The sequence below is a fragment of the Pelobates fuscus genome, chromosome 3, assembly GCF_036172605.1.
Source record: "Pelobates fuscus isolate aPelFus1 chromosome 3, aPelFus1.pri, whole genome shotgun sequence".
Lineage (NCBI taxonomy): Eukaryota > Metazoa > Chordata > Amphibia > Anura > Pelobatidae > Pelobates > Pelobates fuscus.
The window spans coordinates 16,149,312-16,271,207 of NC_086319.1; the positions used below are offsets into that span (position 1 = coordinate 16,149,312).

The following is a 121,896-nucleotide window of genomic DNA, read 5'->3' on the forward strand; positions in this document are numbered from 1 at the left end:
TTCCCCCTCAGTCAGTCAGTCAGTCAGTGTCTCACAGTGAGGTTCCCCTCAGTCAGTCAGTCAGTCAGTGTCTCACAGTGAGGTTCCCCCTCAGTCAGTCAGTCAGTGTCACACAGTGAGGTTCCCCCTCAGTCAGTCAGTCAGTGTCACACAGTGAGGTTCCCCTCAGTCAGTCAGTCAGTGTCTCACAGTGAGGTTCCCCCTCAGTCAGTCAGTGTCACACAGTGAGGTTCCCCCTCAGTCAGTCAGTCAGTGTCACACAGTGAGGTTCCCCCTCAGTCAGTCAGTCAGTGTCACACAGTGAGGTTCCCCCTCAGTCAGTCAGTCAGTATCACACAGTGAGGTTCCCCCTCAGTCAGTCAGTCAGTCAGTGTCACACAGTGAGGTTCCCCCTCAGTCAGTCAGTCAGTGTCACACAGTGAGGTTCCCCTCAGTCAGTCAGTCAGTGTCACACAGTGAGGTTCCCCTCAGTCAGTCAGTCAGTGTCACACAGTGAGGTTCCCCCTCAGTCAGTCAGTCAGTGTCTCACAGTGAGGTTCCCCTCAGTCAGTCAGTGTCACACAGTGAGGTTCCCCTCAGTCAGCCAGTCAGTGTCACACAGTGAGGTTCCCCCTCAGTCAGTCAGTCAGTGTCACACAGTGAGGTTCCCCTCAGTCAGCCAGTCAGTGTCACACAGTGAGGTTCCCCCTCAGTCAGTCAGTGTCACACAGTGAGGTTCCCCCTCAGTCAGTCAGTCAGTGTCACACCGTGAGGTTCCCCCTCAGTCAGTCAGTGTCACACAGTGAGGTTCCCCCTCAGTCAGCCAGTCAGTGTCACACAGTGAGGTTCCCCCTCAGTCAGTCAGTCAGTGTCACACAGTGAGGTTCCCCTCAGTCAGCCAGTCAGTGTCACACAGTGAGGTTCCCCCTCAGTCAGTCAGTCAGTGTCACACAGTGAGGTTCCCCCTCAGTCAGTCAGTCAGTGTCACACAGTGAGGTTCCCCTCAGTCAGTCAGTCAGTGTCACACAGTGAGGTTCCCCTCAGTCAGTCAGTCAATGTCACACAGTGAGGTTCCCCCTCAGTCAGTCAGTGTCACACAGTGAGGTTCCCCTCAGTCAGTCAGTCAGTGTCACACAGTGAGGTTCCCCTCAGTCAGTCAGTGTCACACAGTGAGGTTCCCCTCAGTCAGTCAGTCAGTCAGTGTCACACAGTGAGGTTCCCCTCAGTCAGCCAGTCAGTGTCACACAGTGAGGTTCCCCCTCAGTCAGTCAGTCAGTGTCACACAGTGAGGTTCCCCCTCAGTCAGTCAGTCAGTGTCACACCGTGAGGTTCCCCCTCAGTCAGTCAGTCAGTGTCTCACAGTGAGGTTCCCCCTCAGTCAGTCAGTCAGTGTCTCACAGTGAGGTTCCCCCTCAGTCAGTCAGTCAGTCAGTGTCACACAGTGAGGTTCCCCCTCAGTCAGTCAGTCAGTGTCACACAGTGAGGTTCCCCTCAGTCAGTCAGTCAGTCAGTGTCACACAGTGAGGTTCCCCTCAGTCAGTCAGTCAGTCAGTGTCACACAGTGAGGTTCCCCTCAGTCAGCCAGTCAGTGTCACACAGTGAGGTTCCCCCTCAGTCAGTCAGTCAGTGTCACACAGTGAGGTTCCCCCTCAGTCAGTCAGTCAGTGTCACACCGTGAGGTTCCCCCTCAGTCAGTCAGTCAGTGTCACACAGTGAGGTTCCCCCTCAGTCAGTCAGTCAGTGTCACACAGTGAGGTTCCCCCTCAGTCAGTCAGTCAGTGTCACACCGTGAGGTTCCCCCTCAGTCAGTCAGTCAGTGTCACACAGTGAGGTTCCCCCTCAGTCAGTCAGTCAGTGTCTCACAGTGAGGTTCCCCCTCAGTCAGTCAGTCAGTGTCACACAGTGAGGTTCCCCCTCAGTCAGTCAGTCAGTGTCACACAGTGAGGTTCCCCCTCAGTCAGCCAGTCAGTGTCACACAGTGAGGTTCCCCCTCAGTCAGTCAGTCAGTGTCACACAGTGAGGTTCCCCCTCAGTCAGTCAGTCAGTGTCTCACAGTGAGGTTCCCCCTCAGTCAGTCAGTCAGTGTCACACAGTGAGGTTCCCCCTCAGTCAGTCAGTCAGTGTCTCACAGTGAGGTTCCCCCTCAGTCAGTCAGTCAGTCAGTGTCACACAGTGAGGTTCCCCCTCAGTCAGTCAGTCAGTGTCACACAGTGAGGTTCCCCCTCAGTCAGTCAGTCAGTGTCACACCGTGAGGTTCCCCTCAGTCAGTCAGTCAGTGTCACACAGTGAGGTTCCCCCTCAGTCAGTCAGTCAGTGTCACACAGTGAGGTTCCCCTCAGTCAGTCAGTCAGTCAGTCAGTCAGTATCTCACAGTGAGGTTACCCCTCAGTCAGTCAGTGTCTCACTGTAGCCCCGCCCCCCGCTCTCAGTCAGCCAATCAGCGTTGGCGGCATAAGGGGGTGTGTTGGTTCGTCACATCCGGCCCGCATCAGGACAAACAAGGACAGGGAGCCCGAGCAGCAGGTAACCGGCACCTGGGGGCCAACACTGGGGGGGCCACTGAACTGTGACATTAACCCCTCCACTGCCAGAGCCCAGACTGTGACAGTAACCCCTCCACTGCCAGAGGCCAGACTGTCACATTAACCCCTCCACTGCCAGAGCCCAGACTGTGACAGTAACCCCTCCACTGCCAGAGCCCAGACTGTCACATTAACCCCTCCACTGCCAGAGGCCAGACTGTCACATTAACCCCTCCACTGCCAGAGGCCAGACTGTCACATTAACCACTCCACTGCCAGAGGCCAGACTGTCACATTAACCCCTCCACTGCCAGAGCCCAGACTGTGACAGTAACCCCTCCACTGCCAGAGCCCAGACTGTCACATTAACCCCTCCACTGCCAGAGGCCAGACTGTCACATTAACCCCTCCACTGCCAGAGGCCAGACTGTCACATTAACCACTCCACTGCCAGAGGCCAGACTGTCACATTAACCACTCCACTGCCAGAGCCCAGACTGTGACATTAATTCCTCCACTGCCAGAACCCAGACTGTCATATTAACCCCTCCACTGCCAGAGCTCAGACTGTGACATTAACCCCTCCACTGCCAGAGCTCAGACTGTGACATTAACCCCTCCACTGCCAGAGCTCAGACTGTGACAGTAACCCCTCCACTGCCAGAGGCCAGACTGTCACATTAACCCCTCCACTGCCAGAGGCCAGACTGTCACATTAACCACTCCACTGCCAGAGGCCAGACTGTCACATTAACACTCCACTGCCAGAGCCCAGACTGTGACATTAATTCCTCCACTGCCAGAACCCAGACTGTCATATTAACCCCTCCACTGCCAGAGCCCAGACTGTGACATTAACCCCTCCACTGCCAGAGCTCAGACTGTGACATTAACCCCTACACAGCCAGTGCTCAGACTGTGACATTAACCACTCCACCGCCAGAACTCAGACTGTGACATTAACCCCTCCACTGCCAGAGCTCAGACTGTGACATTAACCCCTACACAGCCAGTGCTCAGACTGTGACATTAACCCCTACACAGCCAGTGCTCAGACTGTGACATTAACCCCTCCACCGCCAGAACTCAGACTGTGACATCTACCCCTCCACTGCCAGAGCTCAGACTGTGATGTTAACCCCTCCACTGCCAGAGCTCAGACTGTGACCTTAACCCCCCCCCCCCCCCCCCCATCGGTGGAGCCCACTGTCATATTAACCCATACACTGCCGCAGGTCAGGGATAGACTGTCACATTAACCTTGCCTGGGGGTTTTTAGCTGATCCATGCAATATCATTGTATTATATAATGTCAGGAAATCATTACATTATTGCAAGAAAATATTAATATTTTATGGTTAATGCTGTTTTGTCTAATATTAATTTTTTTTGGGCAACAAATGTCACAATATTGACTGTGTTGGGAAGGTTGCATACTGCCTTCTAAAGGTAACTGCAGTTTTTATTTATATGTTTTTTGTTGGATATTGACACTAGGTCCTTAACTAGTTAACCCTTTAAGGACACATGACATGTGTGACATGTCATGATTCCCGTTTATTCCAGAAGTTTGGTCCTTAAGGGGTTAAGTTGTTCTTTGCTTGTGTAACTACACATTGATAACTCTGACACCATGAGACTTCTCATGTATAACTGATTTTCTGTTTGGTTTTTATATCTAATAATGCTCTTTGATTAGTGGGTCCTTGAATTGATTTTACAATTGAAGAACAGCTTATTAAGCCAGTGTCCTGTACGTTGTTTGGTCCAGGTCAAGAGACATAACAGACTCGCTGTAGGGTTTAAAGGAGCATTCTGGACACCATAACCATTCTGTGCTAATGTGATAGTTATGGTGCGATCCCGTGTTATGCGTGATCACCCTGTTATTAAACAAGCCGTTATTGCGTGACTTCATCAAAACATGGGGTCCCCAAGACCTGAGTAGTCGGAACCGCAGTTCGTCCTCTTCATTAGTGATATCATTTTGCCATATTTTAACTCCATTCATGGAACAACTTACACAGTTTTGGTCAAAGTGGTCGAAAAATGTTTGACCCAGAAGTGGGTGATGGCACCAACATTCAAATGGCTCTGCAGTGATCAGACAACAGAGTGGTTAATTTTAGTGCAACGTAGGCGAATTGGAAAAATAACCAAATGGTTGGGAATTCCAAACTGGATACTTCATTTCCTTGTGTGTACATGCTGATTGAAAGGAAATGTCAGCTTTGAATGTAAACTCATGTTTTTAATGCTTTCTGGAAATAATGCATAAACATTGAAATGCTGTTCTGAACTGAATTCCCCTAATTTCTGGAAATCTTTAGGTTTTCCGGGACCTTAGAAATGGAGGAGATATTTTAGCCAGTTGGACGTGCAATTCAGTATAACCAAAAGGCAATATGTGGGCCCCAAGGAAGACAGACTGAATGACAACCTCCTTTGCCCAGCTGACTCAATGTCCTTGTGTTAGTGTCAGCTGTGTGTGTGAGTCCAATGATGCGCTTTCTGCAGACATATCCCTAGTGTCCCCAGCTACAACTGTGACTGCAGGATTGTCCAGCCTAACCCAGGCCTTTTGGGAGGCGTGATACAATTTCATTCACTACTTTTGTTTACAAAATACATGAATGAATTCAGTGCAGAAGCCACCAGTACCTAATTTAATAGCTTGCGTTTTTGCCCTCTCTCCTCTCCATGGTGCCATTGAGGCACGTGGCTGCAGTACAGGCTCCCTCATAGAAATTGATAAGAGTAAGTGGGGACAGATTAGTTAGGGGCAGGAGGAAGCTCAGTAGGCAGTAACATGCCACCAGGAAGTGAGTCCTGATTTTTAGACCCAAATCTTGGTCATCACTCCCTCCGTGCCACTACGACAAGCATGGAGATAGTAGAAATGCACTGAACATGACAATTTGATATTAATATGGTGCTTCATTTAAAATAGCTTTCTAGTTTGGGCTAATGCTTCTCAAATGCTTTGTGGTTGGTAGTTTCATTAAAAAAAAAAAAAAAAAATTTGTAGAGGGAGAAAGCTTTTTGCCAATTATTGGCAGAGTGTGTGGCACCAGAAGGCATACGTTGGGCATCGTGGACGAGGTATGCTATGGAGATTGGCAGGAGGATTTTAAAAGTAACATTACAGCAGCAATACGAGTTCTGTTAGTATTGGGATAAAGGATAAACTGTAGTGAATATAAAGCTGAACTGCAAAATGCAGGCTAAACAAGTGAAGCTGTCACTACTATAGCAGTGTTAACACTTTTCCAGATCGTCAGTTTTTGTCCAAATTTTGCCATTCAAATTAGAATTCACTTTCATTTTCACTGTCACAAGGGAACACCTTGCCAAGCCCTTTAAACAGGTCAGGTTTATTTATACTTCATGAAATTGAATAGATCTCTGAAATAAGTTGAAAGGTGAGTGATTGGTTGTAAAAAAGGCATTGTTGAATTATTGGGATAGTAACGAATACCCAGTGATGTATCGTATTGATTACCAATGAGATGTGGGTTTGTCTTGCTTTGCATAGAGCTTAGTGTATTGCTTGCAGTCAGGTATATTTAATTTTAGTCTGGGTAATAAAATTCACTAATGTACACTACGTTTAGGCCTCTAAACGCAATTTGTTGTTACGAGGTAGCTGTGTGGACCCTGCCTTGGCAAGCTGATTATGTTTTATTAAACATCTACCTCTAAGCTTACGGATAATATTGTCCTGTTTCATAGTGTTTAGAAGTACTTGGTTTCTTTGATGCATTGATGAAGGTAAACAGGGTGTAGTTTAGTATTATCCAGCCCAGAGTGACCAGGCCAATGTGTTTCCTTGTGAAAACAGATTAAGGTTAAAGAGTCAGATTAGATTCTGTCTTTTAAAAGCCTCTTGCACAATCAGTTAGGCAAAGACTAGCTTACAATGAATGTCAGCTCTTGTGACAGCTTGCCCAGCTCCATCTTTTAACGCTCTCCATTGTAACGAGACGTGTAATGCAGGCTCATTTTGTCTTAATCAGTAAGTAGGTTATATTTGTGTTCAAAGTGTAAGGGGTGGCTTTTTAACATCTTTGTTTTATTTTGATGAGGGTAGCCTTGTATGGGCAACCGGGTCACTTTTTTCCTTTTACATAGGCAACTATTCTGAATATTGAAAAATAGGACAATTTGCCTCTGTCTTTCTGAATTTTGATGTAATGAAACTGAACAACCACCTGTAAAAGGTTAAATTAACCTACACTCCCAGAGTGTTTTTTTTTTTTTTTTTTTGTCTGAGCTGTATAGCAGGAAAGGTGACAGGCGAAGGGCCTCACATGTATGATTTGTTCATTGTTTTACAGGTAAGAATACAGGCCCACTCTGGTCTGGACACCGATCACTTGCATATATTGATAGTCAGGACATGCAGAATGTTAGGAAACAGTCATTAATCAAATAATTATCTGGCATGTTTACTGTATAATATGGGGGAGTCTGTGTAACTCTGCAATACTCCACACCTGGGCCACGGCTGTTATCTACATGAAAATCTACTTCTAAAATCCAAATGGGTCCCGTGCTTACAAGTTATTTAGGAGACACTCCCCGAGAAACGACAAACATTAAAAGAACAATTATTTTTTGTTCATTATTAAAAGAAAAGATTATATGTATTGTATTGTTTGTTTAAAGCATGCCTATATGTTCAGCAGACCCTCACAGCCGAGGAGCTGTTCTGTACAGTAGGCTTAGCTTAGGAAATCTAACGGAAGCTCCTAGCAGGAGCTCTGTGTCCAGGCAGTAACTGGTGCTCAGCAGACCCCAGATAAGAAGAAAAAGTGTTAGCAAATGGTTTAACTACTTATATTTGTTCTAAAAAAACAACAACACACACAAGCTATACTACATGCAATCTTCTGTTTTCAATAATAAAAACGTGACAACCGTTTTCCGTTAAGATCTTTCCTGATGGGATGATGATTCCTCTCAAGACCTTCTCCAATGGGTTTCAGTTACTTATTCCACCACAGAGGAAGCAGTTCTCTGTATACACCGGCACCATAACAAGTTAGCGGTTTATTCCTACAGGATGTGGGTGAGCGATTTGTGGTTGTAATAAAAAATACTGCTTGCAGTATTAATAGAATATTAATAACAACCCGCTCACTGCCGCTGCTGAACCTCTTTATTACGTCTAGTCAGTAAAGTATCACCCCTCTGGCATTTTAAAAGTTAAGGAGACTTGCTAGCAATATGTGTAAACCGTCCAGGAAATTGTCTCCTGCGCGGATAATTTATAGGCCTGAGTAGTACTTTCCATTGGTGGCGACGTCGCCCATGTGTCACATTGGATGGTGTGGGCACCGTTGCCAAAACACAGACACCCAAGCTCCCACGTGGAGGCTTAGCAGGCAGCTGACTGTCCTAGAAAACATTCTGTACGGAAACAGAGGCAGGGAACCACGCAGAGTGCAGATAGACTGATTGCAAGGGCACAGTGTGTCGGATATCATGTCAACAGTGCATTCACTGTGCAGTGCTTCCATGAGATATAACAAGGCTTTTTAGGCTTGTTCGTGCACTGGATAGGACGTGACTCATTTAAATAGTTAAAATGTTTTTGTACAGATGGTGTTTCTCAGGAAATATATTTATTTATGGTCTCTGTAATTGGTTAATATTTATAAAAGGGACACTATAATTACAAGAACAACTACAGCTTACAGCACTAGAGATGCTTCCTGGGGCAGTGCTGCACAGTGTGACTGACATTCAGTTTCTCCACCCTCTGCATGGAGTCACTGAACTTTCCTCATAGAGATCCATTGGTTTAATGTATATCTATGGGGAGATGCTGATTGGCCAAGGCAGCATTTGGCTCCATCCTTGCCCCACCTCCTTAGCTGAGATCATCAGAATTGACAAGCTCAGCCAACCCAATGCTTTCCTATGGGATTGGGGGGCAGAGCCAGCGCCAGCAGACCTGCGTGGCGGTGGAAATAAGGTGACTTTTTACTGCATTTAAGGGTGGCCAGGGGAGCTAATTTGTAAGTTTAAAGGGACACTGTAGACAACCAGACCACTTTAGCTCATTGAAGTAGTCTGGCTGCTGTGACCCTTTTGCACATAGTGCTGCAATGTAAAACATTGCAGTTCCAGAGAAACTACCATGTTTACATTGCAGCACTAAGTCTGCCCTCAGTTGCTGTCTAACATAATGTCTACCAGACAGCCACTAGAGAGCTTCCTGGAGTCGAAATGGACATTTGTTCCGTTATCTGATGCTGGACGTCCTCACGCTCTGCAAGAGGACCTCTAGTGCCAGATTTTTCCCCATTGGAAAGCATTTATGAATGCTTTCCTATGTAGGAATTCTAATGCAAGTGCGTCCATTGCCGTGCATGCGCATTAGGTCTCCCCCGCCGGCTGACGTCAGCGGGGAGGAGCGTGGGCGGAGCCTGACCCAGCGCCAAGGGACATTGGCGCTGGATTCAGGTAAGTCACTGAAGCGTTTTAACCCCTTCAGCACCGCGGGTTGGGGGGAGGGGAGGGGAGTACTAATAGTTCGAGTTTTGTGAACAATCGTATGTGAAATGAGAAGCATCTTGTGTGTCATCCATCAATATCCCATCAATTCATTGCAGTTTTGAACCAGTAAAAGGAAAATCTGTCTGTTTTTGTTTACCTTTTTATTTTATTTTTATCTCGACTAGATTAATGTGACTCGAAGTGTTTCACAATAAAGGAAACCTAAAATGGGAAGAGAAACCAGACTTAAGTTAAATGGACACTCATTGAAGTGATATGGGTGCCTTGAAACAACATTGGATGTCCTTGCTCATTGCGCGAGGACGTCTAACATCTTAAAATCACACAAAAGAAAGCATTGATTAAATGCTTTCAATAGGGAAGCCTTAATGCATGCATGCGCATTAGATCCCACCATCGTCTTGACATCAAGGAAGGAGGAGACCTAACCAGCGCAGAGGGAGCCATGGTGCTGTAAAGAGGTATGTTAAAAATGTGTTTTATACCCTTTCATGATCGGAGGTGGAGAACTAGGGCCACTTTAGTGTTAGGAATACAAGTTTGTGTTCCACTTCCTAATGCTATAGAACTTCTTTAAAGGGATCCTAAAATGCCAGGAAAACAAAGCCGTTTTCCTGGCACAATAGGGTTAGCAGGATCCCAATTCCTTAAGTATTTTATATTTTAGCTCAGATTTTGGGGGTTTGTTGGGTTTTTTTCACATCAATTTTCACCTATATGCAAACACAGTTGGAGAGACTTATGAAAATGTCACTAATTAATCCATTCTGATGGTCTTTCCACTATTTATTCTTTTTTGCACTTTTTTTTTCTTTTTTTTTTTCTTTTTGAGTTACATTTTGTGTTATGCATTTCAATGTATTAAGCGTTATACATCTTTTTGCCTCATTAAAGTATTCTTTCACAAGTTCTACTGTTGCAAATAAAGCAGAAAGAATACACTCAAACTAATCACCAAACAATCTCAGCGTTCTAATCAAGGATGGGAGGGGAAAAGACAGATTACACTTAGCAGAATACTTTGTAATTGATTTTGAACTCCCTTTAAAAACACACATTATCCTACCCCTTTCCCAATTTGTTTTATCACTACTTTATTCACAGAAACCTCTTTATTTTGGGACATAATGTGACCAATAGTGAGCCTGTGGCATTATATTGATTTGTCGAAAATGTCTCCTAGAAATTGGTGAGGACCTCCTTAAGTTAGTCTGTTAGAATGTATGTATATCGTTTCTTTTCAATATACGGTAATATAATAATAATGTTATACCTGCCCTCCCTACCTGCTCTTCATTTAATTAAACTTGGCACGCCCTATGGAGGTACATGTCTGCTTAACAAGTTCAAGCACAGACCGTGATGATGATGATTGCTCTTAAGGGTGCAATTACTCAAGTGATAACGCTTTGAGTCATGAAAGATATGTGAGAAGAAGGTGAGAGGTTGCATAACACATGTCTGACATGTCTTTAGATGTTTTATTTCATCAGTGTTTGTAGGTTTTATGTCAAAATAGAACCAGTAAATGTTAAATAACAAAGACTGGGAATTACAGAGACTGCGATATTTATCGTGCATCGAATAAGGACTGAGAAAACCGTGTTTATACATTATTAACTCCATGAACAAGTAGTTTCCATTGCTCTTATTCTAGCTTAAAGGCACAACAATGTATTTGTAGTCTGCGTGATATAAATTCTGGTTATTCAGTAAGAACACCTGAATCGTGGATCTGGAAACTTTAAGGAAATCCCTAAATTCTATAGTGTTTCCAAAATTAACTCAAGTCCAGAAAGGAACCATAATGCCATGGGCAGAGACCTTTGCCAGATGTCCCTCGGGTCATCCAGACAATCTGACCATGCGCGGTGCATATGGGAGTCTTTCAGCTCCCATCGGGTTTTTGTTACCGCTGACATGCTGAGACAGGTAGAAATGGGAATTGTGACCCAGTATTGTCTGAGTAATAATTTGCTGTTTTTTTTGTTATCTCGGGATAGCTGTCCTAACAAACTGACTTGTATTTCGATTACAACTGACTACACAGAAATTGGCTAAATTCTATATTAATTTTTCTATATAGATTGTTTAATTGAATAAATTAGCAATGGTCTCCTACTTCCTACTTGGTTATTAAAACCACCGTATGTTAAATGCTACATTGAAGACACAAGGCTATCCACTTTCCCTTATTTATTTTTTTCATCCGTATCCGAGATGTTTTATTCCATATGTCAGAGAAATGGTGGCATGACACACTACATGTTTTAATAACCTATGTTTTTTGGGAGCGTTTCACTTTTGAACTGATCTTGGGGGTTTTTTTTTTTACCATGAAAGTTGGACAGGTTTATCTGCATTTTTAAGGAGATTAGCACTACTGGAAATGTAACATATTGCTAAACAGCTCGATTTGTATTATTCCTTTCTCCTTATTATGAATTTAATTATTAGTGAAACTATTTAATAAAACAGGCAGAAGGGTGTATAAAATCTCTTTACTTTTGCCAACAGAATCAAATGAGTGCTGCCATTTTAAATAATTTATAGTCAACAGCCTTACGAATTTAATGCCTGCGGGGAGTGAAGTTCTGCCATTGTTAAATATGTGTGATTAACTATGTTGATATCGAAATGGATTAGATTGTGAATACAGCATATTATGAGACAAGGGTGTTGAAGTAAAAAATTTATCCAATATAAAATAATTTTAAGGAGTATTATAGGGATCTTAACCAGTACAGCTTATTGTAATGATGAGCACATTTTTCTCATTTGTGCTAAACTGTTTATCTGTGATCTGGGGAACAAAGTTGGCTTGGCTGCTATGGACCTAATTTTCTGCTTTAGCCTGTCCAACTTTGGGCGCCATAATAGACTCCGAGGACTTGGGGAGCCTGCCGTTGCTGCTCAAAGTTAAACTTCCATATCCACAGCCGAAGAAGTTCTGCCGAGGAACTGGGCTGTAAGAAATTAGAGGGATAATTTTTTTTTATTTTTTTTAAAAGCACTTGAAATGTTTTGAAACAAGTGGTGGGGACAGATTCTGATGATTTACAATGGTCTGCAGCGGTTATGGGTTGTAAAGTGTGTATGTGACATTTTAATATGTACACTTAGTGGCCGCTTTGTTAGGTACACCTTTATAATATTGTGCAGGATCCTCCTTGACCCCAGAACAACCTAAATTATTTGGGTTCAACAAATGGTTTGGGCTATGGGTTCAACAAATGGTTGGAAACATTTTGCTGAGGTCCTGGATGTTGTTGACTTGACACCATCACACAGTTGCTGCAGGTTTGTCAGCTTTAAATTCATGGTGTGATCTCCCATTCACCACATCCCAAAGGCGTGTTGGATTGAGATCTGGTGGCTGCGGAGACTGTTCATGTGGACTGGACTATTGGTTGTGTTTGTAGAACCGGCTTGACATACTTTGTGGCATGTTGCTTTATCCTGCTAGAAGTAGCCATAAGAAGATGGGTAGAATGTGGCATTTCAATGATTCTCAGTTGGAATGAAAGAGTCTAGTGTTTTCCCCCAAAAATACCCCCGACTGTTACACCAACAAAAGCCTCTACTGTTAAAACACCACAGGGTGAATTTATGCTGTTCTGACCCTACTGTCTGAATGTCACAGCAGAAACTGAGAATTGCCACATCACTTGACGTTTTTCCAACCTCACTGTCTAGCTTTGGAGCTGCTGTGAATACCGTAGCCTCAGTTTCCTGTCTTTAGATGACGTCAGTAGAACCTGCTGTGGTCTTTTGATGTTGTAGCCCTTCTTCCACTTCAAGGTTCAACGTTGTGAGTGTTTGGAGATCCTTTACATAGCCCTGCTAACGTGTGGTTATTTCATTTTCTGTCACCAGGCTGGCCCTCTCCCATTAACAGGCATTCACTCCAACAGAGCTGACACTCACTGGATACTTTTAGTTTTTCTCAGAATTCTCTTTGAACTCTAGAGTGGTGTTAGTGAAAATCCCTGGAGATCAGTTTTTTCTGAGATACTCCGACCACCACGTTTGGCATTGGCAATCCACGGTAAAGTTAATTAGAGCACGTTTTTTCCTTCTGATCTTTGGTTTAAATATTAAATGAACCTCCTGAATGTGTCTGCATGTTATATGCATTGTGCTGCTGCCTTATAAATGGCTGGTAGATGTTTGTGTTAACGAGTAGGTATAACTAATAAAGAAGACAGTGAAGACACATTTACTGTGACGTAAATTATTTTTATATTTCAGAGGACAAATTTAAATTTACAGAGAATCTGGAAACATGTCCTGGACATTGTGTGTTTTGTGCCATCTACTGCCTTGTACGTGTAATTCAAAGGATAACGTTGATGTGGCTTTTAGGGGCATTAACGGAGGTTCTGTCTTACAATGCATTATCGAGGTTTGCCAGTAAAGACCATGGCTGCTGGTATTGTAGCTCAATATCTTCTTAAAAAGCCGGTCTCTGTTTTGGGAAAAGGTTTCACATTCCTTCTGTGTCAAAGTATTTCTTACCCGCTGTATCGTAAAGCAAGCTTTCTTCTATACTGTACAGGGAGTGTTAAGGTGTCTTCCACATTCTTAACTCCAGAGGTAGGTGATACTTACGCAGTTGGTGGTGATACTTACAGAATCCGTTAGGACAGGATAGGAGGATTGTGCTGGTCATACCGCTCTCGTTTAAATAACTTTTTATATTTATTTTAAACTTATATCCATCTGCTGTCGACATAATATATCAATTGCATGTATGACGTCTGCTTGTTCTTTGCAAATCCATGTGTTTCCATAATGGCGAGCTTGTCCGTGACAGCTGACTTGCGATCACTAAGAGACATATTAGACAGATCTGCCTCTCCTGTACCTCCATAATCCTCATACTGATAAAACTACACGGCTCCATAACTTCACAAGGTCTCACCCCAGTTGTATCAGGGGCCCCAAATCAGTGCTGTCACACTGGATTTGGGAATGTTGGCTCTAGAACGGTTTGTCATATTTAGGTATTTTCTTGTGGTACTGATTTAGTTGTGATGCCCTCTTTATGTGGCTGTATTATAATGATGGGGAAGAGATTTTCTTGCTAAGTAGAAAGCTGCTGTAGCACACAGAATAATAAATCTAGTGAGAATTGGGGTAGATGGCTTCAGATATCCCTAATTTATTTAAAATTTCGGCATGTAACACAGACATATTGTTAAATTATATACATTATGCATGAGCTCTTCTGTCTCAGAGTCTTTGTTGGATAAGAAGAAACTCTAGTCTTGTGTTTACAATATAAACCACTGTTTGGAAAAGCCATTAGTTTTCTCTGAGTGAGGCTGCAGTAGACCTCTAAGTTGTTATGGTGCCATCCTGCTGTTAAAGTAGTGCTGCATCATTCACCCAAATCACTTCAATAAACGAACACTATAGAGTTAGGATTACAAAACTGTATTCATAACGCTGTAGTATGCCCCTGTCCCTAACTTTATGTCCTCCACACACATACTTATTTCAATTCCAGCGCTGAGGTCCCTTGGATTTGGATCGGTCTCCTCCTCAAGCAACGTCATGGCGATGAAGGACCTAATGCGCATTTGCGGCGAAAGTTTAATGTTTTCACTTTCTGGGTTAAGGGGACAGGGGCACTTCAATTAGATGAAATGGTGTGGATTCTTATAGTGTCCCTTTAAGAGGAAGTGATTCATTTCTTTGTGTGTCCTTTTTAAAGAACCACTTGAGGTACCCAGACCTCTTCATGTCAATGTTCTGGGTGCAGTTGTCATTTAATTTTAACCCTGCAATATAAAGCATTGTCATGTAGTAGATACAGCATTGCTTACACGGTCTTTCTTCCTGACAGCCACTAGAGGCGCTCTAGCTGTGAGAACAGAGTCAAACTAGGTTCTCACAGCTAACCTCCAATAGTAGATCAGATCAGCACTGCTGCGCATGTGCTCTTATTCTCCAATGCTAAAGGTATACTATAGGCACCAAAACCAAGTTTAGCTCGGTGAAGCCGTTTTGGTGTATAGATTGTACCCCTGTCGTCTCTCTGCTCAAATTTTCCATCACAGCTATAGTCACCGATGGTCTGTTTTAGCTCAGATTTCTCCATTCCTATTTTAATTTGCTACAAACCGTGAGATCTAATGAATAACATCCCCCTTCCCCACAAATTAAATTCAGATGTTCAGATTTAAATAATAACAGTGTCTGTGTGTCATTAGTCATCTATAGCCACTCAGCGTGTTCCCTCTATTGTTCCGGGTTCACACTATTGGTTGCTGAGTACAGACCCGGATCGCTAAGGCTGGGTGAGAAGATAAGGGAGTCATCGTCATGATCTCATCCTGTGAAAATCGTTTATGCAACTTGTTGCTAATTTCCCAATACCTTATCAGTCATATGATCTTGGCAGTGGTTTGAAATTCTGTTAGCCTATAATAACCTCACTTTTTAAAGTTAGGCCTGCATTTTCCAGAAAAAAACTCATCTTTATTTTATTTAAATTGTAATTCAATGGATAACATTCTAGTTATAAAAAAAAAAACATATTATTGTTTAAGATTTAGCTTAATCTCAAGTCTGATTGTCTAACATATAGGAATTGCCATTTCTTCTATACGTGCATGTTCTTGCTGGGCCAGCCGGTGTTTGTAGGATTTTGCCACTTCCAGAAACTGCAGATCGTAGAGATTTGCTGCAAACTATTGGCATTTCTAGTTTAATATCTTTAACATTGCACTATGCGATTATTGGGTCAAACCCTGGACCCCATTTTTTTCTGAAACAAAGTCCTGATGCAACATTTGGTGGGACAGCCTCAGTTTTGGACTTGTGTTTCGCTGTCCCAAGAAGCAGGGAGCCAGAGAACATCTCGTTCACGCTCAGATGGATTGTTTAAATCTGGGAGATATTGAATAAGCATCTCTATATAATTGTTGTTTTATTTCTAATATTGCAAAGCAAGATGTAGGTATTTATCCCCTATTGGTTCCCACCATAACAGAGAGGTGTTTTTTCCTGAATCTGTTTGTGGAGTTTGGGGATTCTGATGAATTTTCTTGTAGATTTTTTTTTCTTCTTTCTTTCTTTAGAAAATGGTTTGACACAGATTCAGTAATATTTCCTGCAGTTATGTCTCCCTCAATCTTTACCCATCCGCTTTCCTGCCTTTTGTAATGAAGCTCCTTGTCCCAGTGAGTACATGTTAATTAGATTGTGATGGCACAAGATGTTTATCGAACAGTTAAACATTGCTAAATAATGTCACCGAGTTTAAAGAGACCTTAGGACCCACATCCTGCCGTGTGCGTATTGCTCAGATAATTCCCTGTGTCACGAGTTCACTGCATTTCATCTTGTTCACTATTCACAGTCTGTCCGACTGAGTGTGGCTTCCAGCTCAGGGAAGTGTAAGACACTTGTGGTCGGTGAGTTGAGTTTTCTACGTACTAGCATTGTGTTTTTCTTTTTCAGTCATCTGATTAAATGCATTTCCAGTAATGACTGTGACTGATACTTGATGAAGTCGGCTTGTAGGTAACAATGCACCAATGGTTACCACTGTGGTTACATCTCGTATCAACAGAAAATGGGCAACAGACAATCCTGGGGCAGCTCCATGAAAGCTTTAACACTTTTTAAAATGTATTTTTTTTACTTTTATTGTTTGAAAATTATATATATTTTTTTTATTTATTGTTTAACATTTTAAAGTATATTGACTAAATTTTGAAAAACTTCCCCAGAAATATGAACTATGACTTGATGTCCATCAGAATCACGGCATGAATCAGCCATTCAAGTGTAAGCTCACCTACCACCTCAGGCGTGGCAGGTGAGCTTACACTCTAATGGCCATTGGAGTGATACTAAAGAACCTCCAGTTATTTAAATGTGCCTTGGGATTTCGTGTAGTGTCGGGCTGGAGTGTACTATAATTGCTGCCACCCAGGAGTAGTGAGAGTTTAAAGGACCACTCTAGGCACCCAGACCACTTCAGCTTAATGAAGTGGTCTGGGTGCCAGGTCCAGCTAGGGTTAACTAATTGTTTTATAAACATAGCAGTTTCAGAGAAACTGCTATGTTTATCAATTAGTTAAGCCTTCCCCCTAATCCTCTAGTGGCTGTCTCACTGACAGCCGCTAGAGGCGCTTGCGTGATTCTCACTGTGAAAATCACAGTGAGAGCACGCAAGCGTCCATAGGAAAGCATTATGAATGCTTTCCTATGTGACCGTCTGAATGCGCGCGCAGCTCTTGCCGCGCGTGCGCATTCAGCCGACGGGGAGGATCGGAGGCGGAGAGGAGGAGGAGAGCTCTCCGCCCAGCGCTGGAAAAAGGTAAGGTTAACCCCTTTTACCCTTTCCAGAGCCGGGCGGGAGGGGGTCCCTGAGGGTGGGGGCACCCTCAGGGCACTCTAGTGCCAGGAAAACGAGTATGCTTTCCTGGCACTAGAGTGGTCCTTTAAGCGCAGGACTTAGTTTTGTATTTTTGTGTTACACAGCCATGTTACACCCCATGTGCTCCCTATTATGTGGCTTAGGAAAATACCTCTTTATGTATAACACCCAACGCTGACGCATGCACAATTCCATTAGTTTTTAGACACCCAGTAATTCATTACAATTTGTGAATAGGGCTGCATTAATTACCCCAATTATATAAATGACCAGCCTGCTACAATCTAGTCTTATTGTGGAAAAAAAATCTACTTTTTTTCTTTGATTATTAAAAAACTAAAACTGGTTCCAGTGATGCTTTGATTGTATCTGCAGTAACTGGTGATTTGTCTACCTTACCCGTCCTAACTGTAACACAATAACATGGAATTAACACAAACACAGCAATCTTCAAGTCTTAAAACGTGTTTCTCCAGAAACTGGCTCATCCAGAAAGTGTCCTTTCCGCACTGTAATCTGACCTTTGTTTCGTCTTTGTCATTGATTTAGTGTTTTGACTTGTTTGTCATGTCATGCATCTGATAGACAATGAGTGTCAGTTCGCTATAAAAAACAAACAATGAGAGTGTATTTCAGGGCTTAACAAATCCACAGCACCAGGTTGTCATGGTCCCCCAAAAGTGGTACCTGGGCTTGGAATTTCTGTGTGCCAGTTGGTGAGATCATGAAATGTTCCGTGACAGCCCAATGATGAAGTCACGGAGAATCGATTAGGCTGTGTCTCTTGACACAGACACGAGCAGAGCTTCCACACTGTCCATTACTCCTGGAATGTGTCCACTGAAAATATGGAATACTTTTCTGACATGTAGCTTCTCTGTGTCTTTTCTCGTACCAGCATTGCTTCCAGGGCTATGTGTGTACTAAACTGGAGCTTTAAAAGTAAAAAGTACTGTACGCACCATAACCACAGATTACTGGAGTGGCACCATCTCATGGCATGTAGTCAGTTTTCAAATAATTTGACAATTACCCAGGTCAGCCTCATTCATTTTTCTTGTCTGATAACTGAAGAGGATCTGAAACGCAGGTAGCTGTTGGACCCAGGTTAGTATCAGACTGAAAACTGACTGTATACAGTGGTCTGTAGTGGTTATAGTGCTTAGAATGCCATTTTAAAGACAGACGACGGAGAGAATAACAGATATTTATTATTTTATTATTTATATAGCGCCAGCAAGTTCGTAGCGCTGTACAATGGACCAAATATTATTCAAATATGAAGCATTTGTTTAGGTGTCCTTGGCAAATGTAGACAGGATTGGTGTAAGATCTGCTATCAGCATGTGAGCGATTAGATGGAGTTAGATAGCATTACGGTTTAAAATATCACAGCGAGTGATGTACTGGGTGAAAGATTCAAAGGGTATTTCAGGTCCTGCTAGACCTGGCAATCTGTGGAGTTTAAAATCACAACCGCACTTTGCGTTTACCAAAGCGCTAGTAAACAAGATGCCAGTTTATATGTTTATTAACTAAATGTGTGGTTTTTGCCGTGGGTGTGCTTGTTAGTGTACACTGCGGAGCCATATTCGAAATGGTGGAAGCCAGGTACAGGGAATGACATCTATTATTCTATAGATCTGCTAGCAGTTTCGCCAGAACAATGAATAGGTTAAATTTACATATTTACCTCTGTGAAACCAATCTTGTCTTTTGCATATTTTGTGGCGTTCTTTGTGATCTGACGCAGTCATGCATTAGATATTTTTCGTCAATGTTCCTAGGTCAAGTTGAAATCTATACTGGGAGTCTAAAGTAATTTAGCAATTTACAGTTTTTGTATTAGATGTGAAAGTTTGTATGACACATTATTTATTAGGGGGGTTCGGGGGGGGGGGGGGTGTGTGAAAGGTGCAGAGTGGTTGAGAATGGCCAGAACTAGAACATAAACAGAGATAATACAAATATATACAATGGCAGATATTGGCAAAATAATATACAGCTGCATAGTACACATTGATCAGCCACAATATTAAAACCATCTGCCCAATATCGTGCAGGTCCCCCTCATGCTGCCAAAATACTTTGTCGAGGCATGGACGTGGTCTGCAACAATTTCTAAGTAGGCGTTGCGTGTCAAAATAACACTAACACAAATGTCAGGACCCAAGGTTCCCCAGCAGAACATTGCCCAGAGCATAACACTGCCTCCACCGGACTGCCTTCTTCTCATAGTGCATCTCTTCCTCAGTTAAACAACGCGTGCACACCCGTTATCCACCCAATCTAAAAGAAAATGTGATTCATCAGGCCAGGCAACCTTCTTGCATTGCTCCATGGTCCAGTTCGGACGCTCATGTTCCCTTTTGAATGCGATTTTGGTGGTGGACAGGGGTCATCACTGTCAAACTACGATGCACTGTGTTCTGACACATTTCTATCGTAGCAATAGGTTTTTCAGCAATTAGAGCTACATTCGTTCTTCTGTGTGATCGTACCAGACTGGCTAGCCTTTGCTCCCATGTGCCTTAATTAGTCTTGGGTGCCTATGAACCTGACACCAGTTCACTAGTTGTCCTTCCTTGCACCACTTTTATGGTAGGTACTAAATACTGCATGCTGGGAAAACCCCACAAGACTTTTTGGAGATGCTCTGACCCAGTCGTCTGGCTATCATTATTTGGCCCTTTTTTTTAAAATCTGCCCATTTTTCCTGCTTCCAACACATGAAATTCAAAAACAGGCTGTTCATTTGCTGCCTAATATATCCCCCCCCCCCCCCCCCACTTGAAAGGTGCCATTGTCATGATTTAATCCATGTTATTCACTTCATCTGCCAGTGGTTTTAATGTCATGACTGTTCAGAGTATTTATAAATGGCTCAAATCTAAGTATAGTGGGAGTAGTGAAAAAATAGATGCATAAAAATACATTTGATATTAAGATGTATGTTTCTATACAGTTTAGGAATTGTCATAAATCCAGGTTCTACACAAAGTCCTTTAAATGTTTTGCATTTGTGAGAGTCTTGTGTTCCAATTTAACTCTCGAAAGCTTGTCTTTTAAATATTATATTAGTCCAATAAAAATAAATGCATCATTGCATACTGCAACATGTTGGCTACTTTGGAATCTTGTCTTCTGGGCTAATACGGCTAATCCAATATATATATATATATATGTGTATGTATATATATGTGTATGTATATGTATAAAAAAATAAACTCGCATTTCTAGGAATTTCTATCATTTTTATTACTGTTTGCATTGAGATATTTTGATAAGTCATTCTTTATGCAGTGCGCAGGTGAAATGCAATATCTCGTCTGTGTGTTAACTGGTTAATGATTTCACGCAGAGTTGGTAATGATTAAACTATTAGCCACACGGCTAATCTCTGTCACTAAGGCCGAAGCAGAACATGTCTTGCATTGCTGAGAGCCTCTGTCTCTATTTTACCTGAATTGCACGTATCTCTCTTTTTTGCTTTATTATTATTTATTGTGTGCTGAGTCTGCATTTATTTATTTTGCAGAGAAATATTCTCTATTTACCACAAATCTCCAGCGTTCACACGACCGAGAAAAAATGGAATAACAATGACCCAGGGATTCGGCTTCCCAGCTCTCCAATGGCCACCGGATTCTAGAATGGTGAGTTAGCAGTCGGACCGTTGGGTTCGTGATCACTTCTTTTAATTCTTGAACTCTTACTGATGTGCCCATAGATTATTACAAAGGGGTCACTGTAGAGTGAATATAGAGTACTGGAGTCACAGTAAGGGGTCACTATACAGAGAGTGTATAGTATTGGAGTCACAGTAAGGGGGTACTATACACTTTTTATTGCCTTCTTTTGGGTAAACGGGATAAAAGAATGGGGTTCAGAGTTGAACTTGATGGGCTGGTGTTTTTTCAACAACTACGTAAGAGTACAGTATTGAGATCCCAGTCATAGTAAGGAGTCAATGTTAAGAATTCCTATTGCCGGCAAGGAAGGGGAAGATAGACGGACACTATCTGATTGAGGAGTTTGATATGTTTCAGTTACAATTCTACGTGTTATGTTTTAAATCATAACCCCCAACTTCCTAGATAACAGCTCTCATAATAGACTCTCCAAGCTGCCATTCAACTATAACTCTTGCAATTAGCAATCAGAGGATGATGTGAATTGCAGTCTGGAAAAAAACTGGAGATCTTTTTATGAAAATAATCATCATTTTTCTTGTGTTCTCATATTTTCCCAGGATTTGGTGACATTGCTGGTTTCAGCTTATGCATTATCTAAACAAACTCACTATTGCGTTAAATTTGTTAATGATGAGCAAGGGTTAACTTAATAGATCCAAGGAACCCTGGCTCTTAAAAATCTTATCACTTTTTTAGGACATTTATATAGTATTCCTTTACACTTAAAGGAGCACTCCGAGTAAAGTAATAAAAAAAATATACTATTATTATTATTATTATTATTATTATTATTATTATAGACAGCATTTATATAGCGCCAACACATTCCAGAGTGATTTGCAACTCTAGAAAGGGGATATTTCGAGGTCTCAAACAAGCTTGCAATAATCTATGAGGATCTGAGCTGGTCGGATGTATATCGTTAGGTGTCTTGCCCAGGGGCACTTGCTGGTGAGGAGGTCTGGCCGGTTTCAAATCTGGGTTTTCTAAAAAGTTTTAGATTTCTCATTTTGGCACTGATAGGGTTAAAATCACCCTAATTCCAGTGTAGTTAGTCAGTGGGGGCGTGCAGGTAACAGAAGTATATATCCCGTATAAAGGATTTAACTTACTAAGTGAAATATAAATCTTCATATTCATCCAAACTATCACTACCACAAACCATTACAACTGCAAACATAAACAGTGTCTTTCAAAGACTTTTAGGAGTTGTAGTCTGTCCAAAGATCAAGGTCCATGTTTGGCTACTGTTGTCCTAGTTCTAAGGAAAACACTATTTAAAAATGTATAACTGGTCATACTGGTTAGAAACGGACTGGCGACCTTTGCTTTTAAAAACACGTCTTCACCTTAGTCAGATCACGTTAAATTTGTTGCTAGGAATAAATAAGGGTACAGTCAAAGCTCTTCTTTTGTCGAAGGCTTCTAATGGGATATCATGAAGTATTTAACCGTATAGAAATCCCTGTTTGATCTGTACATTGTTTAACCTTGAGGCAGTAATCTCCATACCCTTCTGATTTCTCACAAACTCACGTGATACATCCTGCTCCTGTCACAAACACGTGGCTATATTTCTTTGAATAAAGCTATTGATGGAAAATAAAACTAAACATTGCCAGTTATATTCTTTATCCTGTTTTTTGTTTTTTTTCCCTCAATCTTTGTGGTTGAATGGCACCCATCACACAGAGTTTGTATATTCTTTATGCAAGCTGTATTTTGTGAACAGTCTGTGCGGTTTGCTTATATAACATACAATGTAGACCAGGGATTTGAGAATTTCAGTGGTCTGTAGACTGCTTTAGCAAATTGTCTATTTGGAGAATTTCTGATTAAAAAACAAAACAAAAGAAACTGTGTGCTAGGAACATTGTTTTACAGAATTACAGAGACGAGTAATATATTGATTTTAAAAAAAAAAGTAACCCAACAAATGGATCATTATCTATGCCATTGGTTAGAAATGCCACTAAGAGTTAAAGGGACCCTGTAGTTACCAAACAACTTTAGTTAAATGAAGCAGTTTTGGTGTATAAATCATGTCCCTGCAGTCTCACTGCTCAATTATCTGGCATTTAGGAGTTAAATCACTTTGTTTATGCAGCTCTAGTCACACCTCCTTGCATGTGACTTACACAGTCTTCCTAAACACTTCCTGTAAATGTTTACACTTCCTTTATTGCACATTTTGTTAAATTTAGGATTTCTTATCTCCTGCTGTTAATAGCTTGGTAGACCTGGAAGCCTCCACTATGTAATTAAAGTTCAAATTACAGAGCAGGAGATAAAAACTTTTAAAGTTAGTTACTTCTGATTGAAAATAAAACCATTATGTTTTCATGCAGGCGGTGTCTGCCACAGCTAGTGGAGGCGTCGCTAGAGCTGCATAAAAAGAAACAAAATTGATTTAACTCCTAAATGGCAGATAATTGAGCAGTGAAACTTCAGAGACACAATCTATACACCAAAACTACTTCATTAAGCTAAAGTTGTTTTGGTGACTATAGTGTCCTTTTAAAGTACTCTTAGACCTACAATATACCAATATTGATATTATTTTAAAAAATGTCATTATAGAAAGTAGTTTTTGAAATTGAAAGATTCCTGTTTCTTTGTTTCTACAGTGCAAGGACCACTGGTCCAGCTGGTTATGTCCACCATAATGGTAGACGCCGTTGGTGACTTCTGTTCTATGACGCCATTGGATGATGACGACCTAGGAAGCCCTTTAACTGGAGAATTTCTCCAAAATATTGGTGACATCCAGGACATCTCCCAGACCGATGTTTGTGCGGCTTTCAGTGCCGTGGAGTACCAGTACTTGGGAACCAGCCCTGGGTCAAATGGCTCTGTTAGCACAGACCTTACAGGTGAGTGTGAGAGGGTTTTGGAAATCCATAGCCTAAACTACTCATTCCATTCCAGTTCTCGTTTCTGGTGCATTGGCACAACCCGGATCCTTGAGTGTTGGAAACCAATGTGACCTACTCTGTCTGCGGTAGAACCACACACACTAAAACTTGAGATGGAAATGTTATCAGTCTGCATCATATTTTTACTGTTAATACATTGATTTTCAAAGCACTGATTTTCACAGTGCTGTGCAAAGGGCTTTGGACAATTAATTACTGAGACACTATTTCTGATGTACTCACTCTACATACTCGCACACGCAGGTTATCTGCTGTAACATTCGGCAGGACCTCAGGATTGTGAAACTGTTCAGTTCTATTCCCTTGGCATGGGTTGTGGGTGGAGGAACAAGTGGTTGAGCAGCAAATAAGCTTGATAATTGTAATACATCTCAAACTTCACATTTTTGGAATGAAGGATATGGGTTGGAGGGGGAGGCGGTCCCTCTGGTTAAAACGGGGCCCGGGACCCCATTTCATATTTTCTTAATTATTTGCTTTTCTCTATCTAGCTCAGAGGCACTTGGTAAACAACCCATAACCCAATGTCCTTACCTAGACTTCTCAAGCAAACAGAATCAAGAGGCAATTCATCACCTACTGCAAGATAGTGGGCAATTCATGCTGATGGTCAGTCAGTAGAGCATTCACTAAACAAAATTTAGAAATTGAAAAAAATCAAACCGTAGATATCTATAAATAGTTGTACCTGTATATCATGATGGCCAATCTGCTGGGAAGTGTAAACGTCAGCAAATATAAACTTAAAGATGAAAGATTTCTATGTGGGAGAAACAAAGAAAGCCGTGACCTGCATTTCTACGCTATCTTAGTCCTCGGCAGACACATTCTGCTGATAACTACAATCCTGGGTGTAAATACTGAAATTTAAATGCTTATAAAGAACTGTGTGGCACAATGTAATACTGGATTATTTTTGTTGTCTTAGACACCCTGTCACCAGCATCAAGTCCGTCTTCCATCACCTTCTCCGCTGCCGCTGGAGGCGCCGAGGAGCAGCCTTGTAAAACATTGAGTCTTGAATGCAGAGTGTGCGGAGACAAAGCGTCAGGATTTCACTATGGTGTTCACGCGTGTGAAGGCTGCAAGGTACCAAACTAAAGCTATGATCCTCTGCCAGCAAAGGCGATTTATTCGGCTTAATCAAATGAATACAAACTGCAGTTAGCAAGTTCTGCTTAGCACTAGAACAATGCTGTCCCAGCATAACACACACCGTCACAATTCCAAATTCTCTGAACATTCTGTATCCAAAGGATCTCCCAATAATTTTGCGACCGCAGTTCTGTAGAACTTCTAGTGCCAAGTAACAAGGTCATTCAATGACAAAGGGCATTTATGGCACACTGTGTGATGACCACATGACTTGTCATTGTCCTGAATGTGTTAATAAAAAAATGGCATTTACAAACTGACAAATTCATGTGTGTGTGTGTAACAGTTATGGGCCTTGAAGGTTATGCATTTTATTGCAGAACACATCCTGTATAGTGGGGTGTAAGTAGCAGATAGGAGACAAACCACAAGTTTAAAGAAGATAATCACCCTGCCCACACAAGCTTATTATTTCAGGAAGGCAGGTTATAAGATCTGAGAAATAACTGCTTGATTGGCGTCTTTGTGGGTATGGCCAATCAGAACACTGGGTGAATTTAAACTCAGGTCATGGTTAATGTCTAAAATAATGTTTTGATCAGGATAAACTAGTGGCTGCCCCCTGTCATAAAAACAGGAAAGGTCAATAACCTTTACGTAAATAGAAATATATATATATTTTTTTAATTATTTATTTTTGTAGTGCATGAGGAAAAGTACATGCTGTGTAAAGACATATCAGTGAGAGAATACATGTAAATAAACTGTACAGGATATAACATAGTATGACGAGTTCACTTTTTTGTAAGGTAAGAGAGAATATTATAAGCATGATGATATAAAGATAGTAATTCAGGCTAGATCCTTTTGTCACATGCATAAACAATAAAACCTCTGGGTACTTGTTAGAGCTGGTAACACAGTGAAGCATAAGGCTCTGTTTGATATATCAGATTGGTAGACAAAGCTTTCCTCAGCCCATACCGCAAGACAATCAGGCTTTGAGTCAGGCATGAGGTTGCCTCTTGCTCCCCCATAGTCCCGCAGGGGTAGCCCAGTTACATGTGGAGACTCCATTGGTAGGCTGCTGATTGCAGAGTGTTCATCTCCCTGGGTACGTGCTTTAAAGGGAGCCAGCAGTGCTCTTCGGGTGGTACTCACTCTGTGCTTGGTGTGAGGCCGGGCCCTGAGGCACTCCGACTTTCGATAAGCCTTCCTATTAATCATACTGTGAGGTGATTGCTTCTCCGATTGGGCCCCCGGCCTAATGCTGGATAGGTGTACTGCAGCTTCATTCTCATGCTCTGCTTTAGCAGGAAAGGCAGGACATGGTGGGGAGTTCTAAGCTGTATGCTTCTCCAGAAAGCCTGACAGATTTGGTTGAACCTAGCTTCGAAACTCTCTCTCCACTGCTGGATACTTGAGTCCCCCTGGAGCTGCAGAGATTTTGCCACGGCAGCCATCTTAGGCACATTATGCGGTCCGCAGCTCGGCAGGGGAATCCCCTGCTGCAGGTATGTAGTTTTCCCCAGCGGGGACCGGGATAACCCCCGCCGGTCCAGAGGGGAGGGTTGCGGGGCATCTTGACAGTTGCCATTCAGAGTGGACCCCGTGTCTCGAGATCGGCAGCCTCCCCTGGCCACAAGGCCCCCGTCTATGTTAGGACTCCTGTGCAAGCAGTGGTGTATCTCGAGATTTGAACAGGACGTGCATCAATCTGCTCCCCTTCAATTTAACGGTAAACCACTGTTGAGTAAAGCTGTAAGTAGCGTTATTTTGGGCTGTAAATGCCCAAATTAAGCTCAGCAGTGTTAGAGCTCTTAAGAGACCCGTCCGGCCATCTTGGCTGTAAGGCCCCGCCCCCTAAGTAGAAATATTTTAACTTCTCCAAAAGTGCCATTTAAAAAAATAAATAAATAAAAAATCCTAAACCGTGCATTTCTCCCCTTTGTAATTTAGGTTGAAATTACTACTACTACTACGACTACTAATTCATTATTATCAATTATTAAATGGGGTTATTTGACAAGTAATGTACATACGGTCAGTGGTGTATTTTGGATTTGTGCTGCCCTACTCATGACTACACTCGGACACCCCTAATTAAAATTTTCTCCACCTCTTCCTGTCAAGGCCACGCCTCTTCTGTTTAAGACAGACACGCGCCTTTTTGACTGACAGATACACGCCTTCATTGATACATGCACTGACATACACTCATAGACAGATACACAGTCAATGGCACACACTGTTTAACCATCACAATTTCACTGACAGATACACACTGACACAATGACACACACACTGACATACACATACTCACTGATTTGACAAATACTCACAGACCAATACATCCACTCACAGACACACTGACAGAAATCTACACAAACACTCACTGACAGAAATCTACACAAACACTCACTGACCGAAATCTACACAAACACTCACTGACCGAAATATACGCAAACACTCACTGACCGAAATATACGCAAACACTCACTGACCGAAATATACGCAAACACTCACTGACCGAAATATACGCAAACACTCACTGACCGAAATATACGCAAACACTCACTGACCGAAATATACGCAAACACTCACTGACCGAAATATACGCAAACACTCACTGACCGAAATATACGCAAACACTCACTGACCGAAATATACGCAAACACTCACTGACCGAAATATACGCAAACACTCACTGACCGAAATATACGCAAACACTCACTGACCGAAATATACGCAAACACTCACTGACCGAAATATACGCAAACACTCACTGACAGAAATATACGCAAACACTCACCGACAGAAATATACGCAAACACTCACCGACAGAAATATACGCAAACACTCACCGACAGAAATATACGCAAACACTCACCGACAGAAATATACGCAAACACTCACCGACAGAAATATACGCAAACACTCACCGACAGAAATATACGCAAACACTCACCGACAGAAATATACGCAAACACTCACCGACAGAAATATACGCAAACACTCACCGACAGAAATATACGCAAACACTCACCGACAGAAATATACGCAAACACTCACCGACAGAAATATACGCAAACACTCACCGACAGAAATATACGCAAACACTCACCGACAGAAATATACGCAAACACTCACCGACAGAAATATACGCAAACACTCACCGACAGAAATATACGCAAACACTCACCGACAGAAATATACGCAAACACTCACCGACAGAAATATACGCAAACACTCACCGACAGAAATATACGCAAACACTCACCGACAGAAATATACGCAAACACTCACCGACAGAAATATACGCAAACACTCACCGACAGAAATATACGCAAACACTCACCGACAGAAATATACGCTCATTCACAAACACGCACTCCCTGACAGGCATACACACTCACACATTTTCTCATAAACTTCTAAATTAATATCATTTTTCATTTAAATACATCCAGCCTTCCTACCTTTGCGAGAGCTGGAGTGGTTCTTGTGCCTGGGCTCTGTGTTAGGCTCTGTGTTGTGTTAGGTAATAATATGTCTACTTGTTAGACAGATTGCAGGGTTCCCTGTCTTTTGGGGGGAATAAGAGGGCACTGTGTACCCTGTGGTCCCTTTTCAAACAGTACCTTATGTCATTACACTTCCCGATACTCCTCTCCGAGGCACTTGCTGAGCAGTCTATAGGAATGTAATCTTTAACTCTCACATAGAAAAAGGTTACCAAGTGAGCTCAGCTTGTCATGATCAACAACTCAGTTTAAAGTACAAAGTAGGTTTGTTTTTCTTTAGAGCATTTATAATGCTTTCAGGAGAAACAGGCTATTCTCAAATTTATCATAGAAAGCTGTTGGGAAACCAAGGATGGCTGAATGCTTCCCATCACTTCCAGGGCTGATGTGAGTAGAACCTACAAATCCTGTAAATTTGCAACGAATTGTGAAACTTTATAGATGCGTGTCTTTTTTAATCTTTTTGGGGCATTTTTTATGCATTATCTGTATCAAGTTTGTAAGTTGCTCATCTACAGGAATGAATCTCACTTATTAGGAAATAGGTTTTCAGGCAGAAATCTATTGTTTAGTGAGTACAATTGAGATTGCCGCCGCCGCCGCCCTAAAATTAAATGATCTGAACAAAAAATCAACAATAGGCAATGAAATCATCTTTTCATGTAACACCCTTCTAGAATCTTAAAATTTCTGGATTATATGATAATAGGTGCCTTTTAACGCATGCTATTTATATTGAATTATTGAAATGTAAAGGGACACTATAGTCACCAGAACCACTACAGCTTAATGTATAGTATACACCCTAATGTAGTGGTTCTGGTGTCTGCAGGCTGAGCACTGTAAACGCTGCATTTTCAGAGAAAAAGAAGTGTCTACATTACTGCCTAGCAATACCCTAAGTGGCAATCATTCAGAGAGTCACTAGACGTGCTTCCAAGCACAGCGCTGAACGTTCCCCAAAGAGATGTATTGATTAAATGCATCGCTAAGAGGAGATGCTGATTGGGGATGTGTGGTGTTTTGATGTGCAATAACCTCCCAATGGTTTCCTATGAGAGTCAAGGTTGATGATTACTGTGATCCAAGGGGACCAGTGACCTAAATAATTAAACACTATAGTGTCAGGAACACAAAGATACATTCCTGACACTGTTGTTGAGCTAGTGTTCCTTTAATTTGCTCTTGAAGGTTCCTTTGGGTAAGCAGTGAATGCAATCAAAGCAATTTTACACTATGAAATTCTGCTAAAGGAACGTGTTGCAGAGTGCGTCTACTCCCATAAACGCTGACCTGATTAAAACTATGCAACTGTACTGAGCTGCGAAATGCTAACCTAAAATAAAACAACTATATATTAATTAATATGACGTAAACCTACATCTGTACAGTTGCTGTCAGTGGCCCCCATTATTAGATATACCTGTCCGTTAGCACACGTCACCGAGCTAATGATGGTTAGGTGTAGTTCAATCAGACTTGTAAGCTAAAAAGCTTACTTCACTTATGGAACGTTTGTCAAATATGAGGATTCCAGTATCCAGCAGGTGAATGGCCTGACAGATAACCTCACTTTGAAACATTTCATATCTGTGAAAGTATAACATGTCAAACGTTTAGCCTGCCTGAGAGTTATGGGAGTTACACTGCAGGGCAGCAGCTCCTGCCTTTACTCCTTACTCCATGTGATGATCTAGTGAGAGAGGAGCTGAAGTCCTCGCTGCATCCCAGTCCTCATCTAATTAAGACTGATGACGTTTGTCCAGCCTGATGTTTCTCAGAGAGGCCGCGTGAGCAGCAATCGCCCTGAACCGCCAATCCAATGAAGGTTAAAAAATTAAATCTGTTTAGTTTGGAAAAACGGCACCTGAGAGGGGATATGATAACTTTATACAAATATATTCGGGGCCAGTACAAACCATTATCTGGAAATCTATTCATAAACAGGGCTATACATAGGACACAAGGTCACACATTTAGACTGGAAGAAAGGAGATTTCATCTAAGGCAAATAAAAGGTTTTTATGCAGTAAGAGCAATAAGGATATGGAATTCTCTGCCGGAAGAGGTGGTTTTGTCAGAGTCTATACAGATGTTTAAACTGCAATTGGATAAATACTTACAAAAACTTGACATACAGGGATATAATTTCTAATTAGTGGGGTAATAGCTGCTTGATCCAAGGAGACATCTGACTGCTATTTTGGGGTCAAGAAGGAATTTTTTCCTAGTTTGTGGCAAAATTGAAAGCGCTTCAGACTGGGTTTTTTGCCTTCTTTTGGATCAACAGCAACAACATATGTGAGGAAGCTGAACTTGATGGACGCAAGTCTCTTTTCAGCTATGTAACTATGAATCTGTCAGACAAACACTAGAGTTGTAAAAATTGCATGATGTAAACAATCCTGTCTCAGAAACTGTACTATTAACAACAGCAAGGCTGCATGTGCAGTAGCTATACCTCAAATTCACATATTTAAGATATATTGAATCTGGTGCTTATACTGTACTTGTAATCGCCATTTATTCTTGCTCCGTTAAGGCTTTGCATATCTTTCCTTGCAGGGTTTCTTTCGAAGAACAATACGTCTGAATTTAGTGTATGATAAATGTGAACGAATGTGTAAAATTCAGAAAAAGAACAGAAATAAGTGTCAATATTGCCGGTTTGAGAAGTGCCTTGGCGTGGGAATGTCACATAATGGTAAGTAAGCTAAACAGTGACTGGTGTGTGTAAAATGGAGAGAGATTTTTATGCTATGTATGGTTACCATCCAGGTGTAACCTTAACGGGTTAAACTGTTAAACGGGCTAAACTGTTTGCCCCATTACCAGGGAACTGGGCCAGGGTACTCACGCAGGCATTAGCAGTTTATGATGTTTGGAGTAATCCTTTAATAAATGGAATGGATATTGCAAAACAGAAAGGGTGCAAATGTAATAGTTAGACAGACTGTTTGAATTGATAATGCACACCAGAAACACTTTATGAATAAGGAGCAGAATACTCTGCGATACTTTGATAAATCTCCTCCAATCTCATTCTGATTTGCATTCTGTGCCCTGGCATATACATTTATAAAACATTTATATGGATTATGGATGTCACTTGCTAATTTTTTAAAAATATATATATATTTGAAAGAAATTGGTGCATTACATAAACAAAAGGTTTAACACAAGTTGTATGTAATTCTGAATATTTTATTAATTGGTGTCATTTTTCACAGAAGTGATGGTTCTCCTTTAAGTGACTTAATAAGTATTTTGCCTGAACCTTGGCGCAGTTTATAAATGAAATATTTTGTGATGTTTCAGCAATACGTTTTGGGAGGATGCCAAGATCAGAGAAAGCAAAACTCAAGGCTGAAATTTTAACGTGTGAACAAGACCTCAAGGATTCGCAAATGGCTGACCTCATGTCCCTTGCCAAACATATTTATGATGCTTATCTGAAAAATTTTAACATGAACAAAGTAAAAGCAAGAGCGATCCTCACTGGGAAAGGTAGCAATCCTGTAAGTCAGTTTTTTTTTTTTGTTTTTTTACCATTTCTTTGCTGCATCCCACTTGTTCATCGTTATCTGTTACCTGCATGTTACAGGACCACTATAGTCACCCAGACTACTTCAGCTCAATGAAGTGGTCTGGGTGCCAAGTCCCCGAGGTTTTAACCCTTCAGATGTAAACATAGCAGTTTCAGCGAAACTGCTATGTTTACATTGCAGGGTTAATCCAGCCTCTAGTGGCTGCCTTGCTGACAGCCGCTAGAGGCGCTTCCCCAACGCTCAATAAGAAAATCGCATTGAGCACACGGAACATCCATAGGAAAGCATTGAGAAATGCTTTCCTATGGGCGTTATTAATGCACGCGGCTCTGGCCGCGCATGCGCATTCGACTCCACTTGGGAGCTGATGTCGGAGGAGTGAGAGGTCACCGGCGCTGGATAAAGGTAAGTGGCTGGATAAAGGTAAGTCAGCCCAGCGGGTGGGGGGGACCTAAGGATTATATAGGGCCAGGAAAACGAGTTTGTTTTCCTGACACTGTAGAGGTCCTTTAATCTTGCTAAATCTTTTCTTCTGCTTGGTTTCTGTATCACACCCCTTTCGTGGTTCATATCATTTCTAGTAGTTTACAATAGTTTCATATTAGTTATATTAGTATTAACAGTAGAAATGTATCAAAACGTGCTTTTTTTCAATGTTTAACTTAAAATTCAATCTTAATATGCTAGGAGAAAATATATATATATATATATATATATATATATATATATATATATATAAAATAGCAATCTGTATTTTAAGAAGCCATTCTGATTTATTACACTATGATGTAATACATATATTAACATGTGCATGCTTCTTTTCCTTATTTTATAAGTTAGGAGTTTTGTGCTGTGGCATCCTGGGTGAGGTCTGTGTTACTTCCATTAGTGCTTAAAGGGATACTATAGACATCAAAATAACTTTATCTTAATGAGCAGCTTTGATATAGAGTTCCTGCCCCCACAGTCTCACTACTCAATTCTCCTTAGGAGTGAAATCACTTTTGTATGTTTATGCCGCCTAAACCACACCTTCCCTGGCTGTGACACACACAACATCTTTGAAAAAAATGTTTCATTTTCAAATAGATCTTACAGCACAATGTGTTTACTTTAGAAGTGTTTATCTCCTTCTCTGTTAATTGAACTTTAATCACACACAGGAGGCTCCTGCTGGCTTCCGCAGGCTATTAACCAAGCAGGAGATAAGAATCTCTATATTAAACAGACTGTGCAATAATTAGACCTCTCTTTACAGGAAATGTGAAGGAAGACTGCATAAGTCACATGCAGGGGTGTGACTAGAGCTGCATGAACAAAGTGATTTAACACCTAAACGGCAGAAAATTGAGCAGTGAGACTGCAGGGGCATGTTCTATACACCAAAACTGCTTCATTAAGGTTAAGATGTTTTGGTTTTTGTAGTGCCCCTTTTCATGAATAATGCTTTATGTGGTGTCTGCTCAGAACCCAATCATTGTCCGTGTATAAAGAGTAGCCCAATCATTGTCTTGTATAAAGAGTAGCCTGACACTATCTAAGCAGACATTTAATCTTCTGGTCATTTACACAATCCCGGGCTTTCCATTAAGTAACAGCATCAAAGTGTGTTGTATGGAAAAGACAAAGTTGGTGTGTTTGCTGACGGATGTGCATTTCCTTTTAATCAAAGTGTGGAGATTCTTGCTAACTGTTTACTGCCTATTTCTCTGGCGTCTCCCATTAAACTATTTGTGCTCAGTAGCAGTGTTTAAAAAGATTTAAGAAAAGAGCGTGACAGCCGGTAAAAACCCAGATTGTCCCAGTGAGCCAGGGACATTTAGGGGTATGGACGATGGAAATAATCTGTTTACTTCCTTATTACTGATAAAGAAATCTGATATTAAATGTATAAGTCCTTGTGTGGATTGGATCTGTGCTTTAACTCGCAAAGCACCTCTCAGATATTTAACAATCCCAGTTTCTAACTCCTGTCCGGCCATGCTGTTATTCCTTTGAATACCTAGGCTGTAACCGACCTATACCAGCTAACACACCATGCATGCCAGCACCCCCCCTCCTATCCTAATTTATGAGGACAAAGACTGGGGGCCATGAATTGTCATTATTTATTGATTTATATTATTATTATTTGTATTATTAGGGTGTGCACGCATAATATTGTATTCTTTCATAGAACTATTCTGATTTATATTGTGCTGATATCTTTTCCTTTTTCCCTTCCACATGTTTATCTTATTTAACTAGTTTAACAGGGTACTGTATGGCTGGCAAATAATTAGGGACGTTTTGACTAATGGAGCCTTCGGGCTGGCACAGAGAACAGCCGATTCAACAATCTGCTTATTGTCTTCCTCTATCTTTTGGTGTCTAACTTCTTGTCATTTTTACTGACAGTGATACTTTGTATCTGCCATTAAATAGTTTGGAGCTTTTAACTCTGTTACTGTTTGTCTGACAAGGTTTCAAGTTTGCATCACTAAAGGTACACGGGGGTTAAAGCATTAGAAACAGAGACCCCTGGTGACTGCTTTTGGGTAACACAGGAATGAACTAATGTTACAAGTGTACTGGAATAACATTATTCCAGTGCCAGTTGTTATTATTATTATTACTATTACCATTTATATAGCGCCAACAGATTCTGTAGCGCTTTACAATATCAGTTGTACCATGTTCATCTTTAGTGGGTTTAGACGTTTATTTATAAATGCCTATTTAAGGGTTATTTGGTAATAAAAATATGCCAATTGTAAGTGATGACATAAAAGTGATGTTTAAGAATAGTGACCATTTCCACAGTGTTTCATTATTTTGTTTATTCTGATTTAAGGGACTATTCAGACTGAAATTGATGTATCGTTTGTTAGTGTGTTTTACAGATATCAAATATATGTAAATAATTAACATTTGCAGTTACTGCAACAGATCCTTGGCATTCCAGGCTCTCACTAAACCAGGAAGTGGTTCAACTAATCCTGATGCTCTTATATTACGAGTGCATAAAATATAAAGCAGAGCTTGATGAGGACAGATGTTTTCTGGGAGTTGTAGTTGACATTCTACAAAAAAAAGCTGACAAAGCACTTCTGTAAACCTGGACAACAGAGCTATAGGTGATTCCACAACACATAGCTCTGTTATAAAAAATGTTTACTATTTAAAATATTTATTATTAAAACAAAACTAAAGAAATTAAATATAGCCTCCCCCGTTCTCCTTGCATAACCAATTAATTATAACCTAACCTACATAGTGTATGTAACGTGTGTGGGAGCCTGGAGTGTCCCTTCAATAATATAAACCCACCCAGTATAACTAACTGTAACCTAACCTACACAGTGCACCTAACGTGTGTGGGAGCCTGGAGTGTCCCTTTAATAATATAAACCCACCCAGTATAACTGTAACCTAACGTGTGTGAGAGCCTGGAGTGTCCCTTTAATAATATAAACCCACCCAGTATAACTAACTGTAACCTAACCTACACAGTGCATCTAACGTGTTGTGAGCCTGGAGTGTCCCTTTAATAATATAAACCCACCTAGTATAACTAACTGTAACCTTACCTACACAGTGCACCTACCGTGTGTGGGAGCCTGGAGTATCTTGTTAATAATATAAACCTACCCAGTATAACTAACTGTAACCTAACCTACACAGTGCATCTAACGTGTGTGGGAGCCTGGAGTGTCCCTTTAATAATATAAACCCACCCAGTATAACTAACTGTACCCTAACCTACACAGTGCATCGGACGTGTGTGGGAGCCGGGAGTGTCCCTTTAATAATATAAACCCACCCAGTATAACTAACTGTACCCTAATCTACACAGTGCATCTAACGTGTGTGGGAGCCTGGAGTGTCCCTTTAATAATATAAACCCACCCAGTATAACTAACTGTAACCTAACCTACACAGTGCATCTAACGTGTTGTGAGCCTGGAGTGTCCCTTTAATAATATAAACCCACCCAGTATAACTAACTGTAACCTAACCTACACAGTGCATCTAACGTGTTGTGAGCCTGGAGTGTCCCTTTAATAATATAAACCCACCTAGTATAACTAACTGTAACCTTACCTACACAGTGCACCTACCGTGTGTGGGAGCCTGGAGTATCTTGTTAATAATATAAACCTACCCAGTATAACTAACTGTAACCTAACCTACACAGTGCATCTAACGTGTGTGGGAGCCTGGAGTGTCCCTTTAATAATATAAACCCACCCAGTATAACTAACTGTACCCTAATCTACACAGTGCATCTAACGTGTGTGGGAGCCGGGAGTGTCCCTTTAACCCCTTAAGGACCAAACTTCTAGAATAAAAGGGAATCATGACATGTCACACATGTCATGTGTCCTTAAGGGGTTAATAACATAAACCCACCCAGTATAACTGTTACCTAACCTACACAGTGCACCTAATGTGTGTGGGACCCTGGAGTGTCCTTTTGATACAATCAAAAGAGTTAAAGTAAAGCTCAGGAGTGCAGCTAAATCTGTTTTCGTTATCTGTTAATAAATGTAGAGCAAACAGACAAAGTACAAGTACACTCAGTTTGTGAGTAAACTTGTTCACCCTACATGATCAAACATCGTATGATGAGGCACAGCCCTTTTATGCAAATTTACAGAATCAATACAATCCATTTCACTTAGAAAGTTTATGGGTCAGCCAAATGGAACCTTACGTCAATAAAAAGTATAATTATGCCCTATAAAGTGTGTGAAAGGGACAGTCTAACTACCAGAACTATTACTGCCTGTTCTGGTCCTAGCAGTCTATTGAGTCCATCCCCTGGTTCCGTGTTAAACTGTTTTTTGAGATACCAATTGTGTGGGTGCCTGCTGGCCAACTCCAAATTTACCGCATTGCTAATGCAGCAACTACACTTAGAAATGTCAGTTCAAACAGCATTGATTGGCTCAGAGTGTCAACTGAAACTTTTAGCCAATCAGTGTTGCTTAAATTTGATCGAATTTGAAATAAGTATAACACAATAACAAGATGGTGAGTGAAGGCCCAGGGAATGGGCTCCTTTCTCTATGTGGAACCCTTGAGTCCCCCGGTTTGTAAGCAGTGAGACACAGAACTTGGGGTTGGCACCAATAGCTGGATAGCACCATAACTACTACATTGAGCAGCAGTGATCATGAAGGGTAGACTGTGTCTTTAACTGTAACTGTGTCTTAATGTGTTTGATTACAGTGTATCTGTATAAGTAATGGGACACATGTAGTTATTGTCTATTTATTTCCTGATTCCTTCCTTAAACCTTCAAAATTGTTGTTCATTGGATACCAATATATCATTTTTGGACTTAAGGTTCCTGAATAATCCCCACAATCTGTACTGTTAAATAATGTCACTTTTCAGTTTTTCCATAAAGATACATTTGTGAAAAAAAATGCTTTGTATATTTCATTGTTACTTCACAGAAATCCCATAGCCTTCAAAAGACAAGACACAGAAGGTTATATATTGTCTTGTGTATGCCAATGAAATGGCAAAATATAACAAAACTGGAATGCTGCTTACCTTGGGCTCTGCGTCAATGGGCTATCCATCTATTTCCACAGACCTCACATACATGCAAAGGTACAAAAATGACATGGCTCCTGGCAACCTCATATGCCAGTAGTTTAAGAAGGAAGATGGTGATGTCCAGGAGGGAGAACTTGAGGTGGTTATATCTCATCCTCTACTACCAGGGGAAACTCTGCAAGTGATAGGTCTACTATAGATGGACTTTGACGAGGGTGAGGAGACACTTGTTCCATAATAATTTAAGGGTTTTTGATGGTTTATAGATAACAATCCTTTATATACCATTAATGTAGATACTAGAGGAGCATAGTGTTTAAATATATCCCACTACAACCCTTGAATTGTATTTTTATCCTTAACACATCTCTGCTTCGTTAAGTAGAGTTTGTGAATCAGTAAACTCCCTTTCATTACATATTAGGCTTTATGAGCGTGATGGGAGTCAGAGTGCAAGAGACCAAGTGTCCTGAGAGTGTAGCCCGGGGCAGTAACATATAGACCGAGTGACCACAACCGCTGCAGTCGTGTGATAGGTGGAAGAAGCTAAAACTTCCATAATAGCAGTCTGATTCAGTTTCCCAATGGGAGAAAGAGAACGGACCTGTGCTTACACTGGCGCAGACGTCTGTCACTGCTTCCTTGTTGACATTGCTGCGTGCAGGTTACAGTTACAGAGTCTGCCCTGGACTATAACATCATGTACTGTACTTGGCATTACTATAACCCATGGTATGGGGGCTATACCGTGCTGGACCATTCAGAGTCTGCCCTGGACCATAACATCATGTACTGTACTTAGCATTACTATAACTCATGGTATGGGGGCTAGACCGTGCTGGACAATTCAGAGTCTGCCCTGGACTGTAACCTCATGTACTGTACTTAGCATTACTGTAACCCAGCGGTTTCCAAACTGTGTGACAGACACAGGGGCGACACAAAATGTTTCCCGGTGCTATGATTATGCTGCGTCTTGCTCTCCCATGCCGGCTCTGCAGTGCTGGCACTGTAGTGCTGGCAGCCGGCAAGGGAGGGAGGGAGGACCCGGGGGAGCTCTAGCCTGCAGTTCCGCCGGGTTTTCCTCTCGCGAGCTCAGGGCATTGCCATGGCAATGCTCTGAATATCACGAGAGTGAACTCTAGCCTTAGGAGCTGCTAGAGTTTACTCTCACCACATGGACAACCAGGGCTTCTCCTCCGGACCACCAGGGCTTAGTACTGCCCCCCCCCCCCCTCCCAGGCAAAGGTAAGAAGGGAGGGGGATATGAAAATTATATGTGTGTGTGTATGTGTATATATATATATATATATATATATATATATATAATTTTTTTTTTTTTTTTTTTTTTTTTTTTTTTTAAATTACCCCATATATATTTCTGCCTCCCTACCCCCATACACACACTGTACCCCCCATACACACACAATGCACCCCTCACACACACTCACACTACATCCGTCACAAACACACACACACACTTCACCCCACATACATTGCACCCCACTTACCTTGGTAGGGTACCACGGCACTCCTGGTACCATAACCACTACAGAGTGCTGTAGTGGTTATTTTACCTGGATTGTTTTTTTGTAATAATCTGCCAGTGCCCCTCCCAAGATTAAGTTCTGGATCTGCCCCTGACCCGGAAACACTTCTTCTAAACAGTGGCCCAGTATATGCCGCAGCGCTGTTCATATATACTACTTAGAAATTTGTTTTGACTTGGGGCGCCTTGGAAAAATATTAAAATGTTAAGGAAAACTTGAACCTAAAAAGTTTGGGAACCACTGCTGTAACTTATGGTATGAGTGCTAGACTGTGCTGGACCATTCACAGAGCTGGGATAGACGATTGTTTCACTATTTGGCCATATTGGAGGGCTGATGGCTATTTGAGTTGGCTCACTTTGTCCTCATGGCCTTTTACTCTAGTAGTCTGAGTACAAAGCACTGAGTTATTCTTGCTATTGGAAAGTAGTGTTGTGACTTGTTTTTGGTGTATTAGCACATCTACATACGCATTGTGAATTTAATTGTTGTATGTATTTGTATCAATGAAGATGTTAATTTCCTCACCGCTAGCACGTAAAGCTGATTTATATTATTGGATTACTGTGAATAATTATTGGAGTTGTCCTTGAATGCCCTGTTCTCCCTATCCCTCCCTCGTATTAAGTATTTTCTGCTTGGAGAGCAGGACTGTTGTTTGTTATGTTGATATTTGTGCTGGAACATGTTTTATTTAAAAAAAAATTATCAAAAAAGGGGGAGGGGTGATTTACCGGTATTTTCAGCAGAGTTTTAAAAGGACTACAAGGAGAAGTAATTTTTCTATTCACTTTATTTTCATTTTGTGTAAGTTGCCGTCCCATTAATACATATGCCTCTTTCCTTAAAGGGAAACTGTTGGCACCAAAACAACAAACAACTTTAGCTTTATGAAGCAGTTTTAGTGTATAGATCATGCCTCTGCAGTCTCATTGCTCACCCCTCTGCCGTTTAGCAGATAAACCACTTTGTTTATAAAGTTCTAGTCACACCACCCTGCATGTGACTTGTACAGCCTTTCTAAACACTTCCTGTTAATGATAGACAATGATACAACAAAAATGCAAATGTTGGCACTCAAGCCTGTAAATCGAGGTTACCCACCCATAATAACCTCAACTAAAATATAGACTAAATAAAAATAGTGATACAGCACACCAAATCAGTTGCTGAAAAAATCAAAAAGGTTTTTATTCATGCACTATACAAGGTAATTCATTAGTGCATCACTTCTACTATAAAAAAAAAAGAATTCATATTATGTACACCAGTTATATAAGTAACCTGAATTCATAAACAGGGAAAAGAAATGTCCATATAGTATCTATAAATCAGAAGAAAATCATTTTAAAAAAAATCCTGAATCCTGTCTGCATCAAGACTCACTGTTAAGTAGATATGCTGAGGTACGTCCTACGATAGTCCACACTGTTCTGTTCCATGTAAGATATAGTGTGTAGCAAAATAAAAAAAGCAAGTCTCTGTATGTAACGTTCTTTGAGTACTCAAGAAATCAAATAAGAAAAAATCAGGAACATATAAGAATTTAAAAAAAAAATAATAATAATAATAATCGTGGTTAGATCTCACCATGCAGTGATAGTGCAGAAAAGCTTAGCTACGGTCACCTTTCTGTTGACACCTTAACATGTGAACTTTCTTGTCCCAGAACGGCTAATTGTAGGGGTCGCAGTATCAATCATGCTGTGTCCTTTAATGTATTCAGGATCCAGTTCACCGGGGGGCTAGATAATGATACCTAGATATTATTTGTTCCTTTATTGCACAGTCTGTTTAATCTAGAATTTCTTATCTCATGCTCTGTTAATTCAGATTCACAAGGACAATGAAACACAGTTGGCCTCTGATCAGAAATACAGTAGCGAGTGATAAAAAAACTGTATCAAAAATGACTCCCAGTGTAAGCTTTAGAAGTCCCTACCTAATATTATAGTACCTCCAGTACCTAAGAAATACTATCCCTTTTTCATTAATAGAAAAAAAGCTTTAACACCCTAAAATACATATAGACATTACACAATACAATTAAAATAGAAGTACAAATTTAATACAAGTAAAAATATTTATCCCATAAAAACCACCATATCAATAAAATGTTTATGTAATAGCCGTCAAGACTCTGCATGAGTCTGCTGTGTGTGATTTAACTTCAATACTGTATACAGAGGAAGATTTTTTTTTTTTTATGCAGGCTGTGTCAGTCACAGCCAGGGTAGGTGTGGCTAAGGCTGCATAAACCGAAACAAAAGTGATTTAACTCCTAAATGGCAGAGAATTGAGCAGCAAAACTGCAGAGGCATGATCTATAAAGTTAAACTGCTTCAATAGGGTAAAGTTGTTTTGATGCATATAATATCCTGTTACTATTGAAATATGCCTAGGTTGTCAGGCAGATCACCCAACAGAGAATTCATAAAACCACATAATTATGAAAAAATAACATATAAATATAAACCTAGAATGAAATTTTATATATTATAGGATTTTTTTTTATTTTTATAAAGAAATTAAATATATAAAACCTAGGCTGAAAGTCCAGAGAATTTAATTTGCAAGTCCTGTATTACCTTGTAACTTTCCAAACCCCCATAAAACCTGTACCTGGGGGTACTGTTGAGATATCGCTGAACCTCAGGGATCTGTACTTGGACCCATTCTCTTTAATATTTTTATTAGTGATATTGCAGAAGGTCTTGATGGTAAGGTGTGTCTTTTTGCGGATGATACTAAGATATGTAACAGGGTTGATGTTCCAGGAGGGATAAGCCAAATGGCAAATGATTTAGGTAAACTAGAAAAATGGTCAGAGTTGTGGCAACTGACATTTAATGTGGATAAGTGCAAGATAATGCATCTTGGACGTAAAATCCCAAGGGCAGAGTACAGAATATTTGATAGAGTCCTAACCTCAACATCTGAGGAAAGGGATTTAGGGGTGATTATTTCTGATGACTTAAAGGTAGGCAGACAATGTAATAGAGCAGCAGGAAATGCTAGCAGAATGCTTGGTTGTATAGGGAGAGGTATTAGCAGTAGAAAGAGGGAAGTGCTCATGCCATTGTACAGAACACTGGTGAGACCTCACTTGGAGTACTGTACACAGTACTGGAGACCATATCTTCAGAAGGATATTGATACCTTAGAGAGAGTTCAAAGAAGGGCTACTAAACTGGTTCATGGATTGCAGGATAAAACTTACCAGGAAAGGTTAAAGGATCTCAACATGTATAGTTTGGAGGAAAGACGAGACAGGGGGGATATGATAGAAACATTTAAATACATAAAGGGAATCAACACAGTAAAGGAGGAGACTATATTTAAAAGAAGAAAAACTACCACAACCAGAGGACATAGTCTTAAATTAGAGGGACAAAGGTTTAAAAATAATATCAGGAAGTATTACTTTACTGAGAGGGTAGTGGATGCATGGAATAGCCTTCCAGCTGAAGTGGTAGAGGTTAACACAGTGAAGGAGTTTAAGCATGCGTGGGATAGGCATAAGGCTATCCTAACTATAAGATAAGGCCAGGGACTAATGAAAGTATTTAGAAAACTGGGCAGACTAGATGGGCCGAATGGTTCTTATCTGCCGTCACATTCTATGTTTCTATGTTCTATGTAACACTAATATGAGCCTTTTAGAGCAGTAAAATGTATGTTGATAATATCAACAGTGAAAGGGGGCAGTTTTTGAAAAAAAATTGAAAACCAAATATGAACGCTAACTTGAGTTGTCTACTATTGCAAAGGGTATGCCATGATGGGCGTAATTTTCATTCCTGGACTGCCATACGGTCTCAAATGCAATGTAGGCCCAGCAGTATTGCAGTTAAAGCAATAATAAAGAGTTTTGACATTCACAGTTAAAATGCCACGCAGAACTTAAAAAATAACATTTCTTAATTTCTTACACTTTTTTTTTTTTTTAGATTTTATTCATACTAAATTGTTTCATATATATTCATTTGATGTGAAATTAAAGCCATGTTCCTCCTTAACAAAATTATATATAACAAGAGTGTGTGCACTTAATATGAAAAAGGTAAACTATGGTTGAACAGACATATTGCTCAAATTCTAGGTTATGTTTAGGTTTAGGTTCAGAACTTGGACAATTGCCTCTGCCCTTAAGTGGTTAATAAAATGATTATATAAATAAATATTCTTATGTGATTATGAAAGCATGTTCTTTGTTTGTCTTTTAGCCGTTCGTCATACATGATATGGAAACATTAAGTATTGGAGAAAAGACTCTGGTCGCAAAGCTTGTTGCCAACGGGATACAGAATAAAGTTGCAGAAGTCCGAATTTTCCATTGCTGTCAGTACACATCTGTTGAAACTGTAACAGAACTTACTGAATTTGCCAAATCTATACCGGGCTTCACCGAATTGGACCTAAACGATCAGGTGACTTTGTTAAAATATGGTGTCTACGAGGCCATGTTTGCCATGCTAGCTTCGGTAATGAACAAAGACGGGATGCTGGTGGCTTATGGGAACGGTTTCATAACACGAGAGTTTTTGAAGAGTTTGAGGAAGCCGATCGGAGACATGATGGAACCAAAATTCGAGTTTGCCATGAAGTTCAACGCCCTGGAGCTAGATGACAGCGATATTTCCCTATTTGTAGCTGCTCTTATCTGCTGTGGAGGTGAGGACCATGCTTCTCAAATTGCAATTTCCTATAAAACAACTTGAAAAACTGCATTTTATTTCGATTTACTGTCATTTGCTTTTAGAACATGGAATTATTTTACCATCTCAATATTTAGACTATATAACAAGTTAGTGGTACTTGCAGTGTTTTTTAATTGAACTCGGGCTTCGTGGATGAGTTAATGACTCTGCCATGGTTAAAAAGTTTAAATTCGGAGTAGTTAATTTTCGCCCAAATTAGTTGAATTGGGAACAGCTGTGTTTTCATTTCCGCTATTTTGGCCTGAAATTTTAAATTTACTTTTAAAGGGACACTATAGGCTCCAAGATCACTCCATCTCATTGAAGTGGTCTGGATGCAGTGTCCTTGTCCCTTGAACCCTGCCACCACAACCATTTCCAGCAGTTTATTTTTGTTCTTGCCATGAATAAATCCTGTTAAAGAAAAGTTCATCAGATATCTACTTGAACTGGCTGTGTGCATATGTATATAATGTTTATCCCCTTAAAATCATCGTTGTTCTAATGTAAACAACTGAACACTTCTTTTTTTAATTAAAATAATCTATGTAGTTTTAATTCATTAAGTCTGTGTTTTAAAGGGACATTATGGAACAATTAGTGACATTGTTTAGAGTAAAGGTTTTGTTACTTCCATTTTTTTCCCATTCCACGCCAGTGTCGCTGCGGCTGACCCCTATTGGGTCCACCTCCAATCTTGATGATCTCAGCCAATCCAATGCTTTCCAACAGGAAAGCATTGGGAGGCAATTGCGCATGCGCGGCATAACATCACGCTGCGTCAATCCGTATCTCTTCATAGAGATGCACTGAATCAATGCATCTCTATGGGGAATGTTCAGCGCCTCCCAGAGCATGGAAACGCTAGTAGGTGTTGCACACTGCGTGGCTTTGACACAGGAAGCACCTCCAGTGGCCGTCTGAGTGACTGCCACTGGAGGTGTTACTAGGCACCAATTCCTCTGAAAAGGCAGTGTTTATATTGAAAAGCCGACAGGGACAGGCTAAAGATACCAGAACCACTACAATAAGCTGTAGTGGTTCTAGTGACTATAGTGTCCCTTTAAGAACGTGTTATTTATTTATAGTTCTGAAAATGGAATGGAAGTGCATGTCGAATGCACTAGACTCTTCAAAAAATAAAATAGTTGTCAAGCAGCTTTTAATTACTTTACTTTATGTTTCCATAAGTGAGTGAGTGGTTGTTGATTAAAATGAGGGATTCGGTGTATTTTTTTTGTTTTTTGCTTTTTTAATGATAACCAAAATCTTAAAAAATACTTCTTGATTAGATTAAATACAAGTTACTTGTAATTACTATTTTTTCTTTGTCTTATTTCCCCATCTCATTCTTCCCAGACCGCCCAGGACTGGTGAATGTAGCCAGCATCGAGCAAATACAGGAGAACCTGGTTCATGTCCTGAAGCTGCATCTGCAATTGAACCACCCGGACGAAAGCTTTCTGTTTCCCAAGCTCCTCCAGAAAATGGCAGACTTGCGTCAGTTGGTAACAGAACATGCTCTCATGGTACAGACAATCAAAAAGACTGAAACAGATGCAGCACTGCATCCCTTATTGCAAGAGATCTACAGGGATATGTACTAAGGACTTACAGATATCTATATATATATTTTTTCACAGTTTTTTTGCATTAGAGTTGGGCAAAGCGATCATTTAACACCCCTTCCCACCACACTTGTTCTGATAAACAGTAGTGCCTTTTGTCTATTGCAAAAAAAAAAAAGGAAAACAAAGATATACGTACTTTGTTCTTTAAATCTCACACGGAGACGTCACACACTACAGGATCACGTTATTTTATTTTTGTATAGTTTCAATCTATTTTTTTTAAAGAGTAATAGCCGTGTGAAGCAATCGCCCTTTCCGTTGACCATATTTTGGAGGTAGTACTCAGGTCCATTATCAGCGTGTAATTGTTTGTGCTTCCAGGTTTCCAGGGATAGAAATGTAATAATTTTGGTAACCTTTGTCCATTTAACCCACTTTATTGTTTCAGAAAAGTATCATGGCTGAGATCCAGAACAGACAAGAGGCCAAGCCCTACTCTCAATCCTGAGGGCCACCTCAGGTCACCAGGTGCTTTACAAAGAAGACTTGTAGAGGTCAAATAGAAGACTTGCAGGACCTCACATATTCTCTACAGGTCGACTAATTTGCCATGTTAGGAGTTGGAGAAGGATCAAATGGAACTGCTTTGCTGTTGCTGGGCAGTATTTAGTGTATACTCAAGCAGCTTTTCCAAGGAAAATGTTGATGAATGTTTCCTTATTCTCTTTCCCAACGTGGAAAAGAAATGTTAAATTTCCTCAAACATCGGCCTTTCCCCATGTTAATCAAGAAGTAAGATGCTACACGTTGCTGTCAGTTAATCGAAGTGTGATGTACAATATTGGTGTTTATCTAACATGTTGAGTTTTGTAAGTACCTGGAAACTTTCAAAATAAGCTGAGCCTGAGATTTTTCAGAAGATTAACTTCCTAGTAACCCATTGCGAAGATTGATTGTAGCTCCTGGCTAATAGTTGTTAAAGAGGAACTAATTACTTTGGTGGTAATGGCACATTTTAATAGTTATTGGGAAGTAATCCTGTGTATTTTGCTTGTATCCGATACACAGCCTATCACCCTGACGTGCTGCAGAGGTTAATATTAAGTTTTAATATGAGATTTATGAAAACCCTAACTTTTTACTATTTAGAGATATGTTACGTGAAATAATGAAAGGTTGTAATGTAGCTGACTAAATTTAAATCAAAGTCTGTTAAAAAAAATAAAAATGGCCAATGGGGTCTAGGATATTTTAAAACCAGACATGCTGGCTCTCTCGTACTAAGAAGTAGATTTAATTTTGCAAAGTCAGTGGAAATTTTTAAATGTTTGTAATATTTAATAATCTTGCAAAAATGTAGTTTTTCTTTTTCTATTTGTGTCGATTGTTCCTGCCCCAAGGTAAAGGAATGTAAGTAAACTAACGTGTATGTTTAATACACACATTGCTTCAAAGGGCTGAAAAAAAAAATGTCAACAACATTTTTATTGCAGTCAAAGGGGGAAAAAAATTCTCTTAGCTGAATATCAACATTTATCTTTATTACAGCAAACATTGCGTACCAAACATTTTCCAAGCTAGAGTTATATTTGGCAAGCTGATCTAATGTTAAGTACGTTGTGTTTACTTTTGAGCAAATATCTGCCCCCTTGTGTGTATATATATATATGAAACAGAACATTTTTGATATTACTACAATTTGACATATTTGGAGTATGCAATTTTAATCAAGGGTACTTTAAAAATACTTTTTTCTTTCTCATCTTGATTCATCAGATAATGTCGTGTTACTGTATAATCATTTCTTCATAGTAGAAGCTACATCACAACTGGCTAGTTTTCTTCATTATCATAGCAGGACAGGTATCTAGTAACAAAAACCAGGCAGAAGATATACAACTCACAAACCAGCAAGGGAATCGGTAAACATAATATCAAAGGACAAGAATCAGAGAAAGAAAAATAGCGGCACATACAAGCACTTTTAACAGAATCCTCAACATGAAGGTCGGCCGACCTGCCTTCCAAGTCGGCACCATAGGAGAAAGGAGACCTATATTGTACATACTGTATAGCATAAAGTTTTCAAACACACTTAATTCATTCGTGTTGAAAACCTCAAATCTCACATTCATTTTTTTTGTGCCTGAAAATAAAGGACACTTTATAAGTTTTATATCTGCTGAAGACATCTGTGAGATGAAATGTTTAGGGCCGGTGTATCAGGTGGAGGAGCTTCAACAGAAGAACTTGTTGCTGTAGAACGGGGATCCTGTGTGACCCTTGCACCTGATACGCCTGTTTAGATATGTAGTTGCCTCTTGTGCACCAAGATGTGCTTGGGGTGGAGCAAAAGTTTAATTTGTTCTGCCTGGTTTTTGTTGGTAGGGCCTTTCCCTCCTGTAAGAATGGAGGGCAAGTAACTAGTAATTACTAGTAGTGAAAAAAAACAATTCTGTCAAAGGTTATTGTACGCCTATGGCTGTTGATCAAATGTTCAGTGGAATTGGATATTGCACCCCTCGATGTAAATGGAATAGACATTTCTTGCAGGATCAAAAAAATTATAGAGAAAGTAAATTTTGGTGGGGTTTTAAGTAGGTAGCAGCACTGGTGAATGTGGGTGGAGATTGCTTTAACCTATCCAGTATTGCTCCTGTGAAACCCGTACTAAAGATTGCAGCCTATTTTGGGATTCAGGAAGTGCAGCCTTGAGCAAAGCAGGTGTATGCCCCAAACATATCACAAAGCAGTTGTAATCCCCAAACCTATCGCAGGTCCAAATGTTGGACAGTGATCGTACATATGCTTCATCTTATAGGTTTGGGAGGTAATGGAACTGAAGTTAAAATTTTTAAGACTTTTATTGTGTTTAATTTTTTTTATTTAGACTTTGGCAAAAAATCACCAGAGATTGCTTGCGTAACATAAACAATATACTTGATGTTGATTTGAGATACTAAATATTGTGCAATGTCTCGTGCTTTATTAACAGGAGGAGTTCATTTTCCAAACCTAAAATATTTTACAGTGGCTTAAATAGTTTAAATTTAGAATAGATATTTTTTTTTTTAAATGCACTACGTAAGTAAAAGCATTTTTGTTCTCAGGGATTTTTTTCTCTTGTTTTGTGAGTGTGCTTCATAAAAGCATCTTTTATCTTTAAAATGTGTTATCTTTCTTTTATGTAATGTCTGCTGGCTTCCTTTTTTTTTAAAGGGGATGGATGGGATAGTTTTGTACATTTATACTGTTTACATTAGCCTAAGCTAATGGTACAGTTTAGCACCATCCCTTTAAAAAAAAACAACAACAACAAAAAAAACACTAGCCCTTTAGTATCAAGTATAATAAGTTTAGTAACAAACTAGGCTGCTACAATCCAGCGTTTTTGCTTGACTGATGCTGTAGTTTGGTGCCATCTCCCTAACAATGTAATCCTAGTTTCATCTACTAGATGAGGCATGTACAACCCAACGCATTTTGCCGACTGATACTACGGTTGGGTATTACTTTTACAGGAACAGTATAGTCCCCCAAATAATTGTTAAAGGGTTTTTTTAAGGCAGATAATTAAATTACCCCTTTACTCACCAGTAGCCCAGCCCCAAGACAGCATCTTTTCTGCAGCCCAATTTCCCTCCACGCCATCATGCTCGGCGACTATTTTGTCCAATCAGATGCTTCTCGTAGAGGATGCGTGGCAGGCACGCTCTCATGGCAGCCTGTGTCGTACAATGTGTGAGGACGGTGAACGTCAAGAACGGATTTTGACTCTGTTCTTGCAACACACACATCCAGCTCAAATGGCTTTATTGAATGTAAACCGTGTCAGGATTATTCATCAAGTAAGGATCCAAAACGAATGTCAAATCTAATGCCAAATAGCTGAACAGGAACTGGACTTGGAGAATGTTCCCAGTACGGTTATTTTTAACCTTAAATTTTAAACTCACTTTGAATTCTCACGTTAGTAAATAATCCTGTGTGTGTTGCTTTGAAATAGAAAGAAATATGGCTGCTATTTTAACTTCTCTTCTAGTAAAGAAGTAGCAGTTAAAACCAGCATTTAGTGTCCTTATTAAATAAGAGAATTATTGTACTAAATCACTTTTAGAAAACACTAAAGCATGCTGTGACTCTGATTGGTTAGAGTGTATCTGGATACTGTGAGTAGGGAACTACAGTCATGGGGGAAGAGAAAGTACACCTGAATTCTATGGTTTTACATATCAGGACATTATAATCATCTGTTGATTAGCAGCTCTTAAAATTAGATGAACTTCAGAACTTAAATAGAACCTCGGATGAACAATACATGACAGATGTAACTCTTGTGGTTTTTTTTTTTTTTTTTTTTTGCAATTTCTCTGAGCATTGTGCATCTAATCTTAGGGTAAATTTGCTGGGACGTCCACTCTTGTGAAGATGGTCTTGAATGTTTTCCACTTTTTAATAATCTTTCTCACTGTAGAATGATGGACTTTAAATTGTTTGAAAATGGCCTTATAACCTTCCCAGTTTGATGGGCAGCAATAATTCCTTCTCTAAGATCATTATTTTCCTCCTTGGCATTGTGTTAACACACACACCTGAATGCTCCGGACCAACAAACTGCTAAACCGTCGGCTTTTATAGAGGTGGTTACACTTGCTGATGGTCAATTAAACAAGGGTATTTGATTAGCAGCACCTGTCTGCTACTTAGCCTTTTAATTCCCATGGGAGCAGTAAGGGTGTACTTTGTGTTTCACACATGGCTTCTCCGTTTTGGCTTTATTTTTTATTAAATCATGACACTGTGTAATATGCCATGCATTGTTTTTCAGCTGAGGTTGTATTTACCTAATTTTAAGATCTGCTAAGGAACTGATGATTATTATTAATATGTCCTCCTGATATGTAGAACCCTAGAATTCTAAGCGGGTGTACTTTCTTTTTCCGATGACTGTATATACGTATAGACATTGGATCATTTGTTTACACAATAAATATTAGTATGGTGGTGTCTTTGCCAGAGGGCCAGCGGAATGAATACATGATGTGCACTCTTTGGCCTGGCTGAGGCTTGTTTTGCGTAGTGTACCTAGAATCTTGGGGGTTATCCACTAAACAGCAAGTTGTGTGCACAGAAATGGTTTGCAAAATGTAGGATAAAATAGCGTTTGAGAGAACGAATGCTCCAAATCTGTATTATTGTTTTTCTTTCTTTTTGGTTGTTCTTCCAGCTCTGCCCGTTTGTCTGAAATCTTTCAAAAAGGTTGTGAAATCACTAGAAGTTGCTGCTTAGGGAGTGGAATTCTATTGTTTTTATATTTTAGCATCACTCAGTAGATAGGGCCATTGTCACACGATATGACCCCGCAGACCAGCCCGCTGTCTGTATATATTGTGCACAGACAAGTGTTTGACAGATTTTGACAGCTGCTATTCATGCAAAACACATTGTCGCCGTTATAAAGGGAATCTCTTGTTTAACGTCTCAATCGTAAAATGTTCTCATAAACACTATTTTACAAATTGCAGTATGTATATTATTTGTATTAGGATAGTGAAGTGAAGGTGAAGCGCTGTATATAAATATATTAAAACCGTGAAAATGTAGAAAGTGTACAAAAATCGTAATAGACAGTACCTTGACTTTATACACAAACGTCCATAAGTGGTATGTAATACCTTAAAAATATAAACAAATACAACCAAACATAGTGTATACTGTGATATAAATATAATATATAGAAATAGAGTGAAAAAAATCCCACTCACACTTTTAAGAGCTAAATATATAGCTCAATTGAATGGGTTGTGGGGTCCGTAGAGGCGACCCTATCCCTTCTTTGATGAATGTTCTTTCCCTTTCTTGATTTCTCTGATAAAATTGTATTTAGATCACAAGTCTGAAGGCGTAAAGATGCAATTATATCTGTGTTTGTTTGATTCAACGTGTTCAACTACTATCATAGTTATCTTGTGTTCTATTTCCCTCTGGCAAATCAAATGCATTTGTCAAAGCAAGAATAGTGCTGTCAAAACAGTCATCATATCTGGCTGTGGCACGGAATCCAATAATTGAATAGATTACTGTGGCTGCATAAATTGATGTGAAGCCATTAATAATTGAGATGATAACCGCATCCCTCTCAAAGTTGTTATGGACAGAATTGTGATTGGAAAAAGAAATGAGTAGCAAACCTGTGTGCCAGCATCTGACCAGGTTACTGGATTTGCAAGTTCTGAAACATGCTAGATAATTAGCGCTAGTACCTTCCTTCTGTTGTACATTTCTATTTTTGATATTATTTGTATTAGTATATACTCCTTAATAAGCTAATATGATTACTTTACCCCTAGAATGAAGTTCTTAATGTCGCTGCTTTGGCAGTTTTTACAAACCCACCCAGTCTGTGAATAAATTCCTGACAGGTTTGCCGTAACATAAGTACAGTCAATATTTGGTTCAAATAACAGTAACATGTAGACTAACATCGAATGTGCTGGGATATGCATGGATTCATCGGATATAGATCATCATGTCAGATAAAATAGCCTGTTACCCTCGTGTTACCATAAATCTTCGCCGGCCACTCACTCTGTTCTTGGCTGGTACAAGTTACAGAGAGGTCTTGTTTACTATTCCCTTACTCGGTCATTTTGAAGCAGGTGTATCAAAATCTGAATAGACTTTTTTCCAAATCGTCTGCTTTGGCCTATAATTTGCAATGTCCTTTTTATCGCTCCACAGGCCGCTGTTTATTAAATTATTGGGGCCCTTCCCTTGTTAAATAAGTTGTGTCCATAATGCATTAAACTGGAGAAAGGTTTTATTAGAAATCTTCCTACGTGATGAGGAGACTGAGGGGCTGTTGAATAATATAATTATTTAGATTATCCTTACAGGAGAGATCTTTCCTTAGTGCATCTGCGGATTTAAGGTTTAAAATTATAAATGAATATACACTAACCTACTGAACAATTACCAATGGTAGCAAATCATCTATCATTTTAATGTGTATTGAATTAGCAAGCTCTCCAACTCTCCCATGTGAGTGGAACAGATAACCTAGGTGCTAGTTTGAACTCTTAGGGTTAATTACAAACGTATCCTTTCCTTAAACAAAAAATACAGGCTTAACCCAAACCGACCATGCACTAGTCAACAGTATATTGCCTTCTCCAATCAAGGACACAATGTAGCAAGGGACATGTTCTCATATAGGAGAGAATCGTTGAGAAATCAAAGTGAAGGTCAAAGTAGCCGGTTTGGGAGAATTTTCCCAGTTTGGTAATATTTTAGCCATAAATTTGAAATTCCCAACAATTCTCACTCTAGTCAGTAACCCTGATAGTGTCCGCTGTGAAGCCACGTGTAGGCTGCAAAAAATGAATTCTTTGTACATTACAGTTTGTACTCCCATGGATTTAGAACCGGTGCTTTTTGTAGCAAAGTCAGTCATTGTAAACATTCGGAACCTGAAACAGCATTGTCTTTCTAACGCCTTGGATCTTACAATGTCTATTGGCTAGAATCAACTTTTGGGTGGGATTTAAATTCTCCTAATCTGGTTTAGTAATCAATGTATAGTTTTAATAATGAATACTTTTATAAGTCTTGTGTACTAAGATGTCAATTGCCACATAATGGTATTACTTTGTGCCCTTGCCCCCTTCCCAATTTTTGTGTGTCTAGATACATATATGTGTAATAATATCATTGTTGCCAGGTTTTTATTATGTTTTTGATGTGGTGGGAATGGTGTGGGACAGATTTGTATTTCTATATAGTGCTGGTCTTTCTATTAGAGAAAATCTGAGTTACTTTCCTTAAATACTGCAAGACATGACAATGATTGCACAGCAGTATGTGGGCATTATAGTATAATTCTAATATAACTATAGAGTGCATATCAAAATATTATATTTTAGAGAGCAAAAAAACTGACATCCTAACTAAATTATACATAACGAAGATTATCTTGCCATACAAGCTTGGACAGTTTCTCCAACATGTAGGGCATTTTGTAACATTCTAACAATATAGATGTAAAAGTTTCCATATATTGATGAATCGTACATTAGTCTAAATAAATGCTTTGTTGCTCTGTAGGAAGCAATATCCTTCTGTACATGTTATTACCTTGTGTGTATTGCAGCAACGTCCTGCTTGTCCTCGGGTGTAACACGTAACACTTGATTGAAGTTTAAAATGAATTTAGAGAGTGTAATTTCATATATATATATATATATATATATATATATATATATATATATATATATATATATATATATATATATATATCTATATCCATTGTTTAACTGTCCATTTAAACAATTTAAACCTGATGTTTGCAAATATCATAAAATCAGGATTATTAGGATATTGTAATGACCACTGCCAATCTACTTGTAGAAAAAAAAAATGTAGTTTCTTTGTTTAAGATTGACTTACGGTACTCAGGGATGTGATTTAGAAGGTTTCAATAGTACGTGTGCGCCAGCAGTAGTCAATATGTTTGGTCGCTGGGCAATCTATATATTTTAGATGGTAATGAAGCTAACTACCAAGACACAAAACATGTATATCTCCAAATGTTTCTTTCAAGGTATGGAAACTGTTACCCATATGTTTTCTAAAGTCTATTTATCTGATACCTTTGTCTTTCAGCTATTATTTCCCTTTGAGAGGGAAGTTTTGCACTAAACAAAATTGATATAGATATAATTATTTGTTCGAAGTGTGATAATGTATTCATATTTGACTGAGATACCCACGTTTGAAGTCCTACATACACAGGTTTAGAGATTCAAGGTTTTAATTCTGCAAATTTAGAAGCATGACACATCTAAGTGCTGAACTATCCGTTTTGTTTGACTCTCTAATGTAACAACGAGGTACTGTTTTGCCTTAACATTTTCAAATAAAATCTATTTTGAAACGAATGTGCACATTTTTTGTCTATTTATTTGTTAACAAGAGATACTTATTCCTGCATTAATAAAGTATGCATACATATGAAAATAAACTCTAAAAATAGAGACTGTTTATTCACTGAAGAGTGAATTATACTTAACTAATTTAAAAAAAAAAAAAAAAAATCCTAAGCTTTTCACTCTTTCAGGTAGGTTGACAGATACCCTCCAGGTGAGTTCGAGCAAGGAATTTCTTAATTTGTAGCTCTCGATTGCCCTCTATAGCCACAGGAGCAGCACAGTCACTCTGGAAGCAATCAAAGTATTAAAATCATTCACCCAGATAGTGTAATGGCCCTCTACTACAACTAGCTTAATGTCCATCTCAAGGGCTCCAAAGAAATGTAAAACCTAGTTTAATTTTGAGTGGTATTGCAAACCCACCAGATTTAAGTTTTGATTTAACTTGGTTTAACCATCTTTGTGTCATGCTGCACGATAGATATTTATTTACAGAACCTTCAATATTTCAGCTCAGGCTGGTCGCAGCTCCTTATACCAATAACTGATCTCTAGAGCACATTATAAAGTTCATGTACATATATAAACATTTTGCACATTTTTGTACCTTAGAACTCTAAAGTCCTAATGTAATGCTCAGGGTTGCAGAAAGCTTAACTTTTAGCATCAAGCACCATAACTACTATAGCATAATTATAGTGCCAGGAGTTACTTGGCAGTGCAAGGCTTAGCTCATTGGCTGAGAGTGATCAGATGTCACTCTCACCCACTGAGCTGGCCCTGCACTACACTGTAGTGGTTATGGTGATTGGCATCAAGGCTCAAAATCTTCACTCTCCACTATAAACTGGCAAATGGAAATTCACATCTGATGAGTATGACATTAATTTTATAACATGACAGGAGGCTTCGTATTTGCTTAAGTCTCTCTTTACTAGAACTCCACAGCAGCACAGATAAACAACCAATCAGAAAAAAGTTAGGTACTATAAAACTCCCGTCCCCATGCATCATTTCCTCAGTCAGTACAGGTCAGAGTACCACTGCCTCCTGCTTATAGTGGGTGGCTTTGGGATTTTATTGCTTATATTCAGTATTTTAGATTATATTTTGTAAAAATTATTTTTATCTTCAGTAATATATTTATTTATTTTACTCTTGTGAGATTTTTTCTTATGTATTTATATTATTTCTGCCCTTGTTGGATTTGTTCCAATCATGCTGTGTTATATATCTTATGTGATTTCTTAGTCCCCTGCAACTTCAGACTATCGCTGTATTTTCCTATATATTTGTGGGGGGGTCTTTGGGGTCCTTGCTGTTTTTTCCTTGGACTTGTGCCCACCCCCTGTCCGTTTCCCATGGCTTGTTTATGCCCGTTTTTTATGCTATTTGTTTTTCGCCTTTTCCTGGCGGTGTGCGTGCCGTTTGGGGGCTTCAGGAGGCTTACTACATCTGCCTCCTTCGACCCCCGAGCTCCGGGACCGCAGAGTTCATCTCCGGCGGTCCCATGTACTTTGCCGGCCGCGGGGGTACTCGCGTGCGCTCCCCCAAGTACCCAGCGGCCGGATCTTCTTCCCCACGTGGCCGCTCACCGCAGTCGCCTCCGCCCGCGGACCGCGTGTGTCCGACCGGGAGAGAGTGCGACCACTCGCGGCCCCTCCCCCGTCGGTACACTTCATTACCTTACTCGTTGGAGGTCTGCCTCCATCCAGTTCAGTTTTCCTGCTGCATGTCAGTTTGTTTTTTTCATTAGGCGACGGCATACAGCTTGTGCTTGCACCTTCTGTTTAGGGGACAATGTAGTGACATTTTCCCATGAGATTCTATATCCAGGTATATGTATGTGTGGGTGTATGTATTTGTATATATATGTATGTAGATTTGTGTGTGTGCATGTGTGTGTATAGATGTTGAGATGTGTATATTTAGATTTCTTTTCTGGGCTGGAGTACATGCCTATAGGCAGTATACCATGTACTGCTCTGTCTGTGACACAGACCTTGTTTTGCCACTGTAGGCGTACTTCATACGCTTACTTCCAGTGGGAGCCTGTACCCTGCATGCACCATAGCTACTGTATCAGAGGCCTACGTCTGGCCCATTATCGCATGGTACACCAGGACCTATTATGTCACTCAGATTGCTGTGAGTTTTGCTGACAGTGTATATCACAGATTGCTGTGAGTTTTGCTGACAGTGCATATCACAGATTGCTGTGAGTTTAGCTGACAGTGCATATCGCAGATTGCTGTGAGTTTGCTGACAGTGTATATCACAGATTGCTGCGAGTTCTGCTATCAGGATATATAACAGATTACTGCGACTTACGGGTATATTGGAAACTCAGTTATACAGGCTCTGTACAGGGCGTACACAGCGCCAACTATTCTAGGATTCGTGTGCTTCTCAGTATATATTTTTTCTGGCCCAGCTATGAGGACTCAGATGAGTCTACTCTGGTATGGATTCCCTGTCCATGGCACATATAGACGTTACTGGAGTAACAGTGCTCTGACTCTACCTGATATGGGAGACCAGTCTACGCTGTTACTAGGCAATTTTGTCAGGTTCTTGGGGAGAGTCATTGAGTTGGCTATTTAGCCCTACTACTGGAAGTGTCCATGGTTACAATATCCTTCAGATGATATGATGATGGTATTCTATGATGATGCTAAGAAATGTCAAACGGATCTGTGTGGGCATGTGCATACCGATTCACAGTTTAAGGAGAGTATCGCTCAGCGTATCTTACATTCATGGACATGATGGTCACTGGAACAACTTCCGCTTATACCCACTACAGCTGCCACTGTTTGCCTGCTGGGCATTTAGGGGCTGCCAGCCCCGGTTCAGGTTACTCACACGGCATTACGCTGTGTAAAAAGGTTGGTGTCTAATGGTCCTATGTCACAAGATGCCCTGAGGATCTACAACTTTTAGGGACCTCTACCCGAACGCAGAGGTCCCCGTTACTCATTCAGTACCCATTGTAAAGCGCTACGGAATTGGAAGGCGCTATATAAATACATGATAATAATAATATAATGGTAATACACAACCCATTGATTGGCCTGCTATGTCTGTGCTCCATTGATTGGCCTGCTATGTCTGTGTCCCATTGATTGGCCTGCTATGTCTGTGCCCCATTGATTGGCCTGCTATGTCTGTGCCCATAAGAACGGCCTGCTATGTCTGTGCCCATTAAAACGGCCTGCTATGTCTGTGCCCATTAAAACGGCCTGCTATGTCTGTGCCCATTAAAACGACCTGCTATGTCTGTGCCCATTAAAACGGCCTGCTATGTCTGTGCCTGTTTGCTTGGCTAACCATTCTGTGTCCATTCGTTTGGCCTGCTGGCCTGGGGGAATATCACTGAGGAATACCCAGTGCCCACCAGTGACATGGAGATAGGCAGGTGTCCAGACAAACACCATTGCCATAGTGTTCAAGAGGACACCAGTATACGGCCATCCGAATATGGTGGGACGGGTGAAGGCCCTAAACCTCATGTCTGAAGGGCAAAGTTTCTTATGAAGACCCCAGAAACACCCACGGTTTACTCCAAACCGGCGACGGCACATCTCCAAGGAGAACTTCGCACAGGCTATGGCAGGTACTCAGACTCCTTCAGGAGAAAGCGGTGTTTTTTTCCTTGTCTTTACCAGCTACTCCGTATCTGCCTCCTGGAATCCTAATAGGTGTCGGTAGTTTTTTCCCGCGTTAGGTTAGCTCCTGGCCCTGTCCAGTGGGACTTACTTTTATTACCTTCCGGCCTGCTATTTGCCTTCTATCGGAGATAGAATTGGTGTTTTTTCTCTTATCTGCGTTAATTGTTGCCTTTTTGTTTTTTCATGACTTCCTTTTCGCTCGGGTCGTCGTGAGGCCTGACTTGACCTCCTCTGACCTGCCGGGCACTCATGGATTGCGGAGAATGTCTCCAGCTTTCCTCAGACTACCAACGGTCTTCCTGGACCCCGCGCATGCGCGCGGGATCCGGATAGTCGGTTGATAGTTTTCCATCGTTTCTGAATGCCTTATGCTGACATTAATAAGTGGTGTGCCCTGCAGTTTGGTCACCCTGAGTCTCTAGGGACTCTAGTTTGCATCACAGGAGGGTGCGGCCCTCCATCACCTTGATCCGAGTATATTTATTTTCAGGAACAGAGGGCGAACCCCTCTCATATACAGAACCGGATACTGATTTGTTATTAGAGGGCACAGCCCCTCCCTCGACCTCAACCAGATACTGGGCTGGATACAGAGGACAGGTTTGGAGGACACATTCTCATAGAGAGAACCGGTCACGGAGGTAGACTATGCTGTTGGTTATTAACGGGTGCGGCCCGCTCAGGCTAGCAGCCGGACGCTATCGCGGTATGCGATCACATTAGTAGAGAGCGCGGCTCTCTCATACACTCGACACTCTACAGTACCGGCCATTTGTTCATCACACAGGCTTGTACCTGTGCAAGACATTGATGACTGCATAGAGGGGCGTCCCTCCTGCATTCAATTAGAGCTGACATCCATGCCACTGACTTTGTTCTAGAGGACTGCCTGGTCATGCAAGATATACATATTTAGACGGGATCCCTCTATTCTATCTCCTGTAATGGATCTACTGGATCCGGACTGCTGTAACACACGCAAGAAATACTCACAGAGGTATAACGGGGGGAGACTCCCACTTATTTACACACACTCCTGGAGATGGTACGGCTAACGGATGGTCCTCCGGTATTACGAGAGTGCAGGTTTTTTGTATATTCTGCACCATATAGTACAGAGAATTGCTTTCTGTTTTGGATATCCAGACCATTACGAACAAACTGCGCAGACAGTTTCTCCCATGTCAAGATGTCAGGAGATACGGAGACCTTCATGGAGCAAACGGGCACTGCCTTGCTCGGGTAACAAGATTATGGAAGGCCTATTACCCGGTCTGAAGGTAAAACCGTACGTATGGATCACATGGTAAGACCGGTAACCCCGGTTGTCTTGACTTCCCCGGTCATTATGATCTTGGGATAAGATGGCAGGACTGCCCCGTTTCCTCGGAGCGTGTACCTGGTGAACATGGTTCGGAGATAGAGGACGCTCCGTCTATGCTCTATTTATCCCTAACGGGAGCCGTTTTGTTGGATTCGCGCTAACCTATTTTTCAACTACCGTCGTGGAGACCTACGAGACTTTATGGAGGTACCTGGTGTGCCCCGACTCCTACACAGACATCTTTCACTCTTGGACGAGGGCATTTCTGGGTGGAAATCTGCGTTCCGGTTTGCTTTTCCCATTCCTTTGAAGATTTCTGGGATTCACTATTCCCAGAGTAGTCTACCACCGTCTCCTCCACACAAGTTCAGTTCGGAACCCTGCATGGACGTCCTTTGGAGTCTTTTCTCTACTGCGTCCGAGGATTACACAGTCCATTTGGAATATTGGTATCACTTAGAATACGGCTGGTTTGGCCACACTCTTGCCTGCATTATGAATTTATCCTCGGATGAGACATCTCACCGGGTAGGACAGGAACGAACGGAAGATCCTCCTCGGTTTTCTATTGCGATTTTGGTTGTGGACTTAGGCGCATTCCTTGAGATTGGAGATCTACCTGCAAGGCCGCATCGCCGAATGACCCTGGCACGATCGGAGGAGCCGCCTTACGGATCATGAGTTGAGACATGGTGGCAGTTTCTTCTCGCGACCCTAAGTCCGAGATTGACCTTCGATATTATACAACTACAGGAATATGGCTAATAGGTCAGCTTGCCAGCTCATGGACCGACTGCTAGGAAACAGGTCGCAACACCACGTACAATGGATTTACCAGCCGATGGTGCTTTTTTCCGTATTTGAGATGCTTCGTCGGCTGGCATCTTCTTTGATCCATCTGCTGTCATTTATCGTACTTGGAATGTCCAATTAGGATTACTCTGATATTTCCTGGAATAGATACCAGCGACACAAACAGCGTTGGATTGGTGAACTGAGCGTTGAAACAGCAAATACGAAGCCTCCTGTCATGTTATAAAATTGTAGATTATGCTAGCTTTAGTGTACCTATAATCTTAATTTTATTAATGACAGGAGGCGAGTATTTCCCACCCATTCTTGTCCCTCCCTTGTTTAAGGTTATTGTTTAGATTATCAGGTAAGTATGCAACTCTGTTTGTTGTCTCTGCTACCTGTCGCTTGTTCCTTATGTCTGTGTTTTTTTCCATAAGTAGGGTTGGGATATTTACATGTTAGGTTAATTTGGTTGCTACATTGGGTACCTACATGTTTATTCAGAGTACATTTCATTGGATAATCAACCTGTTCGATTCTGTTTTTCTCTCGTTTCAGTTTACAGTCCATCAACACTATCTAGTTTGAGAGTTACTCTTTCGGATGGTGCACATCGTTCTATTCATCGTATCTAGGACTTTGTTTCTTCCCCATGATGTTCTCTGCCTTTTATTCTGTTTTGTCGCAGCTTGAAAGAGGAAATGATGCATGGGGAGGGTAGTTTTATAGTACCTAACTTTATTCTGATTGGTTGTTTTTCTGTGCTGCTGTGGAGTTCTAGTAAAGAGAGACTTAAGCAAATACGAAGCCTCCTGTCATTAATAAAATTAAGATTATAGGTACACTAAAGCTAGCATAATCTACAATTGTCTCGTCAAGTACATTTTTTTGCTTGGCTAGTAGTGTAGGACATTTGAAGCCCTGCTTGAAGTGTTCCTTTACAGGTTGGCATGAAAATGCTTACTAAAGTCACGGCAAAAGGACTAAATCTATATATTTTGAGAAGCCAATGGAGCCAGAATTGGTTAGTTTCATACCCATTTGTCAAAAGGCTGGCAGCATGCAACGTTAAGTTGATATGATTTGGTATGCCCAATCCAAACACATCCCCACAACCTTAAATGTGTTTGATTACCTACCATGCCTTACATTACCAGGACAAGAAGAAATTAATTTAAGGTTGTGGCTTATATTAATGACTTTTGACTCTGAAAAACAGCCTTACCTACTGAACTACATCAATACTCTCTGGGTATAAACTCATCTTAGATAAAATGCTACAGGTTCATATATTCTACTGCTTTTACACCATATGAATATAATGTTTCCTTTATTGATCAATTAACTTCCCATAGTGGGAAGTGAAATTACCACTTTATGTCTCCGTATATATTCATAAGGATATACAGTGAGAGAATAAGGGCAGCATTTCCTGTCGGAAATATGTCACTTCAATTAGACATCTTCTTCCCAGATTCTGTCACTGTAACTGCTTCATTCTACATTGCACTGTCTGTATCTATGATTAACTGCTACAGTTTGTAAAGCACTCGGGGTAATAAATTACAATTCTGATATGCTAACATTTACTTACACAATTATGGTGGCCATTTTGTTTCTTTCCCCAAAAATAGTACAGCAGAAAAATGACTACAAATGGGAACCTCTAATCAAAAGTTTAATTTTAATTAACAGCAGCGGCAAAGGGAGGATTTCACTTTACAACACGCAATCTCTAAAATGGCTCACCCCATATTCATCTCCCTAGAATTTTTCAACCTGAAAATGTCCATGTGTAGTTGAAATAGGTAACACATAGGAAGCATTCATTATAAGTATATATTTCTCTTTACAGAGTATTCTTGTGAGGATCTGAAAACCTTGCCAATATCATAAAGGTTCCGGGGGGCAATTGTGCCCATTGCTAAACAGATCCTGAAAACTGCTCACATGTCATGGAGCAAGATATAAACAAACACGTATAACAGTTCAATCTCTATAGTAACCAGTTCATATTTGCGTGTTTTCCACAGATGAGCAAGTCAGTGTGGAACAATCTAAGATATAAGTGATGTGTGGTCATCAAAGCCAGTATGTCCCAGCCAATCAATGTGAATTAACGTGATTGTCATAATGATTTGTGGCCTATGATTTTGTCTGTGACTTTCTCTTGTCGAAGTCCTGTTGAATCTCCTTAGGGAATTCTCCTTTGTTTTTTATAAAACATGGTAAGCAGAATCGTTTGGAGTAGAAGAGGCTGCACTCCTGACAAAACAAAAAGATTTGAATCATTAGTACATAGCTGGTCAGGAACATTTACTGATTACACTGAAAGGAAGACATCCTACCCGCTTTAAAGTTACACAAATGATAAGTTACAAGTATTTCTTTAGGGTCACTTTACTGCAAGTCCAATCTTCAAACTTACTATTATTTTAAAAAGCAACATTCCAACAACCATTATGGGTGTTTTGCCTTCTTTTGGATCAACAGCAAAAACATATGTGAGGAAGGCTAAACTTGATGGACGCAAATCACTTTTCAGCTATGTAACTATGTAACCACTACAGCACAAGGTAATGGATATGCTGACCCTCCACCATTGTAAGTAGTCACTTACCTGGGGTCTGCCGGGCATCGTTCCATGCCTCCACTACTTAAAACAGAGAACCGGAAGCTCCTGCTTAGGCAGACCTAGCTCGTTGGCTGAGAGCGTCCGCAAGAAGTCAAACGGCTCTAAAATGGTTTGACTACTTAGAATGGGAGGCTGGCACAGAACACATACTGTGTTCATTGAACACTAAACTGTGACAAATTAAAACATGTAGGCCAAAAGCTTATTTGGAATTATAGTTTTTTAATTCTACAATTAAATTTAACACAGTGTATGAACCCCTACACGTTTTTTTCTTTTGTGTCCCCTTAACCCCTTAAGGACACATGACGTGTGACATGTCAGGATTCCCTTTTATTCCAGAAGTTTGGTCCTTAAGGGGTTAAACAGAATAAGATGATACAAGATGATAAGATGACCACAGGTAGGTCTGTTAAACCATAGATCTACAACTGATTTATTTTACCAGGTGACTAAAATGATGTGTTAAAAGGCGCTTACAAATGTGTTGTAGTGGTAAAAAACCTTTTTTAGTGATTTTAATTAGCTACTCTTAAGTTATCACTCTAAAGTTATCCTTTAAATAATTTAAAACGTGGGGGGCGGAGCCAAGCAGGCAAGCAGCCCAGACGTGTCTGACCAGAGCTCCCACGTCTGGAGACGGATAATGGGGTATAACGCCGGAACACAACGGCCCACGACCAAGCCAATACGATACCTCTACTCAGGGGGGGCTACCGAATCGATTGGTGCCCCTCATGAACCCCTGCATTGCCAACCTGATGAAACGAGGCTTGCGGCCTACTTGGAACTGAGCCGCAGGGAGACGGCCGCTCCCTGGGGCATTGACGGTACCAGGGACCGCAGCGAAATACTTCCCCCCCCCCCACGACCGGCGGGGGTTATCCCGGTCCCGAGAAAGCAGCTTGACTCACCTATTTCTCCCCACTGCCGCAGCACACACGGACAAGCCACAAAACTCAAGATGGCGGCGGATGGATGTGAGATAGTGACGGCAGAGCAGCAAAAAACACTGGAGCAGCGTCTGGACGACCTGCTCCAGAGATTTTGGCAAAAGCTAGAACTTAAAGCAGCCCAGCACAAGCAAGCACAACGGGGAAGCGCACCTTATGGGGTCAGACCTCGCCGCAGGGAACCCCATCGACTGCAAAGAGCACCAAGCGACACACACAAGGCTGGGCCCGCCATCACCATTATGCGCGCCCTGCCGAGGGGCCCCCAACACCCCCCGAGGGCGAACAAACTGGGCCAGCCACGGAAACCCAAACACCCTCGGAATAAGCAAAAAGCCTACCACCGACGAACACAGAGCACACTGCGAACTGTACTCCAGCGGCAAGATCAGCGGAGACCTGCAAGCCGCACACGCCAACATCATTACCTGAGGGCTTTACTGACCCGCACGCCCGGCACTCGTACTCAGCCACAAACCAAGACACACGCCGGTGAGTTGGGGCACAAGCCGCGGGGAGCAGGGAGGGTGTCCTCGGGCACAGCAACAGCACAGCCAAGTACCCCTACCCCAAATAGCCCGCCTGGGCTGAAGGCCACCAGGGCTAAAGCCCGAAAGCATCCCCCACAGCAGCTGCGGTCACAGCGATATAAATGGCAACGAAACGCCAGACCCCCCAGCACTCCCACAAGAGGAGGAAACTCGGACTCTAGAAGTCACCGGGTTTGTGGCACAGTGATGCCGGCCTACTCACCAGCCTGGGGCTGGAGGATCACCACTTCCTGTACCCACACAGCGGCGGCCCTGGACAGTCCGCCAGCGCGCACCAGCGTTATCCTACCTGGCCAAAGAATGGACTATCCGTTCCAGCATGTCAGTGGCATCGGGTGAAGGTTTGCAGCAGAGAGGACTATGATAACTGCAGCTGAGCTCAGATTACACTCATTACATTCACTTTCATTTATTGTTCTGTTTTCCCCTGTCGATATGCTTTTCCCCATTGCTGTCTCAATACTACTTTTTTCCAGTATAAACCTTGCCAGCCTGTAGTCAGGGCACTGATTATTTGTCTTGTTGCTGCATCACTAAGTATTTGATATTGGTATTTATCTAATTTCATCCTGCAGGGCACTCACAAGCATACTGTATCGCTCTATAATGCCCTACTCACACTAACCGACAGGTTTCGTACCAGTACACGCATACAAAGGATAGGAGCAAAGCCACCTACCTAACCAGCAGACCACAAACATCTGCACACACTTACCGCACACACGGCAAGCCTATATGGGGACACCAGACCAGACCCACATCTCTCACTAGTGCACACCGCAGGGTGGGGGCCATGGCTCCCTAAGCCTGCCGCTAAGCAATGCGACCTAAGCACTTCTACCAAGCACCCAATTATGAGCATATCGTTTAAGCGCAATATGATAGCTGGTATACCTAGCCTAACATACTCATATCTACAGTTTACACGCATTGCCTGAATGTTTACTCTAATGATAAAATGATCACTCTAATGATAAAATGATAAAATCTATGTTTGTGTTGAAGCCTACCAGTGACACCTTTTGTATATGTGTTTGGAATGTGCAGTAATATCTAATGCCACCGAAAATGTATGTTACAGCAGTGTGATTAGTCCAATATGTTGTTAAAATGAGAGGCTTTTTGTAAAACTAATGACACTCCAATGCACTAACTAGGTGGCTTCTAACATGGCCTTCGCAAAGATCTAACGTTCATATACCTTCACTCTATGTTTAAATTTAATTGTTTACGCCTGATAACAATATAAAAAATGTGCTTGATATTCATGTACCCCACATGTTCCACGTGGAAAAGCCTGAGGACTGCTGTTGGGGCACCTCTCGCCTGCTTGTACTATGTATTTGCACGTCAAAAATAAAGAATTGAAAAAAAAAAAAAATAATTTAAAACGTGATAATAGTTTAGATAAATACCTTCTTAAAATCTTATAAAGTGCAATCTCAGCCTTCAAGTTATTGTGCAGATATTTCTAGAAAGAGCCAATCATATAAGGTGCAATTCCAGGACTCAAAAATATTCTTTATATATATATATATATATATATATATATATATATATATACACACACACACACACACTTTATTTTTTTTTTAACACCAAAAAAAGTATGTATATATCACTTCACAAATTATTTAAATTACTTTAAAACCAAGTGCATTCAAAAAATAAACTAACCAATTAGTATCACATTTAAATAATTTACTAAGCACTCCACCATAACAACCTACAAACGTTGATATCAGATTTGATCTGGTATTAGATCTGTTTTGTGTTTTAACAACTCATTGTAATTATGACCCTGAGTACATTATTTATGAATACTGTGCTGACCAACTGAAGGCTTGCACTCAGACTGCACTGGACCCAAAGATGCCAAATGCAGCACCTTGAATACATTACCAATCTGTATGTTATGCTTTATTATTTAAAAGAATATAGACTGGTTATCATATTTACATTCCTAATCAAACAATTAAACAGCTGCTGTCAGTATCAGCGTATTGTGCTTTTAAAATCACTGAACACACATCTAGAAGAAAAACATTTCATTAAAGTTATTATATGTGACATTTTTACTTACCGTTCCAACGCAGACCACCTGCTTACACAGATAACAGTGGGAGCCAAGAATCAGGAATTTTTCTTTGTCAGGAGAGAATGGATCTTTGGCTATGTAAGATTCTTCCAGGAGTCTATAAAATACAAAGTCACATGTAAAACATGATCCCGAAACAATTCCAAACAGTATGTCAAAATGAAAAAAGAAGCAATTTTATTTAACCTGAATGACACAATTAATTGTCCATCAGCATAAATGTTGCCATTTTTGACATTGAGCATACGTTACAGAAACAATGTTTCTGTTCTCCTCTTATTTGCATTGTGTGCCTTGGCAGTCTAGAAGTGAAACAGTTGCAGTTACAATACAATATGTGCAGAGACAGAGGACCTCCTTACACCATAACCTTATAGCTGCAGTTATAATACACTGTGTGCTGGGAGACAGGGGACCTCCTTACACCATTACCTTATAGCTGCAGTTATAATACACTGTGTGCTGGGAGACAGGGGACCTCCTTACACCATAACCTTATAGCTGCAGTTATAATACACTGTGTGCTGGGAGACAGGGGACCTCCTTACACCATAACCTTATAGCTGCAGTTATAATACACTGTGTGCTGGGAGACAGGGGACCTTCTTACACCATAACCTTATAGCTGCAGTTATAATACACTGTGTGCGGGGAGACAGGGGACCTCCTTACACCATAACCTTATAGCTGCAGTTATAATACACTGTGTGCGGGGAGACAGGGGACCTCCTTACACCATAACCTTATAGCTGCAGTTATAATACACTGTGTGCGGGGAGACAGGGGACCTCCTTACACCATAACCTTATAGCTGCAGTTATAATACACTGTGTGCGGAGAGACAGGGGACTTCCTTACACCATAACTTTAAAGCTGCAGTTAGAATACACTGTGTGTGGGGGAGGCAGGGGACTTCCTTACATCATAATTTATGCAACGATTATACGTTTTTATGGTGCTTGGAGTGTCTTTTTAAGGAATATTGTGCTCCAGCAATAGAAGTAATATAAGCATTAATATAAACATTTCAGTGTTCATTTGGGAATGAAAACAAAGCATCGATTTGCTCCCAAAACAATTCAGTTTTTTGCCTCAGACTCTGCATCATGTCACCCTGTTACTGGCTGCCCTTCTCAGTTTTGCTGTTGATACACATGGGCAGCCACTATAATTGTAGTTTATATTTGAAGACATAAGTTTCCTGAATTCATTAAACAATTTAAACAATTTAATTGTAGTGAATTTTGAAAATTGTGCAACTTGGTTATAGTCATAGCTTGGCAATTTTAACTTATACTTTGCAAGTTGGTTTTCAATTCATTAAATTCACTACAAATACATGAAATGACATACTCTGCAAAGCAATGTTATATTTGCACGTTAAATGTGTATACAAAGTTTCTATAGCTACTGATACAGATCAGTTTGATACATGCATTTATGTTATGAAACCAATAAAAATATTCAAAACAAAGTTTCTATAGCCGTGTGTGTGGAGCTAACATACAATGTAATTACTACGTACACAACTGAATGTGCATGTGGTGGCTTCTGGCCAAAGTAAGAATATGGGAGTGATAACTTGCATAGTTGGCATTCGAATATTCCTTTCGGTTGATGAGATTCGTCAAGTTCCATCTGTTAAGATAATATGAAAGCATTAAGGTTATAATATAATTTTTAGTCACAAAGAACACATCTAAGCGCATTTAAAGCGACATTCCACTGCCAAAAGAAAAAACACTGTTTAGTAGATATACCCAAATGCATTTACTTATGCATTTTTTCCACTTGGCAAATATCCAAAAACCGATTGCAAAAGCTGCAAATATCTCGTCCACAGCCTTCCCCTTCTAACCCCACCCAGAATTTCTGTAACTGTCCAATCACAGACTTCCCAATGCAGCTCAATGAGAAGTATTTGCAAGGCAGGTACTCTGAGCAATTGCTGCCTCTTTAGTTTAGCTTCACTGAGCTAACCAAACCAGGAAGTAACAGGACCCGTTGCTGGGAGATACCAACTGCACAGCAATTACAAACAGTAAAACACATTACATATATGGGGGAACACTTAGGGACTCTGTGCCCTTGGAAAACATACATACATGAAACATACATCCCTGGATAGCCCCGGGTCCCAGCTAGGACCCCTGCAAATAGCAGGGCTATCGGATGTACAGAGCCCGAGAAACCATTGTCTAAAGTCTGGGCTCGATGCTCTGTACACCCCCAAAATTAGTTCCACAGCGTTGCTTGGTTTAGTCCGGCAAATTCAAATTGCGCCAATCAGTGCTCAGGGAGGAGAGGGGTTTCGTCGCCCAATCAGGAGAAAGGGTGCGTAACTCCTGTGCACCAATCAGCGCTCAGGGAGTAGAGGGGTTTCGCCGCCAAATCAGGAGAACGGGCGCAAAACCCCGTTGAATGGGCACTCTTTCTCTGATTGGTCGCCTGCACCCCGTAGCGACCAATAAGCACTCACTCATGCCAACCCATCAGGAGAATGGCGCAAACCCAGTTTGAATGGGAGCTCTTTCTCCTGACGTAGCCAGGCCTCGTAGCTCCCAGGAGGGAAAAGCAGTTATTATAGCTCTGTTAGGAGCAGGTAGGGCGATCCCTGACACAGGGACCTAAATAGTGTAGTGCAGGTCAGTTTGTGATACGAATGCTTCGGCATTTGGCTATACGAACCGGCGGCCACCCAGTGGAGAATTCTAAATGTGAAATCAGGGTGGTCCCAGTTCGGGAGGCAAGATAGGACGGTAGTTGGATGGGGAGTTAGGGTCAAGGTTAGGCTTTTTAGAATTGGGGTTACAGTTGCATGTTTGAAGGGCAATGGAAATATGCCAGAGGAGAGAAAGAGAGATTGAGAATTTTAGTTAGAGGTAGAGAAAGAGAAGAAGACAGTATGGATGAGATACAAGGGGATTGGATCTAGGGAGCAGGTGGTGGGGTGGGAGGACTGGAGCAGAGCAGAAACCTCTTCCACTGTAGCGGGTGCGAATGAACATAGAACAGCAGAGGGTGTGAGGTTAGGGGAAGTATTGTAAGGGGAAGAAGAAAGATGAGAGATCTCTTTCCTGATTGTAGAGATCTTGTCAGTGAAATGAGTTGCAAAGTCTGAGGCAGTCAAGTTAGTAGGTGGAGGAGGAACAATAGGGCAGAGTTAAATGTGTGAAATAGTTGTTTGGGTTCGCGGGAGAGTGTGGCTATGAGGGTATTGAAGTAATTTACTTTTGCAGAGGAAAGAGCCAAGCTGTATGAGCACAGCGTAAATTTATAGTGGAGAAAGTCAGATGCAGAGCATATTTGGAGGTATTGAGACAGCTTGGTGTGCCAAGGTTGTTGTTGGGGGCGCTTGCTGCATTTAAATGTAGGAGGTGCCATGATGTCTAGTTGAGAGGAGAGGGTGGAATTGCAGAAGGAGGTTGCAGAGCTATGACAGGTGATGTTTGAGATAGGTAAAAAGAGACTTAGGAGATTAGTGGAAAAATGCTGTAGTTCAAAACATTGGAGGCTTCTGTGAGATTGATGTTCAGACGGTGGTGTCAATTGGGTCTTGGGTATGCCGATGTCAAAAGTCAGCAGATGGTGGTCAGATAGAGGAACAGGAATATTGGAGAGATTAGAGGCGGTACAGAGATTGGTGAAGGCGAGATAAAGAGTGTTTCCCGCTGTATGGGTTGCTAAATTGGACCATTGCTTGAGGCCAAAGGTTACAGAGAGCAGATGAGAGGCATCAGTGCAGTTGGGGTTGTTGATTGGGATATTGAAATCCGCAAGTATAACGGAAGGAGTGCTAGATGAGATTAAGTGGGGAAGCCATGACGAAAAGTGCTCAATAAATAGCCTAGGATGACCGGGGGGCGGTAGATTACATCAATTCTTAAAGGAGTGGGTTTACATAGGTGGACAGTGTGAACTTCAAAAGAAGAAAAGGATAGGGCAGGGGGAGTTATGATTGGTTGAAAGGTACATTGAGGGGGGGCGTGGCTTGACCGTCGATGGGAATAGACGTGCCTTGCTAGAGCTCCGCAGCCCTATAGCCCAAAAGCTAAAAAAAGCGACCTATTTCTTCGATTTTTTTCCCCTCGAGGTGCTAAGGATGGACAGGAAAGCCCTAAAGAAGCAACCGAGGCGGGCTACCGAGTCCGGGAGCACCGTCCTCGACCTCTTAACGACCAACAGGCCACCCAGGGCCGGGACCCAAGATGGCGGCGGAACTTCTCCACAGGGCTCGCCTCGTGCAGCCCCGGGGACACCCCCTGCAGACCAGGACCTTGTGCTAGCGAAACTCGCGGAGGTCAAGTCATACCTGGCAGGGGAGATCGCACGGGCGGTTACTGTCCTCCAGACCGACATCGGGGCTCTGGGCGAGCGCACGGCACGCTTAGAAGAGCGCATGGATGCCTCGTCCCAGGCCTATAACGACCTAGCCGACAGGGTGAACCATGTCACCAGACATATGGTGGACTCTGAATTGGCGATGGAGGATATGGAGAACCGCTCAAGGAGGAACAACCTCCGGATTCGGGGCATGCCGGAGGAGAAGGGCGAAGACCTGCAGGAGCTCCTTGTAGGCCTTTTCAAGCCACTTATACCGGGGATTCCGGCGGAACACTGGGCCCTAGAACGGGCACACAGAGCGTTGAGAAGACGGAGGCCCGACGCTAATACTCCGAGGGATGTCATAGTCCGCTTTCATTATTTCACAACCAAAGAAGCGGTCATGAAGAGGAGCCGAGATTGCCCACTTAAATATAGGGGCTCTGTCTTGTCACTTTACCAAGACTTGGCGCCCTCTACCCTACAGAGAAGACGGGACTGGAAGCCTATCACGGGGGCCCTGCGGGATGCTGGCCTCAGATACTCCTGGGGATACCCTTTTAAGTTAAATGTCTTTCGAGGCGACCGGCTACATTCCCTACTACCTGGCGGTGATCCTCTTCGTTTCCTCCAGGGCCTGGACGTGCAACCTCCTTCGGATGTTCCAACGGTATCCCCTTATCCGGATGATATATCCCAGCTGAGTCTCGACTGGCAGGTAGCAGGCGCCGCTGCCCACCGGTGACGTCCTCTGGAGCCGTAAGTTGATGTACCCGCTACAACGGAAGGGCCTCCGGGTTGGAGGGGTGAAATCCCTGTCCTAGTTGTTTTTTGGGTGGGGGGGGAGGGGAGAGGGTACGCGTTTAGTGCAGGACGATATTTTGACCCCTTTGGACTGATACGGCCACTTCCAGGGAGTTTTTTTCTCCCGTTTTCTTGTTTTTCTCTTTTTTTGTCGCAGGACAGGAGTCACCCCTTCCTTCTATTGTTTCCCCATGCCCCCCCCCCCCCCCGCATTGTTGAGCTACAACTCCCCTGTGCCATCGGGGGGATCCCCCCACTCCCTCGGCATTTGGGAGGGGTTTTTTTTTTTTTTTTTTTTTCTGGAGGGCGGGGGTGTTGTGTGGGATACCCTTGGCGGACCCTCTTGATTTGGGGCACTGTATGGATAAGCAACTTGGTCAACGGACTGCCCATCTCACCCGGTGAACTGGGGGATATATGCAAAGGTATAAACTCATGGGACATGTCCATGATTGTTCGAGTAACTAATGGGGATAGGCATGTAGATGACGCTTGTATTTAGGTTGGGGTTTGGCTGTATATACGTGCACTTATGATATGCTAATACCACCCTCGGAGTGGGACAGGCTAATTTCAAATGTAGGGGAGGAGCTTAGTATAAAGTTTGGAATGACCGGACATTACGGTACTGAAGCCACTGTACCACCCTCTTTTCCCTTGAAGCCATTCACACCTGGGCACCACCATTCTGACCTCCAGGGAAGGGGGGCCTCATGTCCCACGGATCTCCCCCCGCCAGACTGAAACCTGGGTTATGGGGATGCATATGGGGAGGGTAGATGTCATTAAGCGTGAACTTCAGGTGTTATCCACACTGTTAGAGGCCCTCACCGCCCCACTAGACTTTCCTGAGAGGGGGGGGGGGGGTTGACACATCCCTACCCATATACCCGGACACTGCGGCCTTCCAGTCTTATAGATCTATGAGGGCTCTGCCTGATTTTAGAGGTTGCCCACTCCTCCTCCCCACACTCGACACTCACGACCATAGAACCTACCGTACGCGACCAGATATGGGACATGTTGATTAATGACTCAGCAGCACTGACATGGCACAAACGTAGTTATTTGTAACACAGGGTATTAATACATTAGGTAGGATATCTTCACCTGCTATATTTTGTATGTTTATATCTTGGTTCCGTACACGCATGGGGGGTGGTGGGAGGGGAGATCCGGGCTACAGGGGGTCCAGTGAGGGGTCATCGGCTTGCAGAGGCCTGTACTCAGTGCCGGGGTTGACCCTTAGAAGCTTCCCCACAACCCCCCACCACAAAGTGGGGAAAAAAAAAAAAAAAGAAAGGAGAGAGGGAGAGTAAAATATGTAAACGAAAAATACAAAAAATACAAAAAAAAAAAATAAATAAATAAAAAAAAAAAAAAAAAGAACCAACATACTATAACCAATCTCTCCTGCCAAACAGTGCAATTTAATATTAAGGATGCGCAACGGAGTGAGAGATCTCCTGTTATGTCCCTACCCAAGTGTGGGGGTTTCCATTATTTCCATTATTTACATTCCGTTGTTTAAGTTCTGCTATTTGAGTTCCACTTCTTAGTTCTCGCTTTTTCTGAGAGGCCAGATGGCCCCCGGTGTTACCGACGTAACACTATGATTTAACCCGAAGATCTATGGTCCAATAGGTAGTTAACTGGGCATAAGGGTGTAGGAGCCTGGGTTCCACTGTTCCTTCCGACGTTGACCGTGGCTGGGAAGTGGGCTCGTAGCCCCCACCCTGTTCTGGCAGGCGGTAAGTCCAGAATCCTATGGCAATGGACTCGGTCCAGATGCCACCTCTTACTTATTCTCATTCCCACTCTTTTTCTTCTACTTTTCTTTCCTTTTACTTTTCTCCTTCTATACCTCACTCTGAGGGGATGGGGGGGATGGAATGGGGGCCCCACTGAGACATTGGGAGTGCGGAAGAAGGGGTACCGGACGCATACCCCAAATGCCATCTCTGTCTCCACTTTCGTAACACGCATAGATATTACCTTTCGCGATGGGGATTAAGATAATTTCTCTAAACGCTAAAGGCCTAAACGCCCCTAAGAAACGCCGCCTCCTCTTTAAGGAATTGAAAAGAATGAACGCGGACATAGCTTTCATACAAGAGACCCATCTTCCCAAGCAGGCGCGGTTTCAACTGCGGGACCAAACGTACTTTGGCACATATGAAGCTCGAACACTACGAAAACGTAATGGTGTAGCTATTCTGATCAGACGCAGCTGCCCCTTTCACGTTACAGCCCACGAAGTAGACCCAGAAGGCCGCTATGTTGCGGTCTCCGGCACTTTACACTCCCACACTGTGCATCTTCTGAATATTTATGCTCCAAATACGCCGGATGTCGACTACTGGACAGAACTACGAGATAAGATACTGGGTTTGCCGCATGGCATGATTTACGTAGGGGGAGACTTTAACGCTACTCCTTGCCCAGCTGCTGACAGGAGCTCGAGAGGAGGACCACGTTCACAAGGACGCGGCGGTCAGGACCGCCTTCTTAAGCAATTCATGGATGATACCAGCCTAATAGATGTGTGGCGAGCCCACCACCCAGATACTAAGGGCTACTCGTTCTACTCCGCTCCTCACGGTACTTATTCTCGGATAGATCTCTTTCTGACTAATGGAAGCGGAATGGCACGCGTTGTTGAGTCAACAGTGGGGGATATTTCGTGGTCTGACCACGCCGACGTATCTATAAGTCTGGGGAACCTGTGTATAGCCTCGCCGTGGACGTGGAAACTGAACGCATCCCTCCTGAGGGACCCCTTAATCGCGGAACAGATAAGGACGGAGCTCACGACATATTTTGCCACGAATGACACCCCTGAAGTAAGCCCCAGCACGGTATGGGCTGCACATAAAGCGGTAATACGAGGTATCCTAATTAAACTGGCCACAAGGAAGAAACGGCTGAAACACCAACAGTTGGAAACTCTGTTGAACCGATTACGCGCATTAGAACAGAAACACCAGTCCGCGCCTGACGGAGACTCGCTCGCACGGCTCACCTCGGTACGAAGGTCTATCCGAACGTTATTGCTAGACGACACGGCTAAATCCATGACCTGGACCAGACGCACATATTTTGAAAGCGCGAACAAGATGGACACTTTCCTGGCCAGAACGCTACGACCTAGGACCCACAGGCCACATATAGCGTCTATTAGATGCTCGGACGGTAAGACGACGTCCAAACCCAGCGAAATAGCCGGAGTCTTCAAGGACTTCTACAAACAACTTTACAACCACACACCTGAGAATGACTCGTCAGAGCTTGAAGAGGAACGGAACATCCTTGCTTACCTCAACGGCTTAGGGATGACCAAGCTGAGCAGGGAAGCGGCGTCTGGCCTGGCCGCAGAGATTACGGAGGAAGAGGTGAACAGGGCCATTTCCAGCCTGAAAAGCAATAAGGCACCTGGACCCGATGGCTTTGATGGGACCTACTACAAAGCCTTTCGGGAGGAATTGACCCCATATCTGGTTCGCCTATTCGCAGATTTGCGGGGCGGAGGACACTTGACCTCTGACATGACCCTGGCCACGATAATTCTATTGCCCAAACCGAACAAAGACCCCCTCTGTCCTGAAAATTTTAGACCCATATCACTGATCAACCATGACCTGAAAATCTTGGCTAGGGTACAAGCTGACAGGTTACACCCACTCCTAACCTCACTTATACATGCGGACCAGGTAGGCTTCATACGGGGCAGGCAGCTGTTTGAAAACACCAGAAGGAACATCGACTTAATATGGAAACAAGCTACTGCAGCTGCCCCGACGTTGGTAGTATCTATTGACGCGGAGAAAGCCTTCGACAGAGTTCGATGGCAATTCTTATTTACGGTTATGAAACACCTGGGATTCCCTAGCGAGTATATAGCGATGACAAAAGCGATGTACCACAACGTGAGAGCCCAGATACAGATAACGGGTGCCCCCTTGTCTCCGTTCCGACTATTCAACGGGACGAGGCAGGGATGTCCTCTATCTCCCCTGCTGTTTACGTTGGCTCTGGAGCCTCTGCTGCAGGCCATTCGCAGTAATTCAGGGATCCGGGGGGTGAAAGTAGGCAGCGAGGAATACACCGTCTCAGCATATGCAGACGATATCCTCTTGACGCTAACGAACCCGGAGGACTCGATAGCAACCTTGAGGACAGTGTTGACGGATTATGGGAATTACTCGGGTTATAAGGCCAATATGCAGAAGTCCAGCGCCTTACCAATAGGTATACCAGAGGACACAGTGGGAAGGATACGGGACACACATGAAATCCGGATCGAAAGTGGGTCACTGACCTACTTAGGGATCCATCTGACAGCGGACGTTGGACGGCTATACACTGCCAATTATACCCCCTTGATCCGATCGCTGATCAGCGACCTGGAGAGGTGGGTCGACAAACCAATTTCTTGGATAGGTAGGATAAACGCGGTAAAAATGAACATCCTTCCGCGTATCCTTTTCCTGTTCCAGGCCCTACCAATCCAGGTTGCTAAATCTCAGCTGGCACCGCTACAAAAATCAATTGGAGATTTCATTTGGCATAACAAGAGGCACAGAATATCCAGGCAGGTGCTTTACAGGCGCAAAGATAGAGGCGGACTCGGCCTCCCGAATTTATACTTTTATTACCTGGCTGCACAACTGACGCAGATTGCAATGTGGCACTCACCACCCGCCGAGAGGAGGTGGGTGGACATTGAATCTCTGATGGCTGGATCAGATGTTCCCCAATTTACTATGTGGGCCTCCGCTGACTGCAGACCTATAATACGGACGACATCCCCGGCCGTTCTAAACTCCATCCACATCTGGGACCGTAGTAGATCCAGATATGATCTCGCATCTACACCGTCCCCTCTCACTCCAATATTGCGGAACCGTGATTTTCCCCCGGGAATGGCACCGAGAGATTTTAAACACATAGAGAGGACGGGGTTACAAAGGATCCACCAGTTGTACCCGAATGGAACCATAATTCAGTTCGCAGACCTTCAACAGGGGGCCCATTTGACCCCCGCAGATTTCTTCCGATTCCTTCAAATTCGTGATTATGCCAGGCGGGCCCACGTCAAAGCTGCAGCTATGAAACGGATGACATTCTACGAGACGATGTGCTTGCGCGGAGTAACTCCCAAAGGATCGATCACGCTCCTCTACGCCCACCTAAGCGAAAAGAACAAGGAATGGGGACACTTGCCGTATATAGATAAATGGGAATCTGATCTGGGTGAGGTACTGGAAGGAGTCGAGTGGCAAGAAATCTGGGAAGCAAACACAAAAGCCTCCATTTGCACCACTTTTCAGGAACAGTCGTGGAAGACCATGCTGCGCTGGTACACTACGCCCATACAACTTTACCATATGCACAAAACGGAAACAGACGATTGCTGGAGAGGCTGTGGTGAGCGTGGCACATATCTACATATGTGGTGGGAATGCCCGAAAGTCCGGACCCTTTGGACGACAGTCAAAGACATACTGATGCAGATCTTCGGCAGGCCGTTGCCCCTGGATCCTTGGACATATTTACTTAACCGATCCGCTGAGGGATGGACCAGGAGAGAACAGACGTTAATACACAAAGTGACCCTAAGTGCCCGCAGAGCGATTGCTACAGCATGGTTGTCACCAGAGGGCCCTGATATACAAACAGTGATCCCAAAAATAAAAGATTGCAGATTGATGGATGACCTGACGGCTAGGGTAAAAGGCTCAGTGGAGAAGTTCAAGAAACTCTGGGAACCTTGGGACAATTGCGTTCTAGGTTCAAATAGAGAGGGGGATGGATAGGTCCCTGACCTATGGCCAGGTGCGGGCGGAAGTGGAGGCGGCGTATGGATTGTCGTGCGGTGGGCTCCCCCTTTTCTTTCCCTCCTCCTCCTCCCCTCCATCCTTTACTACTCCCTCTATGCATTCCTCGTAGCTAGCATTCGATCCGTCCTCCTCTTTCCTCTGCTCAGGGGAGGGGTACTCCCACCCCCCCCCCCCACTCACTCTCCTCTCTCTCTTTCCTTTTTTCTCTATCCCTACTCTCCATATGTCTCGTCTTTTTTCCTTTTTCTCCCTAGCCTGATTGACGGGCCGGAAGGTGCAGCGGAGCCATTTGACTTACTTAATTAGCTGACACGGGGCTCCGACGACCCTGTTATCGGGCTTATATAAAATGAAAAACTTTCCTCGATTGAGGGGCGACCCATGAGAGACCCGGGACCGGGTAGTGAAGGGATCTGCCATTATGCCGGACCACGCCTAAGTTTCAACTATATAATGATCGCACACATTGAGATAACCCCTACATAAGCAACACTGGTCAGGAAGCATATACACTGCTAGAGGAACACGTAGGGCAATTGATAGCCCGAGATCGTTGATTTGGGGTAGATTCCTTACAAAGCTGAGAGCAGATGTATTACTCGGACCGATGTCATTACTTGTATTTCCTATTTTGATTTATATTGAGTCTGGCTTCTGCGCAAGCCCTATGTCTATGTTAACCTTGCCTTCAATGTCGAGTATAAAAATAAAGAATTTAAAAAAAAAAAAGAAAGGTACATTGAGGGGAGAGAAGGATGCCTACACCACCTCCTTTACAGTGGAGTCTGTGAGTGTGAGAGCATTGTAACCCACCAAAACATAAAGAGGCAGGAGTAGCGCTATCAGAGGAGAACAGCCAGGTCTCTGTAAGTGCAAGTAGTGTGAGTGAGTTTGAGATGAAAAAGTCGTGTATGGCTGTTGATTTTAAATTACTGCAGACAAAGCAGGCAATCCACTGAATGTTGGTAAGTGAGGATAAAGGGCAGGGTATTGTAATGAGGTTTGTGGAGTTTCTGGTTTTCTTAGTGTGTGTAGAGAAGGTGTAGGGCCTGGATTGGGAGAGACATCACCAGCTGCTAGAAGCAGAAGGAGAGAAAGTGACAGGAGATGTGAATGGGTTTTGTATGCATGGGGTCTAGGATGAGATTGATTGTGGGTAGGAGCGAGAGAGTAGAAAAATGAGTACAAGGCATGAGATGAGAGAATATTGATGCACAAAGTTATTTAGAGTTCTTTTTGTACTCTGTATAAATGCATGTATAGGTCGGTTTTAAAGGTCACCAAACATATACCTCTGGCAATGGCTGTAGTTAAAGGACCACTAAAGACACACAGACCACTTCATCTCATCTTTGTAGAATTCGCCTCATTTTGAAGAAACACACCACTAGTGGCTATTGCACTGACGGCCACTAGAGGCGCTTCCTATGCAGCAACCAAGAAAAACTCATCCATGAGAACATTGAAAATCATCAAATGCAGCTCATAGGAAAGCAATGACCAATATTTTCCTATGAAAAGCATTTGATTGTATGAGTGCAGCTCACACATTGCATGTGCATCAGGTTCCAATGCTCCTTTATGACGAAGGGAGGCAGAAAGGGACTACTCTAAATAGTGAAAAGTGCGCTATAGTGTTAGGAAAACAGGTTTTTATTCCTAATGATATAGTAAAATTTACTTCTAAAGTTTTACGTTTGTTTTCCTTTTAAACTATGTAATAAAAGCAATAAGGGGGTAGAGATTGACAGTCAGCTGCGTGTCAATGAAATGGTTGTGTTCTTACGCAGGGATTCCAAAGACACAAGAATGTCCTTTTTTGGTATTAGTGAGGCAATGGTGACAATGGTTTCTGGGAATGTCAGTGGAGGTTGGATATAAGAGGAATATATAGCAAGAGCGAGGGGGGAGTTGAAGGTGGGCTTTATATATACACACACTCTATATGGATAAAAGTATTGGGACACAACTCTTAATTATAGAATTTGGGGGTTTCAATCAGACCCATTGTCACAGGTGACTTAACCATATTACTAACATGCAGTCAAACTTGACACTCAAGAAATCCCTAGCCAATTCAGGTATATCAAGTGTTCCAGCTCAAGCACACCTGGTGAAACAAATGAAACCCTTAATTAGTTGCATCAGGTGCGCTTGAGACAACACCTGTTTTTTTATATTTGTGCTGTTTTTCTATCCAGGAAGTTGAATAATTTTGAGACTGGAGAAGTCATTATAATCTGCATTTTCAGTTGAATTTGGGGAAAACACTTGAAGCACTCGTTGCTTGAGTTAATTCAAATTGTTTTTGTTTTATTTGTTCATTGCAAACAACTGAAAGTCTACATTTTGACAATAAACCTGATTTTCAATAAGGGTTAAATAATTTTGATTACAACTGTAATTATTAGTATATTATACACTAGAAATTGTGTCAACATTTTAGTCCTCTATGGGACTTTTTTTTAAGACCATCTTCTCAAGACTGTCTTGAGAAAAGTCCTTTAGAGGACTGAAACGTCGACACAATTTCTAGTGTATAATTGCACAATAAAACTTCAAGATTTATCTACAAAGTCCTGTGCGTGCACCTTCCTTGATACTTCTATTTTGGCATAAGTGATTTGCACTCCCAGGCAAAGACAAGACTGGGAGAGTGAGTACTGGAGCCATGTGCACACAGTCTAATAATAACTAATATAACATACTAATAATTACAGTTGTAATCAAAATTATTCAACCCTTATTGAAAATCAGGTTTATTGTCAAAATTATATGATACTTTAACGGTGTCCTTGGCTAAATGTATTATGGCCGGGTGCCAGTCCTCAAAATAATAATAATGTAAAGTTGAAGTAATGAAAAAGGGATGCACTCACGGTCTTGTAGAGAAATGTGAACTTCTTTATTGAAGGTCCAGGGATCAACGTTTCAGTCCCTAATCGAGGCTTTCATCAGGATCAGGATGATCCTAATAAATCTAATATTTCAGTGGATTCACCTGTTTCAGATTACATATAGAAAAACACTACGTAACAAATAATATATTAGAGTAGAAAAACTATATATAGATTTATTTTTTAAAAGTGCAAGAATTCAAAAAGAATTTGAAATTTTAAGCCAAAAATGGGTGAACTGAAAACAAAGCTGATATAGAGAGTTTCCAATTTAGCTATTGCGGCCTAAATTCTAAAATTGATAGTTAAGTAAATAAACATGTTAAAATCTCCATAACAAACAAAGGCACTTTTGTATATAAAGCATTGTGCTTTCTGTAGGAGGTTGGAAAAATCTAGCGTTAATGAGACCTAGATTGTAACTACTCTATTTTACCTGTCACTTGTGAAATTTTAGTTTTTGTTTCTCATTTTTAAATTAAAAAGGAAGAAAATTCTCCCACAAAATACAAAGGATTATAATGCAGAGCAACAATACAGCCATCCCAAAGTCAATAATTCCTCTTTAAGGCAATGCACCTGAAAAATGAATGCACAATGTTCTTCTGGTCTCCAGATCTTGAGATACTTCTAGAGAGAAAGGCTTGATACTTTCTGTAACCTGCACATTCAGAATGAATCTCTCATGATCCTGAAATGGAAATAAAGCCCTTAGAGATTCTTCAAAATATTCAGAAAGGTGGCATTGATTCACACAAATTACTGATTTCTTCTTACCAGATTGGACTATCTTCAGTCCTAACAGATTGTCATCCCTGCCGTGTTCACGAATTACCATATATGAGGCTATTTAGTCTGCCATGTTCACTATTGTGTTTTTCACTAGCCTGGGCAATCATATGATTTTGGTAAAGACACATTGACAGCTCCTGGTTGTAAATCGATGGCAAATATTGATGTGAATCTAAGTTTTACATTTGTGAAAAAAATTGCCTGAAAATAGCCTGGTCGTAGTGGAAAACAAAAAAAAGCCATATTTGGCACCAGAAATAAAAACATTGAATGACTAACAAAATGCTTTAAAGGACCAGTTAAGGCAGCCAGACCACTTCTGGGTGCAGTGGCCTTTTACTTTTAACACTACAATGTAAAAACATGCCATTTTGTAGAAACAGCAATGTTTCACTGCAGGGTTAAGTCAATACGGCTGTCTTCCTGGTCACCTCTAGAGGCGCATCCTGTGAGAACAAAGTTCTCAAAAATGCTGCTCCTTCCTACGGAGGACATTGGCATTCATAGTGATCACTCATATTGTGCATTACTTTTGTCATATCAAAAATCATTGGCTTATCCAGATCAGTTTTACTTAGAAACTCCAGTTTGCAATGCAATTCTTTTTTGTCATCTTCTTTCCTGCATATACCTTCTAATGTCTTTAATAACATATAGTTTGTCGGCCACGGAATATTATTTAGAAGCCTTGGAAAACAAGTATTAAATGCACAAATAACACCAATCTTGACTACTTGCAAAACAAAGATATCTTGACAGAGGGATATAACGGATGCCAGAAGCCATGCCATTGAAGTGTGATGACCATATGACAGACCATACAGAATTATTAAACATGATGTCACAATTGATATTGTAAAAACTAAAGTCCAAGCTATGTGAAGACTCCACAGAGAGCAAGCAAGTTTAAACTTTGTACATTGACTCGCAAAGAACTGGGATCTACTTTTTCTAGGAGAATCAGATTTAGATTGTGGAGCCATACTTTCTTCAGTTACATTTTCCTTAGCCAAAGTTTGGGGCGTTAAATTATTATTTTGTATACTCTGAAACCTGCCAGATTTAGGAGAGTTTAAAAGGGGAGAAGGTGAATCTAAATCGGAAGGTATTGACTCTTTTGTGGCAATATCTCCTTCTTGGTTCCCCATTTTTGGTAAGTGATCATTGAAATGTTCTTTCCCTGCGGTTTGTGGAGTATGAGAACCGCCAAGCTGTGTTGTGTTGTGCAAGTTGTCACCTGAAAGGTACTGTTGCTCTGCAGGAAGCGTTGAGGTCCCTTTGAACTTAAACAATAAGCGTACAAGAAATTGAAGTGGAAACATAACAACAGCACTCTCAATTCCCACGACAACCGATCGAATAGGTGGTGAAGATGCTCGAGTCTTACTTGCACTAAAAAATGCAATATTTACTAGTAAAGCACATAAAAGGGCCACCAAGCAACAAGATAGCCTTTCAACTCTACGGAAAGAACTTGGTAAAAAAGTGACAAAAATTGATGACCATAAGTGTTGTTCAATCAAACTCCAAGATATATTGATAAGGAAATATTCCTTCTTTGAGAGTGGAGAATTTGCAGCTTTGGGGAAAAAATGCATATCCAAACGCCCATCTTTCTTATTAATATCAAGCCATTTTCGACACAGAAAATGCCACACTTGTTTGGAACGTACATTCTCTATTTTTATTCTGCTTAAGTACCAACCAGGAGATTTCCCATAATTATTATGCCATATTCTGATGCAACAAATCTCTCCTAAGGAGCATCTAGTAGTTATCAAAAAGGTACATAAACCTCCTCTTGAGAAGACATTGAACAGTGGACATTTTAAATGAAGTATCTTACTGGTACTTTCGAAACCAATGATTTTCAAAAATACATCTGCTGATGTCCCAGACCATAAGCGACTCCCAGTGTACAGGGTAACCAAATAACATTCTGGATGGTAAGGATCATTGACTGGACAGAAAATAAGTTTGCTTTTGTACATCATGTCAATATTGTCCCATTTTCTTGTCAAGATGACAAGCACTGCGTAAATGACCCATATAGTGAGAACAGTAATAAGTGTCACAAAATTTCTGGTAACCTCCCGTAAATTCATTTTTGTGAGATCTACAGGATTAGGAAGGACAAATACTTTAGCTGAAAAAAATACGTGTTTTTTCTTAAGGAAGCTGGCACTTCGGCTTTCACCCTTATTCAATTTTCCACAAGCGCAATGTATTCTTTTATTATTTGTAAGTGGGCCTACTTTGCATTTGGTGTCACGCCAAGAATTTCCTTCTTCAAAGTCCACACATGCCACATTAAAAATAGAGGCACTCAGTAAAACCACCTTCTTCCAAACTTTGTAGTCAGTAGTCAGTTCTACTGAAAGATTAACAATGGGTGAGCTCTTTGGTATAGATTGAGTAGGAATGCGAATGATTTTTGGATTCCAGTTCCTTAAGTTATTTGATTTTAATTGTGCCTTTTCTGCATTTGGGATTCGGTCAAATGCAACAGGTGGGTTATTTGTTATATTTTCCCCAACATAAAATGAAATCTTAAATACTATGTCTTTTGTATAAAAAAATTGTAAAAACCATTCTGCTTTCAAGTTGAGATCAAGTTCGAAGTAAAATGCCCCACTTGAGATTTTTTCATCATCTGGTGCCAAAAATACGTCAAAAACAGGCACTTTCGCTTTTCTTTCTAGAATTATATCTATTGTTTCTGGAATTATATTAATCACACGTTCGTTTTCTACGGTAGTTGCCATGTAGTAACCAACTACTATTGTGTCAATTTCTCTTCTATACTTCAACCAAGGCAACGGGTCCGTTTTAAATTCATAAAAGACAGATACCACTACAGCATCAACAGGCAAAACAGATACATTTTGCAATGTTGGATAAAAACAGGTTATGCAGTCTGTCTTCTTGAAATAGGAGTCTACAAGATCCCATTTTTCCACTTTCTTCAAGCTGACGTTAAACTGTTGTGTTTGCATAAAAGTGTCAATTTCTCCAGGGACTTTGCCTTCTGATACAATGTCGGTTGTAGTTTCTATAGCAGACAAGCTTTTCTGTAGAACTTCAACTGTATCAGATGACACGTCAGTAGTCATTTTAGTAATATGTAAAAGTGATGCACTCATTATATTGGATACTGATGTCAGAATACCACTGCTTAACATCTCGCTCTCTACAGAACCAAGAATTTCTTTGCGGTAAGTCAATAGAGAGTTGGTAGCTTCCACCAGCTTATCGACTGCAATTTGCTGAGACTTAAGAGTGACTTCCTTTTCCACCTGAGTGAGGTCACTAATACTTGCAATTATCTGGTTTACACCCATAACATTTGTGATCTGTATAGTAGATGACATGTTCAAAAGTCTCTCTCGTAGTTGGGATTGTGTGTCTTTAAGGAAAGCAGAATCTTTTAAATTATTTAAAATGGATGCTATTGCCTGTATATGAAGCCCAGCCTTTATGAAATCTCCTGTTTCAAGAAAGGTATTCATTGGCGAGCTTGGCCCACTGATCAATGAATTAATTTCCCCAAGAATACTTTCTTTTGGTTTACCTTTATCATAGTCTTTAACCGTGGCAGACAAAGCTGTTTGTGTGTATGAATGAAGAGAGTCATACACCTGAACATACAATGCTAACGAATATCCACCACTTGGTACGCCAACGGGGAGTGTAAAAGGATCCATTTCAGAATTGTACCCAAAATAAGCAATTACCCCAAACACATTTTTACGCAAAGAACTAATTTTACTTTTTTCATCCAAAGATGCTATGACTTTATAGCTAAGAGGTAGGTTGCTATCACTAAACCCATTACAATTGACTTTGAATCTAGTTTGCAAAGTAAAACCTACAGAGGGGTTTATATCACACCTACCAGCTTTTGGAGGTGAATTAACAAAAAATAAATATTTGTTTATTGCCGGGGCACCAGTCCAAGTTGTTACCTTTAAAACAATTGTGTACCAAATATCAGCAATATCAACAAATGTTTTGGCTATTATGGACAGGTATGCAATAGATCTGCCAGTCGTTGTCTTAGATGCCCAGTCAAAACCCATCTCTTTTGAACCCTGGTAGAGGGACCATTCATATTGTGGTCGACTGGTTTTGCTGCAATCCAAACACTTTCCTGATAAAGAGAATCGTTCTGTTGGAATTAAAATTTGCCGGCAGTTTTCAATGCACACTAAACTTATAAGTGGTGGGATACCCGGCGAGACAAATACAGTCTGGTCAGAATAACTTGTTTTATCACTTTTGCTAACAACCAAGCGGAAATAGTATTGTTTATTGCCTTGAAGTAATTCAGGCTGGACAGTTTGTAAAATTGCACCTGGATTTAACCAAGCAAGGTTGGTCTGATCTTGATGGCAGACTGTATTTTTACTTGCTTTCATCAAAATATAGTCTGATATTTGTTTTGTACAATACCATGTAAATGACAAGCCTTCTAATGGATCTGGGGAATCTGGATCGGAGGAAGAACTCCCATTTAGAGTCCAGGATTCACCGAAGCCAACTGTCCTAAAATATCCACCAGAAATAACAGCCTTAAGATCACTCTCCTGTACAGCAACAACCACTGAGTCAGTATTCATTTGAAATTCATCTTCATCATCACTTGTTTCAATATCTATGGAGACATTGAATACGTAAAATCCATAGTTCAAAGTAAACTTGGGGATTTCAATACTACTCTGATTTATTGGAGATATCTGAGGCAGATTTAAGTAATCATCCCACACAGGTATTGAGGAGTCACTGGTAACTCTATATATTCTCCACAACATTTTTATCCCTTCATAAGCAGGACAGTTTAACTGTATGGACACAAAAATGGACAAGTGTGAACCTTTTGTTGTTACAATATAAGATGGAAACTTTGGTTTTTTGATTTTAAATATGAGGATGATACATGGCACTCTGTAACAATAAATTGTCGTTTCTAATACTTTACTGGCATACAAGCCGACATTTGTTTTTAAAACGACAGGCTTTAAGCCACTTTTGGTAAAATTCACTTTGGCTACAAAACCTGTATAGAGTTTCACATCAAATTCCAATTTGGAATTTGGGATGTATGATGCTGCATTAGCAACTGAATCTTGATAGGTGTGTGTGGTATTTCTGAACAAGTATTTTTTCTTAGAACCATATATTTCCAAATTAAAGGTCCATTCACACTGCAAAAGTGCATGTTGTATTGGAATAAACCAGACAATATAAAACATTGTGAACAAAAGTGCAGGGCCACTATTGAAAAAGTAAACGTCTATATCCACATCTGACAGTGATCTGTACAACGTGTTATTTTTGTTTAGATACAAGTGTGCTGAAAGTGTGAATGTCTTTGATTCTATCAATTTAATTTGAAAAAGAAACCTCAGGCTTTCTTGTTGACAAAAAATAAAATGAGTACTAGAACCGGCTTCTACGTCTTCCCGTCTAGAGAAATAATAAAGTCCACTGGCTTCACTGAAATAATACATGTTGTATTGAGCGTCTTTTTTATTTAGGCTCACGTAGCCGAGATTTTTTGTCGTAGTGAGTGAAATAATACTCTTAATCACATCAAATTGACCACTGAGTTGCTTGACTGCACTTTGATTTACCAGAAAATGTAGTCTAATGACTTTGTATCCGGTAGAACTTAAGGGAGGAGAGCAGAACACAGTCTTCACTGCATATTTGTTGACTTTCAGGTCCCACGTCCCTACACTAAATTGTTCTGTGAGCTGGAATGCCACCACTTTGCCAGTTAAAGGTAAAAGAGTCCACGTCAATCTCATATCAGTGGCCTGGCTGAGTTGGTTTGACGTGGCGCTAAAAAGATGGAGCAGGGTCTGCTGTACATCCATGGATATTGTAAGTTCAGCCACAGGTCCACTAGGAATGGCTAGAGATGCCACATACTGACCAGCTTCGTTGTAGTTCACGTTAAATTTATAATTATAGTAACCGGCGCACTTGAGGAGGAGGCCGGCTGGATAATCCGTGTCCTTGAGCTCTGTGTGGTAATTGCTCGGAATAATGACCGGCTGGGCCCCTTTGTAACCGGAGAAGCTATATTTCCATCCCGTGCTTTTCATTTTGGCACACCAGCCAAACAACACCAAGTCGTACTGGTTGATTGGCCCAATTGGCCTGATGATGAAGAACTGGATATCTTGGTTGGCCACGGAGATGGCTAGTTCCTGGTGTACACAGGCGGGCTTGACGCACCACACGGAGGTACACTGCACGGCAACGTTGCTCCCAGCGGGGACGCTGGCCGTTTCCTGGCCTGACCACTGTGACGTGTCTCGGAACCACACCTTGTCCTTGTACCACGCACACGAGGGGGCTGCGCTGGCCCTTTCCTCCGAGGAGAGGGCCGGGGACGGACTATAGGATAGCAGGAGGTTGGCCCTCCATAGACAGGAGGTCCTGATATCGGTGTCCTGGCGGGTGTACACCTTCCCCATGGTGTCTGAGCAGGAGATATCTAAAGGTGGAGGCTTCACTATCTGAGCCACACTCATCAGCAGGACCAGAGCAACCACAAGCAAGCCATGGACAGCCAGGGGCATCCTCCCTCCAAGGGCTACATCTCCTGAGAGCACGTGGCCTCACTACTGGACAGCCGTTCCCCGAACTTTAAAGGCCACGCCCATCGGGGGCGGAGTCATGATGTAGATCTTCCAACCGCCCAGTACATCACCTCAGCCGGCTGTAGCCCCTCCCCCCGGGCAGTGTAACCCTTACAGCCCACGTGGTATTTGTCACCGCCTTACACCGTCACATATCCGCACGGTAACATGCCAGTACACTGCCCATAACAATCATGGCGGCGGGAGCTTCGCGGGCTCACATGTGGGCTGTCTGGCAGAGCAAGGACTTTGATATTTATTAATATTATAATATAACGGACACTCCCCCCCCCCCTTACTCCCAGTATAGCCCCCTTCCCCCCTCAGCCCCCCATACTCTGTATAGCCTCCCCCCATAGTCTCATCAGACCCCCTTACTATCCTCAGACCCCCCCACCATACTCTGTATAGCCCCCCATATAATCCTCAGACCCCCATACTCTGTATAGCCTCCCCCATACCATCCTCAACCCCCCCCCCATCATACTCTGTATAGCCTCCCCCCATAGTCTCATCAGACCCCCATCATACTCTGTATAGCTCCCCCATTATTCTCAGCCCCCTCAAACTCTGTATAGCCTCCCCCATACTATCCTCAGCCCCCCCAATACTTTGCTCAGCCCTCCCTTCCCCGTGGGTATCTACTCAATTTTATCGCACACAGACATAAGCCCCCCCACTTACCAGCTCACTCCTGTCAACCATGCCTCCTGTAACCTCCCCCCCCAGCCATGCCTCCTGTATCCTCCCCCCCCGCCATGCCTCCTGTATCCTCCCCCCCGCCATGCCTCCTGTATCCTCCCCCCCCCCGCCATGCCTCCTGTATCCTCCCCCCCCCGCCATGCCTCCTGTATCCTCCCCCCCCCAGCCATACCTCCTGTATCCTCCCCCCCAGCCATACCTCCTGTATCCTCCCCCCCCCTCCTGTCTGCCATGCCTCCTGTATTCTCCCCCCCTCCCCGACAGCCATGCCTTCTGTATCCTCCCCCTCCTTGTCAGCCATGCCTCCTGTATTCTCCCCCCCTCCCCGACAGCCATGCCTTCTGTATCCTCCCCCTCCTTGTCAGCCATGCCTCCTGTATCCTCCCCCCTCCTTGTCAGCCATGCCTCCTGTATCCTCCCCCCTCCCCGACAGCCATGCCTCCTGTATTCTCCCCCCTCCTTGTCAGCCATGCCTCCTGTATCCTCCCCCCCCCCCCCTTTCAGCCATGCCTCCTGTATCCTCCCCTGGATGGGTGGCCCCTGTGACCCAGGATAACAAACCCTCCATGCACAGCCTGCAGCTAGTTCCTGCACTTACTGAGTGTGAGCATGGCCACTGACTGCCTGAGGGACTGCAAGGTGAGTGATCCTCACTGTGAATATATCCCCAGTCACCAGCCATTAGCTGCAGGGCCAGCACACAGGCTCTTGGTCTGATTAAACCTTGTATGTGCAGTGCTATGGCATATGTTGGTGCTTTATGGAGGAATCCTTCTTGAAATGAAAGCTTATGAATAACTGGTCCAGGATTCCAGCTGTGGTCCAAAGACTCCTGCAGGTTTAATAGCTGAAGCTCAGGACAAAAAAGCAGAATATGTTTCACTAAAATCTCAACAGAAGTGAATGAAAATGTAATTGGCAAAATCTACACTAAAATAGCCAAGTGAAACCATAGCTGGTGTTAGTTCATTCTCAGAATCCGCTATTTTGGTCTAAATTGGGCAGTTTGGGGAATTAAAATACTATAGAATACAATATATCATTTGTAATGTATTAGCTCTAATCTTGCCTATATTTCCCCGTGTAATATGTATCTCCACATTTCCCAATCAGCTGCTGTAACACCATGTGTTTATGTTTTCAAATACACACCATAAAGTTACAATATATCCAACTATGTAACTATTTGCATAATTGGAAACTATAAGGTGCCAGTCCACCAATAATCTACCTCAAAGATTCACTTTCTGTAGTCTTTGTTTCAATATTGTGTATCAGTAAGATAAATAATACACCTGTAAATATAATATAGTGTCAAGGAAACACTCACATATCACTGAGCAATAGACTATAGCTCAAGTGGTAATAGCCTTTGGGTCCGTTAAGGCAACCCTCCCTTTCTTCTGAAGTAGGTTCTCTTTATTCTGTCCTGTATATATTTTCACAGAGAAGACAAATATGGTGCGATATTGTAGTATATCTAGAATTACTTGAAAAGTTAATACTTACAAACCAGGAGCCTGAGATAAGGCTCAAATAGAATCGCGTATGTGGTTAAGGACCACACTCTATTAAAATAGGACAAGTAAAGTGCCGTAAGTGCAAATATAAAACAATTTGTTTATTGTAAATAAAAATCCAAATATAAAAGAATATATGCATTAAACACTTATTCGGCAAAGTCCACAAAAAAAGGTATGCTCACTGTCCCCAGGACAAGTTTCTCCAGTAAATAATCGGCTTCCTCAGCTGGGTGAAAAATAAGTCTCTCTATCCCATATACAGTATATTTTGGCCTAAATTTTGCAATTGCCCTGTAATTCTCAATTTTGTGAATACACGCACAGCTATCCATATGATATTAAAACCGTGCATAAAATATTAAAATGAAAACGCAACCCCCTGACTATTTGTCCTCAACGTCCCCCCACTGAAAATGGTCTCTGTTTTTGCCGCCCTATCTTCTTCCTATCTAGTACCATCGTCAGTAAAAAGGCTTTCTACAATCATCCCTCCCGTCCTACCTCTCTGCGTCTTGAATTTAGCACAGGATCACACGTGAGCCGAGGGACAGAATGGGCAGGTAAGTATGCTGTAAAAAATACATTTGATAATTCTTGGAGCTTTCCTTAAAGGGACACTGTAGGCACCCAGACGACTTCTGCCCATTGGAGTGGTCTGGGTGCCAACTCCCACTACTCTTAACTCGGCAAGTGTAATTATTGCAGTTTTTTTTATAAACTGCAATAATTACCTTGCAGGGTTAACTCCACCTCTAGTGGCTGGCTACTAGACAGCCACTAGAGGACACTTCCTGCTTAATAGCACAGAAAACCTTTGCTAGAGTGTCGCTGGACGTCCTCACGCTGTGTGAGGACCTCCAGCGTCGCTCAGTTCCCCATAGGAAAGCATTGAAAAGCATTTCCAATGCTTTCCTATGGAGAGCTCTAATGCGCGTGCGCGGCATTAGGTTTCCTCAGCCTCAGGTTTTCCTTAGTCTCGCCCACCGGCTGACGTAATCACTGGGAGGAGCGGTGGCGAGCAGAAACCACCGCCGAGGGACATAGGCGGGTCTCAGGTTAGTGACTTGAAGGGGTTTTCACCCCTTCAGCTACCGGGGAATGGGTGGTGGGAGGGAGAGGGGACCTGCAGCGCCAGGAAAACGGATTGTTTTCCTGGCACTGGAGTTTCCCTTTAATTAATGTTTTTGAGAATCTTTTATATATTAACATTTTATAAAATCAAGACAATACAATATATACACAATATATCCCATTGTACAGCGCTACGGAATTTGCTGGTGCTATATAAATAATAAAATAATATACTAGTACAAAAATGTACTTTTTACACTGGTGATATGTATGAAACAATGGTGAGGACCGGTTCCAATTGTTAACACGGAAAGTATATGAATAATGTATTGAGCAAAAGGGAAAATTGGTTTGTTTGTTTTTTTTGTCAATCTTTCTTTTATTAAAGGCATATAAGATGGGGTACAGAAGAGAAATTGGGGGAAATGTACGAGTGATTTACAGTATAGGGTTGATACATCAATTGGCAAGATTAAGTTACATTTCCAGAATTGCGATGCCTCATTTTTTAATTTTTGTTGTTAAACTTTAGTTTGAGAATACAAGCTAGGGATCATAAGATCCGGTTGGCAACATGCTAAATTATTATAGTCAGACATTTGGTAACACATGGGTAGACAGTAAGCTGCTCACAAGTTAAAGAAACACTTTGCTCCATGAGATGCGTATATTTGATTATCACCATTTTCTACAGGTGGTCTCATCAAGCTAGGTAAACCGCCCTAGGTCACAATTGTAAGAGTTGGCTGGAGACACACTTGAGTATCACATACTTTAATGATATGGCCTCTCAGTGTAAACAGGAACTATAGGCAAACGACCCTAGACTCCAAAATTGCTAAGCAGTTATGGCTATGGTTAAACAGGCTAAATAGTTAAGTCTCAAGCCTAACCTGGTGTGCTCTATGGCTGGGTAGCAACAACATCAAATAAGTTACACATTTGGTAGCTAAATCCCTTCGAGCATATAGGTTGAGCGGTGCCAGCTGATATTAACATGTGATTACCAAACAGCATCAAGTTAAACAAATCAATCAAGCTCAGCAGGATTATGTTTAGCATTATTAATGTTTGTAGGGCAAACGTGTAGTAGATTTTTGGGGTGTATTCAATCTAACCACTAGCTTACTGTCTCGTTAGATTATGGTTTGTATATTCAGTGCTACTGTGTCTAAAGGATGCATGCTATGGTAGTAGGTAGGCAGCATATATATGATGGAGCTAGTGGGTACCCTGTGCCTGCATGATACAAGATAGGTATACGCTGACAGGTTAGGTTAACTTTTTGGCTTAGGCGGCCCAGTACCTTTTGCTAACATAAAGGGAAAGCAAGCTTATAGAGCTGCCGCTGTGTATTGCCGCTACCAAGACTAAGTATATGGTTAAGTTAAGTTACATGGGAGGTGGCCTTTGTAGCACTAGGCGAATATATAGTTACATGAATGTGAGGGTGTCCCAAGTCCTGCGTGGAGTCTAGATGTGGGTTGCAGGGGCGCTTCACCCGATGCCACTAGTGTGTTTTGGGAGGTTGACTGTTTCCTGGCCCATCGTGGTGACCGTATCGTTGTCTGTCCGGGCCCGCCAGGCGCCTTGCTCCCCGCTTTGCGGCTCTCCCGCCGTACTTCCTGGTTGCCCGTCGTCCAGGTGTCGTGTGTCTTCGGCCCGAGGCCTATGCAGGGGCCCTTGCCACATGTCCATTGACCCCATCAACAGGGTCGTGGGCCCAAGGATCAGCCGGAGCTCGGCTGTCCCCCCGGGTGTATGGGTGGCGTGGGAGGGTTACCTTCAGGTGAACCCCCAGCTCGGAAGAAGTGTACACGGGCCTGGTAACGGCGTGGTCTCCCCGTGCGGTGAGGTGCGTCGAGCGGATTGCCCGGGTTTTGCACAGGAGTGTGCCCGAATAGGCCCTTGCCTCTGCTCCTAGTAGGCACATGGGTTTTGGCGCGGCCCGTGCAGGTAGCTTCAGCCGCCTCCCATTCCTGTCTGTGATGGTGTGCTGTCTCCTCAGCATCGTCTGTGGGTGCGTTGGACGTTGAGTAGAGTTCGCTGGGTGGGTTTTGTGGTTTGCCACTGCTGTTGGCAGTTGCTTCGGCCCGTAGACTCCACGTGTCTGCTGGCTGTGGCTCACCTTGTGTGTCGCTGGAGCTCGCGGTGGTGCCGGCTCTGTGCGGGTGAGTGTCAGCTGCTTTGCAGGTACGTTTGTGTCTGCCAGTTGCTCCCTGGACGCCAGCTTCGTCCAGTTTAGCTTCAAGCTCCGCATTCCTTGCGGGCCTGGTGCACGTGGCGGCGGCCATGTTGTCTCGCTTAATGTCGTTCTGCTGTTCGCCATGCATCTCAGCTGGCGCAGTCGTGAGTAGGTTGCTTCTTTGCGTTGGACCGGGATAACCCCCCCGGGCCTGGGGCATCTGTTGGGCCGTGCCTCCAGTGTCTGGGCGAGGAGAGCGGCCGCCTCTCCCCGTTCCCATCCCCCGCAGGACGCGACTTTCCATTCTGGGCATCTGATCAGTCGAGCACTCAATAAGGGTTTCAGGTTTGCTGCCGGGTCACCTCTGTTGGTGGCTTATCCCGGATTCTTTAGGCTTCAACTTAGTGAGTTTTAACAAGAAATTGGCAAGTACAGCGGGAACCCAGCTGTTCTGCGACTTCTCAGCTTGCTGGCTTGGCCAGGCCCCCCGGAACATTGTTTTTTATGCTTTAACTCCTTAAGGACACATGACATGTGTGACATGTCATGATTCGCTTTTATTCCAGAAGTTTGGTCCTTAAGGGGTTAAAGGGACACTATTGTAACGGACCGTTTCGCTCACAAGAGGATAAAAACCGTTTAGGCGATAATCCCCTTTCCGATAGACCAGCAGCTACTGCAATCACCAACCTCCCGAACTCCAAACTGCACAAATCCCCCAACTCCCGAACAAGAGACACACGAACCCTGGAAGCAGCCGAACAGGAAAAGCAATACGAACTTGAACAGCTTACACTCCTGGCAATCGGCATACAGTCAAATTCCCCCCAAGAATGAGACAACACTTCACTTTGAGGGTTAAGCAGGAACAACACTGATTTATTCACACAACAGGCTTATAAAGGATTCTCCCATGCAAGGTAGGGATTTACAACAATTACACAATACACCAATCACACATGAGTTACCTCCCACAATGCCTCACAATCCCTCCTCTCTGCCCTGGAGATAATTGGGGAAGGAATCTAATTATCTCCCAGGACAAAGGCAAGACTCCATTATGCACGTGGTGAACACAGATACAATATTACTTTAAAATACACAGTTACTTTTTGCACATAAAACACAGACATGTAACATATCCCCAGATAGCTCAGGTCTGAGTGCACATTATTAGGTGAATGGCACTCAGACCACACTATTAGGTGAATGGCACTCAGACCACACGAATACAGTTTAATTGCCATGGAGCCAAAGTCTTTAATTACACAAATAGGCTCCATGGCATAGCTATCTGGAAAGGAGATTAAATTAGCAGCATATCACTCGGTGTCTAGTTAAAAATGTTTGGATACAGCCAAACATGTATAAGGTGCCCAGATAAAGTAATAAACACCATGCCCATAGTGTCAAAGTGAGATTAGCGATAACCTGACACACGTTTCAGTGCATAGAAGTGTGCACCTTCATCAGAGGAAACATTCGAAATGCAGTCTGTTCGATTTTATAAAGGAGTATCTCACGCGGTCTCAACTAGCAGAGCCAATGGCAGGTGCCTGCATCATCAGGTGTATGGATGGAACCTCCCTATTTGGATGTAATTAGTCGGTTGTTGACGCCCCTGTCTCATGGAGCCAATTACCTTACTTAGCCAATGAGAGTGGCATTTTTGTGTAAATGAATAATCAAAATTCAAAGGGTGTATCAAAGTTATTGAAATCATTAGTTGTTGGAATTTAGAGTTCCAACTTAGAGGAAATTGAAAGGCTATCTATAACTGTGATCGGTAACAAGTCTTAATTTACGACTAAGGATTGATCTAGGATAATATGATTCATTGTAAATGTATCGGTAGAAACATCACTATTATGAGTCCATCAAGACTGGTTAAGCTGATCAAATGATATAATCTCCCATGGGTATAGCGATCAAATTTATAAATGCTTAGTGTTTTATATATATATATATATATATATATATATATATATATATATATATATATATATATATATATATAGGGAAATCCATTTCCGTGTTTGATATATATGTTAAAGCCGATTTCCTTATTTATTTGCTAATATATGGCCAAGACTCACAGGGGGTCACATGTATAACAAATGCAAGGCACATCAATCCATCTCCGGTTCATCGCTTGATAGATTAAGCTGTGGAATTCCATATTAATAGCCAGGGTAGATTTACTTAATATAGATACCATTTGCAAGGCATATTAATCAATCCCTGAGAAGTCACTTCATGGATTCAATTATTTAGATTCTTTGATAGGAATTAAGGTTAATTTCCTTTATGTATAATGTTATATCATAATGTCTGTTGTAAATTAATGGAGGTTAGTGTAGATAGCTTGTGCAAGGCATGTGAATCAATCTATGAAACACCGCCTGATGGATTTAGTAATGACATTCTTAAGTAAGGTACATATAAAATATATAGTGATGTTTACTTCTTATACAAAGTCAATCATTATTTGTATGGTAAGTATTTGTGACTGTAGATTATTACCGGTTTGTGAATAATTATTAACTCACTCTGATGGATTGATTTGTTATACTGCATCCTTAAAGTGGTATAGTAATATTTTAAATACAAAGTATTTAGTATGTGAGGGAGGATGTGGGACATGTGTCTAGGGAAGTAAATGTGGTTAGAATAAAATAAAATTGGGTCATAGAGTTATGTAATGTTACCATAATGTCTAATGTATGTGCACACCAAAAGATACTGGTGCAAAAATTATACAGTGCTTGAGTTATGAAAAATATATGTTTATTTACGGATTATTGATCAGAAACGAACAAAGTATATGAGAATCCCTCATTTAGACCCAATGGAGATAGCGTTTCTAGTTGGTATATCCAGAAGCTCTCTCTCTCTCTCTCTGTAAGAGCTTTTTGTCAATATCACCTTTCCTGGGTCTCAATGTCACTTTTTCAATGCCGCTGAATCCCAGTCCTTCCAAGGGACCCTTGTGTTATAATTTAAGATGTCTAGAGATTGGGGTGTCGGTAAGCCTGGAGGGATTGACTGAGTTGACATGTTCCAGTATTCGATTTTTAAAGGCACGACAACTTTTACCTACATAAAGTTTTTGACAACAACAAGTCAGGAGATAAGGCAGAGATTACACACTTCCCTCTAGCCCAGGGGTAGGCAACCTTCGGCTCTACAGATGTTTTGGACTACATCTCCCATAATGCTTTTACAGCCATATTGCTGGCAAAGCATCAAGGGAGATGTAGTCCACAACATCTGTAGAGCCGAAGGTTGCCTACCCCTGCTCTAGCCATACCGATTCATACCAGCAATGGGCCCTGTGATAGGTTGAAAGCAGTCAGCTGAAACTCTCAGCCAATCACAGCCGCCTATTCTTGCTCAGGCCAATGCTTCCTCTTTAAACCACCCAGCACAGAGGAGACGGGGCTGCTGGGGACTTGTTCATTATGAAAACGGTTTAATACTAAATGGAAGGACGGCACCAGAGGACGCCACACACTATAACTACATCAGTGGGAGGAAGCAGTTACAATTTTACTGTGTCCTTTTTAATCTGTTTATTTAAATTAATATTTAATCCAAGCAGCTTGAATTCTGTGAGATCACAGGTAAATGATTAATTATCCAAAATTTTAGATTAGTAATGTTTAATCCTGGCGGCTAATCAGAATTAAATTAGATGTGTGGCAATTCATTATGCAAAGTAACTCCCAATTTGCTTCTAGGTGAAAGTATGTGTAATTCCTACATATTTCAACATCTTGACCTTAGAATGCAGCAAAAGAACAACCTGCTTAGTTTTTTTTTTATTGAAAACTAACAAAACAAATAAAAACAAAACAGGCCCGTTGGGGGAAATGTAATACATCTGGCACTGTTATGGCTTTGCCAGTCAGTGCAAATAACTGTATTATTAGCGTGTGTGTGTCTGCTGAATAATGTGACGTCCCCTCTGATACCAGCACTGTGTGTGTCTACTGAAAATGTAACCCCCCGATACCAGCTCTATGTGTGTCTGCTGAATAATGTGACGTCCCCCCCTGATACCAGCACTGTGTGTGTCTGCTGATAACGTGCCCCCCCATACCAGCACTGTGTGTGTCTGCTGATAATGTGACCCCCATACCAGCACTGTGTGTGTATGCTGATAATGTGCCCCCCCATACCAGCACTGTGTGTGTCTGCTGATAACGTGCCCCCCCATACCAGCACTGTGTGTGTCTGCTGATAACGTGCCCCCCCAGACCAGCTCTGTGTGTGTCTGCTGATAACGTGCCCCCCATACCAGCTCTGTGTGTGTCTTCTGATAATGTGCCCCCCCATACCAGCTCTGTGTGTGTCTGCTGATAATGTGACCCCACATACCAGCACTGTGTGTGTCTGCTGATAACGTGCCCCCCATACCAGCTCTGTGTGTGTCTGCTGATAATGTGCCCCCCCATACCAGCTCTGTGTGTGTCTGCTGATAACGTGCCCCCCCATACCAGCACTGTGTGTGTCTGCTGATAACGTGCCCCCCATACCAGCTCTGTGTGTGTCTGCTGATAACGTGCCGCCCCATACCAGCTCTGTGTGTGTCTGCTGATAATGTGCCCCCCCCCCCATACCAGCTCTGTGTGTGTCTGCTGATAACGTGCCCCCCCCATACCAGCTCTGTGTGTGTCTGCTGATAATGTGACCCCACATACCAGCACTGTGTGTGTCTGCTGATAACGTGCTCCCCCCCATACCAGCTCTGTGTGTGTCTGCTGATAACGTGCCGCCCCATACCAGCTCTGTGTGTGTCTGCTGATAATGTGACCCCCCATACCAGCTCTGTGTGTGTCTGCTGATAACGTGCCCCCCCATACCAGCTCTGTGTGTGTCTGCTGATAACGTGCCGCCCCATACCAGCTCTGTGTGTGTCTGCTGATAATGTGACCCCCCATACCAGCTCTGTGTGTGTCTGCTGATAACGTGCCCCCCCATACCAGCTCTGTGTGTGTCTGCTGATAACGTGCCGCCCCATACCAGCTCTGTGTGTGTCTGATGATAATGTGCCCCCCATACCAGCTCTGTGTGTGTCTGATGATAATGTGACCCCACATACCAGCACATTGAAAATGTGTCCTTCAATACTAGAAGTGTTTATATTCTCACCCCACCCCATCATTTAATAGCATTATTGTCTTGTTCTGGTTTAATAGGCTGCTGTCTAATGTTATTATTTATATGATGGCAGCACATTTCATACCACACCACCTATGAATGTATGAGATACTTTGCATAAACAACTTATTTTCTCTCTTAAATCTTTGTTAATACAAAAGATTCAGAGAGGGTGAAGGTTGGGGTGTTATCAGAGTATTACAAGGTCTGTCTTAAAAGAGGTAAAAGAAAACTCTCAGTTTAGCGGTTAGCCCCATTATATCCGAGAAGCTGCGGAATGCCAATCCTACAGATAGTACGTCTGGTTTGGAGACTGATCCCTGACAGTGCAAAGCCTAAAATCAGACCTTCTATCAGTTAAAGAGCTCATCGGCTGACAGCCTTTCCTTTTATTTTATTTTTTTCCTCATCTTATTTTAAAATAAACTGTTACGATTATAAATACAGTAAGATAATAAACATAAACCACATTGACATACAATAACACAGTTACATACATTGTTCTTCAGAAGAAGAGCACGACGGCTAACAGTCTATCAATACTTGTTGAATATAGAATACTTCGAGTTGCCCTTAATTAGTAGCCAAAGCTCTCCGATAAAGCTCTTTATGCTAACGAGTGCCGGGTTGCTCTGTTTAACGTATTGTTCCTTGTTATTCTCTTGTAGGCTTGGGATGATGCTGGCCTGTCACTTTCCACAACCAGCAATGAAGCTTGCAAGCTGTATGATGCCAGTTTGATTCAGGTATAATATCATGTAATATGTCAATGTTTCTTAGTTACAACAAATGTGACTCCATTACTTTCACTGAATACACATGCTATTATAATTTCTCTGTGTGTTTCAGTTTTTAATCTCCATTAATTTATTTTATATTGTGTCAGATGCAGGCAATTTGTACGCTTCTTCTTTACAGACACACAAAGATTATTTTAACATTGGATTGGACGTATTATGATCTTTCTTAAACCCAAGCCTCCAAATTCAACAATTAGCTCTTGAAATCTTGGTCGACTGCTTATGGTAGTTCCAGAAACACAGCTGGTGTCACATTTTAGAAATTGTAGACGTAAAAAAAAAAAAAAAAGCTTAACAACTACGGTTGAACATTCTCGCATAGCATGAGAGAAAATAGTCTTTAAATAATCACCCCATCTTTATGTCTACCAAGGGTCTTGGATACAATTATTAGTTTTCTATAACATAACGTGCCTCATAATTGTATCAAAGTAAAAAAGTGGGGGGAGTAAACATCTATTCAAGAGACTGGGGAATGATTTACGTAATTTGTGGTGTTTATTCACTAACACAACTTAAACTTTAGACCAAAATTGCAACATTGAATATATTTCCCAATGTTTAAATTTGATTATCCTATTTAGTAGTTGATTTTGGAATCCAATGAATTATTAAGGTCTTTGATCTGGGCTTCCATGTGAATAAACAGATTTACAGGAACTCAGCGTCTTATTCACATGGTAAAGGGTGAATAGGTAGTGTTCAGGGTGAACGGTACAATTCTCATGTGGAACATACATATTCTTGTTATTCTCGTGGTGAACTGGCAATTTCTGTGGTTGAATACAAACATTCACTTTGCCAGAGGCAGATTCTCAGAGTTTAATGGTGACTGGACAAAAGCTAAGGGGGACAAAACTTAGGGGTAAACAGAAAAAATGCCTGTAAATATTATGAGACTGTGGGATATTGGGAATAGCATTAATGAGGGAATTGGGTAGCAACCTTGGAGGACACCAGGAAAAGGACTATGGGTGCTAGATCATATAAGGATCATATAGCCCAGCGTTTCTCAAACATTTACAGAGAAGTACCCCTGCAGGTCTAAAAAAAGTACACCTGCCTTGAGAAAGTAATTTCTTTTGATTTAAATTCCAAATGAAACTTGTAGACACTGATATTTACATTATAAAAGTCACAAAATGAAAATATAATAGATAATAATCTATACACACAGAGGACACAGATACGCACAGAGTACAACTGACACACACACAAACACATATACACATAGTGGAAACTGACACACACACAAACACATATACACATAGTGGAAACTGACACACACACATTTACACACAGACAGGGCCGGTGCTAGGATTTTTAGTTACACAGGCGAAGATGCATTTTGGCGCCCCCAACCCTCATTAAAAAAAAAAAAAAAAAAATGCATCTTCACCTGTGTGTCTTTCCTCCCAAGCCACAGGCACACAGGCATCATTTTTCAGTCACACAGTCAAAGTCATACAGGTACACTGTCATACAAAGACAGAAATAATCATGCAGAGACATACAAGCAGAGACATACATGCAAACAGAGACATGCAGGCATATAAAGACATACATGCATACAGAGGCATACTGTCATACAGACACATACATACAGACAGGCATACAGAAACATACATACAAAGACATTCAGGCACACACATACATACATACAGGCATAAATAAACATACATACATACAGAGACATACAGGCATGCAGACACATACATACATACAGATACATGCATGCATACAGAGACCTAACATCATACAGACACATACATATATATAGGCATACAGACACGTACATACAGACAGGCATACAGAAACATACATACAAAGACATTCAGGCACATACAGACAGGCATACAGGCATAAATAAACATACATACAGAGACATACAGGCATGCAGACACATACATACATACATACAGGCATACAAAGACATACACACATACAGATACATGCATGCATACAGAGACATAACGTCATACAGACACATACATATATACAGGAATACAGAGACATATAGGCATACAGACACATACATACATACAGAGGCATACCGTCATACAGACACATACATACATACAGAGGCATATCATCATACAGACACATACATACATACAGAAACATGCATACAAAGACATACAGGCATACAGAGACACACACATACGTACATACAGAGACATAAAGGCATACAGTTACATACATGCATACAGAGACATATATACAGACATTCAGAGACAAACATACATCCAGTTACATACATGCATACAGAGTCATACAGAAACATACGTACAAGACATACAGGCATACAGACACATACATACATACATACATACAGAGGCATACCGTCATACAGATACGTACATACAGACAGGCATACAGAAACATGCATACAAAGACATACATACAGACATACAGAGACATAAAGGAATACAGTTACATACATGAATACAGAGACATATATACAGACATTCAGATACAAACATACATCCAGTTACATACAAACATACAGAGACATACAAACATACAAAATTACATACTTACATCTGTTAAAGCGTGTCCCTGGGGTGCATGCTGCCCGGCTCCTTGGAGTCCTGTCCTGCAGCCCAGCCTCATCACTGGGCGCCAGCCGCGCTGTGTGATCCACAGGGAGCAGGGATATATGATGTCATATCCCCGCCCCCTCCTCTCCACACAGCCTGCGGCAGACAGCTGGGTAGGGTGGGCGGGCGGAGGCTGGTGGACGGGTGGAGGCTTGGATCCGCGGGCGGAACGGTAAGGGCTGCGCTCGGCCACGCTACGAGTATTAACCGGCTGGAGGGGAGCGCAGTGCGCTTCCCTCCTTCCGGTCAGCCTGATTTTGCGCCCCCCAGCGCCGGTGCGCCCTAAGGCGGCCGCCTGGGCCGCCTTATGGTAGCGCCGGCCCTGCACACAGAGAACACTGACACACACATTTATAGTTGCATACAGAGGCCACTGACACACATTTATACTCAGTGAACACTGACACACACATTTACGCACAGTGGAAACAGACACACACATTTACACACAGAGGACACTGACACACACATTTACAGTTGCACACAGAGGACACTGACACACATTTATTTTAAATTCTTTATTTTTCATGCCAGAGAAATAAAACATTTATACCGGCTATGCCACAACAGCGAAAAAATTAAATAAAATAGGAGAGGAACAGTGCTACAGTACTGATCACAGGGGAGAATAGAGCTGCACACCTGAGGGGAAGGGTAACCCTCAAACCCTTCAAAGAATGGAGAGAACAAGATACAACAAATACAGGGTGCGCTAAGTAGGACAATGAGAGATAATAAACAAAAATAAGCAATAATATAAAGAGTCTCTTAGAGTACAGCGAAGACCTGGAGTGTATATTCTTCAGTCCTCGCTTTGAATCCTCAGTGGTAAATATGAAATACAAAAGAAAAAATAGAGACCAATAATGAAAAACCGTTTTAGGAAAGCTGGATCACGAACAACATAGAAGTAGAGAAGTGCCAACTCACAATTCAAAGAGCTATGCCCAGCTCTAGGTAAAACAGCATACAGTGGTATTTAATACTCCCCACATGTAGGATATAACTGGACACTTGGAGGTGTATCCTCAAGACGTCTTACAGCATTCCAGATAAGTGTCAGCATATAAAATACATAAAAGGGAGAAAAACCCAATGGTGCAATAACGTAGGTTAACTGCAACTACAGACAACACTGAGGTCCTAAGAGTGCCAACTTACAATTGGGAGAGCTATAACCAGCTCTGAGTAAAACAGCATACAGTGGTATTTAATACTCCCCACATGTAGGATATAACTGGACACTTGGAGGTGTATCCTCAAGACTTCTTACAGCCTTCCAGATGCCACAACAGCGAAATGCGATTTTGCAACTTGGCTTTTCATGTGACATGATGAAATTGCATACATTTTTTAACATTAAACATGTTTGAACAACGTATATCGAGAGAAAGGTTAGCAGGGGCCTATGAGGCTTTCACAGAGATTGATACGTTGTGGGGTATTACAAAAGGATTGGTATAAAGTCAAGAGGTAAAGCTCAATGTTAGTAGGACAGATAAATGAAACTCACTGTTATACTGGTTGGGTGAGGACCAGGGAGTTTACAGATTATAATTATATCACTGAGGAAACGTGGAGCAAAGTGTTCAGGGAGAACTATGGACCTTGATAAGGTAATCTTGGAGGTGGTAATACAGATGGTGATGTGTGTTTAGATTAGCTTATACACATTGCTTTGTTAGGTACCCCTAACCTAGGGAGGTATCGGGGGGGGGGGGGGGATAGGATCGATAGAGCCAACACGACTTCCAGGTAGAGTCAGGTGGTGGGGCGATCTTCGGATCCAGCTCTTGGGATGAATGGTGCCACTGTATTGGGGTGTCAGGCCCACAGGAAACGGACACACATTTACACACAGAGGTCACTGACACACACACATTTACACACAGAGGACATTGATACACACACATTTACACACAGGCAACTGACACACATACACACAAAGGACACTGACACACACATTTATAAACAGAGGGCACTGACAGACACACTCACTGATGTAATGAACACTGACACACAAACCCCGCATACACACAATTTCCCAGACAGGCACACACACACACTCATTGACAGACACATACACATTCTCTCATAAACACTAACAAATTTTTATTTAAGACCACCCAGCCTGCATAGGAGAGCTAAAGTGGATCCTTTCCCTGGGGTCCAGTGTTGGGCTGCAGTCATCTTTGTGCTTTTCCAACAAGCACTGCTCCCTCATGCCCTGTTTAGTGATGCCGAGGCCAAAGTGACATTTTAACTCAACTCCCGGCTTCACCAAAGGGTGTGCGAGGGAGCAATGCTGGAAGATCGTGAAGAGTAGTCTCTATTGTTCCTTAGCCCGTTACACGTACCATGGTTTGAGATACTAGGATGTATAATACAGGAAAAATGTGCGGTAGATAGTTAATATTAAAGATCTGTGACTTTTTGAGTGAGTACGATGGTTCCTAAATCTCATACATTTTATAAACATTTAAATCTGTGTTTTAAAGTCAGCAATTTTATTTAGCATGCGTCTGCTGATGGCAGCTCTGATTTACCTGTCTGAGACTTCGTAAAACCTTTGTCCCAACTTCTTATCTTCCAACAAGTTTAACAACTTAACAATCTCTATGAAATCTGGCCTGGTGTCATTTTACACAGCTACGCAATATGTTAAATTACTTTTTGTGGTCATTTGGAGCCCTTGATGAATACTTTATATCTTATTGCAGATGTTTTCTCAGACCTAATACCACTAAAGTGAGAACTCAAATTTTAGGTGGAAAATATTAGCACTGAAACAATTCTCTAAGCCAGCTTTGGTTTCAGTTCAGCTGCACTGGCTTTAAATGTGAAATTCACTTTGCTCCTAATTATCACCGTAGTAAATAGTAATGTGTATGCGTGTATATTCAATCTGTGGTATTATCCACAATGAACAATAAATGGTAACATTTCTGTTGTCAGTATGCCACATGGACAAATGATGCCACCCTGGGAGGAATCGAGGGATGTATTTCCAGAATAAAAGCTGCTGATCCGAACTTTGGTAGGTAAAAATGTTGTAGCATGGCCATAGAATACTTTTTCTATATAAATAATAAGGAATAGAGAAAATCTGCTAATCATCAAATCGCAATAATTTGTTCGTAAAGTTAGATACACATTCGTTTTCTCACATCAAAGTAGAAATGGAGTGTTTCATGACGGTAAATAATTTGTAATATTTTGGCACTAGACGAAAACGATAACAAGGTTATTTTAAGACAAGTAATGTTTCTTGAAGTTGTTACAGACTTTATTGATCACAGTAGTTAAAATATTACTGTGTGTGGATACTTGAATCACATGTTGCTAGCATGTTATGGGTATTGTCTCTTTTTGTCAAACTATTTATAAATGATTTCACCAAAGCCCATTCTGTCTGTCACCAGTTTAATAATTGGGAAGATGAATTTCTTTAATATATAGCCAACATATTTGTATGTAGTTTACACTACAGTTAAACAAATTATTCTAAAATCTAAAACTATTAAAATTGTAGTTTGAAGTTTGCACACCATTTAAATTCTTAGTTCTAAAAGCATGGAATAATTATTTTACATTCATGTCTTGCATAATCCTTTAAAATAATTAAGTGGTGTGATTCCGAACTGTAACTTATCATTTCATCTATATTTTTGCATAATGAACATTAGAATCTTTTTAAACCAGTTCCCAGTGTAATAAATATAACACTTGTCTATTCTTGCTAGAAACATAATAATAATAGTAATAATAAAAAAAACCTTGTCATTTGAATCACTTTATTGTTCCACGCAGTTATGGGTCACGTTCTACACAATGGTCTGGAGCTGATTGGAACCGGTCGTTCAGCATTGATTGACAAGGATCTGGCTAATTCATTAAAGATAATGGGTGAACTTTCAAAGTCACAGGCGTTGACTGATAGGGAGAAGTTGCATGTTGCTGCCATACAGACATTCGCAAAAGGGTAACTTGTAAAATGTAATGAACTGTTTTCCATGTTGTCTTTTCATTTCATTTTTTTGTCGTTTTGTATTGCAAAGAAGTCTAAGTACTGTAAGAAAGCATGCATTCTATAAAGAACATTATGAAAATGTGTAAAAACGTAAACTAAAGACTGGGCAGATGTTACTTTCATACTCAAATACTATTAGCAGTCCATGATTAGGCAGAAAGAGGCTAAGCAAGTTATAGGAGCTTCTAAATCTCACACATAAGAGATAATAGCACAGTCAGTAAAAAAGGGGACAAAACATTTTTAGATACATAAATTAGAAAAGGAAAGTAAAACAAGGATTAGTTAGATTAAAAACAAAAGAAGGAAGGTATGTAGAAGAGGATAAAGGTCTAGCTGACTGCCTCAATGAATATTTTTGTTCAGTATTTACAGATGAAAATTAAGGAAATGGGCCTCAGTTAGGAAAAAGGACAAATTAGTCATTTGTTACATGTGAGTTTACAGAGGAAGAGGTTCTATTTCAACTGTCAAAAGTAAAGACAAGTCAATGGGACCTGATGGAATACACCCAAAGCTATTAAAATAGCTTAGTGGTGTACTAGCAAAACCATTAACGGATTTATTAAATTAATCATTGTTAACAGTAGTCCCAGAAGATTGGAAGTTAGCGAATGTTGTGCTTATTCACAAGAAAGGTAATAGGGAGGAGTCGGGCAACTATAGGCCAGTAAGCCTAACTTCAGTAGTGGGGAAAGTGATGGAAACCATGTTAAAGGATAGGATTGTTGAACATCTAAAAATACATGGATTCAAGATCAGAGACAACATGGGTTTACTTCAGGGAGATCATGCCAAACTAATCTTATTGATTTTTTTTATTGGGTAACTAAAATTATAGATCAGGGTGGTGCAGTAGACATTGCTTACCTAGATTTCAGTAAGGCTTTTGACAATGTTGCACATAGAAGGCTTATCAATAAACTGCAATATTTAAGTTTGGATTCCAATATTGTTGAATGGGTAAGGCAGTGGCTGAGTGACAGGCAACAGAGGGTTGTAGTCAATGGAGTATATTCAAAGCATGGGCTTGTCACCAGTGGGGTACCTCAGGGATCTGTACTTGGACCCATTCTCTTTAATATTTTTATTAGTGATATTGCAGAAGGTCTTGATGGTAAGGTATGTATTTTTGCTGATGATACTAAGATATGTAACAGGGTTGATGTTCCAGGATGGATAAGCCAAATGGCAAATGATTGAGGTAAACTAGAAAAATGGTCAGAGTTGTGGCAGCATTTAATGTGGATAAGTGCAAGATCATGCATCTTAGACGTAAAAACCCAAGGGCAGAGTACAGAATATTTTATAGAGTCCTAACCGCAATATCTGAGGAAAGGGATTTAGGGGTGATTATTTCTGATGACTTAAAGGTAGGCAGACAATGTAATAGAGCAGCAGGAAATGCTAGCAGAATGCTTGGTTGTATAGGGAGAGGTATTAGCAGTAGAAAGAGGGAAGTGCTCATGCCATGGTACAGAACACTGGTGGGACCTCACTTGGAGTATTGTACACAGTACTGGAGACCGTATCTTCTAAAGGATATTGATACTTTAGAGAGAGTTCACAGAAGGGCTAGTAAACTGGTTCATGGATTGCAGGATAAAACATATAAGGAAAAGTTAAAGGAGCTTGGAGGAAAGACGAGACAGGGGTGTTATGATAGAAACATTAAAAAACATAAAGGGAATCAACACAGTAAAGGAGGAGACTATATTTAAAAGAAGAAAAACTACCACAACCAGAGGACATAGTCTTAAATTAGAGGGGCAAAGGTTTAAAAATAATATCAGGAAGTATTACTTTACTGAGAGGGTAGTGGATGCATGGAATAGCCTTCCAGCTGAAGTGGTAGAGGTTAACACAGTAAAGGAGTTTAAGCATGCGTGGGATAGGCATAAGGCTATCCTAACTATAAGATAAGGCCAGAGACTAATGAAAGTATTTAGAAAAATGGGCAGACTAGATGGGCCGAATGGTTCTTATCTGCCGTCACATTCTATGTTTCTATGATTCCCAACGCACAATTAAATCGGAAGATGCTAATACCAATAAGAGCATTAAGTAAAGCAAATAGCATTACTTAAATAGATTCAGTAGTTTGAGGAGGATTCCACGGCTGTTTATCCCATGTGGTTACTGAATTTTTACTTGGTTGATAAACATCCTTTTTTTTTTTTTTTTTGAGGTGTAAACACCCTGTCCCAGACTAGAACTATCAGTTGTTTTACTTGATGTCCAATCTAGGACTTGGTAAGATACTTGTAATGTGTTATTAACTATTTAAAGCAGGATGGAGTGTGATCTTCTATAAGACATGGCAGGAAGTGAGATGTGCAGAGTGATTCCCCCAATCTACAGAAACTGAGAACATTCTGTTTAAAACATCATTTTTATTGTTTGTAGAGTTAAAACTATTCTTGAATAAATCATGCACATTTTTATTAAGCTTTCTTTCCATAGCCACCTTTATTGTTATAACATCTGTATATTTTTAAATGTCTGCTCTGACTGCTAGCTGATACATTTTTTGTTTTTTCTTCTAGAAATCTCCCTAAGGCGGGTGATCTCTGGGAGGCGATTTTATTGACGCACCCAACAGATCTCTTAGCCATAAAGTTTGCTCACGATACATATTTCTATCTCGGATACAGAACACAAATGAGAGATTCTGTAGCCCGCGTCCTTCCATACTGGACCCCTAAAGATCCCTTGTGCAGGTAGGTAAACCTTTCACGATTTCTTCCACCGGCAATGGACCTGCTCACTTTTATTATCTTTTCAACAATAAAAATATTCACATTATAATTAGTATTTATCAAGTGACCGCATATTCTGTAGCGCAGTACAATCAAGGCAAAGGACAACACAGTACATGGACAAACACAAAAGTTAGAGCTGATTCTGCCGGGAGCTGAGAGCTAGTGATCAAAGCACTTTTATACAAAGTAATTGGCTAGATATCTGCAGCCTACAATCTAAAGGTTTATAGCAGGGAGTTGAGGCAGCAAGCGGGGGGAATGGATGAAGATGGCCAAAAAGAATTCAAGTAAATTTGCAGCTACTGTGAAAATGTAAAAAGAAATGAGAAAGTAATTAAGCAAGATATCAAGTAGCTGGAGATGCGTGCTATAAAGCCATCATAATATTGACAATTGATAATATGTCACATTATTCAAAGGAAGGATAGTTTATGGGTCCAGATTTATTCATTTCCTGTTAGGACGATCCATGCCTTGCACATTCATGTTATGTACTGCCCCTCTCCACTCCATAATGAATGTCTCTGTGGGACTCCTATAACTTACAACTCTCAAACTTTACCCCTCTGTCGGTCTCTATAGTTGCTTCCTTCTTCGTTTAGGATTTAATTCAAAGTTCTCATGCTTACCTGCAAAGCTCTCCATAATTCTGCCCCTGCTTATATCTCCTCCCATATTAGCAGATATTCCCCAGCTTGGCCTCTTCGTTACGCCGACGACTTGTTACTGTCCTGTTCTCGTACCCGCACCCCAAACACTCGCCTGCAAGTATTCTCTCAGGCTGCTCCTTCCTTATGGAATACCCTCCCGCAGGACATCCAACTGTCCCCAGCTCTGCAGTCCTTAAAAAAAAAAAACTAAAAATACACGTGTTTAGAAAAGCCCATCTGTTCTCCTCTACTCATTTCTAACCACCCTTGTCTGCTGTCTCCCATCTACTGTGCCTCCTCCCAAACACCCCAACGTGCCTTTAGGTATACACCTATCATTTGATCCCTCACTTCCCTCTCTGTATTTGTCCATCATCCTTTTAGATTGTAAGCTTGTTTGGTCAAAGACCCTCTTATCTATCTATGTATGTTGAACATTTTTTTTTGTTTCACCTATTGTGCAGTGCTGTAGAATATGTTGGCATTATATAAATAATTATACTGGCTTAAGGCAGTAGAATGCTGAATTTCAGTTGGGGAGATTTGGCCTCAAATTTGAAATTCACTTTGGGTTCTGTACGATTCTTACTTTTATGAATAACCTTGAATGTGTGTCGCTGGCCATTGAGAGCTGGAGTTGGACATTCTTGATCTAAAAGTACTCTTTGTGGCCAATTTCTAGCCCTGCGGCTGCTGTGGATTGTAGTCTGAAACACGATAATGAGCTGACTCCTATGCCTTCTTATTGGCTAGTGAACCTGTCTTCTCATATGTAGTACAATAGTCCTCCTTCTCCCACATCACCGTCTGTACCCAGCATCTATTGCCAAGTTACCATAGTTACCATAGTGACACCACTGTCTTATTATATTGGCTGTAACTTTACTTGTGCTTTACCCCATGTGCCCGGGTGCTCTGAAAACCGCTGGGTTTCACGTCCTGTTTCTAATCGCTGGTACCACAGCGTCAAGCCATGGTAATGCGCCCAAGAGGTAGGTTAGACTGCTTCATAACTGAGCGAGCTGTTTGGACACCTTGAGGGGATTGTACAGCTTGAAATGTTGCTCTTTAATTTGCGCACAGGATAGAAAAACATCTGTTTGGCAAGAGGATGTCCCATTTAGTCTTCTAGTATGCTCGTGTTTACAGACCTGCTCACTCAGGGATTATGTGAACTGTAGTCAAACCGCAATTGGCAGAGGCAGAATTGCTGTACACTCTTAGATACTCCCATTAACGATTTACTTAATTAGTTTTAATGAGCTCTATTAATTGTATCCACTGGAAAAGCGGACTGCACTCAGAGCCGTGTTATTCTGTTCCTTTTCCAGTTACATCAGAGGCATGCACTCTTTTGGGCTTCTTGAAACAAACTTTTATGACGAAGCTCTGAAGGTGGCTAGTGAGGTAAAAATAAAAACAATCTATTCGTTTATTAATGTGAATTTATAGTTGTTTTGCTCTTCTTATGCTGTTTAGTCAAATAATTCTATGTAAGTTCCAATCAAAATAAATTCTGCATTATTAATTTACCGTATATCTTGGCATAGAAGTGTGGTGACGCTTATTGTCTACATTTCAATATAAGGGATTGTTTGCTGAACCTACCCTTAATTTTTAGCAAAGATAATCAGCAATTGTTTAAATTTTACATTTAACATAATTTCATGCTATCTTCAAGAATCAAGTATTTCACAAAATGACCATTGTGCCAAATTTACATGTTTTTGTGTACAAATTAAGTAGTTGAATTATAATATTATTTGTGTGTACTATATTAATGTTTTATATTTCACATCTTAGACTATTAAAGGAGCGCTATAGGGTCAGGAACACAAACATATATTTATGGCCCTCTAGTGTTAAAACCACCATCTATCCCCCCTGGCCCCCTCTTGCCACCTTAAATATAGTAAAATCTTACTTGTATTCAAGTCTGAAGCTGCTGCCTCTGCCTGTAAACTGCCCATGTATGCTGACATCATCAGAGGTGGTGGTCTGAGCCAATCACAATACTTTCCCATAGGATTGGCTGAGACTGACAAGGAGGCAGAGCCAGCATGATTCAAACAGGGTCCTGGCCAATAAGCATTTCCTCACAGAGATACATTGAATCAATGCATCTCTATGAGGAAAGTTCAGTGTCTCCATGCAGAGGGTGTAGACACTGAATAGCAGTCACACTGTGCAGCACTGCCTCAGGAAGCACCTCTAGCATCCATCTAAGGAGTGGCCAGTGGAGGTATCGGCAGGCTGTAATGAAAACACTGCATTTCCTCTGAAAAAACAGTGTTTAGAGCAAAAAGCCTGAAGGGAATGATTCTACTCACCAGAACAAATTCAATAAGCTGTAGTTGCTCTGGTGACTAGTTAGTTAGTTTTGTCTGGGGTGCAGCAATAATATTGAAATGAAACCTTTATTCATTTTATTTTAACCCCCCTCCCCCCCCCCCCCCCCCCCATTATAATAATCTCTGTTCTTTATTGCTGGCCCCCAGTGGCCCTGCATTATCTTGCAGTCAGTGTTTCACTCACTGATCCAGCATTTTCTGAACAAGTATAGTGGGTTATATAGTCAATAGGGGTAAGCCTCATCACATGCATTTAAAAAATTAAAAATGTAATTGCCCCCTAGATCCGCAATATCCTTAAATAGACTTTGCCCAACAACCTTATACAGTATATCCGATTAATAGAAGTAAATAAACACTTTTATTAAAAGTAAATAACTTTGGGACCCACATTTCATATGGTTTCTTTTTTTAATTGCAATTTTCTCCTCCGTGTCACTTGCTGATTATAGGCTTTGGCTGTGAACCAGAAGGATTCCTGGTCGGTCCATACCATTGCTCACGTCCACGAGATGAAGGCCGATGTAGAGAATGGACTGTCCTTCATGCAGAAGACAGAAAGGAACTGGAATGTAAGACTGACTGTACTCTCTGTGATTATACGCCTGTAATATAATGCAGCACGTTGATGGTAACGTTTAACGCTGTACACATTGTCTTGCAGGGGAGCGACATGCTGGCTTGTCATGTCTACTGGCACTGGGCACTGTATCTCATTGAAAAGGTTGGCATGTGGCTCTGCAATCTTCCTGGAATACTGTATTTTATTATAGTTCTATAAATACATATATTCTCTACCTTACACTGTTACAATCACAGTTATTTACTAAACTGAGAATTGTCAGTAATTCAAAGTCAATTCCTAATTTAAGCTCTAAATGACCGAACTCAAAGCATTGCCGACTTGGACATGTTTTCCAGTTTGGCTATTTTAACCTTCAATTTGAAACTCGCTTTGAATTCCCCACATTTCTCACTTTAGGGAATAACCTTGAATATCTTCAATAGTATAAACATTATAAATATTATGAGAATAAATCACTGTGGCAGCTGAAATGGGACGTAAAGGACAACTGTCACTGTAACACTATTTTTTATGTATTGATTATGTCATCAAGTTCTCAAAGGAAATAGATTCTGTGTTAAATGAAGGATATGTAGAAACCTGATGAGAACTTACCCCAACCTTTAGTACAGGACAGGATCCTTCAGCCATATACACACACCTTTGGTCAGACAGTGATTGAAAACCTCAATATAGTCTCTATGGTCTTCCCAGCTTCACTCCCAGCACAGAGACATCAAATTCATACACTGTCTGACCCAAGGTGTGCATGGCTGAAGGATCCGGTCATATACTAAAGGTAGAGATTAGATTTTCATTCCTTTAACAAAGAATATATTTTCTTTCGAAATTTGATGGAAAATTTATTATATAAAGAAAAATAGAGACGTATAAGTACTTTCATTTACACTAAAGGGTTTACTCACTGAATGGCAATTTATGGCACATTGCAAAATATGGGCCGAATCAGCAAATCTGAAAAATGCAACTGATATAATTTTTCTGAGTAATTTGTTCTGAAGTCAACTGACCGTTCAGTGAATAAGTGCGTTAGACTGACAATCTGAGGTTTATAATATAATCCATATATTCATATCTCGCCCTGACTGCTTTCTTTCAGGGTGAATATGAGGCTGCACTAACTCTGTATGACAAGCATGTAAGTACCCCTAAACCACTGCAGCTCTGATTAAAGGTAATTACAATAGTTTCATTTTGAAAATGTATACAGCCTGTCCAATCCGTTGGTGCTTATTTAATAAATATAATTTTTTTCTTTTTGTTATTGCATACTCAAACCTGCTGACAGAACTGTATTTAGCTCACCCACATCCTTTGTAGCGTTATATACCTCATGGCCAAATCCCTGACTTCAACATTTATATAAAATATGTTTCCTTTTCTAATATCCCCACTGAGTAGATGATATCAGAGTCCAGGCAGGTGGCTACCATGCCTGGCCTGATAAACTATATGGCACCTTCTAATCTTCCTCGTATCACTTCATTCCTGTGCACTCTGTATTGCTTAATGTTGCACGTGCATTTATAAAGCATGTTGTTTTTTTTGTTTGTTGCTTGATTTTTTTTTATTAAAAGACTACTGTTTTAAAAATCTCGCGTTGTTTCCACTGTGTTTCTTTAATATTTTTTTGTTGTATGTATTTCCCTTCTCATTAATAAAAAAAAAAAAAAATCAGTTTTAAAATCCCTGTCTCGATCATTATGAATGCTGTCCTATTAAATACTTTCATAGACAAGCATTGAGGAAGCACATCTATCTCTGCGATTCGCCAATCCTACGTTTCTGGCAGCAGTGTACTCTATATATACGGAAACTGTGCATAAATTATATTCGATTACTGAACCATATTAGTCCAAAGCTCCTAGTGGCTGTTTGACTGACCTACAGGCTTCGGAATTGCAAAAAAAAACCACAAAAAAAACCCCACAGGGGCAGCATCTACGAACCAAATTCATCTCATAAAGAAAAAGTGATTTTAGTGCCAAGACTGTTCCCTTAAAATGTGACAATAAAACTTCCAGTCAATGAATCATGCTTTCCTTTCCTCAGATTGCACCTTCTTGTTTAACGAGTGAGAGTATGCTGGATATTGTAGATAATACGTCGATGTTGTACAGACTTCAGATGGAAGGTAAGACATTGTGAAACCAACGTTACGTCTAAAGCTGCATAACTGTTATAGAGTAACTATTAGGATTATAATACCACATCCTGTCCTTATATGGGAGCTTTCGGTGCATCAAGGATTTTTTTACAAGTAATAGTATAATATAAACCTTTTATAAGCAAATGAATGTAAAGTGTAAAGCACCTGATATTGCTTGGTTAAATGGACGTTTTACTGGTAATGTGAGACCCAGGCAACTCCCATATAACTGCTGTAGTAAGAGAGTAATATGATCGATATAACAATGAATGGACCATTGAATGAATTTAGTTTGACACCATTCGTTGAATGACTGTTCTGAGTGAATGAATATCTCCCTGCAGGGGGTTGCTGTGAGTGACGGCTGCCTTTTGGATGCATTCATTTCCATAAAGATAAATGGTCTTCCGAAATGTATTAACTAAGCAAAACCTTTTATTGAATTTAGAAACACTGCATAGCTCTAACAATAAGTTGCTCACAAACTACATTTTTTTGGAATAAACCAAAACAATTTAATTTGTTTTTCTGTGCATATCTGTTTATTCCCCTCCAGGTGTGGATGTGGGAGACAGGTGGAACAAAATCCTAAACATTACAAAGAAGCACACCAATGATCATGTTCTGATTTTCAACGACCTTCACTTCCTTATGTCCTCCTTGGGCTCAAAGGATCATGGGATGACGAACCAACTTATGGAATCCTTACAGGAAGTGGCAAAGTGAGTGAGCACATTTAGATACACGTTCTTGGCTAATAAGGCATGCAGCTCTTCCTTTACCGCATTTTATTTCCAGGTCTCCAGGAGAAAACCACCAGCATGTACTAACCAACCAGCTGGGTTTCCCGCTGTGCCAGGCATTGATTGAGTTTGATGCTGGGAATTATGACAAGGTGGTAGACCTGCTGCATCCAATCCGATACCAGGTCCCTGATATAGGAGGAAGCCATGCGCAGGTAATGACCTGAAATGGACCTTTTTAGTTAAAACGCTTTGCGTTTACTACTACAGACAACTTAACTTCACAATGTACAGGACAATGTGATTAGACTTAACAGACACCAAACGATGGGATACCACTGGGACTAATTTTTGAATCACAAATAGCACATCTAGTTGAACATTCTTATTGCCCTTCCTCCCCTCCCCCCCCTCCTTTTCTCCCCCCCCCCCTCTACCACTCAGTTTGCTTCATTTTAATATGAAAGATCAAACATTAATGAAAGTACACACTCATTGTCTTGATTTGAATATATCTCATCAAGTGATAATAGATTACAGAAGATACTCTTCTTTAATGATTGAGACATAAAAAGTATTAGTGGGTCTACATCTTTAAATGATAAGAGACAGATCAGAAGACACTCTTCTCTAATCAAAAATTGATACATAAGAATTGGTGGGTATATATCTTTACAAAATATATCTTTACAAATATATACCTCTACAAAATAAGAGATATTAAATGATACTCCTCTCTAATCAAAATTGACACAACAGAATGGGGGAGTCTATACCTTTAATTCAAGGCTTTATTTTGTACATAATAAAAAGCGATCGATAAGTACATTAAGAATTATGGGCAGATTTCCACATGTATTCATCTAACACTGACAGTAAGAGAGATCATTAATGCTCCCCTGCCAAATGTGGAAGCTCAAATATAATGTCACAACTTCTTTACAGATCGCCGGTATTTTGGGTATAGAGGGAGGCAAACTAGCTGCCAATCATTCTGACGCGGTGGCTTAGACCCCGCCCACAGCAATCCCACGTGGTCGCACAGCGACACGTCATCAATGACGATATTCACCCTCCGATTGACCAGCTCAGATTTAAATACGGGGGGGATTGGGCGGCAATTTTCAGCCCCTGACGAAGGAGTCTTGTACTCTGAAACGCGCGTCGGGTTTTTCGTTTTGGATCTCCCTCACTCACTGAGCACATCACTTATTTATTTATTATTTTTTCCTATTTTCGTTAGCAGAATGTCTGTTTATTTTTCAATAGAAGCTGGACTAGTCTAATGATAGCAGTGGAAGGGGACATAGCACAGCGTTCTACCAAGGATAGAACACCCATGAAGGTGTTGGGGGGAGTTTACAGGAGCTTAGAATAGTGGACTAACAGGGAATTTCGTACCTTATTTGATTTACCACCTTATTCTATTACTCCCAAGCATTTAACCAGGCAATTTTAAAGCTCTGTTCAAATGGACAGCTTGTGTCCCTCCTTATTTTGTGCAATACTGTCTCTACTGTTCTATCTGTACAACTTCTATTAAGATTTAAAGGTATCACATTTTCTTTTCTTTTCCTCTGTGGACTACTCTACCACCATACAATTTATATTTGAGCATAATTTGCCTTGATTGGTATTGGGGTATTGAGACATATCCATTTTTTTCAAGATTAAGCATTTATTGGACACTGACACATTGTATCCTCTCTACAGTTTGTTTAATAAAGTTAGTGTTTCACTGCTTATGTTAGGATACATGTTTATCTAGTGTTTCCAAATATTCATATGCTTTCCCTTAGTGATACCTTTTTCACATTTGGACACATCCAAGGTACATGTCCAATAAATTAGTGTTCTTTCCAAATACCAGGTTGATTAGGAGCGTTCCCCCTTTTTTCTCTTTTTAAAGGGGAGCTATTCAATCTGCACATCTTTCTGTAATTACCACTGGGACTTGCATGTCAGATTAATACACTCTCTCAACACTCAGTTAACGGGAGAGTACACATGTGTACACAAATGCTGCATATTTGTCGATATATCTGGTGGAAATAGGTTTTTATTTATAGTCTGGGTTATTAATTAGAGTTAAAATGCAAAGGGAAATTAAAATTCAAGGTCAAAGTAGGTAAAGTGGAAGTATAGCTGACTGAGACGAGGTTTACAATTCAGCCATTTACCTTGAATTTGAAATTCACAATTCAAATTCGCACTGTAGTGGATAACCCTGTATATATTTTTTTCACGTTGGTATCACTGATTAAGAGGAATTGAAGCTCAATTATGCTTAAAGGGACTCTCCAGGCAGAGTCTTTTACTCACCTGGTTCCAGCGCCGGGAGCCTCGTGAAGCCGCGCCCCCTATTTCGTCAAAATGACAAATTAGGCAGGCGCGAGCAGGGAGCAATCAGACGCTTCCATTTGGAAGCATCATTGCTCCCTCGTGCGCATGCGCGGCTTCGCCACACATGCGCGCATACTTCAGAGGGTGGCATTCATGCTGCCCTCTGAAGTCCTGAGCGCAATACCGTGCATGCGCGCAGCCGCGAGCTGAGCTGACTGACAGCTCAGCTCGCGGTCTTTGCCCGCCCCCCTCCTCTGCTGACAGGCTGGAGAGAGAAGGCGCGCACACAGTGCCTTCTCTCTCCTACACACGTCAGACGTATTTTAATACGTCTGACGTGTACAGGGCCTTTTTAGGGCCCTGCATGATAGGAAGTTCCTCTGGTGGCCGTCTGAGTGACAGCCACTGGAGATATTCCTATCAATCAATGTAAACACTGTATTTTCTCTGAAAATACAGTGTTTACATTAGATTGCCTGCAGGGAGCTATAGATCATACCTGAACAACTACATTAAGCTGTAGTTGTTCAGGTGACTATAGTGTCCCTTTAAACCTAAGGAGAACTCTTTGCAGCCTTTTACTGAATTTGTTAAAACTGCCAATGCTCACTTAACCCCTTAAGGACCAAACTTCTGGAATAAAAGGGAATCATGTCATGTGTCCTTAAGGGGTTAAAGGGACACTCCAGGCACCCAGACCACTTCTGCCCATTGGAGTGGTCTGGGTGCCAACTCCCATCACCCTTAACCCTGCAAGTGTAGTTATTGCCGTTTTTATAAACGGCTGACGTCGGTGGGGGAGAAGTGTGGGCAGAACCTGACCCAGCACCGAGGGACATCGGCGCTGGATTCAGGTAAGTGACTAATGGGGTTTTAACCCCTTCAGCAACATGGGATGGGGGTGGGAGGGAAGGGGGCACTGCAGGAACCTGCAGTGTCAGGAAAACTGGTCTGTTTTCTTTGCACTGGAGAGTCCCTTTGAGGTACATTTTTTACTATTTAATTAAAGAGTTGTTATGTCTTTCTGTCTGTAACTGTATCCATTCCTTCCCCAGACAACAAAGGCTATTAGAGGATAAATAATAATATATCATGTGTCAACCTTTTTTTTCAACCTATATTACTATGTACTATATCAAGGCTAGCCATAGGTGAGTGGAAAGCCAACCCTGGTGAGTGGAAGTATGGTTTGGGTCCCCCTTTCTTCACTGCCCGGGTCATGACTACCAGGCCTGCTTAGTACTTGAAATTGTGAGCCGTAATGTATATTTTATTTATTTTTAGAGAGACATCTTCAACCAACTCCTGATTCATGCAGCTCTCAACAGTAAATCCAAACCTCATCAGAATTTAGCCAGGTATTTACCTCTTCGTTCATCATTCTTCGTTTTATTCGTTGTCCACAATGAAGAATCTAATTCTAAACAAGACATCTGCTGTGGTATTTTTCAGAGAGCATATATCCCTAATTATTATTTTTTGTCCTGCAACAGATGCCTGTTAATAGAAAGAGATATTTTGAGACCAAATTCGCCTTTGACTGAGAGGCTAATGAGAAAGACCACTGCTGTCCACAATCTGGCGTGAACACGATTTGTACCAGCAATTTATTCTTCCACAACGTATTCTGACAAATCCGAGTAACAGAAAAAGAGATGATTATATTAAATGTTATCTGAAAAAGTGCTCCGTCTGGAAATATTCCAAAACAACTTTAAATCTAATCTGTTCATTATTATCAAAAATAGTGTATAGGATTTCAAGCTAGCCTTGGCTTCTTATGGCTATAGTACGCATTCAGCACATCATCAGGAAAGTCAAACAAAACAGTTTCTTAGTACTGTATAGTTAAATATATGAATCGTAGCATCTGAATGGCAGAAATCCTAGGTTGTGAGTGGCTTGGGTTACATGTTCTCAGTAGCCTATTATTTGCTTTATCGCTAAATCTCTGAGGGAACTCTATCACCGGCTCTGCTGGATGTTGATACCCTACAACTCTTTGAATGCTGAAGATGCCCAGAGTATACTGGGCGTTTTAGTTCAGCAATATGGGCATCCAGAGATTGAGGTGCCTGGTTCACCTTCACCGTAAAACACACTAAAAGCTTCAAATAATAATCAAAGCCACATTACTTCAGATTAGTTATATTAATGTAATCAAACTCTGCAGGAAATATAATTTTTAAATTATTTATACAAAAAAGTTCCTGTGACAGAGACACTTGAAAAAAATAGCCACATACATAAAAAAAAGGCTTCCAAAATATAATGATTCAACAATCATGCGGCCATCTCCCATCAAGAGCTTCGGACATCTATCACTAAAACTAATTCTGCCCTTACCTTGTGTGTCACTATATCCCGCTCCCTGTAGCATGTAAGCTCATTGAGCAGGGCCCTCAATGTCTCTATTCCTGTGTATCCAACTCGTCTGGTTACAATTACATGTTTATTAGTCCACCCATTGTACAGCGCTACGGAATTTGTTGGCTCTATATAAATATAATAATAATCAAGCTTATTTCTGGACTTGTTTTTGGGCAGTTATCTGCTTTGCCTCAAATTTGAGATTTACTGGATAGATTAAGTGTGTATAATAAACAGAGTGCCTTTCATGCCTTTTTAAATTCATAATCAAATAACTGTCTTCAAATTAACCCCTTCAGGACGGAGTCAATAGTGCACGTTCTGATCAAAACAAAACGTAAACAAAAACTGGAATTTGCGCTATATGTCTGTTCACCCGTAGTTCCCCTCTTTCAAATTATATGCACCCACACTTATTATATATCATTTTGTTCAGGAGAAACAGGGCTTTAATCTATCATTAACTATTCATATATGGAACATAATTTATTATGAATAAAATAAAAAAAAGGTGAGAAAATAAGATTTTTTTTTACATTTGTATTTCCGTCTGCCATTTTAGCTGTGAATGTCATAATACTGTTAGGTTTTACTGCAAAAAAATGCACATATTTGTAATCAGCGATGTCTCACGAGTACAACAGTACCCCCCATTAACAGGTTTTATGGTGTTTTGGAAAGTTACAGGGTCAAATATAGAACGTTCCATTTTCAAATTGAAATTTTCCAGATTAGTAATGTTACCTTTGAGACGGTGTGGTAGCCCAGGAAAGAGAATTACCCCCATAATGGCATACCATTTGAAAAATTAGACAAGCCAAGGTATTGAAAGTGGGGTATGTTTAGTCTTTTTTAGTAGCCACTTAGTCACAAACACTGGCCAAAATTAGCGTTCATATTTGTTTTTGTGTGAAAAAAGCAAAAAACTAATATTTGGCCAGTGTTTGTGACTAAGTGGCTACTAAGAAAGACTGGACATACCCCACTTGCAATACCTCGGGTTGTCTACTTTTGCAAATGGTATGCCATCATGGGGGTAATTCTCATTCCTGGGCTACCATACGCTCTCAAAGGCAACATAACCAATCTGGCAAATTTCAATGTGAAAAAAATGAAATGCAAGCCTTATATGTGACTCTCTAACTTTCCAAAACACCATAAAACCTGTACATGGGGGGTACTGTTATTCTCGGGAGACTTCACTAAACACAAATATTAGTGTTTTAAAACCGTAAAACATATTACAACAATAATATAGACCATAAAAGTGCCGTTCGCTTGTAAAAAATGCGAAAAACGTCACTTTTACTTAAAATATCATTGTTGTAATACAATTTACCAGTTTGAAACACTAATATTTGAGTTCAGTGAAGTCTCCCGAGTAAAACAGTACCCCCTATGTACAGGTTTTATGGTGTCTTGGAGAGTTACAGGGTCAAATATAGTGCTTGCGAATTAAATTCTCTGCACTTTCTCCCTGTGTTGTCAGGCATGTCAATCAAATTTTAATTAATCAAATCACATAATTACGTTAAAAGATTATTTAAATATACACGTAGAATTTTAATATATATGCATTTATAGGTATTTAAATTCTACGTGTATACTAATGTAATCTTTTATGTAATTATATGTATTTATCTATATATATATATATTTGCGGTTATTTGTATTTTATACATAGATAGATATATATAGAATGTCATTCTAAGTGTATTTTGTTACCGATATATATATATTAATAACAAAATACAGTTAGAATGAAATTACATATGCATATATAATTTATATTAAATTTTGTTTCAATATTTTATTTATTTATTTTATTATTTTATTTATTTATTATTTTAATTATACGTATTTATATATAATATATATATGTACATCTATTATATATATAATATATATACATATTATATATATGTAACGTCATTCTAAGTGTATTTTACTATTTATTTATATACTTATATTAATATTAAAATACACTTTGCATGACGTTACATATATATAATATGTAT

General features: G+C 41.2%; 4 protein-coding genes across 8 annotated transcripts; 2 read left to right on the forward strand and 2 right to left on the reverse strand.

The window, feature by feature from the left end:
* Positions 1-2,466: 2,466 nt before the first annotated feature.
* PPARA (peroxisome proliferator activated receptor alpha) lies at positions 2,467-47,832 on the forward strand. 3 transcript variants are annotated; one of them, XM_063446751.1, is made up of 8 exons: positions 2,467-2,502; positions 20,960-21,077; positions 23,744-23,989; positions 24,981-25,141; positions 31,237-31,375; positions 31,990-32,189; positions 43,546-43,993; positions 45,379-47,832. In XM_063446751.1, exons 3-8 carry the CDS (start codon positions 23,770-23,772, stop codon positions 45,624-45,626), a joined length of 1,416 nt encoding a protein of 471 aa, XP_063302821.1. In that variant the 5' UTR covers positions 2,467-2,502; positions 20,960-21,077; positions 23,744-23,769; the 3' UTR covers positions 45,627-47,832. The 3 variants fall into 3 exon arrangements, with proteins under 3 accessions (XP_063302821.1, XP_063302822.1, XP_063302823.1); XM_063446752.1 differs by lacking the exon at positions 2,467-2,502 and adding an exon at positions 16,387-16,450; XM_063446753.1 differs by lacking the exon at positions 2,467-2,502 and adding an exon at positions 16,397-16,446.
* Positions 47,833-61,968: 14,136 nt separating this feature from the next.
* Positions 61,969-88,562, reverse strand: CDPF1 (cysteine rich DPF motif domain containing 1). 3 transcript variants are annotated; one of them, XM_063445057.1, is made up of 5 exons: positions 88,535-88,562; positions 80,992-81,099; positions 68,070-68,185; positions 66,530-66,641; positions 61,969-62,572 (listed from the first exon to the last, which is right to left on the reverse strand). In XM_063445057.1, the coding sequence occupies exons 1-5, from the start codon at positions 88,553-88,555 to the stop codon at positions 62,453-62,455; spliced, it is 477 nt and encodes a 158-aa protein (XP_063301127.1). In that variant the 5' UTR covers positions 88,556-88,562; the 3' UTR covers positions 61,969-62,452. The 3 variants fall into 3 exon arrangements, with proteins under 3 accessions (XP_063301127.1, XP_063301129.1, XP_063301128.1); XM_063445059.1 differs by lacking the exon at positions 80,992-81,099 and having other exon boundaries at positions 68,070-68,182; positions 88,535-88,542; XM_063445058.1 differs by lacking the exons at positions 80,992-81,099; positions 88,535-88,562 and adding an exon at positions 80,391-80,512 and having other exon boundaries at positions 68,070-68,182.
* PKDREJ (polycystin family receptor for egg jelly) lies at positions 81,611-87,790 on the reverse strand. Its single transcript, XM_063449856.1, has one exon. The coding sequence runs from the start codon at positions 87,788-87,790 to the stop codon at positions 81,683-81,685; it is 6,108 nt and encodes a 2,035-aa protein (XP_063305926.1). The 3' UTR covers positions 81,611-81,682.
* Positions 88,563-89,082: 520 nt separating the features above from the next.
* On the forward strand, positions 89,083-120,162 carry TTC38 (tetratricopeptide repeat domain 38). Its single transcript, XM_063446754.1, has 14 exons — positions 89,083-89,191; positions 99,163-99,240; positions 104,850-104,931; positions 105,705-105,876; positions 108,471-108,644; positions 110,668-110,743; positions 112,140-112,259; positions 112,352-112,411; positions 113,373-113,411; positions 114,326-114,407; positions 114,979-115,144; positions 115,221-115,380; positions 118,793-118,866; positions 119,002-120,162. Exons 1-14 carry the CDS (start codon positions 89,162-89,164, stop codon positions 119,093-119,095), a joined length of 1,407 nt encoding a protein of 468 aa, XP_063302824.1. The 5' UTR covers positions 89,083-89,161; the 3' UTR covers positions 119,096-120,162.
* Positions 120,163-121,896: the final 1,734 nt, after the last annotated feature.

What these genes read in the sequence shown, in the direction of transcription:
- PPARA (XM_063446751.1), top strand. Translation starts at nt 23,770, where the DNA reads ATGTCCACCATAATGGTAGACGCCGTTGGTGACTTCTGTTCTATGACG. An exon ending in TGTTAGCACAGACCTTACAG is followed by an intron (nt 23,990 to 24,980) that starts GTGAGTGTGAGA and finishes TTGTTGTCTTAG; the next exon opens with ACACCCTGTCACCAGCATCA. An exon ending in ACGCGTGTGAAGGCTGCAAG is followed by an intron (nt 25,142 to 31,236) that starts GTACCAAACTAA and finishes CTTTCCTTGCAG; the next exon opens with GGTTTCTTTCGAAGAACAAT.
- PKDREJ (XM_063449856.1), bottom strand. Translation starts at nt 87,790, where the DNA reads ATGCCCCTGGCTGTCCATGGCTTGCTTGTGGTTGCTCTGGTCCTGCTG.
- CDPF1 (XM_063445057.1), bottom strand. Translation starts at nt 88,555, where the DNA reads ATGGTTGACAGGAGTGAGCTG. An exon ending in GAACATTGTGCATTCATTTT is followed by an intron (nt 68,186 to 80,991) that starts TCAGGTGCATTG and finishes ATATTATCTTAA; the next exon opens with CAGATGGAACTTGACGAATC. An exon ending in CCACATGCACATTCAGTTGT is followed by an intron (nt 66,642 to 68,069) that starts GTACGTAGTAAT and finishes TGTATTTTATAG; the next exon opens with ACTCCTGGAAGAATCTTACA.
- TTC38 (XM_063446754.1), top strand. Translation starts at nt 89,162, where the DNA reads ATGGCCACTGACTGCCTGAGGGACTGCAAG. An exon ending in ATACAGACATTCGCAAAAGG is followed by an intron (nt 105,877 to 108,470) that starts GTAACTTGTAAA and finishes TTTTTCTTCTAG; the next exon opens with AAATCTCCCTAAGGCGGGTG. An exon ending in AGACAGAAAGGAACTGGAAT is followed by an intron (nt 112,260 to 112,351) that starts GTAAGACTGACT and finishes ATTGTCTTGCAG; the next exon opens with GGGAGCGACATGCTGGCTTG.